We start from the raw sequence: 144179 nt of genomic DNA, 5'->3' as shown, positions 1-144179 counted from the left end.
ATATTTGTTATTCTGACGTAGTAACACACTGACTGCCAAATTTGAATTTTGAGGGAAATTTTTGTTGATATCATGTGGCAAATAATATTTCGTATAGAGAGGGCGAAAAATCATCGTGTTCTACATCCAAGGGCAAAAAAATCGTATATCAGGGTCATGGTAACCCAAGGGCCCACTATATGGCGTATCCTTGCACCCATCATATGGCGAGGGTCCACTGTATGTAAGTGTTACTATATGTTGGCATGACTAAGCAAATATGCTTTTTCCATTGGATGGAATGCTATAATACAAATTTTGTGAATTTATGTGTAAATTAGAGAGTTTGCCATTGCACATGAGCAATCAATTTCTCTAATGTGAATTGTGAGTGGTAGCTGGTAATTGTTCGAATTATATTTTGGCATATACAATCTTCATAATTTTGCCGATGGCATGTGCTCACTCGCTATTTGACTGTTGGTCATATGCACTTTTTACTAAAGCTTTTCTGGAGCCCCTACCATGTGCATAATTTTTAACTAGATTATATCTAAGTAACAACTTAGCCTACACCCGTGCTCATTCAAACAAGCACTATATATAATGATAAAGAAATGACATTAATAAAGGTAATTATATGATTGTACTCCTTGGGAAAATTTCTCATGACTAGTCATGTACAGAGAGTCTAGTCACAGTTCTAAATGCCGTGTAACACTAAATCCCTGTTTTCCAGTGCTACACGCTAGAACCACCACCTTCAGTAGTGAGTTATGGAAACATTTTCATAGGAATGAATATTCTTACAGTATTATGGAATTGTACAATACAAGAATTGTGGATAGTTGGAAAGGCAACTCTGACTGTTCATGGTCAACTATTGTTCTAATAAGGTCAATCTAAGTCATCCTAAAAGTCATCCTAATTGGATTTGCAAGACCCTGAGAATAATATCTAACGAGATTATTTGACATGCTGTGTGGAATTTGTCTGTAATAATACCAATGCTTGTACAAAAGTTATCATTGCTAAAAAAATCAATTTAGTTTCGACTTGACAAAGATGGAAGTGGAAATAGTCATAACTAACATGACCTAATAGTAAACATCTTTAAATATTTTCACGGTAACATGAACACATTTTCTATATTCAATGTAGATTATCAGATTTGATTTCTTTTAGATCGGCTAAGTCATCTCATCCAGTATGATATTAAAGCCTTCTATTATTAAAGCCTTCTATTATGTACGCTTTTTAGTTTGTAAACTAGATGAATGCCTGGCGTTGCACGGACAATAAAAAAGTTTTTGCACAGAAAATTTATTTCTATTTAACATATATGTACAACATTTACCATTCTAATTTGTAAATGAAGGTGTTTATTTCTGTCTGTGTCCAAATGTCTGTGTAACTCAAATATTTGAAAGCTGAAGGCATAGCTAAAACAGATTGCTGAGAAAAACATTTCTTGTAAATTTGTAATTTTTAAAAGGGAAATAATTTTTGTCTTGCAGAAAGTGGTAATGCAACTCCGATGTGCAGAATTAATGTGATGCTGAAAACAATGCCGACCGATATTTTAAGAACCAATAGTTTTCGCAGTTAGCATATATTTTAACCAATCATTATTCCCTGGATGCGCATATGACAAAAATACAAACACTGCATTTTATAGATATAGAATATCTAAAATATTTCACTCTTCTAAACTATACCTACTAAAATTTGAATGCGGTTTTTTTGATTTACCATTTTCTCATAAAGACCATACTTCATAAAATTTGCCAAGTGTGGTTTTGATCTGCAGAAAAAAATGGGTTCAGGGTTTAACACACTGCTATGCAAATTTCACAAAATTGTTAACCTACTTCTATAGTTTATTGGTTTACATTGTCATTACCTCCTTTTCAAGTCTCCTTATACTTGAACTTTTCCTACTCATCATTTTGTTGGGTTGCGATTTACAAATTGTAACTCACTTTTACATGGTAAACAGATATGACCATGATGCTTGTTACAGACAGGGAATATTGTTTATTGAATGTTTTGTAGGGCTGGTATGTGAAAATTATCTTCATATAAAAGGCTTTGGAGAAAACTGCATTACTATATTTTCCAAGGTTTTATGCATCGAAGGGTGTTAAGGAAGTCCAAATGTTGAAGCATGGAAACCAGCAAAATATCAGGTACAATAGACGCTCCTATAATGTAAACCTCCCATGATGAAAATTACCCTTGATAAAAATAATTTATTTAAAGTTTTTGTTACGTAACATAGCTTATGCTTACGCATATGTTAGCATAACATATGTTACATAGCTTACGCTATATATATAACATATGTTATATAGCGTAAGCTATATATAGGTCACGTTATACATAGCGTACGTTATATAGCTCATGCTATATAGCGTAAAGTGTTAAGTCGTTGCAAATTCTTAAACTTGATTTGAATAACGTAATCTTGTAGTTAGCCTTAAATAATGCCTTTGTCTTCTGCTAAACTTGGGAGCGAAATGACGTCGATACATATTTCTATTCATATATACAAGTAGAGTGGCTGTTTAGTGTGCCGTGAGAGCTAGTCAGGTGTGTCAAACAAGCACAGAGAATAAGTAGCCATGCAATTATTCAGAAACTCTTAAAGGCGACTGGTTGGTGCAGATGTTAGAGTGTCTGTATACCAAGCTGAACGTCATGAGTTGTAGTCTTGTTGAACTCTATATTTTACCCTATTGTCGAACTCTGGTGAACTATGGATACGCAGACAGACATTGCTCTTTTACGTATAGTAAAGACTTTTTAAATGCCCGGCGTTGCTTGGGTTATAAAAGTCGTTACACAGAAAACTTTTTTTATTTAACATATAACAGCAGTTACCATTTTAACTTTCAAACTTCAAATCATTGGAAAAGTGTTTTGTGCAGTTTAAATAAATTAAGCGAAGTAATAAAACAACTGTAAGGGTTTTCAAACTTTGTCAAACAACTGCAACTTTCAAATTTCATATCATGATGAAAATGTTTTGTGCAGTTCAAATAAATTAAGAAACAAAATAAACAACTATAAAAATGTTTAAATGTAACTGTGAAATATTTAGCAAGTAATAGCTAAATTAATTCTGTTTTGCTACGATTACAATAAAAGATGATTTGGTAATGATACAATTAATAGAAACTGACAAAACAAAATAAAAATCTTGAATGGGTTGAATTAATAATAACAATTCGTTGCATAGAAGTGGGTGTGTGTGTGTATACAAAAAAGGTTACTGTTCCAGCAGATGCTATCCATCAAAACTTTGAATACGACGATACTGGTACCTCTCGATACTGGTACCTCTCGATACTGGTACCTCTCGAATGAAATGGTACCTCTCTGGTACAAATGAAAAAATGAAATATCGAACTGTCTTTGTCTGACCTAACGGAGAGAGAATGTAGAGGCTATTCCTACTCGAGATAATGCAATTGTCCTCGTGAAACGAGTTGACCTTTAAAGATTTAGAAATTGAACCTTACGAAAAAGCATCATGTTTCATAGAGTTGATAGAGTTTAAATTGCTAACTCTATGAAAATCTATCATGTTTCATAGAGTTCATAGTTTCGATTATTACATCATTTAACATAAAAATCAGGAAAAGAGTGTATAAGGTAAGGGCTATGAATCATGACATCCTTCATGGACTCGTGCATATACAATAGGGATACAAACTTGCGGTTGCAATCGTGGTGAGTTCAAATCCAGCAGGATGTGAGATTTTAAATCCAATATTCTAATAGCCTTAGCCAAACAGATGACCACAAACTTTGAGAAATATATATATATATATATATTTCTCAAAGTTATATATATATATAGATATATATATTTATATAGATATATCTATATATAGATATATCTGTAGATATATTATCTTTGTTTTACTTTATTTTAGACATATTAAATACCTTTTCTTATTTTTCCTCTGCACAATAGACCTTGTTTTTTATAAAGAAGGAATTATCAGTGTGAATTGACATTGAGGGTGGGCGTTTCCCTAAACTTATTGTAAAATTACCGTAGTCACGACCATAAACGGGGGAAAAGGGAAAAGAACAAGAGAAAAACTGTCAGTGCAAATCCATCATATTACAGTAACTGTACAATCATTTAATTAAAAGTTAAAAGTTGACTCGCAACAAAATTCACATTACAGTTAATTGATATCAAAAGATTCACCATGTCTTACTCTGTTGTGTTGTAGGTGCAAAATATGTGGAAATGTGATTACAAGCTCTTAAAAGCTCAAAAACGAACAGTTAATCGCAGCCATCATGGAAACGCCTTAGGTTGGAATCCCTTTCCAAAATGGCTCAAATGTGATGTAGATGAACACGATGGCTTCTGTTTACACTTTCATGCAGCCTCATTCGTCGAAATATTTTCACAAATGTACTCCACGCATTGAATAAAACCATGTCTATTGTCCTTATGCGTCTAATTCATCATCATTGTAATACTGTCACTTTGAGCACTGATATCTCAAAGCCTAGCCTAAAAATTAGTTTAATTTTTCAACCTTAGCTCAAAGGAGTGCCTATCATCCTTTGAAAAACATGATGAGCCTGTTGGTCACCTGTGATAGTCGAAGAATGCTGCAGAAATTGTTCGCGCCATTTGGCAGGAAGTATGGGTTACATGATCAGATTATGATTAGATGATTAGACCAATCTGAAACGAAATTGTAAAGTAGTGTGCATCTATATTTGATAAAGGCTTTTTGGTAGAACCCGACATGTTTTTCAAAAAACTAGGGCTGCGAGACGTTTTATATTGAGCCTTCTATCGGCCTTCTAATTCATGTGATAACATCATGTGTCAAAACAATAACCACGTCAAGTTGAGTACGTCATCAAAATAAAGGGATTCCAACCTACAGAGTTTTTGTGATGGCTGCGATGAACTGTTTGCTTTTGAGCTTTCAAGAGCTTGTAATCACATTCCTACATATTTTGCACCTACAACACAACAGAGTAAGGCAAGATGAACCTTTTGAAACCAAATAACTGTAATGTGAATTTTGTTGCAAGTCAACCTTTAAGTCTAGTTTTTCCTGTTAGAAGGGGCAAATATGTGAGCTTGGGAAGATCTTGGAACAGATTAGGTTATTCACTTGTATGTATTTTACTGTTCGTATGACATATAATTCCCATAGCGTAAATGTTTCCGAACTGGATTATTTACGTTTTATGAATGTCTGCTGTATTTTGTTGCTATTTTGCAAAATCAACGGAGTTTTATTATAATTATACATAGAGTCGGTATAAAATTGTATATAATTTAAATTAACAGCTAGCCAATGGTCCTCCATAGTTGCAGGGGAGAATACTTGCATGAAAATACTCTGTGCCTGCCAAACATCTAGCATGAGAACCTAAGCAACAAATTTGGATAACTGCGCATACCAACCAAAGAGGAGATGACTCTTCTACGAGATGAGCATTAAAGGTAAGCTCTAGACGAGTGTTCTAGGAAATAGTAGAAAATTGCTCATAAAATCTACATACGGAACAGCAAAACTCTGACGCATGAGACTTTTGGTTTGCTTGATTTTAATCTTTAAAAAGTTTATTTGTTTATCTTTCTGTTTTTGAACCACTTATTTGCTGAATGTCTCTAGTCTGTAGCATTCATAGATGTATCTACATGTAGTCTGTAGCATTCATAGATGTATCTACATGTAGTCTGTAGCATTCATAGATGTATTTACATGTAGTCTGTAGCATTCATAGATGTATTTACATGTAGTCTGTAGCATTCATAGATGTATCTACATGTAGTCTGTAGCATTCATAGATGTATCTACATGTAGTCTGTAGCATTCATAGATGTATTTACATGTAGTCTGTAGCATTCATAGATGTATTTACATGTAGTCTGTAACATTCATAGATGTATCTACATGTAGTCTGTAGCATTCATAGATGTATCTACATGTAGTCTGTAGCATTCATAGATGTATCTACATGTAGTCTGTAGCATTCATAGATGTATCTTTATGATCTGCCATTCATTGATATATCTATGTCATTTCCAATTAAATTTATGTCCACGTATATTATCTGCCATTCATAGATGTATATATATATATATGTATATATATTTTATCCTTTTCAGGTGTATCTATATAATTCATCATTTACAGATGTACGTTGTATAAAGCTATATCTTGTGATGTTCGCAGATGTATTTATTTATTTTACAATAGATGCATCTTTATCATTTAACATTCATAAATGTGTCTGCATTATTTGCTATTCATAGATGTATCGGTTTTATTTACCATTCATAGTTATATCTGTATTGCTTATCATTCACATATGTATTGGTATAACTTGCTATTCATATATGTATCTGTATTACTCGCTATTCATAGACATATCCGTATTATTTGCCATTCATAGATGTATTTGTATTATTTACCATTCATAGATGTGTGTATTGTTTACCATTCATATATGTATCTGTATTGTTTCCATTCATTGATGTATTTGTATTATTTACCATTCATAGATGTATCTGTATTATTTACCATTCATAGATGTATCTGTATTGCTTATCATTCATAGATGTATCTGTATTCTTTACCATTCATAAATGCATCTGTATTGCTTATCTTTTAGAGATGTATGTATTTTTAGAGATTTTGTATTATTTACCGTTCCTAGGTGTATCTGTATTGCTTATCATTCATAGATGTATCTGTATTATTTACCATTCATAGCTGTATCTGTATTATTTACTATTCATAGCTGTATCTGTATTATTTACCATTCATAGCTGTATCTGTATTATTTACTATTCATAGCTGTATTTTTATTATTCACCATTCATAGATGTATCTATTATTTACCATTCATAGATGTATCTGTATTATTTATCATTCAAAAATGTATCTGTATTATTTACCATTCCAAATTGTATATGTATTGCTTATCATTCATAGATGTATCTGTACTATTTAACATTCATAGATGTATCTGTATATTATCCATTCATATATGTACAGTACACCCTCAGAATACGAAAACCCTGATAGGTGATTTTTTCACTATACGAACTGGATCATGAGGATTTTTTCATCTCACCATACACATCCTATTTCACCATATGAATTCTATAAAATCTTCGCCCCAGTTCAAATTTGGATGTCGGTGGGCTGATTACAATACATCAAAATAACAAAGAAGCCCGAAATGCTGTTCGCCGAAAATTTTTCATAACGCCTGGAAGGGACACGATGCCCGATTTCTTTCAGTTCAGCAATTCTTTGGTGTAAAACAGTAATAGTCTTTCGCTGAAACCGTTGGAGTAACACAGTTGGAGTTGCAATTCCTTCAATTAGATTGTCAGTGGTCAGACAACTTCTCTTAACTTGCTAACTAAAATCCACTTCATTACGAAAACAGCATTGTTAGGGCTTTCTTGCCAAATTGTTCAGAATTTTCCACGTTTCTCAAGTTTCTCGTATATTGGAACACTCCTATGTCGAAGTATTACTGGATATCCTTTACCATCTTTAGATTTATCAGTATTTTTTACCATTTGTATATATGCATCTGTTTTTTGTAGCAGACCCATTTTATCATTAACTTTTTATAGATACCACTTTTGTTAAAATGTTGATAGTTTTGTACCAAAACAAAATTCTTTTTTGCCCGTTTGTAACCAATGTAGAAACCATGAATGTAAAGAATAGATTTTTTGACCTTGACTGTGTCTTTTGCTATAGTCACAGGCACTATATTCTGAGTTGATGTTGTTATTGTGCAACTGATAAAATACAATGTAGTTACGCGGTGTATGACATGTACGCAGACATTGGAGCTAGAAGTCCAGTTAGTGTTGGTGCATTATAATGGTTTCATCACACTTCCGTTACAGCTAACATAAATACACAACAAGAATAACAATCTGGAGAAGCAGATGCTGGAAGACAAAAACAGCTGAGAAATAGCGTGTATGTTATAATGAAGGAAATTGAACTGAGACTGACAGAGGTGAACATGTCTTACGAAAGAATGGAAGTGCGGGAGTTTGCTACAGGTACTCTTATGTGAGCAAATTTATTTGTATTTGTAGGACCTCTTGTATCTGAGGCTTCTTTGCTTCACACTCCTGACCTTTATTGGTTTACCTAATATCAGCATGGTTTAGGCACGTTTCGTAAATTATTTTTGCTTGTTTTGTACCTCTTTCTTCTGATGCAGTCATGCCAACTCTTTGCCTTTCTATCACCCCTTAAACCATAACCTTTGCCATGTAGTCTTACGACTGCTTCTGCTCGGTGCTTCTTTGTTTCTGTTTATTTTGATTTACTTTCTCTAGATACTCTGTATTTACTCTTGTAAATAGATACTCTAGTAAATACTCTGTAGGTACTCTGTACATGCTCTGATATACACTCTAGATGTCACTCCAAATGTCAGTCTTACTGATTTTGTTTTTGTACTCTTACTCCTAACATTCACCAGTTTCTTTCACTTTAATTATGAACATAGAATTAGATCATTTTCGCTTCGACTTCATGTTATGCGATGAGTTGGTATAGGAAGCTAATAATAAACAGAGGTTAGACTGTGATCTTTATTATTTCTACTGACATAACAGCATTGGTTAGGCTGTAATCTCTATTATTTCTACTGACATTACAGCAAGGGTTAGGCTGTAATCTCTATTATCTCTACTGACATTACAGCAATGGTTAGACTGTAATCTCTATTATTTCTACTGACATTACAGCAATGGTTAGACTGTAATCTCTATTATCTCTACTGACATCACAGCAATGGTTAGACTTTCATATCTGATAGTTCAGCTGTATACATTGAGTGTACAATAGTACTCCCGGTACATTATAACCACAATATTGACAGCAATGACACTCTTAATTTGTATGTAAGAAACATACACAAATGGTATATCATGAATGGGGTATTTAAAAAATCTTGCTTTTGGAGTTGCTTATTTAAAGTATATTTTCTGTTTTTTAATGCTGCGTTTGGTTTCTGCCATTCTGTTTACAGGAAAATGAAGTAACATATTGTTGAAGATGGTGATTGACGGTAGTGTACCTGTCAGTTGTCTTCTCTCTATATAGCTGCTGTTTTGAGACTTGAACCCTGATAAAGACTCTTCAGCTACAGTCAGATATTGATTAGTAGCAATATCCCAGAATGATACAATTTTCAATATTTTTGGTTCATGTGATGTTGTAATATATACTGTCTCTGTTTTATGACCTGCTTTCTATGGATTGTGTGGCAACAGGGTTAAATTGTACTTTTCAACAGATGAGCTACCTGGTGGACACATCAAAGAGGCTTCTATCATCTATGACAAACTTGTGGATGACAGGAGATGTACACCCATAATTGAACAGAAAGAGACAGTATATTGACGAAACCCTGATCTTCTAACCTTGACAGAAATCAATGCACTGCAGGCCGATGTGACTTTGTTATACAATTGGTTGTTAGAACATGCAATGGCATGATTCGTGTTGTACAAGCTTTAAACTGGTGATAAACCCGACAGCGACTGGTATTTGCCAACAGGCAATCATTTGTAGAAGCTGGTAAGCAAAGCGAAGAGGTCTGTTTATTTGACAGTAGGTTTGTGTGTAACAGGAAGTTCTTCTCTAAAAATAAAATCTAAACAAAAATCATTGTTATGCATTGAAGTAGCGAGGGAGAGATTTGTAACATAACATTCTACATCTGCTCTGGACAAACTTCACGTAAAATGTCTAGTATCTCTACGACCACCTTTGCATGTTGAATCAGTCGTATGTTGGATCAAATACATCCTTTAAGAATACAAACTAAATTGCTTAATTTGTTTCTGAAAACAATAATAGCCCTGCTAAAAACTACAATCAATGTTATAATATATATTTTTAGCTTTGCTAGCTTTAACCTGCATAACATACTTCAGTCTGGAATTAACTTGCTGAACGCACTCATTACTCTGTGCCTATTGTAAAAACTTCCTGAATCAACATCCTTCCTCTACCAAGTAGTCGGCGAGCTGTCCATGCATAATCAGATTGTGTATAAGTTAAAAAAATCACTAATTATTAACGCATGTGAAATTGTAAATATGTTGGTTTGATAAGCTTTAGCAGAATTTCATTGATAAAGGTGAACTATTAAAATGAACTTCATAGATGGTCAATACTACTGTAAGCAATGCTGAAGTATGGCTAATACAGCAACATGGTTTGATACGAAGAAAAAAATCTACCGTTTGAGCGAAAAAGTAATGCCTTAGGAGTTGTCTACACTGAAAAGCAAGTTAACGTAATTGGCCGTCTTCTATTTTAACGGTTGTTTCTATGATGTATAATTTTGATACAATAGCCTGAGAGCCGCCAATTGAAACCACTGAACAATAACATTATAGCAATAACCTTGTGCGTTCTCCGTAGCTTGGTCAACCACTACAAAAGCCATTGGGATTCCCCTCGCGGAAACGAGTACATAGGCCTACATTTGTCAAGGGTTCTGTTTGTGATAAGGGTGACGAGTGCAACATATTCTTAGCGACTTAGCGTGGCTGATCTTGCAACAAGAGTTGGTGATACTCAATGACTGTTGCCTGTTAGTTATTTATTATATGCACTGTTAAATGAATGAACAATAACCATTATTACTATGAAGTATCATTTTAGTAGACGCATACTTATTTATGAATACCAGCCGCCAGAATACCTTAACGACACAGACTTTCTGATACTGATTAAATTGAAAACACAATCATTGTAAAAAAATAAAAAAGTTCATTGCATAATGGTTCAATATATTATTCAAACTAATATCAATGCACAGCTACGATAATTTTTTTAACATTTTCGTTCTTTGTGAAGTGGATCTCGATTAGCGGGTGTCATGGGTGGATGTGGAGAAATCATGTTATGCATAACTAATCCGGCTTCACACACAACATCAGTGTTGAAATCGCTTGTCATATTATTCTATTTTGACTATGTCTAGTTTGTGCACTTTTGCTTAGTTTGTGGGAACTAATTTAATTATTACTGGTTCAGGTACATGTGAAGGTGTTAAGCTGGTGTAAGCAATACTGATATTTACCAGTCAAAATTACTTCGTTATTCTATAAGTCAAACAATTAAATGCACAACTAACCAAATTCAAAAACAAAAATATTAATGACAAAAAGTTAGAAGGGCTAATAAAAGTTACTTCCTTACTCAGATGGTCGTCCATGCTTGTTTGCTCAGTTTCGTATAGCTGTGAGTCTTGACAGTCAAATGAGAGTTGTGACAGTCCATTGGTAGAGAGTTTCGGCCGTTGAGATAATGGTGTAGAAGAGGCTCAGCTGATGAAGGATAATGAGGTTCCATGGGGGGAGGGGGAGGAAGAGGGGGAGGGAGAGGGAGAAAGATGGAGTTAGAGATGTGAGCTGTTCTTTTTTATAGACGTCTGCCATATGTGGGATGGCTAGCCTGTGGGTGTGGGTTGAGTGTTAAAGTTCAATGTTTCATGTCAGGAGTGTGAAGATATCTTTTTTGTGTCTTCAGCTGGTGCACATGATGTTGACATGTAGGGTGGAGCTTGTGACTTACTCCTGGTATCTAGGTCTTGTTTGACAGAGGTGGCAGATCTATATGTGTGTAATCATTTGATTCGTCTCTAATGGTTCTTTGAAGTTTCTTATTTACTTTTGACATTTTCTAATTATTGGATCTTTGGAGGTCTTTGGGTGTCTTGCTGCTTGTACTATACTGCTTGTATTATATGCTTATCCTGCGGTTTGGCTGCATTCTCTATTGGTAAGTTGTTTTTGCAGTATTTCCATACAACACAGGCTAAGGGAGGTTTTCTGATCCCCGATCCTCTGTTTGCAGGGGTTGTAACTCCAAACTTGCTGCTGTTTTTTAAAAGAAAAACACCACTTTCTTTGGGTTTGACAAGTGGAAATGGCCAGGGTAATACAACTGTCCTGCTGGTGCACTGATGCTGGTGCAATTTAGGAAATTGCCAGCCTAGTTGCTTATTAAAGATGATGCTTACTGGTGCACTGTGGATGCTGGTGCAATGCAGACTATTTCTAGCTAGTCCATGCTTGCAAAAAGATCCAGCGAAAATTGCAGTATGTCTTGTATTGCACACAAAAAAGATTATAGCCATATAAGTAAAAGCATTTATAACCTAGAGAGCAAGCGTTAACAAGTTCAAGAGGCCAAACAAATTGACTAGTTATATGAGTTACAACGAAAATGGGCCTTGGCCTCAACACACGATTATATAATGGCTACTCCTAATATACACATATAATGATTACACACACAAAAAAAGAATTGAGGATATGCATAGTTTTTTGTTTGTATCAGTCCACATCATTTGGTTAGGCTACTGCTTATCCCATGAATACCTAATTATTTTGTCATTTTCTTTCAACTTTTTAAAAAAGATTTTCAGTGCTAAAATGCATAATTTTATTTTTTGCAGGGTAGTTGGCTACAGATAATATTTCAATGATAAATAGTGTCTGCTTCTATGTTGAATAGTTGCACTGAATTATACTGCATGAAAATTCAGTCTATGCACTTATAAGTCAGTGCCCGTAGGAGTACATCAACAGTCAGGATTACCTGTTGGGGGAGGCTGGCTATTATAATTCCCATGCTAATTTAAGAGATTTGAAGGTTTGTTGGCTAGTATATGTAATTCGTGTTATGAAAGTAAATCTATTTCACATTGGCTTAAAACAAACAATATTTCATTTCAGTGAAAAATGGTTTTGACAGAGCTTTCTCCTAATATGGGTGAATTAGTCACTAGGAAAAAGAGTTGGTTATTGATATGGTAAAGTTGAGTCACATTTATGCATCATGAGAAGTGTCAAATACATTTAATTTTGGTTATTTGAACAGAATCAAGTGCGAAATATACCTGCACACAAAGTAGTGCAATACTGCACACAAAGTAGTGCAATACGATTGTCTATACAATTCAGTCTATACTAAATATCAAAGATTTAACCGCCCTTTTTGTTTCACCTGTGATTATTGATTATTGAGTACCAAATTTTTGAATACCAAATCTTTATGGTAAATCTTTTTGCAGTATGAATATCCCTTCAGTCCTGGTTTGTATATATGGTGGAGTGTCTCTTTTTACTTATCCATTTCATGTTGAATCAATCATCATACATTGTTGATTCATCAATTTATACAATATGACTATTTTTAGAATCTTTCTCAGTTTTGCACTGCACCATCACATTCATTTCGGCAATGGGTTTGGATAGACAAGGATGTGTAAATTTTCTATTTACGTGATCAATATATATGTAAGTATTTACTATTTTTTCTTCACATCCACATTTTAAATCAATAAAAGCTATTGCAAGATCATTTTTGCTGTTGCTTGATATTACCTCCTGTGACTTAACCTAACCTCATTTAGAGACTTGGGTGGCAGATTTCTGCTTTGGCTCTCATTCAGCTTGCTGTTACGCCAGGTGCTGTTTTTCATTGTGTTTGCCAGAAGGCCACTCTATCTTTCTTCTTTATCTGTTTGGTAACACTTGGCAGCGCATGCTTCTGTGCTATAGTTCCATTTTGTGACGCCAGGCTATAATGAATGCATTAGAGCCTCACGAACAATTTGGATTATTTCATTTTTTATAAATATAACTGCGGTCACCACTTGGGTTAGATAAGGAAGACAAACCATGTTTTTAGTAAAAGCATACCTATTTAGTAGAAAGTACTCGGTTGTTCCTAAACCAGAGGTGATGTTGTCGGTGGCATAAAAAGAGAAAGTTCTGTGAGTCAGCTCTGCTAACCAATTTGCTAGATGGTTTTTCACATGCAGTCGTCAGCATATATAAGTTCTGTTATATAAGTTCTTCATCGGTCAATTTAGCATCACTTTGGAGGCTTCTTATGGTGGAAGCCATGTTAGCATGTAGTTTTCCATTAAGAAAATACAAAATGCTCTTCCTTACATTTCCTTTGCGCAATCTAGAAACAAGTTGTCATATGTCATCCAATCAGATCGAAATGCTGTTTCACTATCACCCAGTGCACCGCCTCCCAGTGCAGCAGAATTCTATCTCACTTTTGTGTAAAGTAGATAACTCAAGATACTGTATTATGAATTGTTTTACGAAAGCACACAACTACATGTAGTTTACTTTTTTCACCTGCTGTCATTGCTCAGAACCTTTTGTTCTACTATAGTGCTTACAAGTTTTAAAACTATGTGCACAATAAAACGTATAAATTGTAGAAGTTTTCTGTCCTCGATTTCCCGTCTTCTCTATCAGTTTTCTATCTCGAATTTGTAACTATCGTGACATCTGGATGCTTTAGGAAAATTTCTTCAACTGTCATCAATTAAAAACCGCTGAGCATGCTATAGAGGTAACATTAGGATTTTTACAAAACCACTCTCATCTTGCTGCTCCATTATTCATCAAAGATTTTTAATCCTGATGACGCTATTTTGTGTTGTATATTCATATGGCAATTTCATGCACTTTGTTGGTGCGATGCCATGAATTTCCCTTTTAAATCATTAGAGGAGATTGTAACACCTTCACCTTGGCTGAACAGACCAGGTTAACTGATCTGCAGTTAGAGTACTTGAGTTAATTTCTTTCTCTATTTAATACTTTCAACATTATTGTAGAGTTGAAGTTGGCACAAGTTACATCGTGGCTGCCTTTATAACTAAAGAACTTTTTTCTTTTTTATGAGGTAGAGAAAAGTAGTTATGCTACTGAGAGTTGGCATGTAAAAACCATATTAATAAGATCGCTGATTTAAAACACTCTTTTTTGAGAACAAGTTATTGTTGTTTTTATTTTTCAGATATTTTGCAAAAGAGAATTTTCTTTCCTTTCCATAAGGTTTTGCCCTGGTTTTATCGGCATTTGTATATAACGTTTTTATCAATCGGTTTTTACCGAAAGTGTTAATTAGGTTTCTGATCCTACCCTTACAGTATGTGATGATTCAACTCTCACACCTCGACCTTAAAATCTACAAAATTTGGAAATACATTCATGTGATGATTTGTAAAATATTGCCTCATCAATATGTTTAGTTTTATTATAATTCTTTGCAGTTACCTTTGGTTAACATTTCAGAATGATAGTTTCACACACTTTTTACTACTTTTGATCTCGGATTGGGAGGAACCATTATATTAATGATTTGTGTTAACTTCACCCTTCCAGAGTTTATGTAGATAAGTTCCTATTCAATTAGTTCAGAGTAAACCAATCAGTTTATAGAGGTCTTTCTGTGAAGTTTATTAAATTGGGTAACGTCAGTTTTTTGGGTAAATAAAGCTGCTGTAGATAATATTAGGCTGATGAGCAGCAGAAGAATGTTACATTATTGAAGTTGCAGTGTATGGCATCTAGTTTTGAGAAATTCCAAACTTCAGATGAATTTAACTTTTTCAGAATATTTAAAAAGTTGAAAAATCACTGTTTTCTAAGTTTTTTATTCCTAGTTGACATTTTGTCCAATATAAGCTATTAAAAGCAGCAGGAAATGATCTGAAAATATTGTGACTTTTTATATCATTGATCACTTATTACCTATAAACTAATACTTTATAGAGTTGTTTTTGTGGAAGCTCAGTTGGTCATCATCATCATTGAAAGCCAATCTTGGATGCAATTTGTTTACATTGGAAATGAATAAAATTGAGTTGAGATAATTTTAATGAATTATTTAAGCCGGTTGCATTAATCATTGAGTTCATTTCTCTCGATATTGACTAACATGTTTGTTTTGAAATGGCACATCAATAACATTTCATAGTACGTGCAGCCAGACATTTAATGACCAAAGAATGGAGAGTTTTATTTCTCATACCCGAATGCTAATTCCCAAATTATGTGTATAAACTTTTACTGCTTTTTTCAACGGTATACCCATGTACAAGAGAGTAGCAATTGTACCTGATCATTGACTGCAAAGAGTTGAGTGCGTTCGAAGGTTGGGTAAAAGAGTTTTAAGACCAACCATAATAACCAGAGGAAGCACATAACCTTATAAAAATTAGTCTTACTAGATGAAAAAGAAAACAGTAACAAAGCAACCAGTATATTCTAGGGAAGGAGTGTTAATAGGGATATTGATGGTTAATAACTTTAGTTTATGATTGTTATTGGTGCCTAGCTTGCTAAAGCCAACTGGACTTCATTTTTTATATGTGGCTATATGTTCTCATTTGTCTAACAAACCATCTCGATTGATCTAGAAACATGTATTTTAATATACAGTAGAAGCTCCTACAACATTAACAATATGTTCTGAGAATGTTTCCGTGTGACCATTTTACATTACATCAACTCGAAAATGCATGTCAATTGCTTAATATGTGAAAGCTTCTTGCAAACTCCCCCTTCGGTTCAAATAAGAAAAAAACAAGACTTTAAACAGATAAGTTTATAATTGACTACAATACCTGTGGTGCTATTGGTTTGTATCGATCACTTTTTTTCTTTTTTCGTATCGCTTTAAGACAGCCAGGTCTACTCTGCGGAAAAATCATTGCATAGGTCTAAAATAGAGTAAAACAAAAATATTTGTTTACTATAGTGAAAGTGATGTCTGTCTCTCCGTTTGTCTAAAACCAGGATTATAGGTTGTGGTAGAAGATAGTTTTTAATGGTTTTTTCTACTTGTCACATTCAGACTGATAAACTGACACTCTAACACCTGCACATGTCTTTACGTATTTCTGAATAATTTAAAGCTACTTATTCTCTGTGCCTTATAGGCACGCCTGGTGACATCTGAAGAGGCACTACACTGCAAGGACACTAACATACATAATAGAGATACTATACATTTCTTTACATGTTTGACACCCTATCAGTCGTTTTCATTCCCAAGTAGGACAAGAGAGAAACTATATTTTTAAGACTAACCATGGCACTCTAGTTATTCAAATAGAAATTTAGAACTTGCACTGACTTGATGCTATACGTTATATGGAATATTTTATGTAGTACAGAGCCAAAGCTACATATATTCTTTGTTTAGTGGAGTTTACTCAAAAATAGTTTTATGTTATGGGAGCGTCTATTGTACTTCTGTGTAGTATATCCATATATTAGCATTAGATATATTATATTTATATAGAGAAAATGGCAGCAGCAACAGAACATTCAAATAGATTGAAGCAATGTGGATTTTGCATGGAGCAAGGTAATCAGTTAGTTGAACCAAGGATACTCCCATGTCAACATATTCACTGTTATCCATGCTTGGTTGGAGACTTTGAAACTAACAGAATAGTTCGATGTGGGAAATGCAAGTAAGTCTGTATATGACATAATGAATCTCACCTGATGATAGATCTCACTTCATCATGTACAGTGTATATCACATTGGTCATTATGTAGAGCTAAGTTCTGTATTCCATTTCTGCATCATGCCATTACTTTATTATTTCTATTTCCAGGTAGCAACATATTTTCATACTAGATCACTCAGTTTTTAGCTTCATGTTTCAAGACAAAATTGAAAATCAGATATGGTGCCAGCTAATGTTAGACATCAGTTTTTCATTGACTTTTCTTTTTTGCTCCTTTAAAGACTGATCAAGACAAAAGCTAAATACTTGACTCACTGTTTTATTATTTCACAACTAAAAAGCGTGTACCAATCCTTCCAGGTTTTTAGTGCCTTTTGCTACTTTTTACTAACCTAACTGTAAGACTATTAACCGGTGTAACAGCTACTAATATTAAGTTTCTACAGGCAGAGACTATCCCATATAATATGACACATATAGTAGTTTATGGTCTGCATGTTAATCTCTGACCAGGTTTTATCTTTTTCATAGTATACTTGTAGTCATTGGATCAACTAGATGTACTCTGAGAATTTGTAACTCCGTACTTTTTAGTTTTCTGCTGGTCTCAAAAACCAAATTTTGACAACTTTCTATTTGTGCAAGGCTTTCAGAGTCAGGAAATTTACAATAAAGGATTCACTACCACCTTAGCTACTGACCCATGCTCAGATATCTAAGTTACAAAGTAAACACATCTATAGACTTCTAGTTGTACTTTTAACACTTGTATACGGGAACAGTTCTTCCTGGTCCCATAGCTACTTGTGATGCTGTTTTGTTGTTAAACATCTGCTGTTTGTTAGAACGATCTCGAGTGAATGTCTTTTTCGAGTGTAAAGAGTGTTTTAAGTACGTTGGATTTGCTGATTAGAAGAACCTTGTACGTCAGCTATTCAGCTGTTATATTAGTCGTATATTACACTAATCTTTGTAGGGCAGTTTTTGATGTGACTTTGGACAGACTTCCGGTCGCTGTGAAAAGAGAAGACAAAGTGCAAGTTTGTGATGTTTGTGTACAAAAAGGAATAACCAATGAATCTGCTGTTAAGTATTGCACTGACTGTGGAAAAAGGATTTGCATTAAACACTTGGAAGTGAGTTTAGATTTTTCTTTAACCACTATAGTTCAAGTGATTATATATTGTTGTTTTATTTTCCTTTATCTTCATCCATTTTCTGGACTTAGCCAGCCAAGGTTGAACTTTTGTTGGCATCATTATAAAAGGCTAAGGGTTTTGTTGTGACCTTGAACTTCTGAATAAAAATGTTTGCTGATACATTTGTGGTAAACACCTGTAAATAATTTATAACATAAACCAGTTATTTTTTCAATCTCAAAAAAATTCAAGATCTTGCATTTTTTTACCACTTACACTATGAGGTGTATCGTGTCATTCTGTTTCAGTCCCATGAAGACTTCTTCCCTCAGCATAAGAAACTTCTCGGGACGGAAGGTTTTCAAGGGAATGCAAGGATGTATGCTGTAAGGAAATGTACAAAGCATGAGGATCAACCAATCACATTGGCATGTTCGTCATGCTATATAGTCCTCTGCGTCGAATGTATGGAAGGTTCTAAGGACTGTGACAAAGGCAGGTGTCATTACTTTCTGATTGTATGAATGGAACCAAGAAATATGATGAAGGTAAGTGTCATTGTTTACTGATTGTATAGATGGTACCAAGGAATATGATGAAAGTATGTGTCATTGTTTACTGATTGTATGGATGGTACCAAGGAATATGATGGAGGTAGGTGTCATTATTTACTGATTGTATGGATGGTACCGAGGAATAAAATGAAGATAGGTGTCATTGTTTACTGACTGTATGGATGGTACCAAGGAATATGATGAATGTAGGTGTTATTGTTTACTGATTGTATGGATGGTAACTAGGAATATAATGAAGGTAGGTGTCATTATTTACTGATTGTATGGATGGAACAAAGGAATATGGTGAAGGTAGGTCTATTTGTTTACTGATTGTATGGATGGTACCAAGGAATATAATGAAGGTAGGTGTCACTATTTACTGATTGTATGGATGGAACAAAGGAATATGGTGAAGGTAGGTCTCATTGTTTACTGATTGTATCGATGGTACCAAGGAATATGATAAAGATAGGTGTCATTATTTACTGATTGTATGGATGGTACCAAGGAATATGATGAAGGTAGGTGCCAATATTTACTGATTGTATGGATGGTACCAAGGAATATGATGAAGTTAGGTGCCAATATTTACTGATTGTATGGATGGTACCAAAGCATATGATGAAAATAAACGTACTTATCTACTGATTGTATGGATAATGCCAAATAATATGATGAAGGTAGGTGTCTTTATTTACTGATTGTTTGGATGGTACCAAGGAATATGATAAAGGTAGGTGTCATTATTTACTGATTGTATGGATGGTACCAAGGAATATGATGAAGGTAGGTGTTATTGTTTACTGATTATACGGATGGTACCAAAGATTATGATGAAGGTAGATGTCATTATTTACTGATTGTATGGATGATACCAAGGAATATGATGAAGGTAGGTGTCTTTATTTACTGATTGTTTGGATGGTACCAAGGAATATGATGAAGGTAGATGTCATTATTTACTGATTGTATGGATGATACCAAGGAATATGATGAAGGTAGGTGTTATTGTTTACTGATTGTTTGGATGGTACCAAGGAATATGATAAAGGTAGGTGTCATTATTTACTGATTGTATGGATGGTACCAAGGAATATGATAAAGGTAGGTGTCATTATCTACTGATTGTATGGATGGTACCAAGGAATATGATGAAGGTAGGTGTTATTGTTTACTGATTATACGGATGGTACCAAAGATTATGATGAAGGTAGATGTCATTATTTACTGATTGTATGGATGATACCAAGGAATATGATGAAGGTAGGTGTCTTTATTTACTGATTGTTTGGATGGTACCAAGGAATATGATGAAGGTAGATGTCATTATTTACTGATTGTATGGATGGTACCAAGGAATATGATGAAGGTAGGTGTTATTGTTTACTGATTGTTTGGATGGTACCAAGGAATATGATAAAGGTAGGTGTCATTATTTACTGATTGTATGGATGGTACCAAGGAATATGATAAAGGTAGGTGTCATTATTTACTGATTGTATGGATGGTACCAAGGAATATGATGAAGGTAGGTGTTATTGTTTACTGATTATACGGATGGTACCAAAGATTATGATGAAGGTAGATGTCATTATTTACTGATTGTATGGATGATACCAAGGAATATGATGAAGGTAGGTGTCTTTATTTACTGATTGTTTGGATGGTACCAAGGAATATGATGAAGGTAGATGTCATTATTTACTGATTGTATGGATGATACCAAGGAATATGATGAAGGTAGGTGTTATTGTTTACTGATTGTTTGGATGGTACCAAGGATTATGGTGAAGGTAGCTGTCTTTTTTACTGATTGTTTGGATGGTAATGAGAAGTAAGTAGCTGTCAATATCTACTGAATATTTTCTGTTTGTTCTAAAGTTTCATGTCTCACATCTTCACACAATTTGTTACTAGATATTTTATTATTTTTCAGTTTATACATATTTTTATTTCCGTAAACTTTTCACTAAAAATTTTTTAAATTTATTACTTTTATTACAGGTTCAACTCATCAAGCAGTGCACCTTAATCAGCTGGTGAAACTGTTGAAGGTCAAAAGGGAAAAGCTGAAGGTTGATGCTTTGGGTAAAGAGGGAGAGTTGTCTACACTACTTAAACATAGTACTAAAGTGTTCTCAGACTATGAAAGGAGCACAGAGGAACTGATTAGGAGGTTGCATGGGACGAGAGATGAGCAGGTATATATTAGAGTGTTCTTTGATTGAATAGTCATAGAGGCCGGAGATTCGCATCAACACATGACTCACATGTGTGCAACTATTCGATACTGTGACTCAATATATGGGCATATTTTCAGCACTATGACTCAACATCTAAGCAGCTTTTTGACAGTATGACTGAAGCAACTTGAAACTTTTGAAATCCGAAGTCTGACGATTAAAAGCGAGGATGCTTGTAAAGTTATAAGTTCCATCTTAAAATCATAAAAGGGATATAAATGCGTAATTGAATTTGATTAACTGTAATTCTAATTTTAAACCAAGTTTTTCTAACAGTTTATATACCGCTTTTTATTATTGACACGTGAATTTATCCACATTATTTGTTAAAAAGCTCATAGATTTTTTTGTTGTAAAATGAAATAAACAAACAGCTTGTTTTTTTGCGAGTATTTGTTTCAGCATATGCGATTTTTGACATAGCAAAAGATTTTAAAATGACATAGCATGATATTCAAGGAATTGGCTATCTGCAAATCTTTCAGTAAACCATTTATACAAGAAACAGTTGAAAGCATTCCAAACTACCTATTAGACAAATTATTGTTAAATTCCGTACGCATTATACTATAATTACAAATATCATATTACTACGTACAAGGTATTTTGCATCTGATTATTAATTACAAGGTATTATTATTATTAATTACAAGATATAATACGCATCATTCATGAGCCTTTTCTAATTAAATATACTATTCCGCTTGGTATCCCGTGCACAATGAGAGATCGTCATGAGGAATCAGTGTGCGCGTAATTATCCAGTGAAGTGTTGGCTGAGTAGTGTAGTGGTGGTTAGCACCTACACTACTACTACTCAGCCAACATGAGTAGTAGTAGGTGTGATGTACATACAACAGAGTGTCAGAGTTCAACTCCCATGCAAAGCAATTTTTTGCTAACACTTTTACAGCTTCTTTGAACAGATAGATGGACATGGCTCTTACTGTTGTGAAGATTTTAATGTATTCAACTTAAACTGTTCAGTGGTCAAATAAAATTATTATAGATGTTGGTTTCATCAACTTTTGTATTAGCTTACAGAGCTACGCAGGAAATATGATAACCTCGAAAGGGAGCTACTCGAGAGCAGAAGGAGATCAAAAGAGCAATTGATTAATTTTTTGGAGAGAGAAGTTGGACTTAGATTGACAGAGATTAACACATTACTACTTCTACAGGATGCCAAGTTCAAGGATGCACACCAGGTACAGTGTAGACTATAAATTACCTTATCACTTTTTAATCACAGTAACTCTGTTTTATTTTCTGTGTTTTTAGGGACATTGTAAGTTTGTGTCTAACATAAGTTTGCTACATCAGTGAGGCTTCAGGTATAAATTACTGTAAAAGTACTCGTTGAATGTTGCTGATTTTCAGGAGTTGTCTCACCTCGTTGTGCTGTAAATAGAATTACAAGTTTGTAAAGGATTTTATCGAGCTTATTTTTAAGTCTTTGTTTTTGTACATTCTATTTTTTTAATATAGTTATGTATTATCTTAAGACATCATTCTATCAGATTCTCTACTACTATATGTACAAAACTAGTACATAACTTACCATATTATATGATTATTGATTAGGTTGACTCAGCAGAGGGCTATGCTGCTACAGCCAATGAAATTCAGAGGTTTATTGATGAAGACCTGCCTTCCCTTAAACTGACCAATCAGAGAGCATTGTCTACTCAAGGTTAATTCTGCTATTGTTGGCTCAGTATTTAAGTAACTAGAACCTGAGCATGTACTAGATGACTTGGTATTTACCGTCACAACAGAAGGAAGATGAATTGTAAATTACATTTATTAAATATTAAAGGTTGACTTGCAACAAAATTCACATTACGGTTATTTGATATGAAAAGATTCACCAGGTCTTACTCTGCTGTGTTGTAGGTGCAAAATATGTGGAAAGGTGATTACAAGCTCTTAAAAGCTCAAAAACGAACAGAAAATCGCAGCCACACGAGACCGCCATAGTTTGGATTCCCTTTCCAAACCAGCTCAAATGTGATGTAGTTGTGAGAGATGGTTTCTGTTTACACTTTCTTGCAACCTTATTCGTCAAAATATTTTCACAAATATACTTCACGCATTCAATAAAACCATGTCTATTGTTCTTACGCGTCTGTTTTATCGTCATTGGAATGCTGTCACTTTTAGCAATGATATCTTACAACTTACCACAAAAAATCGTTAAACTTTTTAACCTTAGCTCGAAAGAGTACATATCATTGTCTGATAATCATGACGAGCCTGTCGGTCACCTGTGATAATTGAAAAGTGCTGCAAAAATTATTTGCAAAGTATTGGGTCACATAATCAGAGAACGGCTTGACGATTGAATAATGCCGAAACAAAACTGTAAAGTAGCGAGCATCTATATTTGTTACGGGGTCTTCGGTAAAACCCGAAGTGTTTGTCATAAACTAGTACTACGATAAGTTTTATATTGAGCTTTTTATTGGCCTTTCAATTCACGTGAGAACATACGTGACAAGACGATAACCAAATTTCGTGGCTACATCATCAAAATAAAGAGATTCCAATATACGGCGCCTTTTCGTGTTTGAGCTTTTAAGAGCTTGTAATCACATTTCCACATATTTGGCACCTACAACACAACAGAGTAAGACATGGTGAATCTTTTGATACCAAATAACTGTAATGTGAATTTTGTTGCAAGTCAACCTTTAATATTATTTGTATCTCAATTGCCTCAGCGTTTACTTCTTCACGATAAAATCATGAAGTTCAATTTTTTCATGCTGTTTTCATGTACCAAGCTACTAATTCCTTGTTCCCATCTTTAAACATCTATAACTCATTACTAACCTGTTCCTTCTCCATATCTACACATTCTTTCTAAAGTGACTGGCATTACAGTGTGGACAGTTCACTCATTGTGGTACAGCAAACCTACCAGCACTGTATACAGATATACCTAGTACTTCACTTTAATTGAAACATAGTGGTCTCCCTCCCTCTCTAGTCTTCCACCTCTTATAATGCAATCGATCGGTATTTAAGACAGTGGTATATAAGATTTCAGCAACTAGCCTAACATTGTCTGTGACTTTGACACTCACTGTAAATTGTCAGTTGTGTATAATTTGCATATGTGTATGCATGTAGTGTGAGAGAGAATACAGCCATATGGGTGGCTTTATATATATATATATACATACCGTAAAACCTCTAATTGAACGCCACCTCTATTTGAATGCCACCTCCAATTGACCGCCACCCTGAGAGAAGGGTTGAAAAATAGACTGCCACTCTCCAATTGAACACCACCTTCATTTGATCGCCACTTCCATTTGATCGTCACTTTGACATTATTTGATTTTTACGAGCCTATAATATCAACTGACTAGTAGTAAAGTGTCCACAAAATCGTATTAATAACTAATCGTTTATATTAATAGCAATTAATTCTCTCGTTGTTCAATTCCAAAGCTTTTCGTTTTTTCATTAAAACTTTGAAAGCAACACCGTAGAAATTATTAATAACGGTCTTAGGCTACTAGTAGTTCTTTGTTTAACCTGGTCTTTCTATTTCGAATTAGCTTAACTTTATTACGGTAGATGAACTTTCAAAGCATTGCTATAGAAATAATTACTGTCTCAGGCTATAGTGGTTCCTTGTTTAACGCGATTCTGATAATTCGAAGTAGCCTGCATATATAAAAAACAGTTTAACTTTACGATGGTAGATGGAACTTTGAAAGCAATGCCATAGAAATAACTACTATCTGTCTCAGGCTAATAGTAGTTCTTTGTTTAGCGCGGTCCTAATACTTCGAAAAACTTGCATATAAAAACCGGCTTGCAAGTACCAAAGGTTACGTTTAGCGAGCAAACTTTTACGCGTTGCATTGGTGCTAAATACAATTGCACTTATGCAACTGAATTTAGCAAAGAAGTTGTTTGGGCGCTAATATCGACTAGTTCAGCAGTGCAGAAGAAGAGTTGAGGTCAGAATATATTGTGGAAGGTATTCGACCACCAGAAGATGTTCGATCTATCAAAAGCAACAATCAGAACCCAGTTATCCGAGCAAATGAATGGAAATATTTTTGTTTTAAAAACGTTAGTTTTTGTTTCTGCATGTAACATCAGTATACCTTGTTTATGTCACTTGTTCATTAATATATACTTTTACCATTTGATAGATTATTATTGTATAACTTATAGATATGCAGATTTGTGTCATGTTATTTAATAGCAGCCTTGCGGCTATCTTAACACAACTTACAACGGATCGTTGCTCATAACTCCACTTCCATTGCACACAAAAAGCTAGTTTTGGATGCAAACTGTAGCAAACATATCAGTGAGTACAATGAGCTTTTATGAAGCTTTGTTAAATATGATTAAAAGATGATAGATATATAGATACAAAATAAAAATATGTCTTCAAATTTAGAATGAAATAAAAATTGAAAATGCCAACAAATTGCAAAGAAGCACACAGGCTATAGTATCATCGCAGGTCAATTGCAAGCAATAGATATCAACTGGTGATGATATTTCTTCGCTTCTCAATGCATAGTTGTTAAGAGATCTTTGACAAAATGGAAGTAAGTTAGAAGATTCATTGCATTTAAAAGGTTCAATATCACTCCGCCGAAAAAAGAAAGCAAAATATTGGCGACATATTCGCTTTATCCATAATAGGGCTAAATTTATCTTCCGAAAATGCTGACGAGCCATTTGAAAAATACACTGCAGCCTCTATTTTACCGCCGCTTCCAATTGACCGCCACTATAAAGGAAATGTTAAAAAATAGAGCACTACGGCGTTCAATCAGAGGTTTTACGGTATATATATATATATATATATATATATATATATATATATATTAACTAAAAGCAAGTGCAAAAGCATATAAAAAGAGAACTCTACACTAAAAACCTAAAAGATTGTTAGTGGAGTATGAAATATTTGAAAAATTATTGCGAAAAAAGTAAACTTTTAGTATTTGCGTTACAAATCTGTTTCGTGCGAAGCACTCCTCAGACGCAATTGTACAATTGCGTCTGAGGAGTGCTTCGCACGAAACAGATTTGTAACGCAAATACTAAAAGTTTACTTTTTTCGCAATAATTTTTCAAATATATATATATATATATATATATATATACAAGCATCGAGTAAGCAAAAATAAACATACCAGTGCATAGTTCATGTATTTTCATATTTTGCATGTTTGTGATATTTTAATGTGCGTAGAAAAATGATAGCATGTGTACAAGTGCATTTCGGCAAGTGGACATCTGAACCCATTCAAGCGTGCGTGTCACATCCTTATGAATGCCTTTGGGGAATGTGTATGCCTGTGAATTATTGCCTATGATCATGTGGGTGCTTGTGTTTGTGTTTGTGAAATATGAGAGAGTTTGAAAGTGTACATACACTTGTAAGTCTATGTACACAGTGTAAGTGTACCCACACAATCTACATTATAACATGGTAATTCTTATATAAATAAATAAATCTTATAACTTAACAAATGTAATCAACATTTATCATACATAATACATTCTTAACAGTGAAAACTCCAGTAAACATACTTTACTATATACTAGTTAGTGTCTGATCATCTGATTGGGTATATTTGTAGCTAGAATGAGAGACATAGAGTTGAAGATGGTGGATGCTGTTGATATACCTGTCAGTCGACGTCTTCTTCCAATTTCTCTTGAACTTAAGAATGTGGTAGATGATATAGGATATTGCTTTACAGTCTATCATGATGATAGATTCACATATGTAGATAGTGGTAGCGGGTCAGCTGTGTATAAGATAGATGAGTCTGCCAGTTCAAGGAGTGTATTACCATCTATAGACGGTATGAAGAGTATCAAGGGACTCTGTGTATATAATAATAAACTATATATCTTAGGAGATAAAAGAAAAGTGATGGTAACTGACTTGCGTGCTAAAGGAATAACTGGCTGGGTGCTTCCAGAAGGTTCTTATTATGCTAACAAGATAGTCGTTGTTGAAGAGAAGTTAGTTGTGTTTAATCAGGCTGAAGGCTGTCTGACAGCCTATTCACTAGATGGAAGAGTTATTAAAGACATCGCTTGTCCACGAGTCAAAAAATTTGGCCCACTTTCTTTTTGTGTTCTTGACCAAGAATCTGTCGTGGTATCTTCTTGCATCACATTGACAGTGTTCAGAGTGAATATAGAAACAGGGGAGGTAGTGTGGACTTCTAAAGCTGTGACTAAACCTGGTGGAGTAGCCTGTTATACAAAGAAGTATATATTGGTGACGCCTTTAGAGTCTGACCATACAGAGATACACATACTACACGCTGACACTGGTGAGTGATAATACCGAACATCTTGTTTTCTATTATAAATCTTGTTCCAAATGGTGCTTGCTTTGACCTTTAATGATTTCCCGTATTGTTCAAAGTAAAATATTATAACTAGTCATACCTCGACATACGAGTGCACAATATACGAGAAAATTGAGATATGAGCAAAGTTTCGAGCATGTTTTTACCTTGAGATACAAGATAAATTTTAGATATGAACATACGAGCCAGTTTTTTATGTGGCCAAGTATGCGAGTAGCTGCTTTCGAGAATGGCATCTCTCGGTCTTTTTCGTCGAACCAGTTTGACAGATGTTTTATAAAGGTTGGCCAAAGGTTATAGTGAAAATGATGCAAAAAGTGCCAAGCCTAAAAAATAAAAACAAAAAGTTAAGTTTTGTATAAGATTAATATATAACTTTGGGTGTGTTTAGTAAGCTAAGTTAATCCTTTTAGTTAATTTCAAAGTTTATGTTATGTAGCCTCACAAAAGTCAAATGTACTAAACGCGTCGCCGTCAAGTTTCTCTCGCACGACCGTTAGTCATTAGTCTCGAAGGTAAGATTTCAATACAATACCGCACATAATAATGCTACATACGTTTTATAGTATACCATAACTACTAAATAAGTATTTGTTACTTTTGTGGGTGTTGGTACTGAATTTTAACAACCAAAGACATATTTTTCCATCGTAATATCCAGTCTTTAGGTGATTTTTTTCATTGTATGGGAACGGATTAGTTTGTATTTGGTTATTTTATCTACGAAATATTGCTTTGAGATATGAGAAAATTTACATACAAGCTCGGTCCCATAATGCATTACAGGAAAAAAGTTACTTTTTTAGTGAACTCCTTTCAATCAATAAGCAACAGTTTTTAATTACAGGTACAAGCAAACAACTTTTTAAAGTACACTTACAAGTACAAATATCTTTCAACAAAAATATTTCATTTTAATTTCATCTCAAACTCTGATTTACGGAAGGACAACTTCATGGCAGTATAAATAATTATAACAGGCTAACAAAGGTAATATCTCATACATTATACGTAACAAGCCTTAGTATTCTTCATGAGATGAGTTTAATACAATAGACATATCATATATAGCCATGTAAGATATCTGAGATTGATCATTTTATTAAATTCATGAAAATCAATTAATAGGATGTTTACAAGTTCATATAAATATCACTATTACTGAGTGATGATTTGTTGTCAATTACTAGAGAGTTTTACTCATGTTTACGATAATTTATATCTACATGTGTTTTTCAATAATTTAGTCATTAATATTAAGTATAGATGTCGTTAACTCTTTCACTACTGCGCTAAATTCGTTATTCTGACCAAATTAATTTAAATGCATTTTCGAAAACTCGATAGTATTCAAACAATATTCCGAGAATCAATATAGATATTGTTTTATTGTAAAATGCATCTTATTCAAAACATACTTCTCTACAAGATAGGTATAAAACTGTTTAGTGAATCCCACTCTCACAAAATTTATGATGCTTTCTTTGCGTTGAGCAAACGCGGTGAATTTCTTACTGCCATGACGATAACAATTTGGTTTTCCCGTTTTGAAAAATAATTAAAAATGGAGTTTCTGAGCCAAAAGATTTTTGATTGTTTGTACGGGGTTGGCAACAAGGTTGTTTCGTTGGAGACAAAATTTGATTGGTCTAGCTATTGTGTAGGCTTTGTAATGAAAAGAAAAGTGAAATCCTATTGATAAGCTGATACATCAGCTTTCGGTCTATGCTTATATTACCGCGCTAGTCGATACATCGGCGTAGGGTAGTGAAAGATTTAAGGGTTGAAAAATGACTCGATTCAATTCAATTCTCATCAAGGGATTAACAATTCAATTCCCGAATCTTTTGCATCGTAGGCCTTGTGAGAATCGGCTCAACTCATAATTTAACCACTAAACACCACAATTCAATTTTCACTTTTTTAGCTATTTCAACTTCATTGAATTGGTTCAATTTAATTCACCCAAAAAACAAAATCAGTTCTTTATCAATTCTTACAAAAAAGTTTACTTATGGCAATATATCAAAATAACTATAAACCACAATCACTAACTTAGCTATGTGCCAAATACTTTGCACATGAATCCATGCATTTGAAAAACAAAAATAACGCTTAAAATTTTTGTAGTTTATTGACTGCGTACGAAAACGCTATCGGTTTTGCAGTTTTACCAAAACGCAGACACACATGAAAATTGTTAATAATGCAAATTATTGCCGTCAGATGATTAGACCAAGCTGAAACGAAACTGTAAAGTAGTGAGCATCTATATTTGATAAGGGCTTCCCGGTAGAACCCGAAGTGTTTTGTCGTAAACTAGGGCTACGAGACGTTTTATATTGAGCCTGTGATTGGCCTTTTATTAACAATAATCACGTCGAGTTGAATACGTCATGAAAGTAAGGTATTCCAACCTACAGCCATTTTTAACTGTTTATTTTTGAGCTTTGAAGAGCTGGCAATCACATTTCCACATATTTTGCATTTACAACACAACAGAGTAAGACATGGTGAATTTTTTGATATCAAATAACTGTAATGTGAATTTTGTTGCAAGTCAACCTTAAACATTTTTAAAACAGAAATATTTGCATCAGTTGCTCAGTTAGTTGCATTCTGATTGTTGCTTTTGTTTGGAACCATTCTATATTCTTCTGGCTGTTCAATACCTTCTACATTGTCTTCTGACCTCACCTCTTCTCCTGTACAGCTGAGCTAGTCGATATTAGCTTCCAAACAATTTTTTAGCAAAGCAAAACATTTACAATATGCACTTTACAATTTATGGATACACTTCTCGCACGAATGAAGAGAAACTTCCTGTAATCAAAATAATCTCAATATTTTAGCCTCAAAATACGCAATAGCCTAGATTCCATTATGAACACAAAAACTTTTTTCACATACATCAAATTATCAAGACCGTTTTAAAAAAGGACTACTATTAGCCTAATACAGTTACTAATTTTTGCTATAGCGTTAATTTTGTTGTTTTAACAGAAAAATCATAAAAAGTTGGAAAACAGACTTTGATATGAACAGAAACAAGAAACAAATTACCGTAAAACCTCTAATTGAAAACTACCTCTATTTGAAGGCCACCTCTATTTGATCGCCACAATGAGAGAAGAGCTGAAAAATAGAGCTTTACCCTCTATTTAAACGCCACTTCCTTTTGAATGCCACTTTGTCAATCTTTGATCTTCATGAACCCATAATATCAATTGATTAATAGAAAAGTGTCCACACAATCGTATTAATAATGAATCATTTACATGAATAACAATCAATTCTCTCTTTGCCCAACTTCAAAGCTTTCATATGGTTTTTCGTTAGAACTTTGAAAGCAACACCATAAAAATAATTAATAACTGTCTCAGGCTAATTGTAGTTCCTTGTTTAACACGAACTTGATACTTTGAAGTACAGTACATGTATATAAAAGCGATTTACATTTGCGACGGTATAAAGGTTATGTTTAGCGAGCAAAACTTTTCCACATTTCATACAGCACAAATGCAGCGCTTAAAAGTATTGCTCTGCCAAACAAGTAGTTTCGACTTTAATATTGACTAGTACCACAGTGTAGAAGAAGAGTTGAGGTCAGAAGACATTGTGGAAGGTATTAGATGACCAACAAATGTTCATTCCGTCAAAAGCAACAAATAGAACGCAGCTATCCGAGCAAACAATGCAAATATTTTTGTTTTAAGAACGTTGATTTTTGTTTCTGCATGTAATGTAAGTATGGTTCATTTATATCACTTGTTCGTGAATATGTCTTTTTAGCACTTGATCGATTAACATTATATAACTTATAACTTTTCAGGTTTATAGCATATTATTTGATAGCATCATTGCAATAATCTGACCTTACTTTTGATCGACACTCATCACTCCTCTTCTATTGTACATGAAAAGCTAGTTTTGGCTGCAAACTGTAGCAAACATATCAATGAGCGCAATGACGTTTTATGCAACGTTGTTAAATAAAGATATAAAATAAAAATTGTCTTCAAAGTTAGATCGAAATAAAAATTGAAAGCTCTAACAAGTTGCAAAGCAATACACAGGCTATAATATCATCGTAGCTTAATTGCAAGTAATAGATATCAACTTGTAGAGATATTTCTCAATTTTTCAATGCATTTTTATTTTGTGATCTTTAGCAACTTGGCAGTAAGTTAGCAGATTTATTGCATCCAAAAGGTTTAAATCGCTCCACCAGAAAAAAAGGGCAAAATATAGGGACATTCGCTATGCCGTAAAAGGGCTAAATTTATTCTTCCCATTTTCTTTATCTTTATTCTAACGAGCAATTTGAAAAATACAATGCCAGCCTCTATTTGAAAGTCACTTCTAGTTGCCCGCCACTATAAAGGAAGGGTTGAAAAATAGAGTGCCATGGCGTTCAATTAAAGGTTTTTTGGGAATTGCTATTCATGTAATCGAGTCATTATTTGTATGGTTTTGTGGACACGTTTTTACTGATCACTTGCTATCCACGGACATAAACACAATCCATGGACACATTCAAATAGAAGTGGCGTTCAAATGAAAGTGACGTTCAGATAAAAGTGGCATTCAAATAGAGGTGGTGTTCAATTAATGATGGCATTCAAATACAGGTTTTTTTTACAATATTTAGCCAAGTTTTAGACTTTACTTTTTGAAAATTATCTGTATGTTGAGTCAAATACTTGCTCTAATTTTACATCTTTGGTTAATAAATAAGTATGTTAAGATGATCAAAGGTCGAGGTACAACTGGACTCTGTATCTGGTCTCACACATATTATATGTGCGTAGTGTTATAATAGGAGGCCTTTTTATTATGATAAGTGAGTGGGTGAGTGGTATTACTTGATCATATAATATATGTGCTTTATTGTATGATCAAGTAATTAAAATTGATATCTTCCAACAGGTGTGCTTATGGGAATTCTATTGGACCAAGAGAAAAGTGATGACTCTTATGTTTATGACTTGTGTGTAACAGGAGACACTCTGATAGTACCAAGGCGGACTCAGAAAGCATTGCTATATTATCGAATGATTAGTGAATGAAGAATAATACAATAATCTACATGTACTTCTGTATACCAGTAAAGGAAAATCTCTTCTCACTTTCACCTCATCTTGACTATCTCTAATTTCTTAGCTCATTGACACGTGAATGTACAATATTCTTAGTTTGTATTACACTGTTAGTAACACCTTGTGTTGTCTATTCACCGTAGCAGGTTAATATTGACATGAAATGATGAGTGACACTCTCTTTTTAGTAATGCTCTCTTAGACTATGAAATACCTCATAAGACAAACTAGGTTTTGGATTTGAGTTTTTTGATGGTATACCACCTAGGTTTTGCCTGAGTTCTTGTCTCACAAACTTTCATGCTTTTTTGCTGATTTTTTGCTTGATTTCCATGTTTTATATCCTGTTGATTAGTATGTTGAGAGGTTTGTGCAAGATATAATTAATAAAATAAAGAATAATATATAACAGAATAAATATAACTGATGTTTTCTTTATACAGACGGTCACATATGGTCTTTAAAACGTTGTCTGAGGTACATGTTTCTATTGACTATTTAATATCGTTCTCAGCATGAGTACCTCTATGAGACTTGTTCTTTGTTATTATGCTTTGAAGGCAAACTAGATATTTCTGAAACAAGATAATGTATATTTCCTGTTCTATCAGAGATGTCATGGGTATATGTGAGCGGTTCAAGTTAATAACATTCACCAGATTTGTAATGATCAATTGCCATGTGAATTAGCTGTTAATTACTTAGATGGATATTTAACGCTGTAACAAAACTACCCAGAATACAATGCAAGAGCATATCAAATGAGCGTGTGTTGTATGGATTCTAGGTAGTCCATTTTAGTTTTAGGTTGATTGTTTACAATAAAAAATGGTGAAATTCAGCTCATAAATGGTTTACAGCTGTTTCTTTGAGATTTCTTCAGTGTATGGTAAAGGAAACTGCCATTTCCTTTCACTCACCACAAGGCAGCCAAACAACAACACGGGTGTTAAGTGCTAATGAAGTATATGTTTACTGAATAAATATATAAGTTTGCATGCATGACAAGCAATCAACCAAGAACATACAAGCGGAAAGCGTGTGGGCAGAACGAATCTGCTTCAGCGAATGATTCCTTTTACATTATTATTTACAGTTTAGGGTCGGCATCTTTTTTGTTCTATACACAGTTCTTCTTGGTCTTCTTTGTGGTCCCTCGGCTTTCTTCTCTGTCCCTCGGTTTCTATCTTGGCAGGCCGGGTTTTTACCAGTGGCAAGGCCTTTCTCGGTATCTCGAAGGCTCGGTCTTACGACTTTGGTAGCCAGAAGATCCATTGCTACGGCTATGGTCAGTGCTATGCCGTTACAGTATTGTAATACTGCACCAGCCAACCTGCAGACAGTCAACCCCACTAGCACTTCTGAGTAAACTGCTACAATAAAGAATACTGAATCCTAAAAATCTCACTACTTTTACGAGCATGCTGCTAGAAGTATTTAAATATAGAATAGAAAGATTTTTACTAGGGAAGAATATTTGTAAGAAAGTAGATCCTCTCCAAGCTATAATTTGTGCTGAAATATGAAGCTGGCATTTTAGCTTATGACATGTAGTCAACACTGTAGTAGATTGCATCATAGAGTAATCTCCCCTGCCAGCCTGCGTATACATCATAGTGAGAGCTACATATCTTAGGACCAAAGATGAGGGGGAATATTTAGATAAGACACAAACAGAGTTCGAGTTTACTGCAGTAGTTTAATATTACTGTTCCTATTATATGATCTGAAACTATGTGAGCGACCATGACTTGGATGGATGTTTTTGATGATAACTTCTTGATGAGATGAAACTTTTTGTTTGGCTTGTAAAAATTATATAGTGAAAAAACAATGTTAGAGATGATGCAAAACATAGTCTTAACAATTATCAGGCAAAGTATCAGTTGCATAATCATGAATGAAAAAGGATTTGCAAAAAATATTATATTAGCTCCGTTGCAACCTAGGCCAGAAACCTGTCTTCTAGATGGTTTAGGAAGTGTAATCAAAGCTGTATTGGCAGGTACTTTTGCGTAGCTAGACTAAATTCTAACGCACCAAATAATGAGAGCTGCTCAAAAAGTTTTATACTTCATACCACTGATACTTCATACCAGTGAAAGCAGGTGAGTCCACACAACAAACCATCAACCTTGTGCAGGAATGGATTTATTCATCCTTTGACAGATATGTTTATTTTCAGAGTTGAATTTATAGGTAAACTGATTAAAAAAATGTATGATATGTTAGGCCCTATGTTGTTGTATGGTGATATCTCAAAAACAACATAGCAACTAGGTATGCAGCCAGACCACAGGATAAGCATATAATACATACAAGCAGCAAGACGCCCATAGACATCAGAAGATCCAATGATTAGAAACTGCCAAAAGCAAATTAGAAGTTGCAAAATTGGAGGAATCGATCATAGAAATTGCGTGAACACCAAATAGAAGACGTGCCAAAGAGATTTAGAAGCAACTAAATCTACCAACCACCATCACCAGAAAATCACCAAAGAAACATTAGAGATGAATCAAAAGAGTACGCGTATACAGGTCTGCCACTCCTGTCAAACATGACCTTAATACCAGGAGTAAGGCACGAGCTCCACCCTACATGCTACATCACGTGCACCAGCTGAAGACTTTCGCAAACAAAATACCTACACACGCCTGACCTTAAAAGCATTGAACCTTAAAGGTTGACTTGCAACAAAATCCACATCACAGTTATTTGGTATCAAAAGGTTCACCATGTCTTACTCTGCTGTGCTGTAGGTGCAAAATATGTGGGAATGAGATTGCAAGCTTTTAAAAGCTCAAAAACAAAGTTATTCGCATCCATCACAAAAACGCCGTTTTTCTGATGCAGTTTTGTGAAAACGCCGCCATCACGTGTCAAAACAAAAGATGTTATTGATTTGACACGTGATGCTGTCACATGAATTGAAAGGACAATAAAAGGCTCAATATAAAACGTTTCGTAGCACCAGTTTATGACAAACACTTCGGGTTCTACCATAAAGCCCGTATCAAATATAGATGTTCACTACTTTACAGTTGTGTTTCGGCTTGGTCTAACCATTTGGTCGTAACCTGATCATGTGACCCACACCTCCTGCCAAATGAAGCGACCAATTTCTGCAACATTTTTCGACTATCACAGGTGACCAACAGGCTCATCATGTTTATCAGAGGATGATATGCAGTCCTTCGAGCTAGGGTTAAACAAACTAATTTTTAGGCTAGGTTTTGAGATATCAGTGCTCAAAGTGACTGTATTACAATTATGATGAAATAGACGCGCAAGGACAATAGACATGGTTTTATTGAATGCATGAAGCACATTTGTAAAAAATTTTGATGATTGAGGTTGCATGAAAGTGTAAACAGAAGCACATCGTGTTCAACTACGTCCCATTTGAGCCGTTTTGGAGAGGGATTCCAACTTACAGCGTTTTCATGATGGCTGCGATTAACTGTTTGTTTATGAGCTTTTAAGAGCTTATAATCACATTTCCACATATTTTGCACCTACAACACAGCAGAGTAAGACATGGTGAAAATTTTGCTACCAAATAACTTTAATGAGAATTTTGTTGCAACCTGCTGCCACAGGCTAGCCATCCCACATGCCAGACATCTATAAAAGAGAACAGCTCCAATGACTCAATCTGTCTCTCTCTTTCCCAAAGGTCTGCAGAGCTCTCTTCCTCTCCATCCCCCTCCCTTTCTCTCTCTTTCTTTTTTTAGTTGTGTATTTTAATTGTTTGACTTACAGAATAAAGAAGTAAATTTTACTGGTTTATAGCAGTATTGCTTACAATAGCTTAACACTTTCATTAGTATCTGCACCAGTAATAATCAAATTAGTTACCACGAAATAAGAAATAAGCAAAAGTGCACAAACTGAACATAGACAAACCGAATAAAATAACAAAGCAAATTCATCATTGATTTTGTGTGTGGATTTGGATTAGTTATGTATAACATAATTTCTCCACATCTACCTATAACAATGTATTACAATGATATATAATTGCCCAGACCATTGGATTGTATACAATATACAATCCAATGATATACAGCCCCCATGGGGGCTGTATATCATTGCTATAACAATATATTCACTATTTTGGTCAATTCAAAAACCATTTGTTTTGTACATTATCAACTAATCAAATATGATCAGTGGAAATCTTTTACAAATTGATACTAATAATGGCTAAATAATGTTGACTATACATGTTGACCGTTTAGGGATGCGGTTAGTTTCACTATATATTCAAGCATAATCTTTTTAAAGATGCGGCTTGCTAATTTTATCTGATAACAAGTTTTCCATGTAAGTAGCAACTGACAACTTCGCTGATACAAAGGCCCTGATGAATTAAGCTTGCTCGACGACCTATTTACCATAGACTGACAGAATCATAGTTCAGTGTTCATATATTCACACAGAATTTAGAGGAAACTAATGGGGCAAACTGTGATTACCTTATTTGAGACACTTGGGACACTTAAAACAATATACTGTAATATGTAGCTAGATTAAAAAGTGTATTCCAACACTCATGAGCAAATGCAAATTAAAATATAGGCCGATAGAGAGGCTCAGCGCTTGACCTGATAGCAATAGCCAATGTGAATACGAGCAAGAGACAGGCAGTGACTCGCCGCCATGTACATGGTTTTGGGCAAGTCTAGGCACATCTTTTCTTCTGCACGTTTCAACCGTGACAATGCTTTATCAATTTTAATCTTGAAACATCTTGACAGTCATATAACCTCAAACATCAAAAACAATTGCAAATGATAAAAAGATACTTATACTTTATGATAAAATCAACTAAAACTTTGTGCAAATACATATTAAAGCGTTTTAATTAAACAATTGGAATGTTGTAGTTCAGCTAGTTTGCCGGAGTTGTCTACTCGCAACGTTGTCTTTAGGATGCGCTGCTTTTGTTATCTAACGATTGCGTCTTTAAAATGTGAATTAGCCTTAAATCTACTGATTGTAACAATCTATTAGTGAAATAGTTATACTTTGTCAAAACAGCCACGGTAACTCGATCTACGCTGTTTATCGTTGCTTATGGAGACACTCCGCTCCGTCGTTAAGGATTACAATGTATTAAAACACGAAAGTTTCCCAACGAGTTTATTCCAAAGGTAAATACTAGATAGCTACGTTGCATAAGCTAATAAATACCCAAAACAGCTTTTCTATATTTCAATCATTTTGTGGATATTGTGCATTTTTACAATCGCAGCTACACTCGTAACCGAGCACCATTCCCGAATCACAGAGTATTGCTATTTTCTTTAATTAATTAGCTATTTGCTATTGAACGTACGTAGATGTATTATCTTATTTTAATAGTTGTTAAAGCAAGCTTTGCACTGTGTTTTTTTTAGAGCTAGAACGCAAAATGATTTTATGCAGTACATGCGTGGATGTAAAGGAATTTGCCCGCCTTTTCTTGGCATGATCTAGATTGTTACATGAAAAAAGAGAATGCATGCGGTTTCTTTTGTGAAAGAATTTGCCAGCCTTTACTTGGCACGATTTAGACTATTTCATACAGAGATAACTTGCGCGTGATTCTGTTAAATGTTTTAGGTATTAGAGAAGGAAATCCACTAGCCGAGGAGCGTACGGCCATTTGATCTGCTCTACTAAGTGAGCGTTGCTCCCTTATATACAATAAAATCGCCCGTTGCGGCTAACGGGACCGAGTAAGAACACCGGCTAACAATGTGAATAATTAGGACCGCTAGTGCGTTGATATGACAACATAAACGACGACAATTGATAGCATAACGAGTAACAAGGCTATAATAAAAAGGACAACACGTATAATAAAATATTTGCAAACATATAAAATATATACAAACATATAATAAATTATTTACAAGAAGTGTAAAGTCTTGGCTCGGCGTCCACCACACACTCCCTTCCATTATAGGCATTATCTAATTAAACAGCAAAGGTGGATTAACCAGCCGGGCCCACGTCTCGAATTGCTCGGCATAATGTTCGAGGCGTTTAGCTTCTTGGCTAAGCAAGCTTTCATCTTTGGGTGATAGCTGGTGGTGCATCATTTTTTTACAATATGGGTGGCCTCTCTGCAGCGTCTCCTTTCTCCTCGTAGTTGTTGTTGAATGACAAGGATGCGGGAAGATAGCTGAAGACTATACGCAGGTTGGTCCAGCAACGTGGTCAGTCAGTGTGAGCTAGACCCTAAGTTAGCCTGGTCAACAAATGGTCGCTTTCTAATAGGGAGACCCCGTTTAAGGTTGGTTGTCCGTATCCGTTTACTGGTGGTCAGGGAGGGTATACACGGTATCATATTGGCGGTGTCCCACGCCATGCTCTGTATGAACTGCGTCCACCGTGGCTGGTCTACTAGGTAGATCACTGATCCGCCTGTCCTACTGGACACATATTTTGGTGTATCATGAGTTAGTCTCTGGATACATGTTGATAGCGGCACGGGCAGACGTACACAGCGAAATACTATAATACATGGGGTCTACCTCGTCTGACACTGGCAATAAATCCACAAAGCCCGCAACGTCCTGGTTGTTCTAGTGCTGCTGCTTCCTGCTCTTTCGTTTTCTCCTGCAGGAATTGTGCTGTCCTGGCTGTGCAGGGGCGTCGGGGTGGATTATTCTCGGCATTTATTCTGTCTTCCGTTACAGCGTTCACTCGCGGAGTGTCTGGACTGGGGCCTGGTGAAACGTCTTCGGGAAAACTTCCCTCGTCGTGTAGGCTGAGCAGCGGGGACACGGGTGCCGGAGGTGAGGCCGGCCTGTCTTCGTAAGCTATCGTGTTCTGAAGTCAAGCCGGAGTGGCTTTCACTGTTGTCAGCCAGTCCTGCTTGAGCTCAGGTCCCAATTCCTGTAGCAATGTGTCAAGATCGAAATCGGTGTTCTGCATTCTGGTGAGGTGAAGTAACTGTGCTGTTGCCTCTGCCAGCTCCTGCCTTTTATGCAGCAAAAGGGATTCCAATGCCATCATCGTATTGTGTACCTCTGTGCTTTCAGCCGTTTGGTAAATCCAATCGCCGTATCACTCTGGCCTTTGACTAGTGCGGGACGGGTGACGGCAAGGGGTTTCTAGAGTGGTGATGGGATTTTCCACGGCCTGGAGGGACATCGCTAGTTGTCCGGAGTCCAGGTCCGTAACTGATTCGTTGGAGCTTTTTAAAGGGGAGGGGTTTGTTTCCTCTCTACTTTCATTTTGGAAATGTGCAGCCGGAGGTTCGAGGTTCAAACCCTCGCACAAGTTTTTGTGCAAGTTTCCGTGCAAACTTTCGTTTTCGGTAATGGCTTGAAGAGTTGTCTTTCCCATTTTGCCGGGCTTGTCAGCTGGGCTTATTTGGGAAGAGAACTTCATTAACTCTTCATCATTTGGTGGGCAGTTTCTTTGTGAAGGCTGAGCCCTCCTGGCCCCTTTCATGTTTGGCCCTCTTCGAGGCTCAACCGTTGCTGGAGCACGGCTAGGGCCTCTTGGACAAGCATGATAGGGTTTTAACCTGGACTCATGTTGAGTCAAGGTTTGGCCCTGTCTTTCCATCACATAGGTGTGGTTGGGCCAGGTGGTTGTGACTTGGTAGGGGCCCACGAACTTAGCTTGTAGCTTAGCGTTTGCTCCCCTGCGCCGTTGCCTGTTTACCAACCACACCCTATACCCAGGCGCGAATAGCAGCGGCTTTTCTTGGTCTGTCTGCCTAGTCTCCATCTGCGCCTCCCTGAGGGCCTCGTGTGCTTTTTCTAGCACATAGTCACTGGTAGATTGCATCTCCATGGGAGGGGGGGTGACATTTTAACTGGTCAGGCATACACAACTCTCTGCCAAACATCATGAAGTTGACCGTTTCGCCCGTCACTGTGGGGGGTGTGCCCCAGTATGCTCACATGAGCTGGGGCAGAAACTCATCCCAGGTCCAACAACAGAGCTCTCAGAGAGTTGCTCAGGCCTGGATTGTTCTTCTCCACAATTCCATTTGTCTGGGAATGGTAGGGAGTAGTTCGCGCCTTGCTTACCTTCCAGAGCTGGCAGAGCTCTTCCATCATTTGGCTCTCAAATTGAGCGCCCTAGTCTGCATGGATTTGCTTTGGAAGCCCCAGGTAGCAGAACACTTTTTCATCGAGGGCACTGGCCACCACTGGAGCCGTGGCCTTTGGAATGGCAATGGCATCCTGCCACCGGGTAAAGTGGTCCGAGAGCAATAAGATTCACTTATTGCCCCTTTGGGTGGTGGAGAAGGTGCCTACCAGGTCGACGGCAATCTTCTGCCAGGGTTGGCGTATAATCGCTGCCGGCTTCCTGCAGGCTTAGTCTGTCCGTGCTTGGCGGCCTGGCACACCTCACAGCTTCGTACTAACCTGCGGACAGCGGCTGTCAGTCCGGGCCAGTACCATGTAAGCTGAAGGCGGCTTACCGTCCTCCCCACTCTGGAGTGAGTCATGATATGTGTCTGACAGATAACTGGTTCCCACATAGCCAGGGGGCACACGGCACACCATCGGATTTGACCATGAGGGACCGCTCTGGCTTCCAGCTCGCCATCTTGCCTGATTCTCAGGGATTCCCTTCTGCGATGCAGAACCCTCAGCTCGTGGCTCCCCAACTTCAACTGTTCCGAAGGCACTTCGGTGTGGCTCCGAAGTGCGAGAAGTACTCCTTTGCCATGTTATTTCTGAATGGTTCAGGCAGTTCAGCGTAGGCTATTTGGACTAGCCGTTTAACTTCCGTTGCGTGTTCCTGCAGAGAGGTTTAAGTTTCTTTTTTCAAACTGCTCAACTCTGCTCTGGCTTGTTGGGGAGATAGTCAAAATCGAGCTCGGATGACTTCAAAGATGGCTGCCACTCCGACCGCTATTCCGCAAGACTCCACCTCTTCCTTCAAAGCCTATCTGAGGTGCAGTGTGCTAGCCTCCTCAGCCCACCTATTTGCAGCTGCGATTTTTCTAAATCTGGTAATAAAATATTATGGGTCTCCGACGCCATTATACTCGGGCGTTTTGAACTGGGAGGCCGGTTCTGGGTTCCGACTTAATCTGACAAGTTGCCCAATGACGTCAGCTAGTTGGTCCGTGTCCCGGTCTACACGCCTTGCTCTCCTTTGAGACATGACTTGAGCTTCTCTCCTAGTGACGGGGACCGTTATGGACAATCGTGGCCTGACTTGGAGTGCTTAAGCCTTTTTTGGCAGTATCGAGCGCCTTACAGAGTGAGGGTGGTTGGCGTAGTGCCAGTCATCGACCCTTCTCTGGAGTACTGGATAACTTGCTTATTCTAAAACACCAGGTTTTTCTAAGAATGGGGAGATAGCCATACAGCTATCTTGGCCAGATTCGAAACCCCCGGTGTTTGCCAAATTAATCCAGTTTCCTCTACTGAGGTTGCTTTTGCAAACAGGGCAAGAGGTCTGCCGGAGTTTGATTTCCAAATTTCTAGATGCTGCCTGCCGGGTTCGGCGCAGCATCTAAAATTGTGCCAGTCTTTACTTGGCACGATTTAGACTATTTTATACAGAGATAACTTGCGCGTGATTCCGTTCAATGTTTTAGGTATTAGAGAAGGAAATCCACTAGCCGACGAGCGTACGGCCATTTGCTCTGCTCTACTAAGTGAGCGTTGCTCCCTTATATACAATAAAATCGCCTGTTCCGGCTAACGGGACTGAGTAAGAACGCCGGCTAACAATGTGAATAATTAGGACCGCTTGTGCGTTGATATGACAACATATATGACAGCAAGTGATAGCATAACAAGTAAAACAAGGATATACTAAAAAGAACAACACATGCATTTTGTGTAATAAAATATTTACAAGAAGTGCAAAATCATGCCCCGGCGTCCACCCTTGGGCAACTATGCTAAAAAGTACTATTAGGCCTACATAAAGTGTATCAGCTGCAAATACTGAATTTTAGATCACAACCATGGCAGCTAAGCATACAAAAGAATCTGTTGAATGTGGATTTTGCATGGAGCAAGGTGATCAGTTAATTGATCCAAGGTTACTTCCTTGTCAACATACTCACTGTTTTCCATGCTTGGTTGGAGACTTTGAAGCTAACAGAATAGTTCAATGTGGGAAATGCAAGTAAGTTTGCATATTAGTTGAAAGAACTACTTAGATCAGTGCTCTAACTGTAGCTGAGGTTATACAAGAAGTGAAAGTGTTACTCTCACCATTCATCGGAACAGCTGCAAAGAGTTAAATGACTACTTCATTTCGTTGATAAGTTGGCATTTTGCTTTAGTCTGGAGATAATTGGTGCATTTTGATTATTTGTTATTGTAGTTAGTGTCAGTTGTTTCTAGATATAAGTTTTGAAATTCAATTATTTTTGAATATGCACTAAAGTTTAGTCAATCACTGATAGAGTGCGAAGAAGCATTCTTTGTTCTCAACTCACAACTCAATATTTTGCTTATTTCACCTTGTTTGCAAACATCTTTTTTTGCAGCTTTGAAATTGGAGTCACTTAAAACTGTCACCAAACAGCTATTACTATTATTCATTAATATTATTAATATCCATTCGCTGCAATTTGTAGTGACTGCTTTAAATTGTGGGAAAATCTTATCAAGTATCAATTATGAAGAGCCATTTTTAAATAACAGAAGAAGCATAATAGTTTATAACTGAGCTACCTCCGTCCTTTTTTATTTGTTGTGCCGTGTGCAACAGAAGCTTGCATTTCATTGAACAATATTAGTGTGCGCATTATTTACGTATTTCTATAATGAATAATCAGTATGATCGTAATTCACAATGGTTAAATTGTGAAGACAAAAACCAGGCATCAGCTAAAACAACATTAATGTTTTTGAGTTCGGTTCTTTAAGCTTTATAAAACTAATTCGAAGCTTTTTAAATGTAATATATAAGTAATAAAACTATATACGCCTACTGTTGTAGGTCAGTATTTGATGTAACACTGTCTAGGCTGCCTACAACCACAACAAGGGAAGACAACTTGCAAGTGTGTGATGTTTGCGTTGATAGAGGAGTAGCTGATGAACCTGCAGTTAAATACTGTACTGACTGTAAGAAAAGAATTTGTAACAAACATTTGGAGGTGAGTTTGAACATGTCTTTAAAATTTTGGCTCTATCTTCTTTTCTATAATAAGCTTTCCTGTGATAAGTTCTTTTTTATGTCAATGAATGATGTTTTGTTCTATTGCAGTCTCACAAAGAGTTTTTCTCTCTCCATAAAGAGCTCCTCACCATAGAAAAAGATCAACATGATGCAAAAATGTATGAAGCTAAGAAATGTAGACAACATGAGAGGCAGCCAATCACGATGGGATGTTCATCTTGCTATCAAGTTCTCTGCGTGGACTGTTTGGATGGTACCAAGAAATGCAATGATGGTAGGTGTCATTGCTTACTGACTGTATGGTTGATACTAAGGATTAGATGCAAGGTCCATTACCAAGGTCCAGGAAAACTGGCTCCAACTTTTACTTGGCACAATGAATTGATACCCCGAGTGAGCATGTTGTACCATGGCTCTAGTCAATCCGGTACAATTCCGGCGGAGTTATATCGAAACAAAGGAAAATGGGTTAAGCTGCGGTGCATCTGTGGAATGCATACTTCCACTTTGGATTGCTAAGGAGCAAGTTTAACTATAAGCGGTTTTCAATATCTTTCAGTCAAGTCTGTCACAGTATTTCTAACCTGTCAATATGAAGTCTCAGCAAGCTAAGCTCAATGATTTGTTAGAAGAAATGCTGAGGCAGCTGTGGCCTTTAGAGGTAGGAGAGAAGGAGCAGCTAATGAGTTTCATAAAGTTTGATGAGGAGACAGTCAGAGCCTGGTCATGGCAAACTCGGATGAGGCAGTGAGGTTTTTCACTGAAGAGAAGACTGGGGATTTGGAATGTTTTGGCTAGGCTGACTTCATGAGTATTTCTGCTTCTCAAGCCAATGATGGTGATGTTGAGTCACATTTGGTTGACACTCTGATCCCTGGCACAGACTGGCTTTGACTGGCAGCCACCGTACCTTACAAAAGACAAGAACTAGCAAGAGCCGCTGGCCGGTCAAGCTCAGATAAATTTGTACCACTCGAAATTCATGAGAACTATGACTGGCTAGAGCAGGTGGAAAAGGTTGAGCGTTCTGCTCCGGCTCATGTGTCTCAGGTCAGCATAAAAATCGAGCCAAGGAAGCAAGCCATCATAGAACTGCTGGCTGCCACCAAGTTATGGTTACTTCAACTCACTGAAGTAGATGAACAACCTGCTAAAAAGACCATGGTGACAAAGGAGCATTTGATTTCTTAAGCTACGTAGGACGAGGTAGAATTTGTACTTAAAAACAAGCCTGACGCATGCTGCCTCGGTAGCTACATGATCAGCTACAGAAAAAGCCGACAGTTTGTCTTTCAGCATTTCACTATCTTTATGTGTTTCTGCATGTGGCAGCATGATTTGAGAGATCAGGTCCTGCTGCACATAGGTACGCATAGAGATGGCTGATGCCTAAACGTAGTCTATCACGTTGACCATCCCAAATGGCTCCAATTCTCAAAGATCTGCAGCTAGCTGAGATGCTTCTCCATAAAGCCATGTACTCCCGCCCTGACCACAGCTACCCCGATCCAAAAAGATAAGCTTGCATAGCAATTGCAGATAATTGACGTGAGTTTATGGAGAAGGGCAGGAAGAAGTGCTCGACCAACCCCTTAGCAAAGAAAAGGTTTACCCAGCCTCTTAAGAAGCCAGCTCAGCTAGAGAAGGGGCCAATTAGGCCACTAAGGGAGCCAGCCACAGTTTGACCAGCATCCCCAGCCAGCTCACCACCGCGAGATTATGGGATGCCGACCAGCACACAGTCTGTTATGCAACCGGCAAGAAAAGAAAGCCTGACAATTGATGGAAGACTGCCAGCACAGAGCTGAGGTGGCGAGGGCAACGACTGAATTTCTACATCACCGGAGGCTTTTGTAGATGAACTAAGATGTAGTTAGAGTACCTTCATCACCGGGATCAGGGAGCAACGCAACACATGCTCTTGGCTCTGCTCGCCGTCCCGCTCAGCCTTAGCATTAGAGAAACTATTAGGAGGATAGTACGATAGATATGTGTGACCAAGCCTACAGTTGAGTAAAATCGGATGGCTGTCTTGCCAAATGACAGGAGGATAGCTTAGCTCAGCCAAGTCACAAAAGACTCGGGTCAGCCCCGCTAGAGCGAGGTAGAAAAAAAATGTGCTAGGCGATGAGAAGACCGATCTGGTCGAAAGTACGATTTGCTAGGTGCCAGCCAGTAAATGCGGCCACTGAGTGGTACCGCAGAGACTGACCTGCTATCAGACTAGCAGAAGCCAGCCATCTGGCCATTTGAGAGAAAGGGTAGCGCTTACCTTTCCAAGAAGGTATAGAGGGAGCAGATAATCCAGAGAAGGGATAGCAGGAAATCCTCGCCATTGCAGTTACTTGTACACGCACAGTAACTGTATTTGGTTATATCTATTTCATATAGATATTAAAATCCTTTCTACTCGTAAAAGTGGTTTTGGTTTATCGCGCAGCACTAAAGGGTTCACAGAGTGTTCATCATCTTAACAATATGATGAATATAGGTGTCAGTATTATTATGATAAAGGTAGGTGTAATTATTTCCTGGTTGTATGGATGGTACCAAGGAGTATGATAAAAGTAGGTGTTACTGTTTACTGACTCTATAGATGGTACCAAAGCATATGATGAAAATAAACGTACTTATCTACTGATTGTATGGATAATGCCAAAGAATATGATGAAGGTAGGTGTCATTGTTTACTGATTGTATGGATGGTACCAAAGAATATGTTGAAGGAAGGTCTCATTGTTTACTGATTGTATGGATGGTACCAAGGAATATGATGAAGGTAGGTGTCATTATTTACTGATTATATGGATGGTACCAAGGAATATGATGAAGGGAGGTGTCATTGTTTACTGATTGTATGAATGGTACCAAGGAATATGATGAAGGTAGGTGTCATTATTTACTGATTGTATGGATGGTACCAAGGAATATGATGAAGGTAGGTGTCATTGTTTACTGATTGTATGGATGGTACCAAGGAATATGATGAAGGTAGGTGCCAATATTTACTGATTGTATGGATGTACCAAGGAATATGATGAAGGTAGGTGTCATTATTTACTGATTATATGGATGGTACCAAGGAATATGATGAAGGGAGGTGTCATTGTTTACTGATTGTATGAATGGTACCAAGGAATATGATGAAGGTAGGTGTCATTATTTACTGATTGTATGGATGGTACCAAGGAATATGATGAAGGTAGGTGTCATTGTTTACTGATTGTATGGATGGTACCAAGGAATATGATGAAGGTAGGTGCCAATATTTACTGATTGTATGGATGGTACCAAGGAATATGATGAAGGTAGGTGTCATTGTTTACTGATTGTATGGATGGTACCAAAGAATATGTTGAAGGAAGGTCTCATTGTTTACTGATTGTATGGATGGTACCAAGGAATATGATGAAGGTAGGTGTCATTATTTACTGATTATATGGATGGTACCAAGGAATATGATGAAGGGAGGTGTCATTGTTTACTGATTGTATGAATGGTACCAAGGAATATGATGAAGGTAGGTGTCATTATTTACTGATTGTATGGATGGTACCAAGGAATATGATGAAGGTAGGTGCCAATATTTACTGATTGTATGGATGGTACCAAGGAATATGATGAAGGTAGGTGCCAATATTTACTGATTGTATGGATGGTACCAAAGCATATGATGAAAATAAACGTACTTATCTACTGATTGTATGGATAATGCCAAAGAATATGATGAAGGTAGGTGTCATTGTTTACTGATAGTATGGATGGTACCAAGGAATATGATGAAGGTAGGTGCCAATATTTACTGATTGTATGGATGGTACCAAGGAATATGATGAAAGTAAGTGTCATTATTTACTGATTGTATGGATGGTACCAAGAAATATGATGAAGGTAAGTGTCATTATTTACTGATTGTATAGATGGTACCAAGGAATATGATGAAGGTAAGTGTCATTATTTACTGATTGTATAGATGGTACCAAAAAATATGATGAAGGTAAGTATCATTTTTTACTGATTGTATGGACGGTACCAAGGAATATGATAAAGGAAGATGTCACTTTTTACTGTAAGTATTCTGCTTACTTTAAAGTTTTCTGTCTCAATTTTTTGTCACACATTTTATTATTGTTCAGTTTATGCATATTATATTTTCATTTCTCTTTGTACCTTTCACTAGGAAAATCTCAAAGTCGCTTTCTTTTTTAACAGGTTTGACTCATCCTCCAGTCTCCCTTAATGAACTTGTGAAGCTGCTGAAAGTAAAAAAAAATAAGCAGAAGGTTGATGCTCTGTGCAAAGAGGGAGAGTTGTCTACACTACTTAAATGTAGTACCAAAGTACTCTCAAACTATGAAAGGAGTACAGAAGAACTGCTTAAGAAGTTGTACAAGACTAGAGATGAACAGGTAAATATCAGAGTGTGCTAGAGATGAGCAGGTAAATATTAGAGTGTGCTAGAGATGAGCAATAAATATTAGAGTGTGCTACAGATGAGCAGGTAAATATCAGAGTGTGCTAGAGATGAGCAGGTAAATATTAGAGTGTGCTAGAGATGAGCAGGTAAATATCAGAGTGTGCTAGAGATGAGCAGGTAAATATTAGAGTGTGCTAGAGATGAGCAGGTAAATATTAGAGTGTGCTAGAGATGAGCAGGTAAATATCAGAGTGTGCTAGAGATGAGCAGGTAAATATTAGTGTGCTAGAGATGAGCAGGTAAATATCAGAGTGTGCTAGAGATAAGCAGGTAAATATCAGAGTGTGCTAGATATGAGCAGGTAAATATTAGAGTGCACTAGAGATGAGCAGGTAAATATAAGAGTGTGCTAGAGATGAGCAGGTAACTATCAGAGTGTGATATGATAGAATAATCATAAAAGTCAGCTATTTGGTTAGTAATAAAATCTGACCTAAAAACTTCTCCTTCCTCCACAGTCAAGCACCTCAACATGCAAACCTTTCACTGCATTATTTACCATTTGAGCGATTTTTCCGCTCTATTACTAAAGTAATTTACAACTCACAAACTTTGCAGTTTTTTAAAATTTTGCAGTTCGACAAATGAAACTGAAGAGGCATGTAAAGTTATAAGCTAAATGGTAAAACAGAAATATTACAAATACGTGAACTATGTGAAAGATTGATCTAAATATTAACTGACTAGAAATTCCACTGTCATACAGCCCACGACCAAAGTGATAATGGAAAAACGAAAGGGTATTGTTGGTTGTTGAAAAAGTAGTTTTCAGCAGGAATTGACAGAGTATAGTGTAAATGAGACTTGTTTGAAATAGAAATGTTCTAGAAATAGCTTGAAAAGCTTGGTTTAATACAATAATAAATCACACCTAATTACACAAAAAATCACACCTAATCTACTACTATCTCAAACCTGTTTTACAACGATAAAAAAAAATTAATTTAAGCTGTAGGCCTAACCTACTGTAATGTATGTATTTTAACAACAACGATAAGGAAATATGTTTATTATAACTCTGAAATGCAAAAGTAGAAGTAAAATGGTAAGCTACTGTGTACTATACACAGTTTAAAAGTTGGTTGTTTTGAATGTGGAATGGTATTGATAGCGATCTTTAACAGAAAGCAAGTATGAGCGTTCACGCGTCTGGAAGATTTCTGCAAACTGCAGCAAAATAAGAGCTGTTATAAAAGTGTTATAAAGCTGTAGGCCTAATCTACTGTAATGTATGTAATTCAACAACAATAAGGAAATATGTTTATTATAACTCTGAAATGCAAAATTAGAAGTAAAATGGCAAGCTACTGTGTACTATACACAGTTTGAAAGTTGGTTGTGTTGAATGTACAGTAGAAGGGTTTTGATAGCGATCTTTAACAGAAAGCAAGTATGAAGCATTCATGCGTCTGAAACTGCAGCAAAATAAAAAATGTTCTCGTCATAAAGGGGCGTTGTAGTTCCGCCCTAGCTTGTACATAAGTTGTAAAGAATTTCGGCTAACGTTTTAAATAATGAAACCTTTGGTGATTGGACAAAAAAACATAAGCTGATAAACTTTGTACCACAATTTCGTACCTATAATTCGGTCTACGCCTCAAACGGTCTGCGTTTATTACAGAAACCTTCGAATAAATTCGATTACAAGTAAACAATGCCATAGACTAGTGAAATGAGCACGGTTTTCTCGTGAAATGCACACTGCTAAATAGTTCTATACTATCTGTCGCACGGCTTTATTGGCGTATCGTAAGCCGGTCTTAACTTTTATTAAACCAAGCTTTTTAAGCGTTTTGTGGCGATTTTCGTCCAAATTAATCTGTCTATTTGTGTATAATCTGATCAGATGGGTAAGTTTTAGGATAATGCCGACGGTTTACAAAGACTTGATAACATATTTAAATAGGCTTAAATGTGTTTTGTATCGTTATTATACTTTAACGACTCTACAAAACGAAGGTTAAATTTGTTGATGAGATTTCAAAACAAGGGTTCGTCTCATTGTTGATGAATAATTTTCGTAAGTTGTGTGCACATGCATTTATCATAAAAACTCTCAAACTTCGCTCCGCTCGTTTGGTTGTGGGATTATTATTATTTAATTTTAATAGTCTTAATCAATGATAATATTAGTTAAGATCATTATGTGAAGATTAACTGTAATTGCATTTTAAGGCTAGTTTTTGTGCGATTTAATATACTGCATTCTTATTAATGACAGGTGTATGTACCCAAAATGTTAATTAAAAAACTGCTATAGGTTTATATGTTGTAAAATAAAATAAAAAACCAACAGCATGTTTCCTTGTAAATATTTGGTTCAACATATGCACGTTTTGACATGGCAAAAGATTTTGAAATGACTTAATTAGATGTAATTGCAACAAACTTTAGTTGATTTTAACAGAAAGTATCAGTTTTTTTTTATCATTTGAAATGTTGCTTTGGACGATTTCATTGTCAAGATATTCAAAAATTAAAATCGACAAAAACTGATTGCGGTAAAGTCGCTCAGAAAAAATATATGTGCCCAGATTTTCCCAAAATGATGTATTATAGTGAAACAATCTGTCTCTATCTCTCAATGTGAATGCATATTTGAATTCACATTAGATATTGCGGTAAAAGTCTAGTCTTTCGTTGCTCTATTGGCATATCTTTTATTTTGTATTTGCTCATGATTGATTGCTAGAATTAAATTTTTAATTTAGCTACAGATGCATTATGATAAATGTCTCAAACGCCTCAAATAAAGGTAATTAAAAATTGTCATATTAGTTTCCTCTAAATGCTGTGTAAACATCTGAGGACCGACTGCGATTCTACCAGTCTACGGTTACTAGGTCATTGAGTTAACTTATTTCTTCGAGGCCTTTGTATCAGCAAAGTTCTCAGTTGTTTCCCACACCGGAAACTAGTTACTAGATAAAATAAGCAAGTGGCGTCTTTGAAAAGAATAAGTTTGAATATCTGGCGAAACCAACTGCATCGCTGAAAAAGTCATGTATAGTCAACGTTATCTAGTCATTACTAGTACCAACTTGTAGAAAAAATCACAATCTAATTAGATCACATCTTTAAAGGATTGAATGTAGATAAATCTTTCAGCAAACCATTTATACAAGAAATATTTGTAAGTATTTCAAACTACCCATCAGACATAGTGTTGTTATTTGTGTACAAAATATTTCACGAGAGTGTAATTTGCATATATGCAAATTTGCATATATTTTGCATATATAATTTGCATATATGCTCATTAGGCATATATGCTCATTAGGCATATATGCTCATTAGGCATATATGCCTAATGAGCCAGTTACTGCTTGAATGTATTTTAATGTTTTTAACCTAAAACTGCTGAGTGGTCAGATCAAATTATTGTACATGTTATAAACCATGAGGTTTAATAAACCTCTTTATTAGCTTACAGAGCTACGCAGGAAGTATGATAACCTTGAAAGGGAGCTACTAGCAAACAGAAGGAGATCAAAGGATCAGTTGATGAACTTTATGGAGAGAGAAGTTGGACTTAGAATGACAGAGATAAACACATTACTACTTCTACAGGATACCAGGTTTAAAGATGCACACCAGGTACAGTGTAGACTATAAATTATCGTAAAACCTCTAATTGAATGCCATGGCGCTCTACTTTCGAACCCTTCCTTTATAATAGTGGCGGTCAATTGGAAACGCTGTTCCAGGCTTTATAAAATTTAGCTCTATTTCGGGTGAAACAAATGTTGCCTATATTTTGCTCTCTTTTTTCGATGGAGTGATATTAAACCTTTTGGATGAAATGAATCTGCTAACTTACCTCCAACTTGTCAAAGATCTCTTAATAAATATGCATTGAGAAACCGAAAAATATCTCTACCAGTTGATAATTATTGCTTGCAATTAACCTATGATGATATTATAGCCTGTGTCATTCGTTGCAATTTGCTGACATTTTCAACTTTTAATTCATTCTAAATTGGAAGACATATTTTTATTTTATATTTATATTTACCAATGTTGCATGAAAGCTCATGACACTCATTGATATATTTGCTACAGTTTACAGCTAAAACTGGCTTTTAATGTGCAATGAAAGAAGAGTTACGAGTGTCGATCAATTGTATGATCAGATTACCACAAGGATGCTATCAAATAATAAGCAATAAGTTTGCAAATTTATAAGTTATATAATTATAATCTACCAAATGCTACAAATATCTATTCATGAAAAAGTGACATAAATGAACCATACTTATATTGCATGCAGAAACAAACATTAACGTTTTTAAAACAAAAATATTACCATCATTTGCTTAGATAGCTGCGTTCCGATTGTTGCTTTTCATGGAACGAACATTTTCTAGTTGTCCTTCCAAAATGTCTTCTGACCTCATCTCTTCTTCTGCATTGCTGAACTAGTCGATATTAGGGTTCAAACAATATTTTTGCAGTTTTCATCTTTTTTATCGGTGAATTTAGCACAAATGCAGAGCGTAAAGTTTGCCTCACTAAACGTGACTTTTGCAAACTTGCAAACCGTCAATGTTTTGCAAAATTTACAAACCGTTTTTTGTATATGTACTTTGAAGTATCAAGACTGCGTTACATGAGGAACTACTATTAGCCTGAGACCAGTATTGATTATTTCATCGGTGTTGCTTTCAAAGTTTTAACGAAAAAAAGCAAAAAGCTTTGGAGTTGGACAGCGAGAGATTTGATTGTTATTAATGTAAACGATTCATTATTAATATGATTCATGGACACTTTTCCACAGATCACTTGATATTATGGATTCATAAAGATTAAAGATAGTCAAAGTGGCGTTTAAATGGAGGGTGGCGCTCTATTTTTCAACCCTTCTAGCATAGTGACGGTCAAATAAAGGTGGCGCTCAAATAGAGGTTTTATGGACCTTATCACTGGCTGTTAGAATAGACAGTAACTCTGTTTTGTTTCTTGTGTTTTTAGAGACATTATAAGAATGTTTCTATCATAAGTTTGCTACATCAGTGAGGATTCAAGTCTTAATTATAATAAAGGTACTCATTGAATATTGCTGGTGTTGAGAAATTGTCTCACCTTACTGAATTATAGGTTTGTAAAGGCTACTAGCGCAAGCTTATTTTTGAGCTGTTGTTTTTTTATTCTCTATTCCCTTTAATATAGTTTCATATTATTTTATAACATCCTTTCAGATTCTCTGCTACTATATGTACTAATCTGGTACATAACTTACCATATTTTATGACTATTGATTAGGTTGACTTAGCAGAGGGCTATGCCGCTACAGCCAATGAAATCCAGAGGTTTATTGATGAAGACCTGCCTTCCTTTGAACTAACCAACCAGAAAACATTGTCTATTCAAGGTGATTTCTCCTAGTGTCGGCTCAATTTAAATAAATTATAACTTGGGCCTGTGCTAGATGACTTGGTCTTCACCCTTAAAACTGAAGAAAAAAGTGGATTGTAAATATTATTTATTAAATGTTAATATTATTTGTAGCTGAATTGCCTCGGTGATGATTTTTTCAAAACAGGTTCATTAAGATCAATTTTTTCTTATTGGCCTTATATAGTAAGCTATCCATTTCTGGCCCCCATCTTTAGACATCTATAACTCATTACTAGCTTGTTCCTCCTCTATATCTGCCTCATCTTTTAAGTGACTGTCATTACAGCGTGAACAGTCCAAGTCTCATCACCGTGTAGCAAACTTACCAGCACTCTATAGTTATATATAACACTCCACTTTAATTGACACATAGTGGTCTCTTTGTGGTCTTCAACTTCCTATATAGCTCATTAGCATCTGTCATATCCACTAAGATTTCATCAACCAGCTTAGCACTGGCAGCTACCACCCTTCTGGAATTACTCCTGGTTTTGTATAGTCAATTGATGACACAGAAATTAGGTAATTTTTAAAACACCGAGTCTAGTGTAAATAATAAGATTTGATCAGGCGACCAATAACTTGGTATTTTAGTATACCGCACAACATTACTGAATAAGCAAAACACCATCAGCTGAGTGACCTCTGATTGAAAAATCTTGCCTATGAATAATGTACATGAATGTAGTGTGAGAGAGAACATAGCCATGTGATTGGCTTTATATATACGTATTCATATACAATGTACACGAACAAGCATCGTGTAAGGAAAAATAAACAGGCCAGTGCTTATTTCTGTGTCACTTTAATGTGCATAGTAATGTGAGTGCGTGCGTTGGGATACTCAATGACTCTCATAGTCTGTGACGATTTTAAGATATCAATATCGTGGCTCTGCGTTCATCTGATCGTGCATATTTGTAGCTAACGTGAGAGACATAGAGTTGAAGATGGTGGATGCTGCTGATATACCTGCCAATCAACCTTTTCCTCAAAGTTTTTTTGAACTTAAGAATGTGGTAGATGATATAGGATATTGCTGTTCAGTTATTCATCATGATAGATTCACATACGTAGGTAGTGGTAGTGGGTCAGCTGTGTATAAAATAGATGAGTCTGACAGTTCAAGGACTTTATTACCATCTATAGACGGTATGAAGAGTATCAAGGGACTCTGGGTATATAGTGATAAACTATATATCTTAGGAGATAAAAGAAAAGTGATGGTAACTGACTTGAGTACTAAAGTAATAACTAGCTGGGTGCTTCCAGAAGGTTCTTATTATGCTAACAAGATAGTCGTTGTTGGAAAGAAGTTAGTTGTGTTTGATACTTCTGACAGTCGTCTAATAGTCTTTTCACTTGGTGGACAAGTTATTAAACATATTGCTTGTCCTCGAGTCGATAACTTAAACGTACTTTCTTTCTGTGCTCTTGACCATGAATCCGTTGTGGTATCTTCTTGCGGCACATCAACAGTGTTCAGAGTGAATATAGAAACGGAAGTGGTGATGTGGACCTCTACAGCTGTGACTTACCCTGGTGGAGTAGCCTGTTATACAAAAAATTATGTATTGGTGGCACCATTGCTCTCAGACCATACAGAAATACGCATACTACATGCTGATACTGGTGAGTGATAAGATTGAACATCTTATGTTCTGTTATAAATCTTGTTCTAACTAGCGCTTAATTTGACCTTTGATGATTTCCTGTACTGTTCAAGGTAAAGTACTACAACTAGACATAGAGAGAAATTAGTGGCAAACTTCTTTCATTCAATAAGTAACAGTTCTTTTTAATACAGGTACAAACAATTAGTACATTAATGATAAAATACAGACAGTTTTTCAAAGGAATATTTCATCCTAATTTCATCTCAAAAGCTGAAGAGTCTGTTGTTAACGAAGGACAACTTCATGGCAGTATAAATAATTATAACAGGCTAACAAACATAATAACTCATACATTATATGTAACAAGCCTTAATATTTTTCATGAGATGAGTTTAATACAATATACATACCATATATAACCATGTAAGGTATATTAGATTGATAATCAATTAATCAATAATGTAATCAATAGTGATAATGAATAATCAATTAATTAGATGTTCACAATTCTCTTTGTTCACATATTCAACTTTCACACTATTCGCTAACCAATATAAATTTTAAGATGATCAGAGGTCAAGGTATGACTCTACACTGTATCTAGTCTCACTCATATTATATGTACATAGTGTTATAATGGGAGGCATTTCTCTTCTGAATAGTGAGTGCGTCTTATATGCATACATTATTGTATGATCAAGTAACTAAAATTAATATTTTTCAATAGGTGAGATTGTGGAAACGCTTGTCGACACAGTTACAAGAGGCCTATCTTTTGTGAAAGACTTGTGTGTAACAGAAGACACTCTGATAGTACCAAGGTACAATCAGAAAGCATTGCTATATTATCAACTAATGAGTGAGTGAGGAATAATGTGATATTCTACATGTACTTCTACATACCAGTACAGGAGAGTCTCTTCTTTTTATCAACTCATCTTGACCAACTATAATCTTTTAGCTCATTGACTTATTAATGTACAGTATTCCTAGTTTGTATTACGCTATTAGTAGCGCATTGTATTGTCTGTTCACAGTAGCAGGTTAATCTTGACATGAAATGATGAGTGGCCCTCCCTTTTTAATAATGCTCTCTTAGACTATGAAATACCTCAGTAGACAAACTAAGTTTTGCATTTGAGATTTTTCTTTGATGGATTACTTCTTATGTTTAGCCTGAGTTCTTGTCTCACACACTCTCACTTTTCTTGTTTATTGTTTGTCTAATTTACATTTGAATGTTATATCTAGCCAGATGGTATGTTTAGAATTTTTCTGCACAATACATAATTGTTACAATAAAGAATAATCTGTAACAGAATATATACGATTGAGGCTTTTAATATACAGGGCTATACATGATTCTAAAAACATTACCTGCATTCCATGTTTTCATTGACTAGTAGAAAATGATATCAGCTTGAATAACTCTATAAAGACTTAATCATTTTTATTATGCTTTGAAGACAAACTAGATTTTTCTGAAGCTGCATAATGTTGATCAGCAGGTATCTCAACTATACTATGCAAATAACTCTGTTGAAGGATTTCTGTTTATGCAGATAGTTATCTAATGCTGTTACGATATTACCCAAAGTGCAATGGAGTTAAGGTGCATACTAAATCAGTTCTTGGTAGTTAGTTTTACTTTTTGCCTCACTTGCTGCAATATACAATCATAGTTATACACAGTGGGTTGGTATATTTCTCTCAATATGCAAAATCAAAAGGCTACTTCCTTGAGATTTTGTACACGCAACATAAAATCATATTCTTACTCTATTCAGCCTTGCCTTTTATTGTTGCTGTTTTAGTCCTGGCAAGCTCCAACAAATGGGTCAAAATCTCAGACTTGAGATTTGATAATACTTTGATAAATGTCTGCAGGCTTCTCCACATCTTTAGTTAATGGTGTTTAGTAAAATGCCATTTTAATAAATGAATGGTTAACAAAATAGGCGAGATCGTCTTGTCCATTGCGGTTGTACTACAGGTTCTCGCTTGTAATACAGATACGGCAGCCACCAACGTCGATACTGTAATGTACAGGGCTAAAGAGAAAGCTGTCTCAATTATGTGAGGACAACTCCCTGAACATCACTATTTGCCTGTTTGTACCAAGCCAGGCAAAAGACACGTATGTAGTCAACTGGCATACCAGTTTCAACTACCTGGGTCAAAGTACCAGAGTTTTCATGCTAACCAGGCAAGCCAGATATCACATCAGGTATAGTGTAGATGTGAAGCCAGTGTTTATTTCGAAATCCTTGAACACAATGATGTCAAAAAATGTGTTTAAACTTGCACTAAAAGTAGCAGTAAAACAAGTTAAGCCTAAACCCCAATGTCTCAAGTTGTTACAAAATAATCATGTCCAGTTAACGTAAAACCTCTATTTGAACGCCATGGCACCCTATTGTTTAATTCTTTCTTTGTAGTGGCGTCTTATTGAGGATGACGCTCAAATGGGGGATAGTGTTGTATTTTTCATACAGGCTCATCCGAATTTCGAAAAGCTAAATTTAACCCTTTTACGGATGAAGTGAATGTCGCCTTTGTTTTGTACTCTCCTTCGAGCTGAGCAACATATAACCCCTTGAATACAATAAATCTGTTATAACTCACTTTCAACTTGTCATAGATCTTTAAATAAATATGCGAAATATCTCTACCAGTTCATATAATTATAATTTAATATATTTAATTAAATTAAATAATTTAATTAGTTAATATTATACTTATATTAATATAATTATATTATTTTAATATTTAATTTAATTATATTTCTTGCAATAAACCAGCTATAATCTTATAGCCTGGGATGCATTTTGTTGGAGCTTCCCATTTTTTACTTCATTCTAAACTTGAAGACGTATGTTTATTTTATAGCTATATTTAACAATGTTGCAATAAAACTTATTGCGCTCATCAATATGTTTTCTACAGTTGGCAGCCAAAACCGGGTTTTTATGTGTAATAGAAAAGGAGTTATGAGCATCGATCCATTGTAAGCCGAGTTTAGATAACTATATTGATGCTATCAAATAATACGCTATAATAACCTTGCAAATTGATGTTACATAACAAGGATAATCTATCAAATGCTAAAAATGTATGTTTTAGAACAAGTGACAAACAAATAAAAATTTTAATACATGCAGAAACAAAAATCAACTTTTTCGAAACAAAAATATTTGCATCGTTTACTCTATAGGTTGCATTCTGATTGTTGCTTTCGTAGGGAACTATTTAATGTTCTTATGGCTGTTCAATACCCTCCACAATAACTGCTGACCTCAACTCTTCATTTGCACTGCTGAACTAGTTGATATTAGCATCCAAACATTTATTTTAGCCGAGAAAAACTTTTATGCGTTGCTATTTGAAAAATGTGCACACAAATAATGATACTCTTAAACTTTAGCTACATGCTTACTAAGCACAAGTTATCGTCTGAAATTAGTGGTGCAAATTTTATCGTAATTGTAAACTGTTTGTCTAATATGTTGAAGTATCAAGACCGAGTTGAACAAGTAACTATTACTAGCATAGTACAGTTATTAATTATTTCTATGGAGTTGCTTTAAAAGTTTTAAAGAAAAACCATAAGCTTTGGAGTTAAAAAACAGACTTCGATACAAACGGCGAAAGAATTAATTGTTGTTGATGTAACTGAGTCATTATTAGCACTGCTTTGTGGACAGTTTTCTACAGATCACTTGCTGTTATGGGTTCGTAGAGATTAAAGAATGTCAAAGGGATGGCCAATTAGAAGTGGTGTTCAATTCAAGGGTAGCGCTCTATTTTTCAATCCTTCTCCTATAGTGCTTGTCAAAAAAAGGTAGCGTTCAAATAAAGGTGGCGTTCAAATAAAGGTGACGCTCAAATAAAGGTTTGACAGTAATTGTAACTGTCAAGAGAAGCTTAGTTGATCCGATTGTGGGATTCGACTATTGAAAGTTGAATGTCTAACAATACATGGTTCCTATTATTTATACTGAATATGAAATGGATAATGGTGGTCTTTTTTATAAATCCCCATATAAATAACCCATCATATGAGTATGGAAAAAGGTAGTGAGTAAAATAGTGAAATTCTACTAGCCAAAAGTTATAAGATGGAACTGGATAACATGCAATATTGTATGATATAAAAATACTTATGTACAACTAGCATTCCCTTCCATCACAATACGCAACTTTAGGCTTTTAAAAATTATCTTTTTTACATCCTTAGTTATTGTTTGGATTTGCTGGTTTGCGGTCTATAGTGATTGCATCTCTTACTTTTAGGCTTGCTAAGATGAAATTATTCATAGATCAACATTGAATATTGTATTTAGGATTGATGCATTTGTGGCCATCTAGGCTAAATCATCAATCTATTAGAAACCTAAACAGAGAAATAGCACTTTTGAATACACTTGTCAGACATTATCATGTAGTGCACGGCTACTTTTCTAGAGTAGGCTGCCTAATCGGACAACTATCACCAGTTGCTTGACCTAGTTGTTAACCCCATCAAGTGCAAAAGTCATTGAGTGCAAAGATTGTCGAGAGCAAAGATTGTCGAGTGCAACGGTCACCAGGCGAAGGTTGTCATGCTTCACAAGAATTGGAAAATAAATTGTCATCTCCATTAAATACCGAATTGAATTGATTCTTACATGACCCATAAATTGGAAATTAAATTTTTAATTTCTTGATGAGGATCAAATTGAACGAAGTCATTTTTAAAGCTTTAAAGATGTCATGACTTTAATAAAGTCATTATGTCAAATTTTATGATAAGCTTTATTGATGATTCTAAGAAGTCCAACTGACAAAATACAACCACATAAGTAAACACAAGATAAGATATACAAGAATATACGCATGTATATTGATACTTATATAGACATACAAATATATACAGAGATAAATATATATCTTACATATATAAATCACAAACTTTGTCATTTATCTGTTCAGCTGTAGCTATTATAATCTAAATATGAACTATGCGTTTCATACAGGATTTCAACTCACAAAGATTGCATCCACAAGTTTGTATACACGCACCTAACCACAAGGCTAAACCGTTCTTGCCGTTCCCATTGCTCTTATCATATACTGTATACCTTTTTTGTAATTGCAAACACTCAATTATTAACTAATAAAGTGCGCTCTTGGTTTCCGATGCCCTGTTATAAAATATTTTTGCCATTTTCTGGAACAAAATGTTGTTTCCGTCTTCCCAATAAGCGGACAAATTTTCTCAACAAAAAGTTCTCAAGAAATTTCAATTTGGCAGTTGGTGTACGGGTTGAACTCACAGCACCGAACTTAGTAAATACTGTACATTTGGACCTAACAAGTCTAACAAGAAAGCCTAACAAATTCAAACCTAACAAGGAAATGCCATTTGTGCCATACTGAAAAGTATTACAGCATTCGCAGGCCAGAAATAGCCACCTAAAACAGAAGAGGTGAGAGCAACAATACTTACCGACACTACAAGAAATATCTTTTTAGCAAATACCATCTAGGCAGAGGCGGAGCCACGAACAACACCAGCAACACTGGGAGAGGCAATTCCTCCAATAGTATAACGAAGTCACCTGACGAGTGCAGAAGCACGTAACAGGCCTGCAGTGACTCCAGTGAGAAACACTAACCTAGAAAAAAGATAAGCAACTTTAACCTATTCCAACACTCTAGTTACTTATAACACTGCACAGTTTTCAGAGCGTAGAGTGCTATTAGCAGTAAGCCTCACTATACTTATATACAGTCAAACATGGATAACTCGTCCACGGATAGCTCGAACACATGGTTAATTCGAACATTTCCTTTGGTCCGTTCCCACGTAATGATAAATTGCTATAGATAACTCGAACTCAACACTGTTAATTCGAACTGTTTTTTTGTTCAACAGCTACCGAAACGGTTGTTTTCGCTTTAGAAAATCACTTTATTCCAAGCCATAGAGGTAAACTTCATCTTTTCGTAATTCATAAGCGTCGTTATTACCACCATCGGCAAAATATTTTTGTCAACGACTTTTCTAAAAGTTTGGTGAAATTTGATTTATACTGCGATTCGATGAATAGCACGGGTTAGCCGGGTCACGCGCGCAAGAATTTTCGCCACGCACATACAAAACAAAAATCGCATGTTGTTTTGTATGTGCGTGGCGAAAATCCTTTAGTGCGTGACTCGGCTAGCCCGTGATGAATAGTTTTCCGACGTTGATTCCGTGTTGAATCAACGTCGGAATGTTGAATGTTTAAAACGTCTTAAAAAATGTTGTAATTAAACGTATACGTTGTCTGAGCTACAAAAAACTATTCATCGTTTGACCTAAACACAGAATACGTGTGTACATTCAATAAGTATCTATTAAAAAAGTGTGAGTGATATAGAATGTACCGTAAAACCTCGTAAAACTTCTAATTGAACTGCCTCGGAGTGTTGCTCTTAACGAATCCCAGGTAAAGTAAGGTAATCTGCATAAACTTAAAGAAAAAACGGCAAAATTGATCGTGGGTAAGACCCCAAAAGAAAAAAATGTCTTTTCTTTTGAGCATTTCAACAACGATCAAGTTTTGCCAATGTCAATCTGAAAAACGTCCTGGCAATAACATCACCTCAAACAACAAACCAATCTCAAGTGATAGAAAAATCTCTATACTTTTTCATGAAAACGTTTTAAACTTTACATTAGAAGCATTTAATTTGAAACAAGCCATTTGTGCTTTTGATTTATATTATAGTTTGTATATGTACATGTATCTACTAATAAATAAGTAAATATATGGACTTGTGACAGTGCTCTGATAACTTGAATGCTCTGATAATTCGAACACTTTTGCTCGGTCCCTTGAAGTTCGAGTTATCCATGTTTGACTGTATATATACTAGCTGTGCCATCCGGCGTTTCCCGTGTAATAGAAGTGTATTTGAACAGAAAAGTGATTTGTATTTAACATATAACGACATTTGCCATTCTAACTTTCAAACTACATATCATGAAAAAGTTTTTTGTCTTATAAACAATGAGAAGTAGTGAGAGTTTTGCTTTTAGCCAGTTTAATAATGTGAGCGAACAGCTTATCGTGACGTTATGCTGTCACCCGCGTCAAACGTAAAGCAGTTAGGTATTGCTCTGATATAATGACTAATATTGGCAAGCTTGCAATAATTAATCGACTTCCGTAGTCCAGTGGGATAGGCGTAAGAATGGTAAACGGCCAGGTCCGCGATCGAAACCTCTTTAGTACGGAATATTTATCCAAGGTTTTAAGATCCATAGCTGGATTTCCAACGGACTTTGAGAAATATATATATATATATAATATAAGATATATATATATATACAGTCAGGCATCGATAACTGAAACTTCACGGGACCGAGCAAAAGTCTTTGATTTATCAGAGCACTGTCACAAGTCCATGTATTTATTTATTTATTAGTAGATACATGTACATATACAAACTATAATATAAATCAAAAGCATAAATGGCTTGTTTCAAATTAAATGCTTCTAATATAGAGTTTAAAATTTTGTTATCAAAAAGTATAGCAATTGTTCTATCACTTGAGATTGGTTTGTTGTTTGAGGTGATGTTATTGCCAGAACGTTTTTTAGATTAAAATTGGCAAAACTTGATTGCTGTTGAAATGCTCAGAAGAGAAGACATATTTTTCTTTTGAGCGTTTTAACTAAGATCAATTTTGACGATTTTTCTTGAAGTTTCTGCAAAGATCATCTCACTTTTTCTCGCTTCCGAAGAGCCATTGCTAAGTGGATGTTAGGTAAAAATCAAATTTCACCAAACCTTTAGAAAAGTCGTTGACAAAAATATTTTGCAGATGATGGTAATAATGACCCCTATGAACTACGAAAATTTGCAGTTTACCTCTATGGCCTGGAATAAAGTGATTTTCTAAAGCAATAACAACCGTTTCGGGAGCCGTTGGGCAAAAACTGTTCGAGTTAACAGAGTTGAGGTCGAGTTATCTAAAGCAATTTATCATTACGTGGGAACGAACCAAAAAACCCGTTCGAGTTAACCATGTGTTCGAGCAATCCGAGGGTGAGTTATCCATGTTTGTCTGTATATATATATATATATGTATGTATATATATATAATTTAAAAATTGTTTCCTCACCCCGGATACCCCGTATGGGTGGTAAATACTGCTCTAACTCGGGTCTCCTACCAGAGACCTGGGAGTTTGAGCACTTGCATCAAGATCTTAGCTGTTCCCAATAGCGCACTTTTCTGTAACTCACCTGAGTTGATTGTTGTTGGTATTTGGGCAAGCCACATTTTATGCGCCGGTGTTATTGGGCCCAGTGCCCCAATGACTACTGGGATTACAGTTGTTCTTACATTTCAGCATATATATATATATATATATATATATATATATATATATATATATATATATATAATGGCCAATACAGAGTCGCTAATCATGGCAGCCCAGGAGCAAGTGCTCCCAACAAGGCAACTCCAAACGAAAATCTATCACACTAGAGACGATCCTAGATGCAGACTGTGCAAAGATGCACCTGAGACCATCCAACACATCATCAGTGGATGCAAGCAGCTAGCAGGGAACGCATACACTGAGCGGCATAATCATGTCGCAGGTGTTGTGTATAGAAGTCTATGTGATGAGTATGGCCTTAATAAACCACAACACTGGTGGGAAGCTCCTGGTAAGGTCAATGAAAATGACCGCGCTAAGATCCTCTGGGACTTCTACATCTGGACTGACAAGCATGTCCTAGCAAACCAACCAGATATAGTGGTGGTGGACAAGGAGAACAAGAGGGCTACTATAATAGATATAGCAGTACCCAATGACTACAATATAGCCAGCAAAGAAAAAAAAAGGTAGAGAAATATCTCCTGCTTGGAGAAGAGATTGAAAAATGCTGGAATGTAAGAACAACTGTAATCCCAGTAGTCATTGGGGCACTGGGTGCAATAACACCAGGCGCATAAAATGTGGCTTGCCTAAATACCAACAGCAATCAACTCAGGTGAGTTGCAGAAAAGTGCGCTATTGGGAACAGCTAAGATCTTGAGGCGAGTGCTCAAACCCCCAGGTCTCTGGTAGGAGACCTGAGTTAGAGCAGAATTTACCACCCATACGGGGTATCCGGGATGGGGAAACAATTTTATATATATATAGATATATATATGTATATATATATATATGTATATATATATATATATATATATATATATATATATATATACATATATATATATATATATATATATATAGATAGAATAGAATGTCAGTTCAGTTAGTAAATGAGTTTTATCTGAGGATTGTACATTTTACTATGTATATGAAACTAATAGTAATAAAGCTTTTTTAGTCAACTCTCACTTTGCTATATATATATATATATATAAATTGTTTCCTCACCCAGGATACCCCGTATGGGTGGTAATTTCTGCTCTAACTCGGGTCTCCTACCAGAGACCTGAGAATTTGAGCACTTGCCTCAAGATCTTAGCTGTTCCCAATAGCGCACTTTTCTGCAACTCACCTGAGTTGATTGCTGTTGGTATTTAGGCAAGCCACATTTTATGCGCCGGTGTTATTGCACCCAGTGCCCCAATGACTACTGGAATTACAGTTGTTCTTACATTCCAGCATTTTTCAATCTCTTCTCCAAGCGGGAGATATTTCTCTACCTTTTCTTTTTCTTTGCTGGCTATTTTGTAGTCATTGGGTACTGCTATATCTATTATAGTAGCCCTCTTGTTCTCTTAGTCCACCACCACTATATCTGGTTGGTTTGCTAGGACATGCTTGTCAGTACGGATGTAGAAGTCCCAGAGGATCTTAGCGCGGTCATTTTCATTAACCTTACCAAGAGCTTTTCCACCAGTGTTGTGGTTTATTAAGGCCATACTCGTCACATAGACTTCTATACAAAACACCTGCGATATGATTATGCCGCTCAGTGTATGCGTTTCCTGCTAGCTGAGGATGTGTTGGATGGTCCCAGGTGCATCCTTGCACAGTCTGCATCTAGGATCGTCTCTAGTGGGATAGATTTTTATTTGGAGTTGCCTTGTTGGGAGCACTTGCTCCTGGACTGCCATAATATATATATATATATATATATATATATATATATATGTATACACTAGCTGTGTCACCCGGCGTTGCCCGTGTAATAAAAGAGTCTTTGGACAGAAAATTGATTTTTATTTAACATATAACAATATTTGCCATTCTAATTTTCAAACTACATATCATGAGAAAAGTTTTTTGTTTTATAAACAATGACAAGTAGTGAGAGTTTTGCTATTAGCCAGTTTAATATAATGAGTGAACAGTTTCTCGTGACGTTATGCTATGACCCGCGTCATACGCAAAGCAGTTAGGTATTTGCTCGCATATAATGGCTTATAATGGCAAGCCAGCAATTCGATTTCTGTAGTCTGGTGGGCAAAGTATCAGACTGGCAAATGGCAGGGTCCGAGATCAAATCTTCTTTGGTATGGAATATTTATTTCAAGATTTTAAGATCTATAGCCGGACAGTTAATCCTACAAACATACAACAAACTTTTGAGAAAGTATTTATATATATATATATATATATATATATATATAATACCTACTCAGCCAATACGATCCAGGCAGAGGCGGAGCTACAGACACCACCAACAACATCAGGAGAGGCAATTCTACCCGCCATTCAACACAAGTCACCTGAAGAGTGCACCAGCCCGAAACAGACCTGTCGTGACCCCAGAATAAAACATCAATCTGGAATAAAGATAAGTAAAATTAACCTATTCCACACTCTATAGTTAGGTATATATATATATAAATATATATATATATATATATATATATAAATATATATATATATATATATATATATATATGTGTGTTGGAAGGTCTCAGGTGCAAAGATGCACCTGAGACCATCCAACACATCATCAGTGGATGCAAGCAGCTAGCAGGGAACGCATACACTGAGCGACATAATCATGTCGCAGGTGTTGTGTATAGAAGTCTATGTGATGAGTATGGCCTTAATAAACCACAACACTGGTGGGAAGCTCCTAGTAAGGTCAATGAAAATGACCGCGCTAAGATCCTCTGGGACATCTACATCCAAACTGACAAGCATGTCCTAGCAAACCAACCAGATATAGTGGTGGTAGACAAGGAGAACAAGAGGGCTACTATAATAGATATAGCAGCACCCAATGACTACAATATAGCCAGCAAAGAAAAAGAAAAGGTAGAGAAATATCTCCCTCTTGGAGAAGAAATTGAAAAATGCTGGAATGTAAGAACAACTGTAATCCCAGTAGTCATTGGGGCACTGGGCGCAATAACACCGGCGCATAAAATGTGGCTTGCCCAAATACCAACAGCAATCAACTCATGTGAGTTGCAGAAAAGTGCGCTATTGGGAACAGCTAAGATCTTGAGGCGAGTGCTCAAACTCCCAGGTCTCTGGTAGGAAACCCGAGTTAGAGCAGAATTTACCACCCATACAGGGTATCCGGGGTGAGGAAACAATTTTTTTTTATATATATATAATTTACGCCTGAAATTATGACTAGGCATTTATTTATTCATAATTCCCGGTCAATCAATTCATAATTGCCCAGTCATAATTCCCGGCGTTGTCCAGCACTGATCATTCATCATACAAATTCATGGTCTTACATAATTTTGATCCGTGGTACAAATCATTCAGGCTCACCAGTCAGTTGAATAATTTGGTAGAACAGTTATTAACCCTGATTTTTGAACTCATATAAGCACGAAGTGAGAGGAAAAATTAATTAGCAAATTGTCAGCAGAGGTCGTAATCGATTCGTAACAAAGTTCAAAAGACATCATTATGCTGCATGCTGCCTCATATATTTTTCTCTGCCTAGATTCAATGAGGATTTATTAGATGTTATTGAGATTCCTCTAATACAATTTATTGAAGAACTGTATGGTACTGGAGTAAGCTCTAATTGTTTTTAAACTACCAGATTTGCTGTTTTCCCATTGTGAATTGATTCAATACAAACTTCCTAATTTTTCTTAAATTAAAAAGTCCATTTAAAACTGCACCAACTAGTGTGCAGGAGGTTGGTCTGGATTATTAAAAAAGCTATCACTTTCTAAATGTAATGTCATTTGGAATATTAACAATATCATGCCAGAGGTTGCCGACAATCTTATAGTCTGCATAGAATGTAGAAATCTACGTTGTGGCATTATTAAAGCAAGCAAAACCAAAATTTCTTTAGGGTCCATTGATGTTCCACAAACTTAAATCAGAATCTGTGTGTATAAAGTCTCCTCATAGACTATATGGAAAGAACAGAGAGCAGTAAAGCTAAGATCAAGTCTTTAAGGCTTACTACTACATCACCTACCAAAGCAGTATTACAACAAACTTTGTCTAACTGAACCAAATCTTTGTTGGAGCAGTCAGGTTTATTGGAGTTACAGCGCTGAAGATCAATCACAATTAACTAACATCCTTTCCCATTACAATGTCTGATGTATATTATTATTTAGAAATGCTCATATATGCACATGGCATTATTGGTAAGAAAGAAACATTCTGTTGTTTCAGAAATATCTAATTTCCCATCAAAGCATAATAACAAAATCAAGTCTTCATAGAGGTACTCATGCTGAGATCTTCAACGGCTAACTGTCAATATAAATATGCACCTCAGGCAACGTTCTAAGGATCATATGTGACCGTCTGTATAAAGAAAACCTCAGTTGTATATATTTTGTTATATGTTATTCTTTATTTTATTATTTATATATTATATTATATCTTATCACTGTGTCTATCAGCTTTCCTACAGTGTCACCTTTGAAAAATATAAACTGTAATTATTTGATCAAGCATTGAAAAGACCCATGTACTCACTTACCATAATGAAAAGACCTCCTATTATAACACTATGTTCATATAATATGTGTAAAACAAGATACAGTATACAACTAAACCTTGACTTTTGAACATCTTAACATACATGTTGATTAACGAATGATGTGAAAGTTGGGTAAGTATATGATTCAACATACAAATAATTTTCAAACACTAAAGTTTGTCTAAATATTGTAAATTGGTGCATATGTACATAGTTTTCTGTTACATAGTTCTGTTCCACAGTCTACAGATAAAGTTTTAAAGTGCGAATTTCCACAGACTAGTGTTAGCAGTATAACTGGTGATAATAGCTGGAGGTAATAGTTTCCTTATCCCACGAACAAACGAGCGGAAGCGAAGTATGAGAGTTTTTATGATAAATGCATGTGCACACAACTTACGAAAATTAATCATCAACAATGAGACGCACCCTTGTCTAGAAATTTCATCAACAAATTTCACCATTGTTTTAGAGAGTCGATAAAGTGTAATATCGACACAAAACACATTTAAGCCTATTTAAATATGTTACCAAGTCTTTGTAAACCATCGGCATTATCTTAAAACTTACCCATCTGATCGGATTATACACAAATAGACAGATTAATTTGGACGAAAACTGCCACAAAACGCTTGAAAAGCTTGGTTTAATAAAAGTTAAGACTGGAAATTGAAACGCCGAGCAACAGAAAATAGAACGATAAAGTCGTGCGCATTTCACAAAAAAATAACGTGCACATTTCACCAGTCTATAGCATTGTCGAAGGTTTCTGTAATTAACGTAGGAGTACTGAAATCGTTTCATTTTTGCCGATTTCAAAGTAACTGACATTTTAGACTCTTGAGTACTTTGGTATTCTAACTGATGTACAACGCAGTGTAAGTAAAAGAAATGACGATGATATTTTTTTCTAACGATTCTTATGAGATTTTAAGATTATGAGATTATACTTATGAGATTATAAAAACTATGACGTTTTTAAATGTAAACAAAATTGTGTATTGGTTTTATATTATTACTATATTAATAATACTGGCTATTCTAATAATATCAGTGCATTTTACTTCTAATATTGGCCGATATTGCATTTCTCTTATTGCAGGGGGAGAGATATAAACATATAATCTTTTCCTTTCATTATTGTTATTTGTTGTATATAATAACACCCACACCCAGTACATTACAGCTACCATTGCAGTTATCCTATTGCACTGCAGTGCCAATTGACTGCTAATATTGCATTTCTCAACCATCAGTACCCTTTCTTTTTTTCCAATATCTCTTTGGTCGTAGGCTGTATGACAGTGGAATTTCTAGTATAGTAATGACTAAATTATTGAAAAACCCAGTTAAATACAAATTCTTGTAAACATGAGTAAAACTCTCTAGTAATTGACAACAAATCATTTCTTAGTAATAGGTATATTTACAGCAGACCCTGGGTTAAGGTTTCCCTGTCTTACGGTGCTCTATCTTATGATATGGAAATTCATTTACAAACATTTACAAACTCTTTGCACTATACACTAAAATATGATTAGTTTGTACCTATATTTTAAAAAGTCCTTTTTTAAAAATTTATTCAGTAATTTTCTTTCCTGTATAGTTATAATATTTCACTTTGATCAGAATTAAAAATGGTTAATGATCAGATCAAACACCAGTTAAAGCAAGAATTAGAACAGAATGTAAGATTTTCATATTAACACCCACCACTATCTGCATGTAGTATGTGTTTCATATTAACACCCACCAGTATCTGCATGTAGTATGTGTTTCATATTAACACCCACCAGTATCTGCATGTAGTATGTGTTTCATATTAACACCCACCAGTATCTGCATGTAGTATGTGTTTCATATTAACACCTACCAGTATCTGCATGTAGTATGTGTTTCATATTAACACCCACCAGTATCTGCATGTAGTATGTGTTTCATATTAACACCTACCAGTATCTGCATGTAGTATGTGTTTCATATTAACACCTACCAGTATCTGCATGTAGTATGTGTTTCATATTAACACCTACCAGTATCTGCATGTAGTACATGTATGTGTGTCTTTGTAAGATTTGAGCATAGATACGTAACTAATATGTTCCTCCTTTGAATAACATGCTACTCAACCACGTTTACTCACAGCTGTAAATGTGCACATCACCTCCCCTGTTTCTATATTCACTCTTAACACTGTTGATGTGGTGCAAAAAGATACCACAACAGATTCCTGGTCAGGAGCACAGAAAGAAACTGAGCTAAATTTTTCGACTCGTGGACAAGCGATATGTTTAATAACTCGTCCATCTAGTGAATAGACTATCAGAATGCTGTCAGATTTATCAAATACAACTAACTTCTCTCCAACAATGACTATCTTGTTAGCATAATAAGAAATTTCTGAAAGCACCCAGCTAGTTATTCCTCTAGCACTCAAAACAGTTACCATCACTTTTCTATCATCCCATAAGATATATAGTTTATCATTATATTCACGGAACTCCTTGATATTCTTTATATCTTCTATAGATGGTGAAGTCTTTGAATTATCAGATGCATCTACATGTATTTTATACATAGTTGACCCACTATTATCTACACTGCCGACATATGTGAATTCGCGATAATGATAAGCTGTATAGCATTGCCCAATGTGATCTACCACAGTAATAAATTTCAGAAATGTCAGAGGGGTGAACTGGCAGATATATCTAGCATACATATATATATATATATATATATATATATATATATATATATATATATATATATATATATATGTATGTATATATATATAATATATATATATGTATATATATATATGTATATATATATATATATATATGTATATATACATGTATATGTATATATACATGTATATGTATATATACATGTATATGTATATATACATGTATATGTATATATACATGTATATACAGTCAAACTCGGATAACTCATACTTCATGGGACCGAGTGAAAGTGTTCAAATGATCAGAGCATTCAAGTTATCAGAGCACTGTTACAAGTGCATGTATTTATCAGTAGATATATGTACATATACAAACTATATATAAATCAAAAGCATAGGTTACTTTTTAGAAGTTGAAGGGCCTCTCATGTGAGGTTTTAAAATATTTTAACAGAAGCTATAGATATTTTTCTATCACTTGAGATCTGTTTGTTGTTTTAGGTGATGTGACTGCCAGGGTGTTCTCAGGTTAAAATTGGCAAAACTTGATTGCGGTTAAAACGCTCAGAAAAAGACATCTTTTTCTTCTGAGCATTTTAACTAAGATCAATTTTGCTGATTTTACTTTAAGTTTATCCTAAAGTTACCCCGCTTTTTTTGCTTTCAAAGGGCCATCGCAAAGCGTATGTTTGGTTAAATTTGATTTTTTGCAAACTTTTAGAAAAGTCATTAACGAAAATATTTTGCCGATGTTGGTAATAACGATGCCCAAGAAGTACAAAAAGATGATGTTAATCTTTATGGTTTGGAATAAATGATAACAACTGTTTAGGACTCTAGGTGAAGCTGTTGGGCGAAAAACCTGTTCGAGTTAATAATATTAAGGTCGAGTTATCTAAAGCAATTTATTATTGCGTGGGAATGGACCCAATCGATCCATTCAAGTTAACCATGTGTTTGAGCTATCCGAGGGTGAGTTATCTGAGTTTGACTGTATGTAGCATCAAGCATCTTCAACTCTATGTCTCTTATTCCAGCTACAAATATACACAATCAGATGACACTAACTAGTATATATTAAAAGTATGTTTATTAGAGTTTCCACTGTTAAGAATGTATTATGTATGATAAATGCTGAATACATTTGATAAGTTATAAAATTTACAAAGTCATATCAAGTACATCAAGGTCATAACATGGAATATGCAGAGTTTACAGTTTTAGAAAATCAACATCTAGGCTAGCCCAGCACAAGGCCCATTAAAATATTGTAGACATGCACATAATACACATAAATAGACACCGGTAAGTCTATTTTTACTTACATAATGCTTGTATATGTATGATATATAAAGCTTCCCAAATGGCTATATTTTCTCTCAAATTACATACATGTACATTATATATAGCCTATATTTTACAGCGTTTACTCAGCTGATGTTTTCTAGTTATTCAACAATCATGGCTAACACACAAAGTTACTAATTCATGGAATTCATGGGGATCTGATCTCATCTTTAACTAGACCAAGCGTGGTGGTCTGGAATTTCCCAACTCTTTTGCCATCCATTTACAGTCAAAACTGGTAATAATCACAGAAAGACCGTAGCTGACAATAAAAAACTGGTTGATGAAATCTTACTGAGCAAATTCCAACTGAAAGTATAGGAAGTTGAAAACTTCGATAGAAAGAGAGACCCTTATGTTTCAATCAATGTAAAGTATTATGTATATCTGTATACGGAGCAGGCAGGTTTGCTGTATCACGATGAGTGAACTGTTCACACTGTACTGCCAGTCACTTTAGAAAGGAAGTACCTGTAGATATGGAGAAGGAACAGGTGTTAGTAATGAGTTATAGGTGTTTAAAAGCGGGGACAAGAAATAAATAGCTTAATACATAAGAACAACATAAGCAAAAGTTGAATTTCATGATTTTACTCTGAAAAAGTCACCACTGAGGCATTTGAGATACAAATAATATTAACATTTATTAAATATAAGTTACAAATAACATTCTGTTGTGACGGTAAATACCAAGTCATCTATAGTAAATGTTCAGGTTCTAATTATTTAAATACTGAGACAACACTAGCATAAATTACTTTGAGCAGACGATGTTTTCTGGTTGGTCAGTTTAAGAGGAAGCAGATGGCTTCATCACTGAACCTCTGGATTTTATTGGCTGTAGCAGCATAGCCCTCTGCTAAGTCAACCTAATCAATAGTCATATAATATTGTAATTTATGTACCAGATTAGTACATATTGTAGTAGAGAATCTAAAAGAAGAATGTTATAAAATAATATGAAACTATATTAAAAAGAATAAGGAATCTGAAAAAACAAATACTCAAAAACAAGCTTATGCTACAAGCCTTTACAAACCTATAATATTAGTATCTGCACAGTAAGGTGAGACAACTCCTAAAAGTCGACAACATTCAATGAGTACTCCTTTAATAATTAAAACCTAGAATTCACTGATGTAGCAAGCTTACAGTGTCTCTAAAAACACAGGAAATAAAACAGAATTACCGCCTATTCTAAAAGCCAATGATGAGGTAATTTATAGTCCACACTGTACCTGCTGTGCATCTCTAAGCCTGGCGTCCTGTAGAAGTATAAATGTATTAATATCTGTCATTCTGAGTTAAACTTGTCTCTTCATAAAGTTCACCAACTGCTCTTTTGATCTCCTTCTGCTCTCCAATAGCGATTCCTCTCAAAGTTATCATATTTCCTGCGTAACTCTGAAAGCTAATACCAAGGCTTATTAAACCTATAATAATTTGATCTGATCACTGAGTAGCTTTAGGTTAAAAAGTTAAATATACTTAAATTGTAAAACGGCTCATTAAGCATATGCAAACTAAAATCTTGTAAAATATTTTTTACACAAATCAGACATCATGCCTGTTGGGTAGTTTGAAGTACTTTCAACTGCTTTTTGCATAAATGCTTTACTAAAAATTTACCTACATTCAATCTTTTAAACATGTTACAGTCAAACATGGATAACTCGTCCACGGATAGCTCGAACACATGGTTAATTTGAATATTTCCTTTGGTCCGTTCCCACGTAATGATAAATTGCTATAGATAACTCGAACTCAACACTGTTAATTCGAACTGTTTTTTTGCCCAACAGCTACCGAAACGGTTGTTTTCGCTTTAGAAAATCACTTTATTCAAAGCCATAGAGGTAAACTTCATCGTTTCGTAATTCATAAGTGTCGTTATTACCACCATCGGCAAAATATTTTTGTCAACGACTTTTCTAAAAGTTTGGTGAAATTTGATTTATACTGCGATACGATGAATAGCACGGGCTAGCCGGGTCACGCGTGCAAGAATTTTCGCCACGCACATACAAAACAAAAATCGCATGTTGTTTTGTATGTGCGTGGCGAAAATCCTTGAGTGCGTGACTCGGCTAGCCCGTGATGAATAGTTTTCCGACGTTGATTCCGTGTTGAATCAACGTCGGAATGTTGAATGTTTAAAACGTCTTAAAAAATGTTGTAATTAAACGTATACGTTGTCTGAGCTACAAAAAACTATTCATCGTTTGACCTAAACACAGAATACGTGTGTACATTCAATAAGTATCTATTAAAAAAGCGTGAGTGATATAGAATGTACCGTAAAACCTCGTAAAACTTTTAATTGAACTGCCTCGGAGTGTTGCTCTTAACGAATCCCAGGTAAAGTAAGGTAATCTGCATAAACTTCAAGAAAAAACGGCAAAATTGATCGTGGGTAAAATACCAAAAGAAAAAAATGTCTTTTCTTTTGAGCATTTTAACAACGATCAAGTTTTGCCAATGTCAATCTGAAAAACGTCCTGGCAATAACATCACCTCAAACAACAAACCAATCTCAAGTGATAAAAAAATCTCTATACTTTTTCATGAAAAGGTTTTCAACTTTACATTAGAAGCATTTAATTTGAAACAAGCCATTTGTGTTTTTGATTTATATTATAGTTTGTATATGTACATGTATCTACTAATAAATAAGTAAATATATGGACTTGTGACAGTGCTCTGATAACTTGAATGCTCTGATAATTCGAACACTTTTGCTCGATCCCTTGAAGTTCGAGTTATCCATGTTTGACTGTATGTCATTTGAAAATATTTTGCTATGTCAAAACTCGCATATGTTGAAATGAATATTCACAAGGAAACATACTGTTGGTTTTTTATTTTATTTTACAACCTATAAACCTATAGCAGTTTTTTAATAAACAATTTGAGTAAATACACACGTCATTAATAAAAAAACAGTTTATAAAAAACATGATTAATTAACCTTAAAATTGAATTACTGGTAATCTAATTCACGTATTTGTAATATTTCAGCAATTGTACCATTTAGTTTGTAATTTTACATGTCTCTTCAATTTCACTGAAATAACTTTATAGTTTAAAAAAACTTATAATTTTGTAACTTGTAAATTACTTCAGTGATAGAGGCAAAAAATGGCTCATACTGTATGTTGAGTCATATCTTAAAAAGTTTGTATGTTGAGGTGCTTGATTGTAGAAGCAAAACAAGTTTGTGTATTACGGCGCTTGACTGTGGAAACAAGTGTACATGTGTACATAGTAATACATGTGTGCATAGTAATGCACCAACAAGGAATAAATAGAGTAGAGATTCAAAAGTTTTAGTCGAGATGAAAAAAAACTAGCTAGAACAAACTGATACAGGCAATCAGATTTCTAAACCATAACTGCTGGTGCTCTTCCTACTGAAAGGAAAACACTGTAGCTGTAGTAATCAAGCTGAAGTGATGGCAAATCATTTGAACAAAAAGTAGTAAAAAACAAATACAGGTTAATAATAACCTTAAATGAATATATACTTTGAAATGCTTGACTCTTGAATTCATGTTATTGTCCTGTCTCTCTATTTTCCTGTCCTGTCTCAAGTGTTTAATGAATATAAATTATTGTCTAACAATTGAGCAATAAGGTTGAGTCAGAAAGATTTGAATGTAGACTGAGTTTTCTTTCCATAGAATGTACCAACTGATCAATCAATATCTTGAATTACAGTAACATATTCTCGTAATCTTTAAAAATTTAAATAAAGATTTCAACAGGAGTTTGCTGACATTGAAGAATGCCATGTCAATGACATGCTTGTTTTACATGCACATTATCAAAATTCAAAGGGCATTCATTAGTTCTTACCTGTTTATTGCTAAGTCTGTGTTACTGGTCTAATAGCTTAGTCGGTTTCTATTCTTGAGTTACTTTGCATCTGCACTTCAGTAGAGCAGACAACTTCTTCTCAAAAACATGAAACAACATCTGATACATCCGAGTTAGGCTTCAGCTGTACTAAGGTGTCCTTTGTGGGAACCAGGATACATTTTATTAACAACTGTTCACGTTAATGGCAACCACAGGCTAATCTATATAGTATAAAATGAATATGATTTCCTCAACAGCTATTAATAATATTTGAACCATTTGAAAAGTCGCTTATAGCTGGCTGTATGGCACTCAAAAACAAAAAGTTATATTAAGTTAGTTTCTCACTAACAATATTCTTAACATTTCATTTGAACACTGTGTTTTTTTCCTTGGTATCTTCCACAAAATCAGTAAACAATGTCATCTAACTTCACCATATTCCTTGGTATCAACCATACAATCAGTAAACAATGACACCTACCTTCACCATATTCCTTGGTACCAACCATACAATCAGTAAACAATGACACCTACCTTCACCATATTCCTTGGTACCATCCATACAATCAGTAAACAATGACATCTACCTTCATCATATTCCTTGGTACCATCCATACAATCAGTAAACAATGACACCTACCTTCACCATATTCCTTGGTATCAACCATACAATCAGTAAACAATGACACCTACCTTCACCATATTCCTTGGTATCAACCATACAATCAGTAAACAATGACACCTACCTTCACCATATTCCTTGGTACCATCCATACAATCAGTAAACAATGACATCTACCTTCATCATATTCCTTGGTACCATCCATACAATCAGTAAACAATGACACCTACCTTCACCATATTCCTTGGTACCATCCATACAATCAGTAAACAATGACATCTACCTTCATCATATTCCTTGGTACCATCCGTACAATCAGTAAACAATGACACCTACCTTCACCATATTCCTTGGTACCATCCATACAATCAGTAAACAATGACATCTACCTTCATCATATTCCTTGGTACCATCCATACAATCAGTAAATAATTACACCTACCTTCATCATATTCTGTTGTACCATCCATACAATCAGTAAATAATAACACCTACCTTCATCATATTTCTTGGTATCGTCTATACAATTAGTAATTAATGACACCTACCTTCATCATATTCCTTATAGTGATAATACTACTAGCAATAATACCTTTAGTAATAATATTACTAATAATAATACTAATAGTACTACTAGTAGTAATACCACTCGTAACAATACTAATACTACTAGTGATAATACTACTAGTGATAATACTAATAGTGATAATAGTAATAGTAATAATACCACTATTAATAATACTACTAGTAATAATACTACTAGTGACAATACTACTAGTGATAATACTACTAGTAGTTAAATTTAAAGTTTATCACTCAGCACAAATGCAGAACGTCAAAGTTTTGCTCCGCTCATAAATTGGTTTGAACGCTATTATCACCTAGCTAAGCATTGAAAAAGAAGAGTTGAGACCAGAACACATTGTGGAATAAATTTAACAGCCAAAATATGCTCGTTCCATCGAAAGCAACAACCTGAACGCAACTGGCTGAGCAAATGATGTAAATATTTTTGTTTCAAAAATGTTCATTTTTGTTTCTGTATCTTCTATCTTCTTGTTCTATCTTCTATATATATATTTTTAAAGTATGTCTGTGTGTCGTACACCATATGTCTGTCTGCATTCTGGCTATAGCTATTATAAGAATAGCCAAGATGGGCAACAATGCTGACACAAAGTCACTGCCTACCGGCATTTGAAGCTTACTAACTAGGTTAGTGGACTTTTCCCTTGGAAATGTGCCAGGCCACTTGGCAATGGCCTGCCACTTGCTGGAGAGTTGCCTGCCAGCAAGTGGTAAGCAAATCCCATCACTTCTCATTGTTTATAAGCTGGTTTGTAATACCCGGACAACACCGGGAGGCACAGCTAGTTACATTATATTATAAGTATAGTTTGTTTATTTCACTTGTTTTTGAATGTATATTTGTAGAATTTGATAGATTATTATTATTATTAACATATAACCTACCCATTTGCAGGTTTATATAATATCATTTGATAACATCCTTGGGGCCATCTTAATATCGTACGTAATAGTTCGACTCTCATAGCTCCTCTTCTATTACACACAAAAATCCATTTCTAGCTGCAAACTGTTGCAAAAATATTGATGAGTGCATTGAGTTTTTGTGCAAAATTGTTAAATATACATGTAGTTAAAAAATGACAATATGCCTTTAAATTTAGAATTAAATAGAAAGTTTAAAGCTTCTACAATTTTCACAGCAGGGTACAGGCTAATTTGCGGGTTAATTGCGAGCAGTAGGTATCAACTGATCGAGAAATTTCTCAGCTTCCCAATGCATATTTAGTTAATCATTGACAAGATGGCGGTAGGTTAGTAGATTTATTGCATCTAATAAGTGACAAATACAGGCGACATTCGCTTCGTACGCAAAATCGTTAAATTTATCTTTCCAAACTCTAACCAGCCATTTGAAAAATATGACACCCACCTCTATTTAAACGCCGCCTCCTATTGACTGCCACTATGAAGGAACGATTGAAAATACAGCATCATAGCGTTCAAATAAAGAACTTACAGTATTTTGAAGATTTTATGCTGATACATATAATAAGAAAACATCATTAACTGTTAACTCATTAACTACCAACTAATAAATTGGTAAAAGTAACAATAATCTATCTATTTTATAGCGATCATTTGCATTGGCTGTAGTTTTAAAAGACTTCTGCACCAGTGCGAAAGTATACACTAAATCTGTATGCAGTAAAACATAACCGGGTAATACGTATATCCTACCAAACTTAATAGCACATGTTAGCTATTAGCAAAAAACAAACCGCTAAAAATCAGCATACAAAGTTTATAGATGTGATGAGTCAGTTCACAAAACGACACTCGTGATCATTATGATAAAAAACCAAAAAGTATGCCAAAATACTAGGTATTAGGAGATAACATACTTTCACCTTTTAGTTTCAAATGTTGCTATCATTGTCTAATAGCTGACATCGGTGAGACTGAGTATGTTAAATACAGTTACAATGGTAATCATAGATAGCGCCCGCTATACAAGCGGCTTAATTACGATTTCAAAATAGGCAAATAAATCAAAATGAATAAGATTTTGGTAAATAATAATATTCAGTGTTTCACAACTATTCACCTCAATGATAAGCAGAGTCGTACACATTCACTTGCATGAAACTTTAAAATAGTGGTTAACATCGAACAATTATAACGGCAATGTCAGGGGGTTTGACTACCATGATGGAGTGACGCTATACTGATGGTAATTTTATTAGCTCACTAGCCACGATAAAACTAAGCTTTTTAAATGTAATCGCTACCCCATGCGTTTGCATGAGCACCTGATTTCACAAAAGAAGAAAACTCCTAATCAGTTTGGCGTGAAAACCTTTGATTGATCATGACCATGATGATTTGTTTGAAGTTTGTGGGTGGAATAAAATTGGAAGGCTCTTTTACCGTATCATTAGCTAGCAAACCTGTAATTTTAAGTTATATGAGATTTTTCAAATGATCATCAAAGCATATTAAAAAACATATCGAGTTAATCACAAACTAGCTGAATAAACTTTATGTTGAACTCTAGTTCATCACAAGCTTATGGTGCTATAGTTCGATGTGACTAGAAGCTTTCTGAATTTAATAGAAATATAAAGTCTTAAGCTAGTTATAGCATGTTAGAAACAAGTTGACGCACATTTTCTTGCTCTTGAATAGAGTTTGTTGTATACGATATTCCTTTGTCTGGCCTATATACACGTTGTATGTGTGTCTGTGAGTGTATGTATATCTGTCAACGTATATAGAGGTGTGAGTGTGTTTGCGTGTGTATTTGTCCTTTCTGTTCCCTTTTTACTTTTCTTTAACAATAAAAACGGGCCGTCTACATTTTTAGGCCATAGCTGGCACTTGAATAGTCAAGTAGGAAACCGCCAATGATGTATAGATTGGTTTTTCTACATATATATCCATTAGTACAATCAATTAATTCAAATTCTAAACCAACACCCAAAACTGAATGTTTAGTTTCTCTTATCCCATTTATATACAGTTTAATCTATTTTACTTTGTCTCTTGCTTGGTTGCTATACATACCCTCATACCATATCCACTATTCATATCATATACATACCCTCATACCATATCCACTATTCATATCATATACATACCCTCATACCATATCCACTATTCATATCATATACATACCCTCATACCATATCCACTATTCATATCATATACATACCCTCATACCATATCCACTATTCATATCATATACATACCCTCATACCATATCCACTATTCATATCATATACATACCCTCATACCATATCCACTATTCATATCATATACATACCCTCATACCATATCCACTATTCATATCATATACATACCCTCATACCATATCCACTATTCATATCATATACATACCCTCATACCATATCCACTATTTATATCATATACATACCCTCATACCATATCCACTATTCATATCATATACTCGTCTATGTTCTACTTAGTTTTTCTTTTCTAATATCAGTGAGATCCACAGAATTCTGTATTCTGATGCTAACCTCAATAAATATTGTATACAAACAGCATACTTTGGGCCTTTTAACTACACAAACAAAAAAGTAGGGCTATCTTTAAGGCTTGAAAATGACTCGATTAAATTCAACTATCATCAATAAACTAGCAATTCAATTCTCAATTCTTTTCCACCAAGGACTGTGTAAGAATTGATTAAGTTTGATATTTAAGCCAGGAATCAACAATTCAGTTGTCGATTCTTTAGCTATCCTAGCTTCAATGATTCTACATTCTTTTAAAGTCGTATAGGGTAGAGGAAGACAGGAGTCATGGACAAAAGTGGGGTTCATCCTAAATCACATTATAAATCACATGATAGATTTACATCTGGTTGTAGTCTATAAACTTCCCACTTTTGTCTATAACATTTGACTTTACAATCAATGACCTTTGCACTCGACGACCTTTACAGTTGACAACCTTTGCACTCGACGACCTTTGCACTTGACGACCTTTACAGACGACAATTTTTGCGCTTGACGACTTTTGCGCTTAATGAGCTTTGCGCTCAACGACCTTTGTGGTTAACAACCTTTGTGCTTGACGACCTTTGCGCTTAGCATCCTTTGCACCTTCCGACCTTGGCACCCAACAATCTTTGCACCTAATGATTTTTGCCCTCTATGTCTTTTGACCCAATGTTGAGTCGAAGGTAGGCGTGTTATTAGTAAAAAGCTGTTTAGTCTTGGTCGCAATCTGTTGAGCCCCAAGCGCAAAACAAAGTTCTAACGACTACGAAAATTTTTGTCTAAAATCATTTAGTTTATATATGTATACAGAATATTTATTTATATATATAAGTTTATATATAAAGTTGAAAGAGTAGTTTGAACTTTGCTTTTAATTACTGTCAGTTTCGAAGATGCAGTCTTACCTCTCATCTGCATAGACCGACACAGCCTCTTATTATAGTAAAACACTAGTTGTGCTACCCGAAGTTGCCCGGATATCAAAAATCAACTTATAAACAATGAAAGGTTATGAACGTTGCCTGCCACTTGCTATTAGCTTGGCACATTGCCAATGCATAATTTGAGTAAGCATACTAATAAGAGCTATTCTTTCAGTGACATTAGTCAATCACCCTGCATGCGTAGTACTCAATGCCGTGGTCGTATTTGCTCCCATATAGTGACATATATTGCTTAGTGAAGTGATCAAGTTTGTGCGGCTGAGCTGGTATGGCATCTGACTGGTGAAATGGAGGATCTGAGTTCAAATCATCTACAATAAGTGATTGTTATTCCAAGATAACAATAGCTATAGCTGAACAAACTGAAAACAGATGACAAGCTTTAAGAAATATATATAGATTCAATAAAGATTATAGTAAATATTTATTCCATTGTATTTATCTATTACACAAAAAGGCAAAAGTTGATCGTAAATAAGTATAAATTTCTATAACGAGTAACAAAAAATATTACAATTTTGGTAATGTAGGAAAAATGCTATGTGGGTTGTATTGACAATTCATATCTTAACTGACATCCATGATAGCAAAATCTAATCCATCAGAAAAAATTAGTCATCAAACTATAACTAATTTTAATGCACAAAGTTGGAACATAATTAACTATTATATAGATAAACATCTTGTGTTCTGAAACTTGGCAAACATTATACACTGTGTTGTACCTGCAAACATTATACACTGTGTTGTACCTGCAGTAACTTTTAAGAAATGCAGCTTTAAAAAGATTCATTAGGAATTAGTTTTCCAAAAAGGTTACCATGAATCTGAAGACGAATAGGGCACATTATAATAAACCATAAAAAGATATGACAAAGAACAAGTCTGAGAAAATTAGGCAGACTGACCAACCGAAGGACTAGTTGGTTCATATAAATCATTCTCAACCATTTCTATTTCTCCATTATCAGAAGTTGGAGTTTTGTAGAGCACTTCACCGCTATCATATATTGCTTCCATTGTGTCGCCACATTCAACCGTAGTGTTTGAATCTACTGGCGCCTTATGTAGATTTTCATCAGATGGTCGAGCTGCCATGAACACATCTGATATGCTTGCATAAAGCTCTTCAGAATTCCTGCAGCATAGAAAAACTTAGTCTCGTTCCATACGAGTAAAAATCAGTAAAACAATTCACAACTCAATGATTAGAGATTCCAGATAGAATCACACAGCAATATATAATCTATATTAATATAATATTATGCAGCATATGCGTCTGGCAGAACCAAATAGACAACGAAACCCACCAAAAAGAGTAACCAGAAACTAATCAAGTAATTTATTGGTCAAAATGACAAGCTACATGTACATGTAAAAAGTCTTGGAGCTGAAAAAAACATTATTGAGGTAAACGAGCGTGTATCATCTGTTTTTGTAAATATGTTTGTTCTAAGTACACTTTTTGCTTTTGAAAAAGTTAATTCAACCATTAGAAATATCATTGATTTTGAATATTATTTTTAACTCTTTCAGCCATTTTCGTATTTCTGCACAAACGCTTTCGTGACCTGAGTGTCAATTTCACATTTCCATGAATCTGCAATGACTAGGAATTGTTGAAAATCAATGGTCGGTGAATGAGCATAGCATGTTTACAAAACATTTATAAATCTGATACATTCACAGCAGAAATATAATTAGATTGCGTATGATTTAATAATTAATGATTTATAATTTAATTAATGGTAGTGAAAAAAATGCATGGTGACAAAATACCATTTATTTGTGATGTTGCAAACATTTTTCAATTTTTATCAACACTTTCAAAGCTTTGTGACAGCATTCTTAATCTAAGTTGCAACACAGTATAAACTTTTATATATCTATGAAATAATAAAAGGAAATGTTATATTGGTTGGTGAATGCTTTACTCAACAACAGAAAAACCAATGTTTTGCAAAAGTCAATTATCCGAAACAGTTTGTTTCTATAATAAGATTTACGTTTTTGGTATGGTGTTTTATGTCTAGCGTTGCTGCAATGTTTTTTAGTTTAAATTTGAAGCTTTCCTAAATGGGAAAACTCAGTGTCTTTAATTTTAAGACGTTTCTGCTATCGATAATCATATTTTGAATGCTACACATTTATTTGTTAGTCAATCTTTTTTTCAGAGTTCCGTTTCCGGATTGTATTATATTCATATTACATCATATTACATTATATAACACTACATTAATTTATTCTAGTTTTTTAAAAACTGTTTCAAAAAATTAAAATGTTCACATTATTTTAATACTTCTATAGCAGCATAATAAAACAACTAGCATTTATGAAGTATGAATTAGAGCCCCGACAGTTGTATTTTTATTTAAAAAAAAACACCTTTTTTTATTCGGAATGATCTGGTTTGCTATAAGGTCACCCAAGACAAGTACTACTGGTCATATTCTGTTGTTTACAGAGTTCTAATGATATATTGTTAATTTGGGCTAGATGGACCAAGGAACAACAGAGCAAAGCAAAATACCGTGTTTATGAGTAAAGAAAATGTGGCAACAGAGTACTCAGCGCAACGAATAGTGTGGCAGTCAAAGGTTTAACTCTTTGAAAACCAATCCTGGTAACACCTGGTGAAGCAACCATGTCCAATAAACCAATCCCGACATTTGATTTGATTCTGTTTTTTTATAGTTTTTTTAAAAATCATTATATTTATAAAGATGTTATATAACAACTGACTATCTGCTTGAGTAATTACGATATGATCTATGCTACTATTTTAAAGCTAATATATATATATGCTTAGAAAACATCAGTGAGCTGTACAAATTGACACAAGTTTTTTTTTTCGTTCCGTGAAAGTAATTAATTAACAGTTGCTAGATGTAAAAGTTTTGGCTCGGCGAGAAAAATCATTAGGAAGCTAATATCGACTGGCTTGGCACTGAAGAACAAATAAATACTATCGAAAAAGAACGGGCATGCAATAAACATTCATACTTTAAAAACCTGCCAAATATCAGTATTTTAACACCCATTATGACCTCGACTTTGGAAAAAAATCACAATTTAGTTTTACTTGCTAAATAAAAACATTAGACTTAAACTCATTAGAATTGAAGGTACATTGAAATTGAAAAGTTGCAAGTCTTCACAAGAAATTTCTTTTTTGGTTTTATTCAAAACACTGGTAATCATGATGAATTGTTCTAATACTTCTGGTCTGCCGTTTAAAGATGTTAAGTTGTGGCGGCAGATTGCTGGGCCCACGGCCGAGAGTATGAAAGGACAAGCCAACACTATCAGGACTGAGCCAGGCAACCCCCTGGCCAAAGACATGACTAGTTGTAGTGCCACCGAGTTTCCCAACCAGTGAGTTAGCCATCGGGTGGGTTTACCACAGCAAAGTTACCAGCAGGGTTTACCACATCGCCAAAACTATATAAGAAGGCGACCAAACTAACAAAAACAGAGATCCACTGGCAGTTTCTGGCATGCAAATCTCTTGTGAGCACACACATTGAATTTTACAGTGTTATATATATAAGACGGTAAAATTCAAGGCAATTATATATATTTATCAAAAACTGTATATACCATTGCCTTGTACTCAAGTGGTTTGATACTTGCAGAGCAGTAAAGGAACATGACAGCTTCTTTTATGATATTAGTCCGGCTGCCTGAATTAAAAATAAACTGAAAATATGTTAACCAAACTTTTAAACAATCAAGTAGGCATTAGTCAGGCCCTTTTTTCCCTTGTTGCAAGTTGGGGCTGCAAATGTTAGGCGACTAGTTATGAGCTCTTGGGGGTTTAGGGGACAGTGTTAGCGCCCCTCTTCGACGGGATACGGGGCAGCGCCCCGGAGCTCTGAACCTTTTAGGCAACCTTTTTGGACAACCCTCAAAGTATGCATAAATGCAATCAACTGTAAGCATCGAAATCTACATAAATATATTGCTTGTGGTTCATGGTAGGCAAAACTTTTTCTTTATTCATTGAAAGATATAAAACTCATGACAATACAGATTTCTGTAAAAAAACATTGAAAGAACAAGAGCTATTACTTTTTTATTGCAATAGCTTTTGTCCTGTCAATATTTCCATGGCAGAAACCTTTCACAACTGATTCTGTATCTACATGTATTTCAACATCTTTATATATGTGTAATATTAGAAGATTATTTAGATGAGCTTGCCCGATGCAGCAAAGGATCTCTCACTCACTGCATTAGTGGCAGGCAAAACCAATACCTACTAGATTAGTGAGCCTCATTGCTAGTTGCACTAGAGCGCAACTAGCACTCGTAGTTAGTAGTTGGAAATTCTAAGTGAATGAGCTTAGACTGCAATTCTTAGTACATAGCCGTTAAAAATTACAAAAAGGTTGGGGCGGTTCAGCCGCCCAGTCGCTCCAGGGAATATGGGCCAGGCTTTAACATTACTTTTGATCTTTGTGTAAAATTCTTTTGAATGGAGAATTTTACGCAGCCAGAAGCTAAAAGAAATCGCACATTACTGTCAATTGTTTGTTAGCGTGATCTATGTAAGTAATTTAAATTAAAATCTAAGCAACATGGACTACTACTTGGAAAACTTGTTAAAGCTGAATAATTGTGCTGCAGTTTTTGATAGCCTAAGATTTTAGCCAGAATAGCTTAAACTCTATAGAGATAAAGTAAAAGTTTGTAAAAACTTATAGCTGCTGGCTTAATAATGTTCCTATGTAAATTCTACAATTTAACTTTTTAACTTGAAACTTAATCGAATGGCTGCTGAGATGAATCCAAAAACAGAGCCTGTTAATTGCAGTAAATTCGAGGTGTGCTACTATGCATGCTTTAAAAATGACTTCGACATTACAAGCTTAAAAACACATCTGCAAATTTTTAACAAATGAATGACTTTAAATTGCAAAGAGTTGTCTGATCATGAGACAACAATAAGAAAGAGAAGACAACGTTTAATATAAGATTCTGACGATCGCCGTGAACGATTGCTTACTATGCATGTGTAGACTGAACAGCAAATGGCTATTTAACATTTTGAAAACTAGTTTTTGATAAACAGGCTGTCAATTTGCTTATGCTCTTCTCTTAATAAACGTGAGCTTTTCTCAAAATGTAATCCAGCTACTGTCTTAACATCAATATTCATGGCAGGTGACATTTATCTTTCCCGATAAAAAATCAAAATGGTATTACAGCTATTAAACCTAAACGGTAGTTATTTAGGTTTTTCACACTTATTTTGTAACCATAGTCATCTCGGTGAGTAGCAAAATACTTCCACTTATTATATAGAATGCCAAACATAAAAAACCTTCACCGATCTAAACACAGATGCATCAAGCAGAGTTTGCATGGGGGTTACGCGTAAAGGCATATTCTAAATCCCCCAAAAAAGCTCTCGCTGTTGACTCGTCCTACTTCCACTGTGGGTTTGCCCTCCTTTTGCTGTGGGTTTGCACTACTTTTCAGTTTCAATCACTGACATAGTGTAATAAACATGTTGATTCTAACTGCTGGATGTAAAACGAGTCACTGTTTGTAGTTGTATTGAAAGTTGTTAGTTCAGTAATTATTAGCATTTACTGCCCATCAACTCTTTCATAGACTACTGTTTGGCAATGTTTTACATAAGCCAAACAAGAGATATAAATTATTTGATAGTATTGGGTAGTATAACTGGGACGACACACAAACCTTTATAACTACAATATTGTATAATAGCTAGTTTATAGCAGTTTTTATTGCATGCTTTCAGGTACAATGATTTTATGCTCTTTATTTTATTTTTATCAATATGCAACTTTTAGAATTTTGTTGTTGAAAATTATTTGCTTAAATATCTTTCATAGATAATTGGATTGATTTCTATTTTATTCAAATTCATATTAAATTCTTACAATAAATTTTAATTATTCTTCGATCATCATTATAAATCTCTTTGAGCGACGATCAGATAATCAATCTTAGTCAATTGGTACGCCGTAATAAGCATTGCCAATATAATGAACTTTAGTAAGATTCCTTCTGCATAACATGCAGTTTTCATGACGGTCTTGAGCAAACATACAAAAGTTTTCCTTCACCAGGGCGCTACAATCTGCAGACTAATTATCATTCATTTTGGAGACACGATCTTTTATCCGGTTGCCAGTGCTTTGAAAGTAAACAACCTGATAAACATGAGCCTAAAATCTCAGCACATTTATCTTTGGACTATTGCCAAACTCGCAAATAACTTAATAGGAAGTACTAGCTCAGAATATTCATTGGCTAAGTAGAAGTTGCCCTACCTTTTTATGCTTGATTTGCGATAGTTGTTGGAGTTATCATCAACATCCTTAAGAGCTGAACTGTCATCTTTAAAACTTGCGAGTCCAAAGCGCCGTTTTTTATCACTTATAGGTTTAGGTGTGGTAGCCGCCATCTCATGAGGACCAATGTACGCCGCAGTCTCTGGTTGAGCAGGGGAACCATCATCTAAGGTGTGGTAGACGTTGTCTTCTGTGTTATAAATAACAGCATGAGTGGGCTAGTTCAACTCAAATGCTGTCACGATGAATTGATTTTTGCGTAACTTGGAACAAACCTGATTCAAATCAGTTTGTTAAAATTTTTGATTATTTTAAATAATCATAAAGTAAAAATCTTTGAAATTGACTGCTATCTTTCCTAGTCAATCTGGTAAACAGACACTATGAATGGAGTGGGTACCCTTTGACTACTGTTGTAAGTATGCTCATATTGTCTAGCTGGTGACAAAGAATTAATTCTTTCAAACAAAATCTTTAAAATGTAGAAAGGTGTGTAAACTTTCTTGATCCATAAAGTTTAAGTTTTCTTAATGATTATAATTTTAGGCTACAACAATTTTCAAGATAAGAATAAGCTATCATTTCAAAGCCATTCTTTGGCCTTGGTAAACAGAACACTAAAAAGATCTGTCACGAACCGGCTTGAAACTGTATACACCAAGCTCTGTAGTAGTTGTGTGACAAAAGTTTTGTGTTTTTAAATACATCTACAAAAACATCTTGCGATAAATTTGTTAAAAAAGGATGAAAAGTGTTCTATTGAAAAATAACTTTACCAATTTTTAAGCAAAAGCCTGACTAGCATTTGTGTTGAGTTCAAAAACTGATAGTATTTACAGTTAGTTTTCAAAAAGCTTAAAAACACAGCTTAATGTTCTTTTAGCATTCTGTCGGCACAACACTAAAACTCCCAAAAATACTTGAAAACTATTTGAAACATTGCCTTTTGTACAGCAGGTCTGCTGACAACTACTGAATATAATCTTTTCATTTTATAATCATTTTATAAGCATAGTTATTTTCATGTTGATAAATAAATATAAAAACTAGTGTGTCAATATGCAAAAGTGGCAAATAGGAGTACAGAGTGCTAATGAAGTTATGAGAGGTAAATGAATATAGAAAGGTTACCTAGTTTCAACAGATTCGATTTTCAATTGCTCAGCTAAAACAGTTCTTCAACAACGGGCCCCTTACACAAAACAACTACCACTAGCGTTCAGTGCATTAGCTAGAGTTTAGTGAATGAGCCGTAAAAGAGGCCTATTGTCGGAGTCAGCTATCTGGTGTGAGTCAGCTATCTGGTGTGAGTCAGTTATCCGGTGTGAGTCAGCTATCTGGTGTGAGTCAGCTATCTGGTGAGAGTCAGCTATCCGGTGTGAGTCAGCTATCCGGTGTGAGTCAGCTATCCGGTTTGAGTCAGCTATCCGGTGTGAGTCAGCTATCCGGTGTGAGTCAGCTATCCGGTGTGAGTCAGCTATTTGGTGTGAGTCAGCTATTTGGTGTGAGTCAGCTATCTGGTGTGAGTCAGCTATCTGGTGTGAGTCAGTTTAAAATGAACTTGCACAACAATCAAGTAGATTTTTGTAAATTTTATCAAAACGTATCACTATTTTTCTATCAAGTGCTGCCATAATATTTCAAAATTAAAATCTTTAAATTTTAATTTTTTCTATTAAAACTTATTTAAAAATCTTCAACTTTTAAATAATTACAAGTTTTTTGTTTTATGATTATTGTATAGAAAATTGTAAAAAACATTGATGCTTGAAATGAGATTATTGCTAATATACATATACTAGAAATTCCACTGTCATACAGCCCATGACCAAAGTGATATTGGAAAAAAAAGGGTACTGATGGTTGAGAAATGCAATATTAGCAGTCAAATGGCACTGCAGTGCAATAGGATAACTGCAATGGTAACTGTAATGTACTGGGTGTGGGTGTTATTATATACAACAAATAGCAATAATGAAAGGAAAAGATTATGTTTATATCTCTCCTCCTGCAAAAAAGAAAATGCAATATTGGCCAATATTAGAAGTAAAATGCACTGACATTATTAGAATAACCAATATTATTTATATAGTAATAATAAAAAACCAATGCACAATTTTGTTTACATTTCAAAATGGCATAGCTAACAATATCACGAAGTTGTGATATTTATATAGATTTTTAGAAAATCTGTACTACGTAGTCATTGTCCTGTAGTCATCCAAACTTATAATTAATTATTGCAATAATCTCATTAGAACCATTAGAAAAAATATCATCGTCATGCCTTTACTTACACTGCGTTAGATTTTTAGAAAGTCTGTACTGCGTAGTCATTGTTCTGTAGTCATCCAAACTTATAATTAATTATTGTAATAATCTCATAAGAAACGTTAAAAAATATCATCGTCATTTGCTTTACTTATACTGCGTTGGACATCAGTTAGAATGCGAAAGTATTCAAATGTGTCGGCAAATGAAAATGAAAAAATTGAAATCGGCAAAAATGAAACGATTTCTGTACTCCTATGTTAATTGCCAAAACCTTCGGCAATTCGACAATGCTATAGACTGGTGAAACGTACACGTTAATTTTTCGTGAAATGCGCAAGACTTCATTGTTTTATTATCTGTCCCTCGGCGTTTCAATTTACGGTCTTGACTTTTATTAAACCACGCTTTTCAAGTGTTTTGTGGCGATTTTCGTTGAAATTAATCTGTCTATTTGTGTATAATCCGATCAGATGGGTAAGTTTTAAGATAATACCAACGGTTTACAAAGACTCGGTAACATATTTAAATAGGTTTAAATGTGTTTTGTATTGTTATTATACTTTAACGACTTTACATAACGATGCTTAAATTTGTTGATGAAATTTCTTGACGAGGGTTCGTCTCATTGTTGATGAATAATTTTCGTAAGTTGTGTGCACATGCATTTATCATAAAAACTCCCACACTTCACTCCGCTCGTTTGGTCGTGGGATTACTGCCATATTTTTGTATGCTAATGTGCCTAATGTTATAAGCTAGAATAATGATGAGAACCTGTCCGACTTAGAACATGCTCATAATAGAACCATAAATGAACCGAAAAGTGTCCGAGTTTATTCTGCAACGCATGTGCAGCCTTTTTATGACATTGGCTTTTGGAAAATTGTATACTGTTTCATTTGGCACCAAAACATTTCTCATAGATATTGTGGCTGAAAAGCTACAGCAACTTGAATATGGCATTTTCAAATATTAAGTTTTACGATAAAAAATATCCTAATAAAAAATAATTTGGTAGAAAAGAGCTAAAAGCTCAATCATTTAAGTCTAGAAAGTAGCTTAAATGCAGAGCTTGTTGAGATAACACAAAGTGCAAGCTAAGTTTTAGAAAAAACTATCATTATAAAACAGTTCATTAATGAAGCCGAAAAAGCTTGCAAACAAAGTATAGAAAAGGCAGCAAACCATTTACATGAAGTTTACAAGAATCTTAAAAACTCTATTAATATTATCAATATATAGTTGACACCCACAACTTTGGATTTAAGTTTAACTTATCAAACTTATATAAATGCTTTTACACTTTTTGACCAGCAAACCATACGAACTGCCAATAGTGCAAGAACTTAGTCAGCAGCTTCTTTGTAGCCTTTTTATGCTGTGAATTATTAGCAATGAATCCTTTACTGAAGCTTGTGGCCATATTTCATAGTTCACTATCTGTCTCAAGATAAATACACGGGGAAGTTTCGATAGTGCATAAAAAAGTTTGACATTTGTATGATTTGATTATTCCAGCAAATAAAGTCTATTTTAGGAAACAGAGTTTGAGCCAATCAAACAGTCTGGTGAGTCAGCTATAATGTTATACTGTGTAAAATCTACCCACCTCCATTGTGACAGCTGTTGGCTATCAAATCTATGCTGTCATAGTTATGCTCCTCATTGTAGAAATTTGCTGACGCAGGAGATTGGCTACGTGGCTTTGGTCTCTGCTTCTGTCTTCTGCAGTAGTCATAAACCACTCAATAATTTGGCCTGGTTTTAGGAGTTCAGTTAAATAGCTAGTCGTCTGGTTAGATAGCTAGTAGTCTGGTTAGATAGCTAGTCACTTGGTTAGGTAGTTAGTCATCTGGTTAGATAGCTATAGTCGTCTGGTTGGATAGCTAGTTGTCTGGTTAGATAGCTACATGTAGTTGCCTGGTTAGATAGCTAGTCATCTGGTGAGATAGCTGGTCGTCTGGTTGGCCTTACCTTACATACATTGCTGACTTTTCAATGTTTAGCCCACGCCACTGATCACAAAGCAAAAGTGATATCTCAACCATAGATTTAACTTCGATTATGAGAGCTTAGAATGTAAATGGTACAGCGTCTACACAAGCTAAGACATATACTATGTTTCCTTACAGTGATAGTGTAACGGTACACTTCCATATTGTAATGTTATGTTGTCATGGAAACAGCTGCGTGGCGCTCATTTTGCCGTGATGCGGTGTCGCTGTTTGAAAGCGTAAACGCCGCCGTGTTTGTGCCATGGTAATGGCCTTAGCGACCGATGATGGCCTTAGTGACCGATGATGGCCTTAGTGACCGATGATGGCCTAAGTGACCAATGATGGCCTAAGTGACCAATGATGGCCTAAGTGACCAATGATGGCCTAAGTGACCAATGATGGCACACTTGTGAGTGCACATAGGTCTTGATTTCTTGTCACTTCAGATGCCTTAACAGAAAGTGACGCTCAACCATCACTCTATTATAGCACTCTATAGAAACATGATCCGCTTGTCAGACCAGCGTAGCGGCTGTGGCACCAGTGCCCCTAGCTGCTACTCCACTATCACTGCATTAAAAATTTGTATTAGACCAACACTTAGCCAGTGGCTAAACAAGAGAGGCATAACATTACTTTTCGTTATTCAACTTGCTGACACGAATTCAACATAATCATTACATATTCAAGACTGTTTTTAGTAGCAATTTTTTTAATTAGAATAAAAACAGGAATAAATATGCAAAAAGTAAGCTCGTTGCTTACGGAATTTATCTACTAAAAAGAGCAGTCTAAGAAGATTGCTGAGCAGCACCAATCTACTGAAACTTGAAACAAAACCAGTAATAAGAGAGAGCTGGTTATTGTAACTTTGGAAGCCGTTCATAACAGGTTATATAATTAAAGTGCAGTGAGTGTTCTGCAATATATAAAGTCTTAGTTGCTCAAAGTGCTAGTATATAGCAATAAAGTATGTTAATCACAGCAGTAGCAGAAGCAAGACCAGCAATGAAACTCAGTGTTTTTGCTAATTGTTAAGTGAAAAAACTTAATTAATCACATATGTTTAACTTTCTGTCAGCATTAGTAATTGTTAACAAAATGATGTTTTTTCCTCACATCCACCAAAAATGAGAAATCGGGAATTATTGAATGAGTTAAACAAAAGTGTTTCAAAAGGAGATAATCCACAAGTATTGTGGATTATCTCCTTTTGAAAGGTTGTGAAAGGAAATAATCCACAAGTATTGTGGAGGAGTCAGAATAGTGAATTGTAGAATTCAGTAGCATAAAGTACATAAACTGAAACACACAATGGTAAATGTAGTATGTTGGTGTCAGCATGAATATTTTTCATTTAGCTCCACTTGCTAGTTTATTACAAACAACTCTTTTTGATTGTTAGATATGTGGTTGCGTCAAAAAAATTTGATTTAATGACATTAAGACCCATAAAAGGCTAAAACATCAGCTACAATTTGATGGCATTTTTGTCTTTGTAGACCAGCCCTGTCCAGAGATACGTATATGCGTTTGAATGAAGCCCTCTTTTAAAAAGCTCATGTTCCAGCGGGTGCTTCTTTCGTGACGTCACAAGCAATATATCTGAAAAGAAACCACGAGCGATAAATATGAGGCCGCTTCCTTAGCCAATCATCAGCACGAAATTTTTATACAGGCTGTAATAAATGTTATCACTTGTAAAACGCGTTGTCTGTGATCTCAAATTTAAGAATTTTACTCTATTATTAAATCGCATGGACATCGATATTTAATAAATTAATTAACATCGTTACTTTAATGAATTACTCAATCGACACGTTTTATTGGCGAACAACATAATTGTAAAAGTTGCTGTAAAGTTACTGCGAAGATGACACCGAGTTTTCTTGGCATCAGGTAGTTAAAGTTCTACGGAGGAAGATCGGAGAATGGAGGTAAATTTATCTTTCACTTTGAGTCTCCTATAGAGTTTCCTGTTGAGTTTACATTCAGATTATATTTCCCTGTTTGAGGCTTAAATTTAATTTCCTGCTCGTGCGAGATACGTATGTACAGTGAGTTCTTGACGGCTTCTTTTTAATCTTTAGCATCTAGCAATACAATGGCTTAGATTGATGAATATACCCCAGGGCTGATACGCTGAAAGAAACACCCACCTGGATAGGCCCAGACTTGGATATTGTACCCCCAATCACCTGGTTGGTCAATTTGAATTTGGATATTGTACCCCCAATCACCTGGTTGGTCAATTTGAAATACACCCCCTAAACACTGGGAGTTTTCTAAAGGGCGCCCAGGTTCCACGCCCTGCTAAACATCCAATATGATTCATGCATTAATAAAGAAGAAAAAACCTACAAACAAAATTCCCAATTTTATTTAGATACGTTTTTATTTCGAATTTTTTGTTTGTTTAGTATTGCAAAAACGATCGTTTTTTTTCTGCAAACGGCTTATTTTTTGTTGCTAACAGAGACTGATATATTTTAGTTTACTATTAGTAAAATATTAAACAAAAACAGGCAATTAGCTAACCATAAATCAATTTATAAAAACCGTTCGTGTGGCGACATAATAGTTGCTCTGCCGACTAGCATCAGTATCGCAAAACGACAAAATGTCACCAAGCCTGCAAAAAGGGTTAATAAAACTGATTCCAAACATCAACCATCAAATCATCATTTTAATTTACAAAGGAAAACATAGTAAATATCAATGAAAGAAATAGCATATCATTCGTTCTGAGTATATGGCTAAAGAGTTGCTAAGATGATTCAGTGTTGACTGTCTCTTTTCCATTTGTTTCCCGGCAGCAAGCATGCAGATTCTAATGCGATTTGTATTAAAATGAAGACTGGAATTTCGGTGCAATTTTTTGGTATTACTTTGGCTGAATAAAACCTTAATGAGCATGGGCCCTTTTACTGGCTTGGCTGTGGAAACCACCCCTAAAGTAGCAAATTCACTGACAGTGCCTCATGGTCTGATAACCCCCCTAAAACGTGATTTTGGGCCGAACCTAATGGGCCTTTTAGGAAGGAGTATCAGCCCTGGGGAATATACTAAAGGTAATATTTTAGTACTCATTAATACATGTACTAATTAATAAAATTATAACTTTTTGCTATCACTAACCATTGTTTTATGTTTTTTATCGGTTCACCTAGCTACATTTGCTTCAAATTTTCTGTGGCAGTTTTATCTAGCAAATTAGATTTATGACTTGACTTTAGATGTTCACTTTTCACTTGTAGAAAATGAAGAAAATCGAATGATCAATGCAAATCTTTAACTTCCAGAACCAAAGCTTCGAATCAATGGCTTGGCGTATTGTGCCTTTGTTAAACATTTATTCGTTTCTAAATTTACACTCGCAGTCTATCAAACTCCCAATTTGAAAGCTTTCAGTAGATACGCTTTAAAATGACATATCTATGAATGACATATATTTATTGCATTTGTTTTACTGATTACAGGATGTTTATGTCTTCCCACCAGCAGAAGCAGCTTTGTCAGTGGGGATTGGTTAATAGCAACCTTCCGAGGCAGTTCAATTAGAAGTTTTAAGAGGTTTTACGGCACATTGTATATCACTCTATCACTCACGCTTTTTGAATGGATACTTATTGAATGTACATGTATTCTGTGTTTAAGTCAAACAATGAATAGTTTTTTAAGCTAAAATAACGTATACGTTTAATTACAACAATTTTTACAACAATTCAACACGGAATCAACGTTGGAATGTTGAATGTTTTTAAACGTCTTAAAAATTGTTGTAATTGAACGTATACGTTGTCTTAGCTAAAAAAAACTATTCATCGTTTGACCTAAACACAGAATACATGTACATTCAATAAGTATCCATTCAAAAAGCGTGAGTGATAGAGTGTTATACAATGTACCGTAAAACCTCGTAAAACTTCTAATTTAACTGCCTCGGAGTGTTGCTCTTAACGAATCCCTTGTCAGTGTGGAAACTGTCATAAAGGGAAAAGAGAGACTTGAATGTGTGCTGCACAAACCATGATGTTTTGTTTGAGTTTGTTGCAGTAGATGAATTTGTCTTATTGTATCAGCTAAAACTATGTGAGTGGCCACGACTTGATGAATATTTTTAATAAAAGCTTTATGCCGAGGTGACAATCTTTTTGCTTGTAAAAATTATATAATAAAATTATATTGTTGATGATAATGCAAAACATGATTTGCAGAATATTGTAGTGAATTGGATACGGTATATGGATGTCTGCATAACTGGAGAATGTGAGTTCAAATCCAGTTTGCAGCAGACTTCTCATCTTTAAAACTCTATTCCTATGTATATTCTTTTCAAAGACGCGGCTTGCTTATTTTACTTACGGTAGTAAGAAACTAGTTTTCAGTGTGGGCAATGATATACAGCCCCGCCCCAAAGATAGGCAACGGACATAATGTGGGCGGGGCTTTTGGGAGGCTGTATATCATTAGTGTGGGTAGCGGCGGAACTGTGCTGATACAAAGACCTTAATCTACATAGTTTGCTTGACAGAATTACCATAGACCGGTAGAATTGATAGACGGTACTCAAATGTTTACACAGCATTTGGAGAAAGTGAGTAAGACAAATTTTCAATTTTCGTTATTTGAGGCCTTTGAAACATTCATAATAATGTATCTGTAGTGGGGTTTAAAATTTTATTCTAACCAACACGAGCAAATACAAAATAAAATATATGCCAATAGAGCCGCATAGGACTAGACTTTTATCGCAAATAGCCGATGTGAATACGAGATATATTGACAGATAAATCCCGTGTGACATCATTTTGGGCAAGTCTGGGCATGTTTTTTTGGCCTGAGCATTTTTACCGCGGCCAGATTTTTTCGATTTTAATCTTCAAATATCTTGGCAATGAGATCACCTAACACAACAAACAACATATCAGCTGATAGAGAAAAAAATGCTTTCTTTTAAGATCAACTCAAATTTGACGCAACCACATCTTTAATACACAATGTCTCCACATATCTCTACACACAAATATCAAAAAGAATGTAAAATTATTACTTTTATTTTTAAACTGCATTTAAAATAATAGAACTTGCACAAATGAACAATCTCAAAAGCAAGCAATTTTATTTCAATAAGAAATGAAAGAATATTTAAGTTTCAACTGGCTTATACATGTATACATGTATGTCATCAACATAATTAGGATAATCAGAGTTTTACCTTCGTATTGCAAAGTATTTGTTAAATTATAATGCACATATTTTAATTACCTTTTGTTGTAAAGTACAAAAATTAATTTCGTTTGTTTTGTTAAATAAAGTTTTTAGTAAACCCTAAACTATTACTAAATAATTTTATAAAATTAACATAACCAAAAAAAGATTATTTTCCAAGGTAGGATGAGGCTATTTAATCAAAGTTTACAAAGAGCACCTTTAGCTTGCAGCAAGATGGTTTGAAAAGCAATAGTAGTGCATATGATTAATGAGCCTGAATACCTACCTTTGCAAGAGATATACAGCAAAAAATGTTATGACCAGAAGCAGCAGAATTCCACCACCAATTGCAAATCCAATTGTAAAGTTTGGATCATCTAGAATGTTTTTGGAAGTTTTATCTAGAACCGCGTTATCCACCGCTGCCGGAGTTTGGCTGGTTGAAGTACCTGTAACACCACTATACCAAATTACAATAGTTTTCTCATAATTCTGATCTTGTGGAACAAGTGCCAAACATCAAAGCTTTCCAACAAAATACATTGTAAAATTTAGATGAGTTGCAAGTGTTTTTAAATCACAGCATTTTCTAGCATACCGTATTTTTCCTTAGCTCAAAGGTATCTGACTTTCATATTGTGTTGATACTAAGTCTACTCGGCAGTACTTTCGAGCACAACGGCTTACAACCCGACTTTCAAGCTGTTTTGAAGTCTTTACAACAAATATACTTGAAGCTAGTTGGTCATCAATAACTGTGTTTGGGTCTGAGTAAAATAGGTTTTAGTGTAGATAGACAATATGTCAAGGTAATAAGAGGTGTTCCTCACTTTTTCTTTTTGTAAACAAAATAATGCTTGTTCACCTAAAGTGTACATTTAAAGTGACTCAAATATAGTGTATAGTATATGTATATTTAATATTTAATATAGTGTATAGTATATGTATATTTAATATTTAATATAGTGTATAGTGTATAGTATATGTATATTTAATATAGTGTATAGTATATGTATATTGAATATTTAATATAGTGTATAGTATATGTATATTTAATATGGTGTATAGTATATGTAGATTTAATGCATGAAAGCGAATGCACCATTTAGTAGGTGGCCTCACCAGAGCTCAATCACCACTCTATACTTTTCTATATGGACATAAGTAAGCATAGAATACAAAACTTATTTTTCTCATCTAATTTAGCCAAAGCTCTCATATAGACTAAGGTCTAAGGTTTCCACTAGAACGAACATGGTTGTTAGCAAGATTAAAGCTTTTTTTAAAAGCTTAGGCTGAGGGTAAAGGTGAAAAAACTGCAGTTAGCTTGGCTAAGGCTGTCATTTAAAGCTTGGCCAAATATTTTGGCAGCAGGTATATTAAACAAAACTTGCTTACAAGACGTAACCTGAGGTGTGGGGTAAAGAGGAACACTGCAATTAGCTGGTCTATGTAAAAGCTGACTTTGTTAAAAAAGACGGGGCTACGAACATGATAAAACTTGGTAAGAATATGCAAATGAGAAACTAGGGACCATAGAGGAAAGCAAACTGGTCACCTGAAACCTAAAAGGAACAAGAAAGACAGATCACTTAATGTATAAGCTAGTGTTTCCAGCACACTCTAGGCAGCTATAAATCTATGTGACGCTTTGGTAATGTATTCCCTTATAAAGATTGCTTCCTTAAAGCTGGCTCACACTGTATGGTTGTATGTTGGGGCTGTCTTCTCGGTAATGATTCAATTACTATGTTTACCGTAAACCAATGACATCGATGAGGCAACGCGAATATGTCACAAAATAAATTTTTCTGCGTCAACGTTTCCAGATATTTCACTGAGCAGCCACAACAGTCTGTGCAATGTGCACCACTCTCTGGCAATGTTGATTGGCTGCCGTAGATCTCTTGATCTATATTTTCCTTTTATAATAGTCGATGGGGAAAACCATTCCATCGATTAAGCAAATGCATTGTGGAATGAAAACACTGACACAGTATTCATTGATGTGGACTTGGATAGGGTTGTGACAATGTAAACAATGTTATAACAAAAGATCACTGTGGTATTGTAAGACTAATGTTGGCAGTGCGATACAGTGTGAACCAGCCTCTAAGATTTGAAACTGAATACCTCTTAGCATAATGGTGCCACCCTTCTGATGCAACCCTTCTGAGGTGGAAGGGTGACGAAGTACAAAAAGAAAATAGTTGCTAGTATGACCTCAACTCGTAAACTGATGTCAACTATGGCTGAGTCACACGAGCTAACGGGCATGGCTGAGCATTCAAGTAATACTATGCGGGTGTTATTCATGCAATCCTCCTGGTAGGTTGCAACCTTTGATAAGCTTTGGCTACATCTAAATTTCTTCCAGGAAGTTCAAAAGGTGACTACTGCTATTTAACGAAGAGTTATGTGCTAAAGATTTTATGGCTAAACACCCAGAATACCACATGGGTAAACAGAACTATATTACATTCACATTGCTACGAAAGAAGAGGAGTTAGGGCAAACCCAGACTGAGATGTAGAAATGTAGTGAAGCACAACATGAGGCCGAGAAAACTGGGCCTAAACAGATGACAAGGGAAGACAGAAAACAGAAATGTATGGAAATCAGTAATACAGACTAATCCATAAAACAGCTGTTGTCAAAACGACTGAATGAGAAAGAGAGGGAAAGAGAGAGGGAGAGAGAAAGGGAGAAAGAAAGGGAGAGAGATAGAGAGAGAGATAGAGAGATAGGGATAGAAATAGAGAGATAGGGGAAGAGAGAGAAAGATAGAGAGAGAGAGATAGGGATAGAAATAGAGAGATAGGGGAAGAAAGAGAGAGAGAGAGAGAGAGAGAGAGAGAGAGAGAGAGAGAGAGAGAGAGAGAGAGAGAGAGAAAGAGAGGGAAAGAGAGAGGGAGAGAAAGGGAGAGAGAAAGGGAGAGAGATAGAGAGAGAGAGATAGAGAGATAGAGATAGAAATAGAGAGATAGGGAAGAGAGAGAGAGAGAGAGAGAGAGAGAGAGAGAGAAAGAGAGGGAAAGAGAGAGGGAGAGAGAAAGGGAGAAAGAAAGGAAGAGAGATAAAGAGAGAGAGAGATAGAGAGATAGGGATAGAAATAAAGAGATAGGGGAAGAGAGAGAGAGAGAGAGAGAGAGAGAGAGAGAAAGAGAGGGAAAGAGAGAGGGAGAGAGAAAGGGAGAAAGAAAGGAAGAGAGATAAAGAGAGAGAGAGATAGAGAGATAGGGATAGAAATAAAGAGATAGGGGAAGAGAGAGAGAGAGAGAGAGAGAGAGAGAGAAAGAGAGGGAAAGAGAGAGGGAGAGAGAAAGGGAGAGAGAGATAGAGAGAGAGATAGAGAGATAAGAATAGAAATAGAGAGATAGGGGAAGAGAGAGAGAGAATGAGTGAGAGAGAAAGAGAGAGAGAGGGAGGGAGGGAGGGAGAGAGAGAGAGAGAGAGAGAGAGAGAGTGAGTGAGAGTGAGAGAAAGAAAGAAATAGAATAATGGTTCATTTATAATACTTCATGCAAACTTTCAAAGCTCAATAACGTGTGTCGAGCTGAGTGATAGCACATTACAGTAATAAAATGTATCATATACGTAGCATACTTGTACATGTATAAGCATTCAAAGCTAATATAAATAACTTGTTAAAATTTTCCAAAAGTTATTTATTTTGGTGACCAGTTAAACTGAAAAAGCTCCATAATGGCTTTTAAATTTAAATTTTTTTAGTCAAAATGAACATGATAAAGATACAGCACTGAATTTCGAAAAAGGAACAATAAAAATACTGAACTTTTAGATACGGCTGACAGCCCAAAATATATACATGTATATGTAGGCCTATAGCATGTCTGGTCACTACTTCATAATAGTTTGTCAAGCTCAGGGAAATGAAGAGAAGCAAACTATGGTCTAACAAGCTGCAACTACTGTGGTTTAGAATTTTTATACAAAAAAACATCTAAAAAAACCGCTTTAGGGTGTTTACTCGGCCTTTGATCTGACTAGAGCTGTCATCTAACCTAATAGCTTATGTAATCTACTGTTCAGTAAGTACAAATACACTAGCCAATGTGTCTAATATAAATGACATCACCTTCTAGATGTGCTAGATATTTGCTACGAATGTTTCTCTCTAGCTAACAGAGTAATATCTAGACAGCTTGTCATAACAACCGGCCATTTGGGAAGGAGTCATGCACTTGCAGTCCAGTGGTCTAGTCTTGAGTAGTACAGCAAGATGACTATGAAAGATTGATTCGCACAAAACTTTCGTAAATTTTGTTAGAAAACATAATTTTTTTAATTTTCTGCATTTGTTTAAGACGCTTGAGTTGATCTGACTGCAAGGATGTTTTAAAATTAAAATCGACTAAATTCGATCACAGTTGAAATGCTTAGATCAAGTGAAAATGTGATTATGACGTCTATAGTTGCAAAGATACTAGCTAATAATTATCAGAATAGCAATGATAGCAACTAGTCATGCTATTTCACATGTATTTTTAACAGTGATAAAGATTTGTCGATTGTAATCTTACAACATCTTAGCAGTCAAATCACCTTAAATATCAAGCGCCGTCGAAAATGATAGGAAAATACCAATTATTTTTGATAAAATTTACAAAACTATGTGCAAGTTCATTTTTAAATATTATCTTAAAATGATTCTAATAAATTTTACCCTTTTTCTATGTAGTTGAGCTTTGCTAAATTTCTACAATTTTGCAAAAATGAAAAACTGAGTGTTAGCATTTTCAGCAGCGATTTTAATGAAAATCAACATTTTCGAGGATCTCTAAAAATGATTTTAAGAATGTGTGGCTAAAAAGTTTAAAGTAGTCAAGTATTACTTCAAGTATAAGCCAAGGGCAGAAAAATCAGCACACTAAACACCAGAAATACTCCGCGCATGGTCTTAACTTATAAACTGTAAATATAAAATTAATGCAAACACATTAGAATGATTAACAACAATCATTGCACCAAAAACATTAAAAGATCAGTAAAATAAGTAAATTGAAAATACAAAAAAACATTTATGAAAAAGGGTTGCCAAATTAGACTGGAGTTTTATGGAATCCGTTCAATGTCAAGGGTATTCATGCAAGAATATCAGAAATATCTGTTGTAGAATGGAGTATATGTATTCATAAACTGGCAGTTGTCTGTTACTGAACTTTTGTTAGCGATGTATAATTTACACAGTAATTGCTTTATCAATCTATAAACTGCAAATAAATGTGATAATACTATTTTAGCATTGACCGAACGCAATTTTTATAACACAAGCATTCAGTTGATGTTATCTGGAACATTCATATGTTTATGAAGATCTTGGTCCCTGGCAATACATAGGCGTGTCCAACATCAACGACCTCAACCCAACTTGATCAATGTCGACCATAAAGTCAACAACTATTACTTTTTCTCGTAAGATTATGAGAAATATGTGATTAAATTCTCAACTCCTGAGAGATACACCGACTGTGAACAAAAAATGTAAAAACGCTTTGGCTTTCAAGAAAATGTTAGGTATGTGATGTTACAATGGCTGATTCTGTAAAATATCATTGTTTGACTTACCCAAATGGCTGGCGGTTATACCGGAGGACTCCACGGTGCTGCTAGGTGTTGCCATGAGTGTAGTCGCGCTCAGAGCTGTTGTTTGTGTATTAGTCATTACGGTTGATGATCGTGCACTAGCAACTAGGGTGGATGTATGTGTACTAGTGTTTGGTATGATCTCTGTTGTTGAGGTAACTGAAACAAAGGTAGAATTCATTGTCCTGGCTATGCTATCTCCTGTTAAAACGCAAACCCAACCATAACTAAAAGCTGCCCTGAGCTCAATGCATTGGAATGCTGTTTATGTGACATCACTTTAGACCTAACTAAAAATCTAGACACTTAGGTCAAATATGCAAATGAAGGTCAAATTACAAGCGCTACCAAAAGTAGAGCTAATCTATTCAGCCAAAAAACAGTAGAATGATTGAACAGATGCTAGTCATGTACAGATAGCAGTCATGTACAGATGCTATTCGTGTACAGATGCTAGTCGTGTACAGGTGCTAGTCGTGTACAGATGCTAGTCATGTACAGATGCTAGTCGTGTACAGGTGCCAGTCGTGTACAGATGCTAGTCATGTACAGATGCTAGTCATGTACAGATGCTAGTCGTGGACAGATGCTAGCTGTGTACATGTGCTAGTCATGTACCGCATGGTACATGGAAAAAGCACCTGCTGTAAAATATATATTGCAGTCTTTAAAACTGAACTCCTTTGCTACCAATTTAGGTTTTTTATTGGGATGTAAATTATATATTTGTAAAATGCAATGTTGAGCAAGGGCATATATAAATTGTTATAACTTTCGAATCACAAAGCCTATAAAAATATTTATACAAAATTAATCAGTAATATAAAGTAATATACAATCAGCAAAAAATTGTGCATCAGCTCATACCAGAAAAAAGGGTACAACATTGTTCTAGAATGACCTCGGAAACATTTTCAACTGTTTTTGCTGCGACCGTGAGCATGTTCCAAGTAGGCAAGTTATCAAAATTATTATAGCTTGCGGCATTATAATTACTAATAAAATAAAATAATTCTTATCAGTAGCACTATTATTCAATAGATAATCATCAGAAGTTCATAGAACTACAATTAGTGAAGATTCTATATCTGTACTAAGTCTGACATGGCTGTTTATTGCAGTGAAAAAATTGCAATAAAATTCAGTTTTGTGAAGTGAAAATAAGCTCGCCAGTACATAACTCCAGTACTCAATGCCAGTACATGATTGTTTCCATTAATTTAAACCATAACTGTCACAAACAACTTTTATTGTATTTACTAGGTAAATCAGACACGCTGATTCCGATTTTGTACTCCAAATAAAGATTAGTCCACTAACCTTTAAAGTCATTTAGGCTTTTTTAAAGCGTTTCAATATCCGTTTCGAAAACAACACAATCGGCATTACAAGCTCCGCCCATAAATATGTGACGAAACCTAGCTTTTTCAGAAACGGAAGTTAGGGAAGTTTAGTCCGATTTAGAATAATAGAGATGGGTGTCTTAAAACCCATTATTATCTAAATCCAGCCTGTAAAATAATTTCAGTTTTTTATGAAAGGGATATAAACTATTTAAAATTGCTCGCAGCTTGTTACATGACGTTTAAATGGGCTGGACGCCGAGAAAAATGAGCTCAAAAAGCGCGGTTTTATCATGAGCTAGCGTTGTTATCGCGCTTTTTAAATATGCAATGCTAAATAGCTTATCTACCTTTCAGAAAAGACTGATATTATTTTTAAAGCTGGATTTAGATATTAATAAATTTTAAAACACCCGTCTCTATTATTCTAAATCGGTCTAAACATCTCTACGTAACTTCTGTTCCTAAAAAGCTAGGTTACGTCAAGTATTTATGGGCGGAGCTTGTTATGCCGATCGATCGTGTTGTTTTTGAAACCGATATTAAAACGCTATAAAAAATCCTTTATTAATCTGAAAGTTAGTGGCCTAATCTTTATTTTGATTACAAAATCGGAATCAGCATGTCTGATTTACCTAGTAAATACGATAAAAGTTGTTCGTGGCAGTTATGGTTTAAGTACAGACTTGATAGGCTAGTTAATTAGTATTTTGCATCAAGCTTGCTAAAGCTGGGCTATACGCCGTACCAACTTGGTACAGGCTTGGTCCTACCAAGCCAAACTATACGGCTTGCGGTACACAAAGAGTTAAGATATCCAAATAAAACAAATGAAAACACTGGCAGCCACCTCTTCGGAGTCATGTATAAAGAGTAATGCTACTGATGGAGATTGAATGGGCCCAATATGGCCACATTATACTCCCAGTAACACTACACACTTTATATCCTCCTCTGTAAAGTTATTAACCTGTAATGGTAATAAAATACTTGCCCTTATCAAACTATAAAAATAACTTATTTATAAAAACAGCTTCTGAGGCTAACTACAACCAGCTATTGCAACAATTGGTTTTCTGTGCACATATGTAGGTTATATCAAACAGTAATTTCCCTCAAAGCGCAAAAACACAATATTGGGCCCATTCGTACTCTCTCAATAACATTATCTTGTGTCGTTACATTTTTTAAGCTGTTTGAAATGACGAAGGCTACCTAATTCCACTGGTTTACTAATATCGTGTGCTACATAAATATGAACCATATAATTCAGTAATTGCTAGTCGTGTCATTGTCTGTAGCATGCTGCAACAAGTTCCTTTTTTGACGTTAGTAGCAAATTTTGTAAATATGTTATTAGTGATAAACAATTGCAAACTTACAACAAAGCAAAACTTTTATTTTAACATTGGACAGCTACTGTTATTTCACAAATTTTCAAGAATTTATTTTAGAAACACTTTATGAGACTATCTAAATATTTTGTGATTATATTCACAAACACCTAAACACATTAGTGATTATGGTGTAGAAAGTCAAATAGCATGTGGTACAGAAAATTAGAATGAATGACCTCAGGCGTAAAATTACCTATATTTTGGCAGTTGCTTTTTAACTGGAGTTGTCTGCTTACATGTTGTGAGAATTTACAGAAAGAAGACAAAACTGACTATATAATACATATTAGCAATGCTCAAAAGTTAATGAAATCTATCAGTGATTAAAACCGTTACTAATGACACTGTGTACCAGACTATTTTATCAACTAGTCAAAAATGGACGGTAATTACAGCCAAACTAATAAAGCAAACCCTTTGGAACTTATTTTTAAAAACAGAATAGAATATACATCTGCAGATTAACAATGTTTAATAATAACAAAATAGAATATACATCTGCAGATTAACATTGTTTAATAATAACAGAATAGAATATACATCTGCAGATTAACATTGTTTAATAATAACAGAATAGAATATACATCTGCAGATTAACATCGTTTAATAATAACAGAATAGAATATACATCTGCAGATTAACATCGTTTAATAATAACAGCCAACCCTGTTTATCCAGTACAAGATGTAAATCAAATTGGCCTGAACAAGTGGTATAACAGCTGAAACACCTTCAAAAGCCTTCTGGTCTTTCTCTTTATGAATTTTAGTGACTCACCAGCGTAAAACTAATGAAAAACTTTAACTGTCAATAGTATAACTCCCAGATGCCTTTTGTGAAAAGGCCACACCAAGTATTTGACAAGAACATAAAATATATAACCTCACTTAGTGTTTACCCCTGTCCTTACATATTTTCAACTGAGGCGTAATTAATTTTCTGAAACTGCTGTTTTGAGCATAGGCCAAAATTTTCTATCATAATTTGAAAGTATAGATGCAATTACCACAAAATAAAAATGAAAGTGATCAGGGTATTTCTACTACAAGATAAATTTGTTTTAATAAGTGTAAATAGTGGTAATAAATTTGTAGTTTTTTAAAATTTAAGATACAAAATATTTGAAGTTGCCGTAAATATTTCTCTCAAATTCTAAAGTTTGTAACACAGTTAAGGAGAGCACTAAAACTACTAGACTTACTTAAGTTAGTCTTTGCTCTTATGAATGTAACCAATCTACCAAGCCAACGTTTGCACAAGTAAACATAAATATTGAAGTGAAATTATAGAGACAGGACAACTCTCGATAGAGGAGCTGCCTGGAGAGCTAAAGATGATAACAGTCAAATAGATGAAGACCATGCGGCTGTCTACCGGAAATCGCCCTTTAACGAACAATTGTGTAGTAGTAACGATAGGATAGGCTGCTAGATGGTACTGTTCAACCTAGACTATCATATAGTATCAGTTGATTATTTTTATTGTAATAGTATAGCCGTAAGTACCTTTTATAATTATTTTTAATCTGGTGATGGCAATTTCTTTATGCATTACTCTCGTATTTAACGCATGATATCCACTTGTATTTAATCTACATTTATCCACCCGGACTGAAGAGCTCAAGACCGGATGTACAGAAATTGCCATTCTTGAGTAACTTTAGATTTTTATCACGCAGCTTACACCGACGTTATCACAATTACTACGTATCATATTCTTATTGCATTACTACAGTCATATCTATAAAACATTGTTATTATCGTTACTGCAATTGTGTTACTCATAATACAAATATTATCTCGCTTCAATACAAGACACTGCCTACACTTGCTGGCTAATTTCCGTGAAGGTTGGAGCAAAATCTCTGAATTTAAACAAATTCCCTTTAATATCAATAAAGCAAACATGCGTATACATCGCAAGCAACTGCACCAATAGTTACCAGTAACCAACTGCTGGCCTTGCATAGATGCCAATATTTATACTAGACCTTTCAAAAGTATGTCAAACATACCTAGCAGGGCTTCTCAGAAACTCACACAAAAAACTTTGTTGTTTTTTAATCCAAGCTTTTTATTGCAATAGTAACACCCTCTACCCTGTTGCATGCTTTAGTAACACCCTCTACCCTGTTGCATGCTTTAGTAACACACAGTTACAATTATGTTTTAGGGGAGCTAACTATCTATATCTCTACTTTCTCTTTGTCACTGTCTGTCTGCTTGTCTGTTAGTCCACGTAAATGCTCTGCATTTCCACATTTTTTCTTTGATTTAATCCTAACATCACAATCATTAGTTCTGTGCCTTTCGTCAAGTTGCTAAAATAGTTGGCTTTAAAGCTTCATGCAGTTCCAGCGAACCAGCCTATTAAACACCCACCTGCAGCTATCTGGTTGAATGATGAAAAAAATCTCGGACATGGTAAGGCTTACTACAAGCAACTAATAAACAATTGCAGTTTTTATTTTATGCAATGTGGCAATGTAACAACAGCTGTACCAACGGCGACATAGGCCATTATATGTGCTTCGGAAATGCTTACTCATACCACTGAATGGTACGCACAATTAAATACTAAAATATGCCTATTAATGCGCAGGGTTACAATCAATTATATTCATGAATTTACACATATTAATTTATTGACAAATATATATAAATATATGAATATGAGTCATGGACTTGGAGTTATTATCTAAATGCCAATTTTAATGGCAAAAATTGGGCACAACAATTCAACACACAGGCACAACAATGCTCCATTGCTTGAAGGATCGCCAACATACCAACCCAATAAAAAAATTTTAGCATTCACCATTGTATTTTAGCAATTGCAATAAGAGATCTGATTATTTTAGACTACTAACATTTACTGTTTACAAAGATCTAAAGCTAGATATTGCCACCCATGCACTTTCAAATGTCAACCAAAATTAATTGACTTCGTTATTGCGCACATTTATGTACCCAACTAAAAAAATTATCATGATTTTTTAAGAACTTTCGGAGGCGTGGTATTTGAGTCGGCGTGTAAAGTGTGAGCTCTAGGTGTGTACTCACTATCTTTGGGTATCTGTAAACTCTCAATTTTCTGATTAACACCCAAGGTTATCTAAAGTGAAGAGGCTGGTGGGTATTACCTATGACTTCCAATGTGCCCTAATTAATGACCCCCTCCTAGTTACAGCCAATCATAACACCTCTGTTATAACATATGAAGACCGCAACAAAATAACGATCAATGTCACATTTTCTCAAAATACTAGGTTCAATTTCCATTAGATAGTTCTGGCCACAAAGTTTAGTCTCTGTGACAAACTTTCAGCAAAAATGATTCAGGCCAAGGGATACCCCGACTTAAAATAAACTAGCATATTGTAAATCGGATCAATGTCCAAGTTTTTAAACTTTAAAATGGCTATATCTCATGATTGAGCAAATGTGGCATTGATTGTTCTTCCGTTGAGGTCTTCATATTGTTATTTCACATAGTTGTGGTATGACTAACCAACTTAAAAAACTAGCTGCCCACTATCAGCAAAGCACTAGAGTAGAAGGTTTGTTTATAGATTGAAAATGAGTTAAACTCTTTTTTCATGCTCTGTAAAGCAAATTGAGGTGCTATCATCCTAACGAACCATTCAAAACCCTTGTTTTTCTTGCAGTATGATCTCCCTGCTGTCAATGGAGTGAAAATTATAAAAGCTAGTCAATGACTCAAGATAAATGATGACTCAAAATTTATAGATGTTCCTTTGCACTAAATTTTTGATGCAAGCTTGTTGGAGTCTGCCATTGTACATATGCAGGTGCTTGTTAGAGTCTGCCATTGTACATATGCAGGTGCTTGTAAGAGTCTGCCATTGTACATATGCAGGAACTTGTAGGAGTCAGTCATTGTATATATGCAGGTGCTTGTAAGAGTCTGCCATTGTACATATGCAGGTGCTTGTAGGAGTCAGTCATTGTATATATGCAGGTGCTTGTAGGAGTCTGCCATTGTACATATGCAGGAGCTTGTAAGAGTCTGCCATTGTACATATGCAGGTGCTTGTAAGAGTCTGCCATTGTATATATGCAGGTGCTTGTAAGAGTCTGCCATTGTATATATGCAGGTGCTTGTAGGAGTTTGCCATTGTATATATTATACAGGAGCTTGTAAGAGTCTGCCATTGCACATATGCAGGTGCTTGTAGGAGTCAGCCATTGTATATATGCAGGTGCTTGTAAGAGTCTGCCATTGTACATATGCAGGTGCTTGTAGGAGTCAGTCATTGTATATATGCAGGTGCTTGTAGGAGTCTGCCATTGTACATATGCAGGAGCTTGTAAGAATCTGCCATTGTACATATGCAGGTGCTTGTAAGAGTCAGCCATTGTATATATGCAGGTGCTTGTAAGAGTCTGCCATTGTATATATGCAGGTGCTTGTATGAGTCAGCCATTGTATATATGCAAGAGCTTGTGAGAGTCTGCCATTGTACATATGCAGGTGCTTGTGGGAGTCAGCCATTGTACATATGCTGGTGCTTGTAAGAGTCTGCCATTGTATATATGCAAGTGCTTGTAGGTGTCTGCCATTGTACATATGCAGGTGCTTGTAAGAGTCTGCCATTGTATATATGCAGGGATGTTGCTGTGACACGCTTTAGTGAACAAAAACAATTTGCAGTCGGTTGAACTCATAGCAGTTACTCAAACAGACCGCATGGAATTCCATCGTAGCCTTAGATAACATCCTCATCTTGTCTTACTGACAGTGACAGCGTAAAGGGTGAGGTGAGGTGTGTTTACAACACGACAGTTGGTTACTGTTGTGTTTTTGCTGAGAGAATTACATTTGGAGAAGCTTCTAGTTTGTTTAAAATTTGAAATACGTTTTTGCAAAATCTTTACACTAAATCAAGTCAAACTCTGACTATACAAACTGGGTCACCTCTTTTAGCCAATGAAATTCAACTTCAATAATCATTCCATTCTGACTGCCCATCTCTATGAACACAATAGAGAGTCACTCTGTTGCTACACGTCATGCTTATGCATGCATAATAATTATAGTAATTAATAATTAGTAATAATAGATTTAATAATAATAATAATTTAGTTCGGCTGTTGATTTTAATGCTATTGCAACTATTTCTTGGGCAAGCAGTATATACTGCCATTACGCTGGTACTTTTGATGCTGTCGGTCATTTGTTTGATCATTTTCATGTTGTACTCCTTCAATGACGACCATCAAAACCAGACAAACATAATGGGCAGCATTTTATCAATCTTATTTTTACAACCATTTTTTGTGTTACATCAAACAGATTTTGTCAGGGTGGCCGTCGTTATGGTAAAATGCCCTGGTGTAAAAGGGCCTTTGCCAGGACTAGCTGATGCCATCAAATCACATGTACAAACTTTTCTGTTTAAAGTGCTGAATGCAAAGGCACATCCACTTAATCATTTTGGTTGAGCTGCTAGTCCGAGCATCAGAAAAAATGGTTGCATAGATTTAGTGACAAGGTTGCTGACAGAAACATGCTGACAGAACTTTTGACGTACAAGTTTTTTATTATTTAAGAGCACTTGATGATTGCGCTTTTTACCTCTTTGTGATAAACTTGCTGTTGACAGCAGTCAGATTTAAAAACGTATTAAACATATGTAGGTAAAGTTAAACCCAAATTTAAAAAAATTTGAATTTTTCTAAAGGGATAAAAATTATCAAAATAATTTACTGAAAAAAACTATTAAAATTATTTTGTATAAATCTTTAAATGTTTTACTAAAACTTTAGCATGATTGGCTTGAGAAGACTTTACAGATAAATATATTTTGCTAGCATTATTTGCCACAAGTTTACTTTAACAAAGTAGTTCATAGAACCAATAGCCAAATTTTACAAAGCTGATGCTTGCAATTTTGATGCATGCTACCTTTTGGTATCACAATGTATTCCGCCAAATCTCCATTTACAATATTTTTGATATATGAATCCTTTGGTGTGCTTGCGGAATTTCATAATTTTTTTGGGTACATTTGCAAAAAAATATGAGAAACAAAATGTTGAAACAATGCAATTCTGGCAGAAAACACCAATAAACATGAAACAAATAAAATACTAAGGTAACAAAATACATTAGTTATTATACTGTACTACTACGCTGGCAGTCTGGCGTGCCATGGGAGATCATCACATGTGTACAATTATGTGCATAGTTATTACGCGATGTGGCAAGGTGGTCACTGGTGTAGTTGAGACTGTGTCTGGTTGCAAAATGGAATGTACAGGGCAATTTTTTTCTAGTGTTTTTTTGGCTTCAGACAGAAAGACAAATACTGCTGAGTTTTAAGTAAAAATTCCATATATTTCTTGGCTACAATCACAATGATATGATTTTTAAGGTGAGCTAACAATACCAATTCATTTCACCAGCAATTACAGCGTTATTTCATTTTTTACATATAACATAATTTTTAATTTTAGTTCATTTACTTATTTTCATATAAAAAAATTGGTTGTTGAAGAAATTAGCTAATTAACCCTTTGATTGCTGCATTATTTGTTGCACTATGATGGTACAGCTCCACATATTTTAACTTGTAGTCTATGTATATATAGTAACCTATGTGTGCATGTATTATTTTATAAGCCTATATCATTTATTCTTGTGTACTGCATGTTATACTATTACTCATTTCTGTGTACAAGTATTGCTGTCTCATGTATTGCTGTCTCAGTGATTGTCACCTAGTGGTTATTTCTTTATTATCATTGTCTATTTCGTGGCCTGTTATTACGCTACTTCGTGACCAAATACTATTATGGACTGCATGCTGTTATTGTGTCATTCGAATACAAGTGGTCTTGGTGTCAAGTTAGCTGGTAGATTACATGAGGATAAAATTACCTACTACAAAACTCAAATTTGAACTCTTGAACTCAAAAGAATCCTGTATAAACAGCATAATATGACTAATAGTACCTGTCTTGGGCAACTTTATAGCAAACCAGATGATGCCGAATACAAAAAAGCTTGTTTATTGTAAAAAATACAGCTGCTTGGGCTCTAGTTCATATTTAATAAAAGCTTGTCATTTTATTTTGCTGCTAGAAATGTTAAGATAAATTGAAAGCAGTTTGGGCTACACGTAGAATAAATTGATGCAGTGTAATGCAATGTAATATGAATATAAAACAAACCGAAAAGAGAGCTCTAAAAACACGTAAGATCGACTAACCGATAAATTTGTATCATTGTAATAATTCTAATCATTGTAATCATTTGTATGATTATCGATAGCAGAACCTTCCTAAAATTAAAGACAATGACTTCACCTACAAAAAAAGGTTTTGAACTTTAACTAAAATACATTGTAACCAGGTCAGACATAAGACACCATACAAAACATGTCTAGTTTATAAAGCTGAACGGTTTCGGATCATTGACTCTTGCAAAACAGTGGTTTTTTAGTGAGAAAGCAATTACGAAACAATATAGCGATTCCTTTTAATGTTTCATAGATGTCTAGAGCTTTATATACTGTGTTTGAATTTAAACCATGACTGTCTTGATCAACTTTTATTGTATTTTCTAGGTAAATCTGACACGCTGATTCCGGTTTTTTACTCAAAATAAAGATTTTCCACTAATTTTCAAAGTCATGAAAGCTTTTTTACAGCGTTTCAATATTGGTCTTGAATACGACACAAGCGACACAACAAGCTCCGCCCATAAATCTGTGACGTAAACTAGCTTTTTAGGAGTGGAAGTTGGGCATGTTTAGTCCGATCTAGAATTATAGAGATGGGTGTCTTAAAACTCATTATTATCTAAATTCAGCCTGTAAAATAATCTCAGTCTTTTATGAAATGTAGATAAACTATTTAACATTTCTCGTACCTTGTTACAGGATGTTTAATAGGCTGAATGCCTAAAAAATGAGCCCAAAAAAGTACAATTTTACCATACGCTAGCGTTGTTATCACACTTTTTTGAGCTCATTTTACTCGGCATTCAACCTATTAAACATCCTGTAACAAGCTACGAGCAATTTTAAATAGTTTATCTACCTTTCATAAAAGACTGAGTGTTCAGTTTTTATTTGCTATGTGACCCAGTGTCAGGTCAGCTATGTGTTGTGGTCGGGCTGTGGCTGGCTGCTCCAGTGGAGGCAGTCTGCCTACCTTTGTGATTGAGGATCCGGTTAGCAACACCTGTTTACTTGTCAGTCTTTGTCATTAAAATATGAAAATAACAGTTATATTCTATCCTGTACCCAACAACCACTTTAAAATGACTCAGTTTGCCTTTGGATGCCAATACAGCAGCACCGAAATGTTTTCTTGCAGTCAGGCATCTCACTATATATCAAAGTTTTTCTTAGCAGAATTTTAAAAGGCTTGTGCTATCCATTATATAGTCAAGCAAGTATTTGTCATCAGTCAGGGAGTGTCAACTCCAAAACCTAATCACTGTTGTTTCTGGAATCACAAGGTAAATTTTAATATAATTGTAATGTTTTCTTTTTGTTAATTCTGTCGTATGTACTATGCTACTGTATTGTGGTTTTATATCAATTCCAGTTTCTGTAATTTTATTGTTCAGTCACGCTATGCAATGTCTCAATGCACTCACTCTCAATTAATATTTCCTACATTTATTGCGCATCATATGTTATGTTTGTTTATCATTCTTTATTAGTGAGTATTATCTGTTCACATATCAGTACAATTGTGTAACCTTTTGACAGGTTTCACGGTCAAGCTAGATTACTGCCAGTTGTAATGTCAGCATATAATAAAGAAATAAAGTCAGCAGTAATCTACAGTGATCAGTGCACTTTTCTCTCGACACAATAGTAGTTAGCCAGTCAGTCTGAGAGCTCCGGCTCTTACACTGAGATTATTTTGAAAACTTAATTTAGATAATACCTAATGGGTTTTAAGACACCTATCTCTATCATTCTAAGTCGGACTAAACATCCCCAACTTTCGTTCCTAAAAAATTAGTTTACGTCACATATTTATGGGCGGAGCTTGTTGTGTTGATTGTGTCGTATTTGAGACCAATATTGAAACGCTGTAAAAAAGCCTTAATGACTTTTAAAGTTAGCGGACTAATCTTTATTTTGAGTAAATAATCGGAATCAGCGTGTCTGATTTACCTAGCAAAAGCAATAAGAATTGTACATGGCAGTTATGGTTTAAGTTGAAAGAGCTGTCACAAAGTTTTGAAAATATTAATAAATATTTAAAATGCGTTTGCAACATAGCGATTTAATGCCTGCTATTTTTCCGTTATCCATTTCTTTTACCCCTATTCAGTAAACACTCGCCATAGCTGTCTAAAACTGCTTCATACGCAAACTAATTATATTTCTACTGTGAATGTATCAGATTTTTAAATATTTTGTAAACATGTTATGCTCATTCACTGATAATTTAGTTTCATTAATTATGAGCCATTGCAGATTCATAGAAATGTGAAATTGGCACTTAGGTCACATAAGGTCACGTAAGGTCACATAAGCGTTTTTGCAGAAATGTGAAAATGACATTGAAAGAGTTAGTGTTATGTGTAATCACTTAAATATATATCAACGCTTTTTAAATGTAGCTTGAATCAGACCAAGTACAGCTACATGTAATATTTACTTCAGCGTACAGCGGTTTCAACACAAAAATGGAACATTGGAAGTGATTAATTATAACAATTTTGTGTCATGATTTGAATGTATAATCTATGCACTTTGGTACTTGCCAGTATTTGAAGGATCGCTCAAGATTACAATATTCAGCTGGCACCACGCTTCATATAATTCTTTAAAACATTTTTATCAGTTCTAGATGCCTGCTATCTATCTAGTTCACCCTATGATAGCTGATCCATAAGTGGCTTACAAAACTCAAGAGTTGATTGTCGTTTGATACCCTTTGATAAAACTTGTGGCTTTTTAGGAGTGTCTACAGACTTATGACTGATGTAGCGCAAGAGCCTATGTAGTTGTCGAAGCTTTTCCTAAAGGCTGGCTCACACTATATCACCATTAGTCAGCGTTTTCCTTTCGACGTTAATCATCGATTATATGAACCATGAACCGATGGCATTGACGAAGCATCTCGAAGTGAAAAGTTTGCAGCTGTCAAACTTTCCCGATACATTGCCAAGCATCGACGACCGCCTTTCAAATGTGAACCATGTCGGCGATGGTAATTCATGGTAAAGAATTGAATAATTTATTCATATCCATTTATGATAGTCACTGCGGGACTACTCTTTGATTTCAGCATGTGAAAACAAAGAGGTTTCTTTGCGAAAATTCAAAAAAATAAATGAAAACACTAGATCAAGGAGTAATTCCTGATGCAAACGGGATGGGTTTGTGACAGTGTGAACATGGTGATCATTGGCGATCTCCGAAGTATTGTGGCATCAACGCCGAATGTAGAATGCGATATAGTGTGAACTAGCTTTAATACCACAAATGGGTATTGTGTGACTCGAACCCCACCCCCTCCTCCCTGCACTACTGGTCCTAAGTGGACACTCTAACTACTGAGCTACAGCTCCATAAGCAACTCAAGTCATGCTAAACTAACAAAAACTTTTGCTTTTATGGCTGCAAGCCAAATATTTAACAAATGATTTAAACTTCTAACTATGGCAGAGAACATCTGTTTATAAGATGCAAGAAAACCGGTGTCAGCTTAAACAAAGTTTTATGTATATTTGGTCACAATACACAATACTCCTCTTCTGTTTGCTATACCATGCTATGTTCGACTATAATGCACAAATATATAACACATCATATTGTACAATAATACTACATGACCTTCGTTATAACAAAATGAATATAAGTTTTTGTATACAAATGCTAGTTGTTATTCATACTACAAAGAATGACACATCAAAACATGAAAGTCCTCTCAAAATATGTGACTTACTAAAAGGGTGGGAAACAGAAACTCTAGGTTTCCCGTGTTGTTAAAAAGTTTGTAAATTTTTTTAAAAATATTCACTGTAGTTTTACAACTTTCTTCCAATTATTAAATAAAAATAAAGTGCAGCCTCGATTCTCAAACGCTTTGGTTCTCGAACGCTTCGGTTCTCGACCAAGAAAATTGAGATTTGTTTGTCTCGGATCTCGAACATAAATTTGGTTCTTTACCAAACCGGAGCATGCGCCTTAGAATTAAACGTTTGGGACATCTCCGGAAACAGCATGGAAACAGTTGTTAACAAAGGGAGAAACAAGTTGCGCTACATAAATTCTTCACAAAAAGGAAGGAACCATCTGGGACGACACCCCTCTATCAAAAAGATTTGCTGGAGAAACAACTCTTCCAGTCGAGTTACTCTAAATTGTTTTGGAGGAGGATTCTCCTTCAAAGATGTGAAGTAAACGTGCCATTGCTGTTTATATTTTTTTTTTACCACGGTTTTTGGTGTAACTGATCTGTTGTATTTTTTGCTGTTTCATTAACTCTGCAATTTTTAGTATTGTATCTTAATGTAGAATGTTTTCGATGTTTTAAGAGCAAAGCATACAAAATTTTTACTTTTTGCTTTCATCATCATAAATAGAAAGTCTTTCAATAAAAAAATCTACCTGTTTTTATTTATATTATATAGTATACAGTACAGTTTATGGTGTAAAATATTAAAAAAATACTTTATCGAAGCTTTTATCTCGGCCATAACTATCCCATCTATCTACCATAACTGTCCCATACAACTTTTATCGTATTTTCTAGGTAAATCAGACACGCTGATTCCGATTTTGTACTCAAAATAAATATTAGTCCACTAACCTTCAAATTCATTAAGGCTTTTTTAAAGCGTTTCACTATCCATCTCGAAAACAACACAATTGGCATAACAAGCTCCGCCCATAAATATGTGATGTAGCCTAGCTTTTTAGGAATGGAAGTTAGGGATGTTTAGTCTGATTTAGAATAATAGAGATGGGTGTCTTAAAACCCATTATTATCTAAATTCAGCCTGTAAAATAATCTCAGTCTTTTATGAAAGGTAGATAAACTATATAAAATTGCTTGTAGCTAGTTACATGATGCTTAACAGGCTGAATGCCAAAAAAATGAGCTAAAAAAGGTCCGATTTTATCACAAGCTAGAGTTGTTATCGCGCTTTTTTAAATATGCAATGTTAAATACCTTATCTAACTTTCAGAAAAAAAACTGAGATTATCTTGAAGGCTAAATTTAGATAATAATGGGTTTTAAGACACCCATGTCTATCATTCTATATCGGGCTAAACATCCCTAACTTCTGTTCCTTAAAAGCTAGGTTACGTCACGTATTTATGGGCGGAGCTTGTTATGCCGATCGTGTTGTTTTCGAGACTGATATTAAAACGCTGTAAAAAAAGCCTTCGTTACTCTGAAAGTTAGTGGACCAATCATTATTTTTAGTAAAAAATCGGAATCAGCTTGTTTGATTTACCTGGTAAATACAATAAAAGTTGTAGGCTACATGATAGATATGGTTTAATTCTAATGGGAATAAAAATTTTTCCGGATCTCGAACAACTCGGTTTTCAAACAAACTTCTGGAATGGATTATGTTTGAGAACCGAGGTTCTACTGTACCAACTCTTTTAGAAGTGAATCATTTAACAGTGAAAGGCTACCATGTCTTTGTCACGCAACTGAATCACTGTAAACAATTATGAAGGACTGTTTTTATTATCTAGAGATATGTTATGGTACCCATAAACCAGTTGTAGATTAGCGTTGACGAGTTAGCTACTGTATATTACACAATCCATAGCCTCTGAACTCAACAACTGATTGAAAGCCTCAAACAATCTGATAGACTAGTAAAAGGAAGACTCCAATAGGAGCTTATTTGTTACCCTAGAACACTTATATTTCGCTAGTATTTAGTTTTGTGAGTAGCATACAGAGTAAAATTTCGCTGCAACTTAATTTCGCAGCTCTGACGAGTGCAAAAATATAGTGATGTGAAAACAAATGCAGTGGAACAAACATCATTAGATTCCTCAGGTCCAGTTCACTGGTACGAAATATTTTTCAATTTGGGGCTACCGTACTTTTCGGACTATAAACCGCACCTCTATATAAGCTGCATCTGCTTTATTTTCCAAAAAAACGATAATAAAACAATACATAAGCCGCACCTTACTATAGGCCGCAGAACTAAGGACTGTGCTTTTTAATGTGGCAGCAACTTTGCCATTTAAAACGGAACAGTGCAGAACGGCACAGTTTCGTATTATCCGACGATTTTTAACTTAGTGCTTAACGGGACAGTACCGTGAGGCATTTTTTCGTATTTTCTTTCACTGCTAGAAGCGCAATAATTGGAGATTCTCGTTAGTGCGCCCTAGCGGTGAAAGAAAAAGCTACAGATTAGCCGCACCTTTATATAAGCCACATAGCTCAAATCATCAGAAAAAAGTAGCGGCTAATAGTCCGAAAAGTACTGTAGTTTGTATTTGTGAACCGAAGGTAGAAATGTGTAGGCGAGATCAATAATGCAATTTGACCGCTTGCTGCCATTTGTCTCCTGGACTATCAATGACGTCAAGGTCCTTGCCGCAGTGACTGATGTGGTACCAATATTAGAATTCAAGTATTTATAGCACCCGGTGGCCATGGCTTCGGGTTGTTAATGCTTTTGGTTGGTAATAAAACTCATCACCGCAATAATTATTATTCAATTTTATGACTTTCCCTACCAGACTGTCATCCTCATCAGTTACAAATTCAATGACTAAACTAATATCACCATCTTCCTTATTTGTCTAGGCTTTTCCAAAAAACTTATTATCTTAATTTGTGTTGCCGTGCTACTCAGCTGGTGTATTAGCTATAATGAGTTTAGCAAAAATTGCCCAATGAGCCGAACCACACACAAAAATTGCCTGCATTTCTAATATGACGATTTTATTGTGAATGTTAATGAACAAAGCCATTTAATTTCGCGTTTACGCTCGTTCATTATGATAGTTTAGTTTCGCTCATGAAATTTTCGCGAGAGGATGTTGCCGCGAAAATGCGAAAATTAGATGCCGCGAATACATAAGTGTCCTAGGGTATGACATCATATTTTTAATCAGGAACTTGTTTACAATAGTGACTAGCACGGCTATCTTCCAGTGGTACTTTAGAGAACTGCGCTACTGATAACAAAGACAAAATTTTCAAATGATCAGTCAAAGGTGGTCATTGTACTTTACCTTTTGTTATAAAGTTGATTAAAATATTTACAAAAAACTATTTACAATTTGTTTAAGACATTCCTTGAAAAATGATTTTTTCCTAATAGTTTTACATTAATGTACACAATAGCAACATTGATAATCGTTGTTTTGACGAAGCATGCCCAGTTATGGCTAGCTTTAGATCTTTGTAAATAGTAAATTATAGTAGGCTCAAACAATCATATGCCTGCATTATTGCATGAAAAGTTGACTGTACCAGCTTTTAGAGTCAGCAGACTTATAAATGATAACAAAAAATTAACATACGTTAACAGAAGATAACAACAGTAAAAATATGTTAACAGAAGATCACAACAATTAACATATATGAACTGAAGACAACAACAGTTAACATATGCTAACATAAGATCACAACAGTTAACATATGTTAATCCTTTGGCTGGGGAAACAACCAAAATGTCGTTTATCGGCTGCGTATGGAAGTGACATTTTTTCGGTAGACGTTTATGAAGCTGTCGCCTAGTAACATTAAACAAGGGATATGAGCACTAGCAAGTTTTAAATATCATCAACAAGATATTGGTTGATAATTTACAATATGAAACGAATATCTGAGACGCTTTGCTTCGTGCTAAAATCTAAGCAAATCGTGCCTCCATGGAAAAGAATAAAAGTTGGAAAAACCAGTCAACACCGGCTCGACTTTCAAAACGGTAAAATAAAAGAATATTTGATTCTGCGATCGTTAGTGATTTTTTGTCTGATCAGAATAAAGATAATTCAGATAATAAAAGTAATGTGAACTTTTTGGATTTTTAATGTATTTGAAATATACAGAGAAAAACAATTGTTATCATTGGTAGCTCGCACGAGTACATTATAGCGTTTGACTCTACCGAAAGAAATCCTTCAAAGCATTTCATACAGGGACAATGGCACACGGTTGTATTTTTTTGTAGTAGTAGAAATGTAAATGAATGTTTATGTATAAAAGATTTTGTTCATAGAAATAAAATTAAAATTTGAGCTATGCATGTTCGTAAAATATTGATTTTATTGAATTTTGAAAAATAATTTACACAACTTTCAGGTGTTTTTGCTGGGCTTTTACCCAGCCAAAGGGTTAAAAAACAAAAACAATTAACATACCTGCCAGGGAGTATTTCAACAAGATCCCTTTGCGTGATGATAGAGGATTCCGATAATTAAATCGAATCGTAACATTTCCAATCGCAGAGTTTACAATTGTAGAATTTGTTGATGATAAAATGCATGGTCTTTCAGACTGTTCAGTGATAATAGAGATGCAATTCATACGTGAATTAGGTGCTACATGTATGTCAATGTACTTCCACTCAAACAGCAGAGTCAAGGGGGCTCCTCCTACGAGTGACATATCATAAACTCGACCCGGTAGTAGATTGTCATCAACGCCATGACTGGAAATGTAGCCAGTAGAATTTTTTACTGTGTCAATGATGGTATCTTTGGCTAAGATGAACATTGGGTAAACTGGAACAAAAAACAAGTGCAAGTGTTTACTAAATAGAGTTTAAATATTTTCATGTCACAAGAATACAATTGAACTGAGTACCGTACATATATCATCGTACGTAAGCCAAGTTTAATACAACTTTTTTTTTCACTAAACCAAGGGGTATGGTGAATCAGTACATAACTCTTATCATACGCAAACAAAATGTCATCATGATACCTAATTCCAACAACTACAGCTCATACCCTGCTAAGCATGCAGCTGAGAGCCTGTTACAGTTTGTTTTATAAAGTACTGAAGGTTTGCGCTCAAAGACAAACTGCATGTGAAGGTTCTTTGGAAAAACTGCAATGAAATTCGCGCATTTAGCTTTTTTGACTAGCTCTTGTTCTCATGATAAGTAAGCGGACACAAACACATGCGAAGCAGCACTTGGCTGATGATAGTACACTATGACAGCTATGACAGCAATAACTGTTTGTGATTGGTTGATAAAACACATTATTGCTTGCCTGTTTACACTCGTCACATACAACTCTACATGCATTTTATTTACATTAATAATTGATAAATAATAATTAATAACTAACAATTAATAATTAATTATTAACAATTAAAAGCGTCGCTAGTATTGTTGACAAAAGTTACTCTAATATTAATAAAAGTAATACATAACAATAATAGTCATTCTCTTCTGCAACATTTTGCTGTGATAGGAGCGTATGACATGTTACAATATGTAGGATCAATTATATGCAAATTTTTATAAACTCACATATATAGGCCTACCCACCCAATTACACACAATCATATTTTTATAAATTTACCATTTTAGAGCCGTGTATCTACATGTAGAGTTGGCTTATATGTGAGAGCGGCTTTTATTACTATGTTTTCATGACGTCATGAAACCTATCATGCAGATTTGGGGTTTGGAAATTGTGTTACTTTGGGAATGAAGTGTTCTATGGACATTCAAATTATTCGAACTGACTCTGGCGCCTTGTTGAAAAAAAGTAAGGAATTCTACGCTATAAGTTAATAATTAGCGAGGCAGTTAGCAAAAAATGCATGTGTTAGTGATGAAAACGCATGAAACTCGATTGAGAAAGAATGAAGGAAGTATTAAAAATGTTTAAAATTGAATAACTGGTGCAGCATCTTAATGCGCATCATTTGCAAACGCTGTTTCAATTATTCACAAACATAATCAAATCAATACAGTTTTGCGAGTCGCAAAACTTGATTAGTTTGCGGATTATACCATTTGCATGATGTGGTTAACTTGCGGATTGGCTCAAATTTGTGAATCAAGAGCATGATGAACACAGTAAATGTGATGAGAGATGGCAAATATATTATGTCTAAGCACTGGATCACAATTTAAAACTAAAATTTGGAAAATCAATTTTGGTCATTTGATAGTTAAAGAGGCTATTCTTTACATTAAAAAACTGTCAATAAAACACACACAGTATTCAAATATATGTTTGTAGTTTAAACTAAATAGAAAATACATGTTACATAATACCAACATAGTATACGCGGTACTGTGACAAAGACGAACTGACTCGCTTTTATTTAGATGACGCTATGATTGGCTGCCACATATAATTTCACATCTTGCCTTTCTAAAAGCTGGTGTGCATTAAAGGGAAACTGAGATGTTACAAATCTGCTTTGAAAAGACTGCTCTGAGCGTTACTTACACAACATAAGGGCAGATTGTAAAAAACACTTGATGCTTTTGGCACCCTTATAGGCTAGCGTATAATTACGATGCTTAGAATGCAACTTGTCAAGTTTCTGCATGCCTTCTTTAAAATTCAAGTTTTATGCAATTTTATTTTGAACTGTTTCCTTTTTTAGTTGTCATTAGTGGAATAGTAAAGTATCATAAGATTATGATGATATCATATGTCTCACTGGTTCAGCTGTTTTATCAAATGTTGTCTTTATGGTTAACAGCACATGTGTCCTTTAGCAGGATATTGCTGAAGCCGAGGCCGGGTGTAGTCTACACACACAAAACAACAACAAAGGTCCACGTAGTTGTGAGCACAAACAAAAGTATCTACCCAAATATCTCACCAATCCAATGAGCAGCACACACAAAAACTAAACCAATCGACAAAGCCATCCATCATGTCAAAATATTCCAAGTTTCAAGTCGTCTTGCACAACTCACCTTATGGTTTCTCAAAACTTGTCCCAAAGTCCCATTAATTTGAGACTGTCCGATTGCTGTTTTAGAAATGGTCGCCGCTAACCTAGCTAGCCTAATGTCCTAATTCAACATCTCACTAACTATCGAGGCATTGCTGAGTGCTCCCGAACTTTTTGATTCCCTCTTTTAGCAATGCCCCGATAGTTAGTGAGATGTTGAATCAGGACGTTAGATTAGGCTAGTGACGACCATTTCTAAAACAGCAATCGAACAGTCTCAATTTAATAGGGACTTTGGGACAAGTTTTGAGAAACCATAAGGTAAGTTGTACAATACATGACTTGAAACTTGAAATATTTTAACATGATGGGTGGCTCTGTTGATTGGTTTAGTTTTTGTGTGTGCTGCTCATCGGATTAGTGAGATATTTGGGTGGATACTTTAGTTTTTGCTCACAATTACGTGGGCCTTTGTTGTTTTTTGTGTGTGTAGACTACGGCCCGGCCTCGGCTTCGGCAATTTCCCGCTAAAGGACACCTGTGGTTAACAGTTAGTCTTTAGTCAGGTTCTTGCGAGTGGATCCATGCAAATTATTACCACGCTTTTGATTTTAATAAAAGTCATACTTGGAAAAAGTTGTAATCTTCAAATAAATAATAAATAAAAACGCACACGTGTTTATTTATTTAAATAATAAATAAACACAATCATACAGCCAAGCACCATGACTTCTATTGTATCAGTATTTCTTTGGAGATGGAGTATGATGTCTGGTTAGCTCACTACAAGCAGAGGCTGTGCATTTGTAAAAGTATTATTGCACCAACAATGGCTCTCTGATCTTGTGTGCACATATCTAAGTAGAGGGGCAAGGAAATCTCAATTTGAAAAATATCTAGTTGCACATAAAAATTTAAGGTTGGGTGTCATTCCTGGCACCAGCGGACTTTTTTGGGAATTGAACATCGACCTGTTGTTTGCGGGTCAGTAGACCACTAGTGAATTATTGTTCAAAACGCAGTTTTGAACAATTAATAAACTACCAAACATTTTTTAACCTTGTTTTGAGGCAAATACTATGTAAGATTTTAGAAGCACTAAAATTTTCAATTTAGTTCAAAATTACTTGTACATAGGTTTAAAGAAAATTGGGTTGTGTTCGCAGCAGCTAAAACCTTTGCAGTGTAGCACTTTAATTTTCAACGAGCTTTTCATAAAATGATTTGAAGAATAAACTTCATAGACATTATTATTGTGTTACTCCATGTCATGTTTCATACAGTTTTCCCAATGAAGGATATGCAAATTATAGTTGCAAGCATAAAAGCACGATAAATGGGCGTCCATATAAAATCAGAGGAATATATGCTCTATTTTGTCTAACTTGACTTTTGCAAAAAAAAGCTAAAAGTATAAGTGCTTTTGTAGAATTACCTGTATCTACCTTATTTGAATAGTCAGTGACCTATTAACCTAGTGACCTATTAACCTAGTGACCTATTAACCTAGTGACCTATTAACCTAGTGACCTATTAACCTAATGACCTATATTAACAACGGAATACAGCCTACGATCTGTAAAAGGTATTATGTTCTCTTTAAACATTTTTATAAGAGAAAACAAGAGGCAAAGTATATGCACAGAAAATATTTTCTTCACTTTCTTGCATTTCTCTGTCAAATTGTCAATTGATGAATACATTTAATTCTGCTAACAGGTATTTGGCTATAAATTTATGCACTAACTAGCTATTACTTGTTACTTTCAAAAAGCATGTTTAATAACAAAGTTTTTTGATTTGTTGCTTAAATAATGCGCATCCATAATAGAAAATTTGGTTTTTGAACAAATTGCTAATTTTTTAACCAAGGCTAAGCAGATAAAGGTATGAAGATGTCATAACCGCTAAAAATATAGAAAACGTGCCAAATGGATTCACAAAAAGGCAATTTTTTCTAGTTACTGTTGAAGAGCTGTAAACCAAATAACAAAAATTGACTTAACCTGCAATTAAGGTTTACCAAAATGTAACATCTTAAAAAAGAAAATATCTTAGAGAACATCATATTTAAGACTTCACACTCACAAATTTAAAACTCAAAATAGAAATAGAAAATAAAATGCTCTATGTTTTCGCTTTTTTTAAATAAGTATTTAACAACAATTTAGCTGCTGGTCATGAACTGCAGCTAATATTTTAGATGTGTTTCACATGTATAACTTAGTGTAGCAATGAATTTAACAATAAAACCAAAAATAATTATAAGCGTGTAAATTTAGACAACCATGCAATAAGTAGCTTGCTTGGTAACCTTTGGCGGTTTTTAGATAATACATTTAGATTAGCTCATCTGTGTGTGAGTGTTTCATTAAATTACTGCTTGTGGCTAATAATGCAACGGAGAATGGCTACCACAATACAAATTAGTAGTAGCTCACAGATATAAGTGTCTACCACTGATAAAAAAGGTTTATATACATAAATAGCAAAACAGACATTACATTTAAATCGGAAAATATTAGTTTGTTGGCAAGAAGATGCTTACAATTGAAACAGCAAGTGATATGGAAAATAAGCATTTTGTGTTTGGAAAGCTTTTAAAAATGGCACAGAGTTTTGGACTAAAACACATTTTAGTTTGTCGGGTTATTTTTTGCAGGTGTTTATTTTAACATCAGCAATAACATGAACGGCCCAGTACGATTACGGTCACTTGGTTTTCATTTGCTCGTATTTGACCACAGAATATGCCTAAATAGACGCATGCTTTTTGAATAAATGTTTTGCTAGTAGGTCAAATTTAAAATGATGTACTAGTCAGAATGGCACTTATTTACCATAAAGAGAAAAGTAGACAACACTTACTTGAATAACTGGTAATAAAATTAATTCCAGGAGATTTCTTAATTTCTTCATCAGTTAGAATGATTGTTATGCAATCATTTACTACTCCTCGTGCGACGGATTTGTAAAATAATTCATTGTTTTTATTGTACGAACAGTTTGTGGTAGCAACTGACATAGGCAAATTGTCAGCATCTTTGACCATGCTGTAGGTAGGTGAATGACATACTGCACTGCTTCCTGATGTGTATACTGTGGTCAGCTCCATGTATATCGCTCCACTAACACCAGAAATTCGAATATAGCAATCTCTTGGAGGAGTTAATGATGGGCTGTAGATTGTACCACTTTGTGTTAGAGTACTATATTTTAAATGTATCACGTTCACAGGTGGTTCATACAGAAATGATTCACATATAGTCATGTTGGCCTCTGTACCTACAAAATAAGATTTATTTATTGATTCTGTATACAAACTATTGAGCTGAGTTTTTTAAGCAAGATACCCTGACTTTTACCCGGCTTAAAACAATGCTGAAATGTTGATACAAAGAGCGACCCAGGTGTCTTTGATAAGCTGAATTCACTGTTGAAAGATATTAACTGTGCTATTGAAATCATATGGACCAAAAGCTTTGCTAAAACTCCTAAAGAATTTAAGAAAGACAGAAGAAATCCTTCTACAATATACATTAGATACAACTACAGCGTAGTAAATAATGCGTTCTGAGAATGTCTACATTATAGTGTTTTACGTGATAATTAAGCGTAAATTACATGTGAATTACCTAAGGTCTTCTAGACCACACCTCTTTGGCCTTTCAAAATGAAAAAAACTAAATTTAACTTCTTAATTTAAAGACTATATAGCAACTGTGGTATTATTGGTTTGTATCAACCATTAATCCCTTTTTGCATCACTTACACTTGGTTCAGGGTCTATGATTATCATATTTTTAGGGTTTAAGTTAAGGGAAGTGCACACCTTTATGCCAATCTAAATTAATTTTCCACATTTTTTCTTGACAGCAAAGTTTAAACAGCAAAGAATCTATCTCAACTGTATAAAATTAAGAAAGAAGTATATATAATAGGCACTCCTACACATACTGTTCCCTTGTTCTCAAATTCTCAAATGATATTTGAGAGCTTGCACCAACTTGATGTTTTACATTATAGACCTATTACGGGGACCTATATGGGACTTTTTCATAATATGAAATAAAAACTTGACATAAATGTTTCCGTTTAATAGAATTGACGTAAAAAGAGGCATGTGTTATAAGAGCATTGACCGTATTTAGCATTTGCTTGAAAGAATCGTAAAACAATTCCTTATATAATGCGGTTAAGGTTAAACTATGAAGGCTGGGCCTTGATGGGTATTGACTGTGCATCTACGGGTGTTTCAATTAACATACAGTTACGATCTTGCTGAAAAATATACTTTTTTGACAATAAATGCACAGACCATTATGCAGTTGTTCAGGAGTAGGAGAATGCTCCTAAAAAGCTCCAACTTTTTTTAAAAGCTCATGAAATTAACAGGAGTTGCTTAGCATTTCTACATAGGCTACTACAAAGGCTATGGTAAATTAGTGATTATACATGTTTGCAATGAACTAACTCACTCACTCGCTTTCCCTCTCACACTCTCTCACTCTCGCACTCTCTTACTCTCTCATTTTCTCACTCTTTCACTCTCTCACTCACTCTCTCACTCTCTCACTCACTCTCTCACTTACTCTCTCACTCACTCTCTCACTCTCTCTCACTCTCTCACTCACTCTCTCACTCTTTCCCTCACTCTCTCTCTAACTCACTCTCTCACTCACTTACTCTCTCACTCACTCTCTTTCTCTCACTCACTCTCTCACGCTCTCACTCTCTCACTCACCCTCTCACTCACTCACTCACTCTCTCAATCACTCACTCACTCTCTCACTCACTCACTCTCTCCCTCACTCTATCTCTCTCACTCACTCTCTCTTTCACTCACTCGCTCTCTCACTCACTCACTTTCTCACTCACTCTCTCACTCACTCTCTAACTCTCTTTCTCACTCACTCTCTCACTCTCTTTCTCACTCACTCTCTCACTCTTTTTCTCACTTACTCTCTCACTCACTCACTCTCTCACTCACGCACTCACTCCCTCACTCCCTCACTTTCTCACTCACTCTCTCACTCTGTCACTCACTCTGTCACTCACTCTGTCACTCACTCTGTCACTCCCAATGTCACTCACTCTGTCACTCACTCTGTCACTCACTCTGTGTCACTCACTCTGTCACTCACTCTGTCACTCACTCTCTCGCTCTCTCTTTCTTTCTCTCTTTCTTTCTCTCTCTCATGCTATCTGTCTCTCAGCGATGTAATAAGCTTTATTGAGTCAATTAGAATCACTCTAAAGCCAAGTCTAGCCTATTTTTTTATCTCTAAGCTTATTCATTTTCAAATCACCCTTTTCACCCGACATACCATTTGCTTTATTTCACCACCACGGAGTCAAATTTCTTACTACTTTTTGTTCATGTTCCTACTCTGCCATATCGGTAGAGTGTGCTTCTCTCTCATAACCCACTGACCCTTTGTAGAGTCACTTGCTCTCACAGAGATCGTGTTCAAACTAATCGTTTTAAGAGAATGACAATATAGCAGCCTTCCGCCACCAAAGCTATATTTTTGGCATATTACTGACTAGAATAAGATAAAACCTGACAGAGTTCTTATATGAAAAGTAATCTTACCTTCAGCAAGCTGGTATGCAAATAGAAAAAGAAAAGCCAATTTCAACAAAGAATTCATGATGTTTGAGCTAGTTGATCAAATTAGCCAAGCAGAGTGAACTGAACACAGGGTGATGTTATTGCCAACAAGCCAACAATAATCTAAGAGCAATTGATTTTTCTACAGTATGAGTAAATGACAAGTTCAAAGGTCAAGCCTGATGTGTAATACTGTAGAGTACACAACAGCAGTAATGACTTAACCATGAGAGGCGTTAGTAATGGAGCTTGCAAACTTCACAGAAAGTTGGATGCACTTTCTCTTTGGTGATCTATAACTCATTCTTTAATTTTAGATCAGTAGTTACTAACAACTATTGGTAATAGTGGTTATACCGCTTTAAGCTTAACACATGACTGTCTATCATACGCTTTGAATAATATACTGAAGCACACATTAAAAACGCAGTAGGTTTGTTCTAGTTCCAAATTTTTTGTGTGAAAGCAATTTTAATATCATAAAATCGGCTTAAAGAGCAATGATGGAATGGAACATACATCAATAAACCTTCTATTTTGAACCTTTCTAGGAAGCAAAACCAGTTTATACAACACTTGGTGAAGAATGAGGATCATTTACTAGCAAACCTTTTAAAAAGTTACAAATAAAAAATATTTAAACATTTTACTTTAGGCATATTAAAATAAACGTTAATTTAGTATATATCGTTTATGTACAAAATCTTAAAATTTGCAAAACAAACTTCAACATGATGCAGCAACACTTCTATTTATTTGGACACAACTGCCACCAGACCCATTAAAATGATCAATTACTAAATATCTTTGAAATGTGTTTTTATAAAGAAACTGCTATATGTTAGCCTATCGAAACTAACCATGAAAGTCTGAATTAAAAGCAGTTAAAGGTTTTTAAAAGAATTTAGTAGTTTACGTTAGTGGCACGTGCCCCAATATTATCAAAAGAAGGTTGAAATAAATTAGGCTTTTAATAACATTTAAACCTTTTAGACTTAAAAATTAGCTTAGTTTCAGTTTGAACGTCGCAAAGTTGTTTTTCATTTTAATACTGTGGTAGTCTTTACCAAACCAACTAATAATACATCTTAAGGTCCAGAACAACTGTAAATTATGATTAATTTATTTGCAGAATGTGGCAAACCAAGATGCTGAATTCTAACAAATATTTTCTACGCGATCTACAGAGTTTCCTGTATAATTGGGATTTACAAAAACTATATTAGTTCTGAACCCAAGTCTTTGAAAGCTATATACATGTACATGTGTCTTTACCAGCACAAACTGAGTTGCAGTGTACAGATTATAATTTATAAAATGCTAAAACTCTCTTCTATGTAATGAGGTTAGCAAAAACTATATTTCTAACTTGTACCTATTGGCAAATTAGTGAGAAGATAACTTCTCTCAAACTAATGTTTTGGACCCTGAACAAAGTAAACACAAAATTATAAAACCTTGAATATCCACTTTGTTGATTTTTGATGATAGAAAAGAATAAAGAGGTTTATGCTTCGAGGATTGGTTTTACCTCAAGCTGCAAATATTTTTCTCTCTAAAGTGTTTTACCTCAAGCTGCAATCATTTTTTTCTCTAAAGCAGTGGTTCTTAACCTTTTTCAGTGTATTTCCCACTTTGACAAACCACACTTTGAGATTTCCGCCTCTCTAGCAGCCGAAAATTGTGATATTTTTGCCACTCTCAGATTGCAGGAGGAGCTTTTTCAGATAGCATTTTGCCATACAGTCAAAATGAATCAATTATTAATTGAACTGTGATAGAAATCATATTTTATGGATAGTTTGTCATGATATACTTTTTATTTATGAAAAAATAAAGTTCAAGATAAACACAACAATAGAGAAATTTAATTATAATAAACACAGTACAAAGTTAGCAGCCCACTGATTTGGTGTATGCTTGTGTGATGCCTCAGTAGTATGGTAGTGATGCGTAGCTGATGTAATGCAGACTAATTATCCAATAAGCTGCTTGATACATCACGAGGCTTGGTTTCCGTATTAATACAGTTCTACCCACAATAAAAGCATGTATCTGCACCATGTATGGGGTGAAAAAACAGTACAACAGCTATATCCTTGAAATGTGCGTAATCAATATTCTCAATCTTAAGCTTGAGAAATTCCCATCTCAAATCCTCAAATTTCCACTGATGGGAAATTTCCCACTGGTTAAGAACCCCTGCTCTAAAGTGTTTTACCTCGAGCTGCTAGCATTTTTCTCTCTAAGTGTTTTGCACTGGTTTAACCTCTGGTAATCTAACAAAAAAGATTTATTCAAACAAAATGTTCGTGTGTTTGTCAGTTTGGTGATAATTCTGAGTTTGGCAACTATAGATATCACTACAACCATGACATCGAATTTTGATAGGAAGCATATTTCACAAATAATAAACAAAACATTCTTTCTCATTTTATGACAAAACTAATTTAGATAAACTTTAAATTGCAAAATTTTAATATATTTATTATCAAATAAAATACGTATCCAAGACTTTGTAGTGAAGAAGATTAAAAAACGCCATTACAAACAAAATGGCTAAACATCAAAACTTACTGTTGAAACATTATTATTGAAAAGGAGTTATAAATTCTGAAGCACAACGTTTGTTTAAAAACTGTAAAATAGGTACATATCATTATCATTATCATCATCATTATCATCATATCATATCCACATATCATTTTATGTGTTGCTATAGTGCATATCAGATGCTAAAAAGTGAATATACAAATATTTACTTTTTAACATCTGATTTGCAACAGTATCACATTCGGATTTAGCCACTGAAAGTACAAAATAATAAAGCGGGTCATTTGTGTTTTATCTAGCAATAAGGTGGAGAGACAGCATTAAGTAGTTAGTACAACAGACAAAAAGACTATTAGAAGTGTCAAGAAGGGCATCCAATTACAAATGCTCTCATGCACCAAGTAACCACTATGCCAATATTAGTACAATATATTGCTGACGACGGCAACAGCACAATGAGTGAAGAAACTGGTAGAAGCACAAAAAACAATAAAGCTAGAGAAGCAGGGCTGCAGCAGTCATGAAGTACATTACTAGTGGGAGGACAAGGCATATAGGTTACTTTCAAACATTTCTTTGCTTCCAAGTATGCCAGGGTAGTACAACTCCCGCTTGTCAGCACTGACAGCGCTACAACAGAAAGGTGGAAGGAAGTAACTGCAACTTTTTCAAGTCCACTTTTTAAAACACCATGCTTTTTAAATCTGTTTTCTTTGCAATAGTTGTGACATTTTAGAGCAATTAACTTTTAAGTTTTTATTATGGTAAACAATACAAACACGTCTATAAAGTAGTGTTAGCAGTAACAACAGTTTAATGGTTAGCTGTATGATGTAACATTAATTTCTAAACACAAAAAACTTCAAAAATAATCTGTCCACCTATTAAATGACATTTCATCAGTTTCTGTAAATGATTTGAGCAATAATATAAGAAGTAAGATATTTATTCTGATTAACATTTTCCAGCGTCAATAAACAGCAGCATTAGGGAAACGACCTTTTTGTTTTGCAGTCATGTTCCACATCAGAATTATTTTTTGTGGTAGATGTAGGCAAGCATAGCCATTTGCAACGTTTATAACCTTAATTCATAGCCAATAATTTTAGTTAAAAACCTCAGTTGGAGCAGTAGATTTCAAAACCTCAATTGATTTCTTGTCTTTAAAGTAAATCGAGTCCAAATGGCAGATATTTTTTAGGCTTAAAACAGTTAAACACACTTTATGTCAATAAGAAATGTGTAAAAAAAGATCTCAAATTGATAGTTTTTTTTCTAAAATTTATTTCCGTGTAAAGTTGTTTTAAACAATTTTAGGTTAAAGTTTATTGTTAAAAATGATATTAAATTCAGTACAATTATCTGAACTAAAGTTTGATGTAATAAACTAATTAGCAAAAATATTCCAAGTTTAATAAATTTATACAAAATAATTAAAGTTGACTGAATTAAAATTATGACTATAATTTACAACTCAATATTTTTAGTAAATTTAAATAATTCGCCATTGAGGAAGCAAAACATTTAGAATAAATATTCAAATTAGATTTTAGTAACGAGCAATATAAAAGTTAATCTTTATGCTAATATATAGAATGTAAGCACATAATATAATACATTAAAGGTTTTTGTGTATGGTCGGGTATTGTGACACACTAGATGCTGATCAAGTGTACTTTGGCTTGTGAATCTGATGGTTCTTTACAGAAGGAAGCAAGACAACCACCTGCTGTGCAAACAGTTTTTTCTTTTCTTGACATGGCGAAAACAACAACAGCAGCAAACAACAACAACAACAACAACAGCAACAACAACTGCTCTATGAAAACCTTCACTACGCAAAGCCATACATTGCGTCTAATGCACTGTCAAGTTAAAAATTTGTTCAATCTAAAGCCATCAGATATTTACATTCCACAGCCAATTAGCACCCTTCAATCATTTAATGTACATCTCTACTATATACAGAACAAAAGAAGTACTTTTACGCAACAACTTTTATGTCAAGAATTAATCTGCAAAATTACTACGTTGTATTCACTGTCATTATTGCTTCATGTAATACTGTTTTATAAAATTCGGATTCTGATATAACTCATTCGTCTTTTTCATTTTTAGTTTTTACTAACATTGCATTAGACAAAAGAAAAGGTACCTGCCCTCCCTACTAAGTCTGGTAATGTGAGCTCGCAGCTACAAATGTGTCACAAGGTTAGTAAAAATAGCTAATGAAGGATTTAGATTGTCTTCAGTTTGTTTCAATGCCAAAAATATATTTTATCATATTTACCTACTAAACTGCTGCGTATGTTGAATTTTGCTGTTGCTGAGATATTGAGGTTCTTTTGTTTCTAAAACTTATGACTTTTTATAATAGCCAATCATGAACATCGTTACATTCATTTAAGTTACTATGAGTTACATATATGTTTTGTTTCTACTCTGTCAGGTGGCGTATACTCGAAATATTACAGTAAAAATAATATAGTTATAATATATATGTATTTTATATTGTTTTATTACTTAGTTTTAACTAGCCAGCTTTCTAAAGATGATCATTTATGACATTGTTGATTGCTTTCTTTACATTGTGGTTGCACTCGCCGACTTTCATGTGAGAATTACAAACAAATTACTCTGCCATCAGTATCTATCTCTGATAAAACCACAGCACTTTTGACAGTTAAACAGTTACATAATACTGTTGTTGTGAATCATCAGATTGATTTTTGAGTTGTTAAAAGATTTGCAATCTCACAACAAAGTATTACCAAGAATGCCGTGCAATATTAGTCACAACAAATTAGTCTTCTATAACAAGAGCAGACAATTCATAATTAAAAAGGCAGTTTTTAAGAGCCCATACTCACAGTATGCATCCTTTATTATTGTGTTGTGTCTGTAAAAACAAAACACTAATAAAGATAGAACACAATTAAAATAAAGAATGATTTTATTGTGTTCTTCAATGTTACTAGTTAAACGATATACAAATTATTAGAATACAACCCAATGCTTGATAGACTAGATATAATATTAAATTTTTGGAGCTAAATTTACATTATAAATTACAGTCAGTGTTGTTGCTGAAATATATGTAAAAAATAGTTTAATCTAAAAAAAAGCTGCTTAAGTAATTTAACACCAACCTTGTCTCCATTTCTAAATATTCCTGTCACCAAGAACTTGGTCAGTGCTGTCACTAGTGAGTGGTCTCTCGATCATGAGGTAAATCTGCAATCAAATTTTTTCTTTTCATAATAACTGGCACATAATTTTAATAATTTAAAAGCAAAAAAAGTTGCATCTAAATGTTATAAAATAATATTATCAGAATTTTCCATTGATTTAGATATTCTATGATTTCCTTAGATTGAGACATGTGCTTCAAATAAAATATCAAAAGAAATCCTACATCATGCATAGCATAAAATATTCAATTTAACTAAAATCTTGAAGTTTAAATTTTTTATTTTTTAGGCACAAACATCTTTTTAATAAATGAAAAGGCTTAAAAAATGGTAATTTAAATATAGTTTGTTAGTGCATATTTCTAATAGGTAACTTTACCTTTGAAGTAGCTGCCAAAGCACTCTCTGTGCGTTTCATAGAACTATCTGAAAGAATAGTAGTGCTTGGTTGTTTAGTCTTACTTCTAGTCTTCCCCTTTCTGCAAGAATCAAATATTTTTTTAGTAAACAAGCATGAGTTTAGTGAGAACTGAAAAAGACCAATGCTAGCATTATTACTATGAGGCAATCAAGGAACTGTAAGGTAACATTGTTTGCAAGATAAATAAATAGCGCAATACTTGATGTTTAATGTTTTTCAACAAAAAACAAACTCTTTAAAACTCATAACACAAACTATTAAATTTCTAGCTTTTAAATGTATGTCTGGCAACGTTTTTTAATATTTACAGCAAAATGTCATTTGCTTTTAAACTACCATCTAAAAATTATACAATTAGCAGGTGACAACTTCTTTTTATTGAATGAAACATTTCATGACTTTATGCTATTTATAAACTTATCAATTCGATCATGTGATACAATAGAACTATACTTGTAAGATTAATGTGCAAGCAATTAATATTCGATATTTTAGCAATTATCACAATAACAATAATTGTGATATTGGATGTGATATAAAATATCACAATAGTGAACATGATATTTTATATCACATTTAATATTGTGATATAAACAGATTTTAACCAGTCATACCTAACAGTTCTGTGCAGTACACAAGCCAGTGCTAATATGATTGATATGAGTAGCAATCCTCCAATTCCTATTCCTGTACCAACCAGCAAAACTTGAATGTCATGAGATGAAACGTTTGATTCTGAAGTCGAGCCTGTAGCTGTCATCATGTATGTAATACCTAAAGAGATCTGAACACAGTTAATACAATTCATGTAGTTGATGATATAGTGTGGTACTTAATGGAACTTGAGATGGTGCTGTCATGAAAATTAAATAATAAAAAATCATTCTTTTGTTTTCTATTCTGAATAGGACATTAAAAGGTATTTGCAATCTTTGCACTGTAAGAACTAAAAACATCTCTCAACTATATGTGAAAATTAAAAATGAATCAATAAAGGTGAACATTTTATATAAATAAATTGTCTCTAGTTTTATTTCTAACCTTTGCTACGGGGGCTTGTTCTTTGAAGGGTTACAACAGTAGAGAAATTAGTCGTCATCGGAGATGTTAGCAAAACTGAAACAAATAAAATGCCATCAAAGTAATAGGCACTTATCATGAAGGGGAGTGCTGAGTGGGTTGTCTGTTTTTTTGATTTTCATTGTTGCAGTCTCAATATTACCTCAGAGGGAAAATGATATAAAAAGAACCTATCTAAAAGCAGATAAGCACTTCGATCAATGTTTTTAAAGTTTTGAAATTTCGCTTTTACTGTTGCTAACAGTATAACACATTTAAGCGTGCAGATTACATGTAGCAGCAATTCGATGAGATGGAATTTCAGATTTTGGAAGTAAAACTTTTTGAGTAGAAATTAATCTTGATTTTTTAGCAATGGCTAAAGCGTAGTGGCCAGGCTTGAGCATTGAAACATTCGACTGTTGCACTTACCTGAGTATTTGAGAAGAAATCCTCCACCTTCAGTTTCATCCGAATTTGATTTGAAATTTAGCAAGAGAATTTGCGAGCTCGTCACAAGAGAAATATCTGAAACCATTATCGTTGAAAGGTTTGTGTTAGAACAGAAAAAAACGGAGTGAGACGAAAAATTATTATGCGGATATAATTTGACGTCATCTCCAGTTGCGTTGCTTTCACAATGCTCGTTTAGTCCAATGTTTAGGTAGATAAACTCAAGTCTTATAAATAGGCCTTTTGATGCATTTAGCGACAATTTCTGGTCCATGTTCTTTTCATATGGCGACTGGTTGAAGTTGAAGTCAGCATGACTCTCTACGTAGGCAGCAGAATGATAGTATGGCTCTTTTTCATGAGCGTTATTCATTGTCAATAAGGGATATGCTAAAAAGACAAAAATGCAAATATTTAAATGATCATTACGTAAAATGTCATCAAAAAATAATTAAGTCATGCTTTACCTTAGAACCTCTAATTGAACATTTATTTGACCACTAAGAGAGAAGAGTTGAAAAATAGAGCGCCACCCTCTATTTGAATGCCACCTCCATTTGACCGCCACTTTGACTATCTTTGGTCTTTATGAACCCATAAAAGCGACTTATCATTGGAAAAGCATTTGAAAAATCATGGTAATACTAACTCATTTACATTATAACAATTAATTTTCTCGTTGCCCGATTCCAAGGTTTTTTGCTTTTTTTCATTAAAACTTTGAAAGTAACACGATAGAAATAATTTATAACTGTCTCAGGCTAATAGTAGTTCCTTGTTTAACTCAATCTTGATACTCTGAAGTACATATATCTATATATATATATATATATATATAAAATTAGTTATATACAAGTATACAAGTTATATACAAGTAGATATATATATATATATATACATATATGTATATATATATATATATATAAAATATTTATAAGTGGAACTTCACTCTATAAGTTAAACATTTTATTACTAATAGTTTCATGTGGTACACTCAGTATCACACTCTTCAGATAAAATGTCTAAAATGAATTTCATACTCCAGTATTAAATACGCTGTTATGCAGAGTTAGATAAGCTGATAATTGGATGAGTGTACAGAAGCCAAAAGCCAAATAGTTAAGTGATACAATTACGTAGCAAGAACTTAGATGAATGTCTGCATGATGATAATAGCTCGTTACGTTTATTAAGAGTGCCTAATGATGGTCTGTAAATAATAAAGAATTTCTCCCATAGGCATAAGTTACACTTGTTGGAGATAGTGTTGTATGCTTTAGCATACCGTAGGGTCTTCCATGATATTGCGTAGTTGGTATTATTGTCCTTTAGTGACCATATATATTTACTTAATTCAGTAGAGTTTCTCTTAGATGGGTGGTTGAAAGAACTTTGCAGCGTCCACTTTGTCTATATATATATATATATATATATATATATATATATATATATATATATATGTATATATATATATATATATATATATGTATATATATATACATATATGTATATATGTATATATATATACATATATATATAAATGGTTAGGATTTACGATGGTAGATGAACGATTAGTTTTAGGCCAAAGGTTGTGTTTAGCAAGCAAAACCTTTACATAATGCATTTGTGCTAACTGCAACGTGTGAAAGTTTGGCTCTGCCAAAAGTATGTTTGTATGCTAATATTAGCTAGTTCAGTAGTTCAGAAAAAAAATTGAGGTCAGAAAATATTGTGGAAGGTATTGACCAACCAGAAAATGTTCGTTCCATCGAAAGCAATAATGAGAACGCAGCTATCCGAGCAAACAATGGAAATATTTTTGTTTTAGAAACGGTAATTTTTGTTTCTGCATGTAATATAAATATGGTTTGTTTATGTCACTTGTTCATGAATATATATTTGTAACATTTGATCGATTATCATTATTTAACCTATAAATTTGCATATTTATAGCATATTATTTGATAGCATGATTGCGGTATACCGATCTTTCAATTGATCGACACTCAAGTAGTTGCAATGATCGACAATCGACAGTCGATCATTGCAGTGAGCTTTTATGCAACATTAGTAAATATAGATATAAAATAAAAAAAGTTTTCAAATTTAGAATGAAATAAAATTAAAAGCCCCAACAAACTGTAAAGCAGGAAACAGGTTATAATATCATCGCAGGTTAATTGCAAGCAATATATATCAACTAGTAGAGATCTTTCTCGGTTTCTCAATGCATATTTATTAAAAGATCTTTGACAAATTGGAAGTAAGTTAGCAGATTTATTGCATCCAAAAGATTTAATATCGCTTCACCAGAAAAAAAAGGCAAAATAAAAGTGACATTCGCTTTGCCTATAAAAGGGCTAAATTTATTTTCAAAATTCTGATGAGCCATTTGAAAAATACAACATCCCTCTAGAAGGAGATTTGAAAAGTAGAGCTCCATGGCGTTCAATTAGAGGTTTTACAGTATACATGAATTTATCAATCATTTAAAATAACTTATATTTTCAACTTATATTATCATTATCATCTTGTGTGCAATTTTTCAAGTTGCACATAACATTTGAGGTATATTTTTAACGCTCACGGTAGTTTTTATATTTGTAAAACTAGTTCGGCCAAACTTTGATTGATGACATGCTAAAAATATTGATTTTTTTATGTTATGTCCTTAAGGAGATGGTTGTTTAGAAATGGGTCACACAACAGACCATTTAGCCAATAATAAAAGTATTTACTATCTAACTACTAAGAAAAGTATTTGATTTGCATGTCAGGCAAAATTTTATGTAATTTTTATCATGATTATTTATACTGCTTTCAAGTAACAAAATTTAAACAGCGACTGCGCTAACATGAGCAAAATTTGTATAAAGACAATTATGATAAAGCTTATAATGTTTACTATAAAAATGCTTTATGTCATAAGCCATGGGTAGATGTCGGAAAAACAGATTGCACCTCAAATCCAAAATTTAGCTTAGCAATCAGTCATGCTACTATTCGTACTACTCAACCGAATCAATGTACTTCTGAATAATTGCGCGCCTAGTTATTACACATGACAATCTCACACAGCACGCTGGGTAGCCAGGGTACTAGTTACTAATATAAGAGAGACCAACATTAGCAAGTGATAGCCAATAGCAGCTGAGAAACTTTCAGATCTCAATAAGTACGCACAGCATATTTTTAGTTAGTAAACCTTGTTGTTTCAGGTTCTTTTATTTATTTTTTCGAAAACTTCAAGTTTTGGTTTGCACACATCGTTTCCAGGAGGTATGACAACTTACCTGGCATTGTTTATAAGAAGCAAGACAAATCATACAAAATTATTTTTAATGTACCTATGGTAACAACGATTATATGACATTTTTAAGCACCAGCTGTAACTATTCAAGTCATTACAATTGATTTTTCTTTTTGTTGTGATGCCTATAATTAAGCTCTGGCACTTTTTTGCGGTTTTCAACCACCATACAGCAGTCTGATCAACTTACATGAAGAATAGATACAAGTTCTACAAGCTAGCACTGCCTGTTAGTTCAATAAAAAAAGAATGTTCTTGTCATGGTATAAAATGATTGCACTGACTGATATTAAAATGCAAACCAGTTGGTACTTACAAAGATGCAATTGAATGTAAGTAATAAGTATCTGTTTTTTCAACATATGCTGCCCAACTGTACAAACCTTTGCATAAACACAAAAAAGCAGTGTCTTTGCTGGTTTATTAGAATTCAGAATTGAAAGCAAATATTAATGGATTTTGCAAATAGAATATTGTTCTACATTTTTGTCACAAAGGACAATATTATAGCACATTTCCAATTATTACAAAAATGTTTTTATTGCATTTTACTAAAAACTACTGTTTTATGTTGCTGAATCAATATCATAAAACTGATTTAACTTTATTGAGCAAGTGAACACATAAAAATCGAATGCATTTGAAAAAATTTGTACTTACGTATAGCTATTATTCTTTCCTAAATCATTGCAAGTAATCACGCAAGATTGGTGTTGATCACACACTTAAATAGTATAAAATCACATGAACTTTTAAACTATTAAAACTTAAGTTCAATTCAACAGTTAGTAATGGCTACAGATCAGCTCAGCTTCACAAAATCTTTTTGAATCTTTGTTTTTTTAAAAGAGAATGGAAAGATAACAAATGTAGAAAGAATTTAAGTTTTCATCTTTTTAAGTAGCTAGCAGCAACAAAATGAAAACTTGAAAATTAATAATGGTTACAGATCAGCTCAGCTTCGTAAAAAAAATTTTGAATTTTATTTTGTAAAGAATATGGAAAAAAAAAACAGATAGAAAAACTTTTAGTTATCCTTGTTTTAGGTAGCTAGTAGAAACAAAATAAAGATTTGAAAGACTTTTGAGAACTCAAATTTGTCCCAACCTCAAAACCTTTACTGCTGAGCAAAGATTGGCATTTCTAAATTGGTTCTTGTCATTGGAAAGTGTTCACTCAACGTTACAATTAATAAACTTTATGTTTTATACATCACCTTAGAGCTCAGAGCAAAGATAACTAGCTAGCCTCATGTGTTAGTGTAAGCACACTCCATACAAAATGCTTTATACTAAAACTTGTTCAAATTTTCATAGAACACAAGCAATAACAAAAGAATAGTCACAATTTGACCTTACCTTTCATCGTGACGTTAAACCTAGGTCGTTCGCCATATTTTCTTAACGAGAAGATTATATCTAACTCAGTGTTTTTTAATAGAACAGTTACTGTTATGGCACACAGGTCTTCAGTCTGATGTATTACTTCCCATTTCTTAGTTAAGTTTTTGTTAGAATTATTCAAAATCAAGAATTCTATTTCGCAAGATGCATTCTCATCTAGTTTGATACTCCTATACTCGAGGTGAGCAACAAAATTTGAAAGGTGAGCAGGAGGGCGTATTTGAATATCACAGGATTCAGTTGAGTTGTATCGTTCCGTCGGGTATTCAGGACTCAGTATAATTATTGCGTCTTTAGAATAATTAACCTTTTGTTCAAGATATTGGTCACAGAACTTGACGCATTCCGAGAGATCTAAAAAGAAACAGCAATAATCATTGTTTTGGTTACTAAAAATGTTGATTGAATTTAAGGCTCATGTGATACGAAATATATGGAGCTACCATAAAAATTATCTAGGCTATAATACATAAGCTAACATAGTTTAGGCTTAAAGGTTAATGCGGTAAAGGAAAAATACGCCTAATTCACACAAAAAAAGAAAAAATCTTGGACGCAATCAGCCAGGCCAAAATTTAATGGGCATTTTTCAGACATCAGTTTAGCCAATGATGGCTCAAACTCTAATCTACAACCCCATTAACAATATTTCTCTCAAGACCACACTTAAATTCTGGATGTATGTTTGTTTAGAATCTAAATAAATTTTGAACTGGTGCAGCTTTCTTATCAATATCAGTAGATTTTACCCTATAAATTAGTAAATAACAGTAATACAAATAAATGTATGAGATGAAAGCGAGACTAGCTTTATCCAATAGGAAGGCTAAACAGCAAATAGCCACCAGATCATATCAATCCTCTCTCCTACCAGTTTTATATACCTTAACATAGTTTTAGTACTACAAAGCTTTAACAGAATCATTGCTTGAAACAAACTGTTTATGTAGAACTCTTTATTTGATGTTATGTAAAGTAATGTTTGTTTTTGTGTATAGTAACCATTAGGTAAGCAAATAAATTTACCACAGCTAAGTGATTTTATCTGTTAGTATGACCACATAACTCTATGCTTGTGGCTGAAAAAAGTCACAAGATAAGCTCTCAAACATCTAGCCATGCGTATCATCCATGTTTATTACTATGTTTACATTGTGTGGATGATACGAATTTGGAATTGTGTGCTCATTGAGTTTGATAAGTGTTTCAATGTAGATTCGCATCTTGAGGGAATCATGTTAAAAATATCAGGAGTTCCATGCCAAAGGTATAAGTAGTGCACTCTTGTCTAGCTTAGCAACACGCTTACGAAAAAGGCGTATTGCTAAGCTAGACAAGAGTGCACTACTTATACCTTCGGCATAGAATTCCTGATATTTTTAACAAGAATCCCTCAAGATATGTGGAATGATCAGCACATCATTTTATAGTTGCTATCACCATAGCAACTATAAAATATTGTATGTACCTGTGTTATGCCTATATTCTTCTTCACTTGAAGCTTTTTAGTTTGAGAGGAAAAGCAGTGGATGCTCAGCAGAATTTTTAATATCGCTTCTACTACAGATTGCACTTAAGATTTTTACAATTAATAACAAATACAGCCCAGATATGGCTAACACTATGTCATTATTATATCTAAGGATATGTTTAAAGTAGAATTATACCATTTGAAGAGATTACTTTGTTTGCCAGATAACAAAGTGAAATGACAAATTTCACAATTGTACTACGAAAGTAGAGCTTAACTTATTAAATTCACCATACTTGACTAATATCCTTATTCTGTTAAGGCCAGATAATATACGGTTACCCAAGTTTTGTTATGTAGTCTATTATCTACACTTTATAGAGAGCCACATTTTAATTCTTATAACTTATTGCTTCTTTATAACCTCTAACATGAAGCTAGACTAAATTATCAGCTACAATGGGCAGCTAAAAGCTCAACAAATACCTTGGAGTACTAAACATTCGCTAAAAATATTGTCTTCTGAGAACCTCCTACTTACCTGTAGAACAGGAAGTCACTACAGGTAAAGGTCCAAACCAGATGATTATTCCAAAAGAGAATGCTAAGAAGAGATGCATAGTGCAAGACCATCAGCAACTCAAACCAGTGACAGCAAGGGAAGTGTAATGTGCTCTGGGCAACTTATAGAGCTGATCTAACTAAGCTGAGCGCTATGCAAGTATAAAGAGTTGATTAATGAAAAGTAATTCAATAGGTATTTTAAGTACAAACAACTTCCTTCTTCATTGTGACTCCTTCTTTTATTTGTTCAAAAACCACTAGTAGCTAAAACCACTAGTAGCCCCTGTTATGTAAGTGAATGCTTTGGAGACTT

The 144179-nt window shown here is 34.7% G+C and overlaps 2 protein-coding genes and 1 long non-coding RNA gene across 7 annotated transcripts; 2 read left to right on the top strand and 1 right to left on the bottom strand.

Annotated features, from left to right (window-relative positions):
- Positions 1-2033: 2033 nt before the first annotated feature.
- LOC137387329 (uncharacterized) lies at positions 2034-9807 on the top strand. Of its 2 annotated transcripts, none has more exons than XR_010977894.1 (3): positions 2034-2168; positions 5339-5473; positions 7910-9807. It is a non-coding gene; the product is annotated as an uncharacterized lncRNA (long non-coding RNA). The 2 variants fall into 2 exon arrangements; XR_010977893.1 differs by having other exon boundaries at positions 2035-2168; positions 5318-5473.
- Positions 9808-13242: 3435 nt separating this feature from the next.
- LOC137387673 (transcription intermediary factor 1-beta-like) lies at positions 13243-33153 on the top strand. 3 transcript variants are annotated; one of them, XM_068074158.1, is made up of 9 exons: positions 13243-13342; positions 17163-17337; positions 18314-18473; positions 18785-18971; positions 21038-21234; positions 22314-22484; positions 22861-22969; positions 26904-26998; positions 32580-33153. In XM_068074158.1, exons 2-9 carry the CDS (start codon positions 17168-17170, stop codon positions 32646-32648), a joined length of 1158 nt encoding a protein of 385 aa, XP_067930259.1. In that variant the 5' UTR covers positions 13243-13342; positions 17163-17167; the 3' UTR covers positions 32649-33153. The 3 variants fall into 3 exon arrangements, with proteins under 3 accessions (XP_067930259.1, XP_067930258.1, XP_067930260.1); XM_068074157.1 differs by having other exon boundaries at positions 26904-27052; XM_068074159.1 differs by lacking the exon at positions 26904-26998.
- Positions 33154-82207: 49054 nt separating this feature from the next.
- Positions 82208-129546, bottom strand: LOC137387564 (uncharacterized). Of its 2 annotated transcripts, none has more exons than XM_068074024.1 (8): positions 129424-129546; positions 126696-126955; positions 121316-121678; positions 103203-103379; positions 97900-98062; positions 92012-92127; positions 88108-88318; positions 82208-82940 (listed from the first exon to the last, which is right to left on the bottom strand). In XM_068074024.1, the coding sequence occupies exons 2-8, from the start codon at positions 126940-126942 to the stop codon at positions 82697-82699; spliced, it is 1521 nt and encodes a 506-aa protein (XP_067930125.1). In that variant the 5' UTR covers positions 126943-126955; positions 129424-129546; the 3' UTR covers positions 82208-82696. The 2 variants fall into 2 exon arrangements, with proteins under 2 accessions (XP_067930125.1, XP_067930124.1); XM_068074023.1 differs by having other exon boundaries at positions 126696-127112; positions 129424-129543.
- Between the last annotated feature and the right edge of the window lie 14633 nt (positions 129547-144179).

The sequence above is a fragment of the Watersipora subatra genome, chromosome 2 (genome assembly GCF_963576615.1).
Source record: "Watersipora subatra chromosome 2, tzWatSuba1.1, whole genome shotgun sequence".
NCBI classification, from domain to species: domain Eukaryota; kingdom Metazoa; phylum Bryozoa; class Gymnolaemata; order Cheilostomatida; family Watersiporidae; genus Watersipora; species Watersipora subatra.
Note: the sequence above shows the minus strand (reverse complement) of the source record. Positions and strands in the feature narration are given on the sequence as shown.

Coding starts and splice junctions, on each gene's coding strand:
- LOC137387673 (XM_068074157.1), top strand. CDS start 17,168: ATGGCAGCAGCAACAGAACATTCAAATAGATTGAAGCAATGTGGATTT. Junction 21,235..22,313: donor ATGGGACGAGAGATGAGCAG/GTATATATTAGA, acceptor CTTTTGTATTAG/CTTACAGAGCTACGCAGGAA. Junction 22,970..26,903: donor GAGAGCATTGTCTACTCAAG/GTTAATTCTGCT, acceptor GTATATTTGTAG/CTAGAATGAGAGACATAGAG.
- LOC137387564 (XM_068074023.1), bottom strand. CDS start 129,481: ATGAATTCTTTGTTGAAATTGGCTTTTCTTTTTCTATTTGCATACCAG. Junction 127,113..129,423: donor TGCATACCAGCTTGCTGAAG/GTAAGATTACTT, acceptor CTTATTTTGTAG/GTACAGAGGCCAACATGACT. Junction 121,679..126,695: donor TTTTATTACCAGTTATTCAA/GTAAGTGTTGTC, acceptor TTTTTGTTCCAG/TTTACCCAATGTTCATCTTA.